This window comes from Peromyscus leucopus, chromosome 22, assembly GCF_004664715.2.
Source record: "Peromyscus leucopus breed LL Stock chromosome 22, UCI_PerLeu_2.1, whole genome shotgun sequence".
NCBI classification, from domain to species: Eukaryota; Metazoa; Chordata; class Mammalia; order Rodentia; family Cricetidae; genus Peromyscus; species Peromyscus leucopus.
The window spans coordinates 16,738,701-16,882,879 of NC_051081.1; the positions used below are offsets into that span (position 1 = coordinate 16,738,701).

General features: G+C 43.0%; 1 protein-coding gene and 1 non-coding gene across 4 annotated transcripts; one reads left to right on the forward strand and one right to left on the reverse strand.

Annotated features, from left to right (window-relative positions):
* Window positions 1-7,623: 7,623 nt before the first annotated feature.
* Window positions 7,624-60,034, reverse strand: Foxn2 (forkhead box N2). Of its 3 annotated transcripts, none has more exons than XM_028893026.2 (6): window positions 59,868-60,034; window positions 36,133-36,683; window positions 25,398-25,492; window positions 22,158-22,222; window positions 14,312-14,380; window positions 7,624-11,768 (listed from the first exon to the last, which is right to left on the reverse strand). In XM_028893026.2, the coding sequence occupies exons 2-6, from the start codon at window positions 36,667-36,669 to the stop codon at window positions 11,245-11,247; spliced, it is 1,290 nt and encodes a 429-aa protein (XP_028748859.1). In that variant the 5' UTR covers window positions 36,670-36,683; window positions 59,868-60,034; the 3' UTR covers window positions 7,624-11,244. The 3 variants fall into 3 exon arrangements, with proteins under 3 accessions (XP_028748859.1, XP_028748866.1, XP_028748875.1); XM_028893033.2 differs by lacking the exon at window positions 59,868-60,034 and adding an exon at window positions 59,589-59,671; XM_028893042.2 differs by lacking the exon at window positions 59,868-60,034 and adding an exon at window positions 58,692-58,898.
* Window positions 40,243-40,344, forward strand: LOC114709735. The gene has a single exon (XR_003736972.1). It is a non-coding gene; the product is annotated as a small nucleolar RNA U13 (small nucleolar RNA).
* Window positions 60,035-144,179: the final 84,145 nt, after the last annotated feature.

The following is a 144,179-nucleotide window of genomic DNA, read 5'->3' on the forward strand; positions in this document are numbered from 1 at the left end:
TCTTTCACACAGGACTAACAAATTGAACGGGCATTCTCCTCCATTTCTTGGAGAGCCAGGACTGCAGGTGTCGCTGATGGATTTTTTTGCCCGTATAAATATTCCTTGACACCGTGTGGGTTCTCTTCACATCATTTAATCAATGCTAGTAGCCCAGCCAAAACCTTCCCTGTCAAGGACTTGGCCAGCACTCGGGGGAAGCTGCAGATCATAGGCAGCACATGGCGGCCAGCAGCTCCTAATCGCACCCGGGGCGGCAGTGCTGAATCCCGTGCAAGGCAACTCTCCTCCCGAAGCATCCTTCTCAAGGATGGCTTCAGAATACGAGGCAGGGCACGCACGGAAGGCATCAAAGGAGGGGAAAAGCTCAAAGCCTGTCTACTTTTAAAATCAAGCACTTGGAGAAATCTCACACGGTTTAGATAACAAACACAGCTCTTTGATTCCTTTGGCAATTGACACCGCGCATGTGGGCCCTGCTTTGAGAACCGAGCCTCACGGTGCTTTATTCGGCGACTTACACCGCGTGTACACTCTTGACTATTTCAGCCATTGAAGACACCCTCTGTGCGATTGCTGGGTTGCTTGCAGCCTCGTTGTGCTTGGCTGCTGAATTAAATCCTGGGTTAAATGCTCTCTTTTCTTGGTAAATATTTAGTATACAGCATCGTCACTGCTGGTATAATTGGATAATTGCTTCCAATTAATGCTCTATTTCAAAAGCTACAACTCCAGAGGAAGCTTAGTTGAGCTGCAACAAAGGCAGACCCCCGTGGGAAACTGAAGAGAGCGAATTCTTTTCTGTGATCCTGCTGGAAAGCAGGGGGGGGGGAGAGGGGGGAGAGGGGAGGGGGAGAGAGAGAGAGTATGAATATATTCTATATGGTCCTGATTCTAACATCCACTGATAACGATAAGCATGTGGCAGCTGAAACCTGGGAGGACATGCTGCCTCTCACCAAAGCTGGTCGCACATCGTTATTTCTTCCTTGAATAACTAGCTTGTTCTTAAAGTGAATTAAAGCTGGTCATGCATTTCTTGGGGGCATTCATCTAAAAAGAGGAGTATTTACATAGAACCAAGCCACAGGGATAGACCTATACTTTGTATCATCAAGCACTTTCAGAAAAAAAAAAATCATATAATTTCCTTTGAAGAATTCAGATTGGGAGCTGGAGAGACGCCTCAGTGGTTAAGAGCACTTCCTGCTCTATCAGAGGACCCTGGTTCAGTTCCTAGCACTCACCTAGTTCCCAGCTCACAAAACACCTGTTACCCATCCCAAGGGATGCAGCGCCCTCTTCTGACCTGCAGTGAGCGCTCACCCACACTTTTGCAACTATAAGCACATACATACGTAAATAAATAATAAAATCTTTTTTTTTTTTTTAAAGGGCGGGGTGTTGGAGAGAGGGCACAGACATTAAGAACACTTGCTGTCTTTCAGAGGACCTGGGTTCAGTTCCCAGCACACGAAAGGCGGCTCACAACTACCCTTAACTCCAATCTCAGGAGGTCTGGCACTCTCTTCTGATCTCCATGGGCACCAGGCCCACATGTGGTGTACATTCTCACATACAGACAAAACATTCATGCACATAGTATAAACATAACAAAAGAGAGAAGGGCCGGAGTATGTGTAAGGCTCTTTCACAGGATGCAAGTCCTGTTCCTCATAATCACCTGAAACTTCAGTCACAGGGGGCCTGACGCCCTCTTCTGGCCTCCTGGGGTACTGCATGCATGCAGGCAAAACACCCATACACGTAAAATAAAAGATAATAAATCGCAGAAAATTGAAAATAAGTAGACAAAGCAGAATCCCATGAGCTTTCTTCCTTCTGTGTATGTGTGTCCCTTCACCCTCCCCCCTCCCACCCCTCAAGCCCTGGCCCTAGACAATTGTCCATCTGGTTTCTGTTACGTTACAGAGGACTAGATTTGTCTCTTTAAAACTCTTGCGTGGTGGTTTCAGTGAGAATGACCCCATACACTTGAATCCTTGGTTCCCAGTTGGTGGAGCTGTTGGTGAAGGCAGGAGATATAGCCTGTTGAAGGAGGTGTGTCACTGGGGTGGGGGAGGTTTAAAACCCTAGCCATTCCCAGTGTGCTCTTGCTCTGCCTCCTACTTTTAGATCAAGATGTGGGCTCTCAGCTGACCAGCCACCAAGCCTTTGCGCCACCATCCTGGACTCTAGCCCTCTGAAACTCTAAGTCCCAAATAAACGCTTTCTTCTATAAGTTGCCTAAGTCATGGTGTCTTACCATAGCAACAGAAAAGTAACCAAGACGCCATGCAAATGGGAACACATGTGGGTTTTGTTGTTGTTGTTTTAAAGAATGGTTTCATGCACACTCTTACAATTACCAGGAGTTTAGCTTTTCTTTTTCCTCTCTCTACCCTGCACTGCTCCCCTTTCCTTTCCATCCTTTTTGCTCTTCATTCCTAGTGGGACTTGAACCAGGGGCCCATGCTGGGCAATCACTCCATCACTGAGCTCTACCCCCGTCTTTTATTTATTTATTTATTTATTTATTTATTTATTTATTTAATTTTGAGATGGTCTCACTAAGTTTCTCAGGCTGCTTTGAACTGTAGCCTAGGTGGGACTTGAACTTGTCATCCTCCTGCACTGGCCTCCCAAGCTGATCTTAGAGGCCGTTTTCACATTATATTGAAACTTAGATGGTCTTTTAATAAAAAACCCAGAGCCAGATATTGGGGTATATTCTGAAAGATCAGAGAGACAGAACAAGCCACAGCCAACCTCACCTCGCCAGCTCCTCAGCTGATCTTGTTTCCTCAGACTGAAAGCTTCTGAGTCCTCACCTGAATGGATCTCAGCTGAACTGCTGCTAAAAGGTTCTAGTTCCTGGTCCTCATGTCCTATATAACTTTTTGCTTCCTGTCATCACTTCCTGGGATAAGAGGCATGTGTCCTTCCCAAGCAAAGACATGAGATCTCAAGTGCTGAAATTAAAGGTATGTGCCACCACACCTAGCTCTGTTTCCAGTGTGGCCTTGAACTCACAGAGATCTAAATGGATCTCTGTCTCCCAGGAGTGAATCAAATTAAGAGTGTATGCCACCACTGCCTGGCCTCTATGTCTAATCAAGTTGCTGGCTCTGTCCTCTGATCTCCAGATTTTTATTTGTTAGAGCACAAATAAAATATCACCACATCTCCCCATTTTTGTCTAAAATAAAAAAGTTATAACTAATATAAAAACTATATACAATAAGTATATATATTATATATATATACACTCAAGAATTACATTAACAATGTTCAGTCCATTAACATTTGACAAATTCAGACAAAAAAATTCATTATTTATCCTATTTTGGTGAATCCAATACAAAATTTGTATACAATATACAAAAATCCAATCCAATGAAAATATTTAAAACTAGTAGTTGCTTTCTAAAAGTAGATTCAATAATCTACCTTTTTATCTTATCATATCCATATTCTCTTTTTTCTTTTCAGAGTAGATTTAGTAATCTATCTTTTATTCTGTTATTTCTATAGCTCTTTTTATTTTCAGAGTAGATTCAATAATCTACCTCTTATCTATATTCTTTTTTCTTTTTCTTTTTCTTCTTTGTTTTTCAATCTTGTTTAGCTTTTTTATTTCAATCCTTGTTTAGCTTTTTTTCCCCTGACCATTATCAATTAACAACTTGTAACCAACTATCCTAAACAATGACAATTATCCATAACCCACTGAATGACCAAAAACCACCTATCCCACCTCTTGGGAATGTGGGGATCATTTTCTTAAAATTACTTTCTGCTGTCTGGGGGCAAAGGCATCTTTATGGAATCCTGAACAGAAAATTTTTAGGTTGTCAAGTCCTGGGAGAGTTATCTGTATCATTTATTGTCCAGTCTCTGCATAATGTGAAAGTGCAGGACTTATCTCAAGCCCTTGATTGAGTAGTCTGTGAGGCTGGATCATCTCCAAATTGTCCTGAGCAGTTTGTAGTCCAAAGCCGATCTTTGGGTGGTGTTTCTTGTCAGCTTATTGGTATTATCATCATCCTGATGGAATCATCCTTGTGGACATCTAAGCTAGCCATCTTGAAATTGCCTTGAGCAGTTTGTAGTCCAAAGCCGATCTTTGGGTGCTGTTAATCAGCTTAATAGCTTTATTATCATAGTCCATATGGAATCATCATTGTAGGATCCCATCCTCTTTTTGGAGATTTCAAAGTCACTGTTAGGAGGGTCACGGTTCCCTGCAGATTTTTTTTTTTTTTTTTTTTTTTTGTGCCTACTCTGTGGTTTGGAGTGATATCAGTTGTATCTGTGGTATCTCACAGATGTATCTCAGTTGTATCTCATAGCCGGTCCCAAGTTTGCAATACAACAGGCAACAGGTTTCGTTCTTCTTCACCAAGATATTCTTTGATTTCAAATCTCTGTGAGCAACCGCTGGCTTTCCATGGGTACCAACGATCTCCACGTGAAGATGGGCAAGACCACTTGCCACGGACAGAGCGAGTGTGATCAACCCTTCCACTGTACAGTGTATCTATTCAAGTAATCAAAAAGGGATCCACGCTCATGGTAATTGGACACCAGGCACAGCTGAGTCCATGGGCCATTGTCTCTGTTGTCCTGCTGCTACAAATCCTAGGATGTTTTCATGGTGCAACATCACAGTCTGATAAATCTCTGCCTCTTGGAACCACAAACGTTCTTCCCTAGAAGAGAAGATCTTCACAGCAACTCCTCATGGCCAGTTGCCTCACCAAACTTCTCCAAACCAACCTTACCTTTGCCAATGCTCTCTTGCCACACGATGGTCCCGGCAATTGTTCTCTGACCCAGCAGCGGTAACCCCTTCCTCCCCTGCAGCAGCATCACCGCAGTCACCAACTCGATGAGAAGCAGCTGGTAATTCAGAGCAGCCGCTGCCAACGCCACGGTCCCGCCACCACCGTGTGTGGCCTGGCCTGGCCCCGGCCGCAGCTTCTCCTCAGCAAGCCTCCAAGGCTGGCCTTGAATTCGGGATCCTCCTGTCTCTGCCTCCTTCAGCAAATCCTACAGGCGTGCACCACCACAACTGGCCTCGTGCAGCTCGGGCGGGCCTGAGCTGGGGCCTGCAAGGCCAGAGGCAAGTGGCTTTTTCATGAATTTGTGCCACAAATGTTGAGCGCCAAATGTAACACGAATTGCTAACCGGTCTTATTAATAAAAAAAAAAAAACAAAAAAAACCCGGAGACAGATATGGGGGTGAAAACTGAGAGATTGGAGGAATGGGACAAGCCACAGCCAACCTCACCTTACCAACTCCTCAGCCTCCAGAGAGAGCTACTTCCTGTATACTCACGCCTCTATACCTGTGCCCTGCCATCTTGCTTCCTCTCTGCCCAGCTACATCACTTCTTTCCACCCAGCTCTATCATGTCCTGTCTGTCTGTACAGACCTCCAGGCCTCTATGGTTAACTAGTGGTGGGATTAATGGCATGTGCCACCATGCCTGGGCCTGTTCCCAGGGTGTCCTTGAACTCACAGATCCAGATGAATCTCTGCCTCTTGAATGCTACGATTAAAAGTGTGTTACCACTGGCTGGCCTCTATTATTTAATATATTGGCTGGCTTTTCCCTCTGATCCTCAGATAAGCTTTATTGGGGTGCAGAAATAAAATACACATCGCATCAACAGTGAGTGCTGTGAATGCGGTTGTGGCTGTTGAGGTGGGTCTAGATGGCCTGTCTGAGGCAGAGTTCTATACTGTGAATGTCCCTGCTCCCCCCGGTCCCCATCACTTGCCCAGTAAAGGCTTGGGGAAAATGTGATTTGAGTATAGCCCACTTAGGAAACTTGAAGCTCTGCTTCTGTTCCCCTGGGGTGGAGTAGTCACATAGCTCATTTGGAAGTCTTGGAATAGACTTGCCCCTTTTCCTCACTGATGAGTTCACCCGCTGTTTCTTTTCTTTTCTTTTTTTTTTTGAGACAGGGTTTCTCTGTGTAGCTTTGCGCCTTTCCTGGAACTCACTTGGTAGCCCAGGCTGGCCTCGAACTCACAGAGATCCGCCTGCCTCTGCCTCCCGAGTGCTGGGATTAAAGGCGTGCGCCACCACCGCCCGGCTCACCCGCTGTTTCTATCCGATGCACTCACTGGATACTTACACTCCTCTCCTCTAACCGTTGACCTTACCATCATCTCCACAGTTTGGCTTTCCCCAGAATGTTAGACTGTTGGAATCACAGCATTCACCTTTCCAGATTGGTTTTGTTTTGTTTTTCAAGACAGGGTTTCTTTGTGTAGCCCTGGCTGTCCTAGAACTCGCTCTGTAGACTAGGCTGGCCTCGGACTCACGGAGATCCACCTGCCTCTGCCTCCTGAGTGTTGGGATTAAAGGCGTGCGCCACCGCTGTGTGGCCCACATTGGTTTCTTTTACTTAGTAAGATGCATTTATTTTTCCTCCATGTCTTTTCAAGGTTTACTATTGCATTAAAAAAAAAAACCCTTAAATTATGGCAAAAATGTATGTAAAATTTATGTAAAATGTACAAATTACAAATGTAATTTGGCCATTTTAAATAGTATTATTCAGCAGTGTTAGGAACATTCAGTGTTGTGTAACCAATCTCCAAAACTATTCTCACTTTGCAAAACTCAAGCTCTATGTATATTAAACAATTCCACCCCTACCCTCTCCAAGCTCCCACTTTGTCTGTCAGTTTTATTATTATAGGTACATCAAGGTGGAATTATTCAGTATTTTATGTTGTAGCTCATGTATTCAATGTAGCATGATTTCCTGAAGTTTTCCCCCAGCTGTAACGAGTCACATTTCCAGGACTCATCAGCAAGGAGTAGCAGTGATGGGAACAATGTGGTCAGGTTAGGAAAACCAGGGCAAGGGCTTCGTGACAGCCCAACATGTCTTCAAGGTGCTAACAGCAGCTGGTTTTGTAGGAAAGGGAGACAAAGGAGCTGGCTTCCCAGTGGACCAGTGGTCCGACTCATCTCCTTGGGTCTGGTTCTGCAAAGGGATCTGGCAAAGCTGGTATCACGGTCACCACTGAATGGAGCCATTTCCATGAGACAGTCTTGCTCTGAGGGCAGCAGGCGGGGTGATTGCTCCCATGGGGGGTGGGTGATATGTCCTGTTAGACTTGGAGTCCCTGGCCATGAAGACATCTGTCAGGCTGAACTAAGAGTAACTAGGGAGGGGGCAGTAAATAAAGAACCAGAGGAGGGAAAAATGGAATTGGTCAGGCTAGTGATGGACATCCTTCATCTCCATTATGGCAATACAAATATCTTAAGAAATTCCTTTCAATTCTTTTTGATTATTTACTTAGAAGTACAAAACTGATTTTATTAAATTTTAAATTTCCTGAGAAATGGCCATATTGCTTTTCAAAGTGGTTATATCCATTTTGAATTAATTACACAAGATCTCCAGTTTCCCTACATCCTCATACAAGCATCAGTAATTACACACTTATACACAGAGAGAGAGAGAGAGAGAGAGACAGAGACAGAGACAGAGACACAGAGAGAGGGGATTCTTTTAAAAATATTTTAAAAACGCTTGAATGGAAAGTTTCGCTTACACCACCCTTCAAATAAAAGAACAGCGAAAGCACAAAAAATGTTACAAAACGACATTTACTCTGCAACTTTATCATAATGAATTGCATCTCTTTGGTAAAAATAAATTTTATAAACATTTTAATAGTCAGAGATTAGATACAAAAACTAAACATTTGTAAGTCGTCTTACTATGAGTGAAGACTGGCAAGTGTGAAGCAGCTCACTTATGGCTGGTCATCTATTGGCAGTTAAACCCAGAAGTTTCTACGCTACATCAGAAAAGATGAAACAATTTAATAACAAATTTCTTTAATCAAAAAGTATTCTTATACTTTTGTTTAAAAATAAATAAGTTACAATGAATTGGCAATTATACATTTTATACACTATACGATGGCAACATAATACTTTAAAATGTAGCACTTTGTTTAATAAAAAGGTACAATTTTGAAAACAAGTTTGACAATGGCACTGGCAGTTAGATGCAAAGAATGTTCTTGAAAAATGGCAGGTATAACATTAAAATACTCTATTTTGCCTTTCAATAAATATTTGACTACATCATTAACACGATGGAGTAAACTTTAAGGAAAAAAAAAAACCAAACCCTATGACACATATGTAAACTGGAAAGCCTCAGAAGCCACTTTAGAAAATGCTAGTTTCCCCAGGGTGTTAACTAGACTTCTATTTTGGATAACAGTCTTGCGGCTTTGTGGAACACCCCCACCTGCAGCCCGAGCTGATACGAAAGGCCTCCCAGTTACAAAGACGCAGACATTCCCCTAACATTCGCTCTAGCTTTGAACTGCGCTAACGTGCATTTAACTGACCATCTAGTATGAACCCTTTACAAATGCCTCAGAAAACAGCGGAAAAGAAAAAAAAAACCCCACACATATGCTGAACTTCACAATACACAAAGGAATCTACGTTAGGAGAGGTCATGCTGGTCTGAGAACAGGCAAGGGTCCCAGGCAGGAAGGGGATGACACACCCCTTGCTTTTCTACCCATCTAGGCAATGTTTTCATTCTCAATGAGAAAGCGAAAGATCAACTAATTTAGTAAGATATTGCACAAACAAATTTCAAAGATTACTCAAGAAACACTGATTCTCTTGGCGATGTAGAAAATAAAGATAATAAATAGTGCCAAGACACAGCTTTTCCTAGGGATCCTTTAAAACTGGAACTGGTGGCAACAAAATTCGTATTTTGATTGAAGACAAGTATACCTTAGCTAAAACAAGTTTAATATGTTGAAACACGTTGTCCCTGGATTCTAGGTCGTGTTTAATACACAAAGTGTGTTTATTATTGGGAATTTCCAGTCCGTGAGGTTCAGAACAACTTCCTTAACTGGAAGCTTCCAGCTCTGTCTCTCTCTCAGCACTCCAAGCAGGAGTATGATCCCCGAGAACATCACAAGGGGCCAGAATGAAGAAGGCTCTCCCCTTGAGATGGATGCCTGGACACAACAGCACGTGGAAAATGAGACACTGAATTCCATACCAGAACTAAGTGCAAACTGTTAGGGACCCCTGCTGTTGGTGCACGGGCAGGTGTTACCCTTGCTAATCGCTATAGCTTTAAGTAAGAGTCCACTGAAGAGGGAAAGGAAATCAAGGAACTCTGAATGCCTGACAGGCATTCTGAAGAGGTCTCTTAGAGCTCCGAGTAACTCCTTCCTCCTACTTCAGATCATTTCCTCTTACACAACAGCTAATGGACAGCAACTTAGAGAAACACTTGTGGTAGCCAATTTCAGAACAGAATGCAATGAACTGGACCCTGGACGCTGCAAGGCCAATCCAGAGGGCCGTGGTGATTAGCTTCAAAATATTGTGCTATTCAACTAACCTTTCTAACCTCTCTATGAGCTACACCATGGTAAAACCACTTTTATTTGGTGTTTTATTCACCGGAGTAAAAGACTAACTTCACTTAGCTCTTTTCTGGAGAGAGAACATTTATGAGTTAGAAAAACTTCAAATTCTTCAACCTGCATTATGAATGAAAGAGAAAAAGTCTGTATTTTAGTAGCACCCATTTCCATTAATGCGGCTATCCAGATTTAATCACAGCTAGCATGGACACAGGAGTGTACCAATGCTGTTATAGCTTAAAGTGTGGTCAATTAAGAAACATGCCGTAGTTTTTCTTCTCGTTTGACAGTGTTGCCAAAATAAAATTTATAAGTAAAAATTAAAACATTTGTCTCTTTAAAAAAATCCAAGAAAATGCTTTATAGTCCTAGAAACATTTGAAAGCAGGAAACTAACCTGAGCCTGGGTATGTGTGCATACAGCAAGTGTGTATACGCATATAAATGAGAAAACTGCAAACAAGGTCACTGTCTGGGATACAGGATGTATCATGAAATAAGACTCAACTTTCCCAAAGTTTCTCCCACCACTGTAAAAAAATATATTTGTGAGTTACAGTATTAGTATCCCTGTTCTGAATACTATAGTCAAACTGTAAGTGATATGAAAACTGTCTCATAGAAGCAGTTTTGTTCAAATACTTAAAATACCTTAGCCAATGCACTTTTGGAATAGTAATATAAAATCTTTTAGCATAGATTAATGGCACATATAGGTATTACATTGCCTCTCAAAAAGTTTTGTGTAAGACCTAATTTTTATACATATTTTGAAATCCCTGAAGATATTTATCTCTACAGTTTCCTATCAAGTGTTTTAAATCTAATTCATTATACATATAATTTTAATTTACACAAAGCTTGGAAAGTTTTGCCCTCAATGACCTAGCTTCACAGTATTTCATTACACTGTTTAGAAAGCAAATCCAAGATTCTCTCTCTGTCAAAGTGTGTAAAGATGGATGTTATCCCACGACACACTCGGGCTGAATCCTCTTGCTGGACAATTTTTACTTAACAAAGACAGCTAGCAGCTAAAACTTAAACACACTTGCAAAGTACTCCAGAAAGGGTAAAGGCCCCAGGGATGCTATGCATTAACTGTGAGGTAAAAACATTTCAAAGATACTATTGCAATAGGAATTGGAGTCTTGAGATAAGCCACACCCCCAATGACCTTTCCTAAATCTTAGAACTGGATTCTCTACAAACCAGAGAAACTTCTAGGCATCTAGGGTCTTTCCCATTTATATTTGGCCATGCTCATGCTGCAAAAAGAATAACTTAAAACAAGCATAAGACAAAAGATACACATTTCATCTCTGGATTGTGTCAGGAGAGAAGCACATGAGAAAGACGCCAGCATCTGCTTAGCTACATAAGTAACTACATTTAATTACAGAATGGGAAGAAAAATGAAATACTGAGTTACCAATTCTTATATTTTTGACCAATTAACAAAAGAGATTGATTTTTTTTTTCCCTACAAGTTTAAGACAGAGGCTGAGAATTTTCTTATACAAAAATTTTCCAAATCTGGGAGACGCTTATTCACAGAAATTATGTTTTGGGGCCTTTATATCAGATTTACAATTAGGCATGATCCTAAGAGCAACTGTTTAATTTAACAAAACAAAAAAGAAAGCAACCAAGAAATATCTAGAAAGAAACAAGTGGCACTCCTCGCCAACCCTCAAGCTAAAGAGGTCCGCTATGGCTCTGATATCCCTTGTGAAGAGTTTAGTAGACGAGTATTGCCACACTTTAAATAACTTCACACTAGTAAGTATTTCTACTTCTTCCGGTGTTTTTGACTTTGTGCCTTTGCAGTACTTATGAGGGAACCAAGGCAGGTACGGATTCCAGCCAGGTGGAGCAGCGACCCTGCTGCTTCTTTGAGCTCCTCATCAATTTCCTGACAGGACTGTTTTCGTATCTTTTTGCCTGGCTGTCCTTTCGGAGCACTGTCCTCATGAGCCTGTGGGGCATAGCCACTGTCTCCAAGAGGATCGTCCTCATCGTCGGCATCGGTGTCTTCCTCACTGTGGAAGCCCTCGCTGCCGTCACTGCCCACATGGCTACTCTTTGGGATGAACTCAAACACCTCCTCCACAGAGGACAGGGAAGACACGCTAGCCCTGGACGCGCAGCGCTGAGCTGCCATGCTGCTGGCACTGTAATTGTGGTCGGCTTTCGGGTCGATGCTGGCGGCTGGGGAGTGGCTCTCCTGCAGCCCCCCCGCGCTGGGGGCACTGAAGGCGCTGCTGTAGGCCCTCTTCTTCTGCAGCGAGGTTTGCAGAGGCAGAGGCTTCTCACCTGTGGAAACGGAACTTGTATCAGCAAGTCAGAGTATCTGACTGCAAACACAGACCCCCCCAAACTCCCACTTTTGAGGAATAAGAGCTCGTAGTTAGTAGTTTTGTAGGATTCCCCCCATGTATTATTCTATCTACAGGCATTAATCTGAAACATCTAAAAACCACTTGAAAGGAGCCTGACTTTTATGGGACATAAAAGTTACTTTGTGCTCTTTGCAAAGAGTGTCTCCATAGGACTTCACCACTGCCTGACAATGTCCTTTGGGTATTGACCTTGTCCCCAGTTTGTACTTGCACAAGTAAGGCTTCAGCAATGAAGTTGGTGGATACCCTCCCCACAGGCTCACACTCTCACACACACTTCCTGGGGGGGTGGTGGTAAGAAATGTAAGGGCTGAATAAAAGGGTAAGTGTATTTTAAATTCAAGTACGCTCAAATTACCCCTGGGGGCTGTAACAATTAACCAACAGCGTATGAAAAAACCCCCTTTCATACTACACTAGCCCGTTTACATTTTGTTCCCTAAACTAAAGGCAGTATCTGAAACTCACTTTATATCTTCCCATACTTCTCCTTTTGAGAATCACTTTCATGTATTTTGCTGACTGTTCTGCTTTACTTTACTTTAAAATGTTTTTTTTTTTTTGGTTTCTCGAGACAGGGTTTCTCTGTGTAGCTTTGCGCCTTTCCTGGAACTCACTTGGTAGCCCAGGCTGGCCTCAAACTCACAGAGATCCGCCTGCCTCTGCCTCCCGAGTGCTGGGATTAAAGGCATGCGCCACCACCACCCGGCACTTTAAAATGTTTTTATTTAAATATTTTTACTTCTCTCACATTCCTTCCTTTCTCTTAACTCCTTTCCACCCACCTACCCACACGGCCTTATATTCTTCCTCTCAAAGAATAAAAACAAAACACAAAAACCTGAAAATCAAAACAGACTAACTAAACCAAACAAATCCAACAAGAAAAAAATTAAAAAAATAAACAATAAAAGCAGAACACTGCTCCGGGCCATGGGGCCCACGACTGGAATGAATAGACTTTCCTTTCCCAGCCGGTATTAACTGCACATAGCTTCTCAGTTATGGGTTTTTGTCTGTTTGAACATGTCCAGTCTTAAGCACACTGCCAGTCTCTGTAAGGTCATGTCCACATCTGTACTGCTGTCCAGAAAACACGTCTTTCCACTACCTCTGGCTCAATCCCTCTGCTTCCTCTTCCACACAGACCGGACCCGAGTGGCAGGCAGACTAGTGTGGCGCATGATATTAATCTTTTATCTATTATACAAAGTTAAAAATTCTTCCAGTATTCTGCACTACTTATTTTTTTGTGTTGCTTGAAGTCAAACCTGCCCAGGGCCTTGCTGTTAGACAAGCCTTCTCACACATGCTGCAGTCCCCAGCCTCCTAGCTTCTTAGTTATTTCATTGTTTGGAGACAAGGTCGTATGTATCCCAGGCTGGTGTCAAATTTGCTATCTAGTCAAGGGTGACCCTGAACTTCTGGTCTTCTTGCTCTACTACCCAGTGCTGGGATTATACTCACCAATCAAAGAACTTTAATGAAATCTGTCCATCTTTTCCTCATGCAAGTTTCCTTTGCAATTTATATCTTGGCTCTTTTCCTATTCCAAACTCTAAACATCCTTCAAAAATTATTTTGTGTCACTATATAAACTAGTGGAGACACATGAACTGTGGACCAACAGCTGAGGAGCCCCCATGGGACTGGACTGGGCCCTCTGGATAAGCGAGACAGTTGTTTAGCTTGAACTGTATAGGGGGCCCCCAGGTAGTGGGATCAGAACCTGTCCCTAGTGAATGAGCTGCATTCTTGAAACCTAGTACCTATGGTGAGACACTTTGCTCAGCCTTGGTGCAGGGAGGAGGGACTCAAACCTGCCTCAACTGAATATACCAGGTTCTGCTGACTCCCCATGGGAGACCTTGCCTTGTAGGAGGTGGGAATGGGGAATGGGTTGGGAGAAGACTCGGGGGATGGGAGGAGGGAGGCCAGGGGAATCTTTGGTTGGTATGTAAAATGAATAGAAAATCTCGTAATAAAAAAATTATTTTGTGTCTGTGCACCTGGGCCTGTGTATGGAGTCAGAGGACAAGCCCTGAGAATCAGTTCTTCCCTTCTACCACACAGGTCCCAGGAACCGAACTAAGATCAGACTTGGTGGCAATCATGTTTACCCACAGGGCCATCCCCCAGCCCAAATGGTAAATGTCTTTCCCATGGAGTCTGTAGCTTTCATCTTTATTTTTAGCCTCTCAAGCTTACTTCTGAAAAGCATTTCCCCCTCCATTTCTTGATCAACACAAAAATCTCCCACAGCCTTAACTTCATTGTTTTCAAATGATTATATAAATGTTAATACAATACAACAGAAACTGAGTCATTCAGATTAAAACACAATTTAGTGGGAAAGAAGTAATTCTGCTATGACATCTAGTCATCTTGTATTTTAAAAGCAGTAGTTTGAAAAGGCACTTACAAGACTGATTTTAAAAGAAAAGGATGGTTGCTTACATTCTAGAATCTCTTGTTCTATTGAAGTATTCAGAAGTATCATCGCAGTGGCAGCATCAATATCAGATTCTGGAAAGAGAGAAGAGTGGTAGCATTAATATCCAAGATGTCAGCATTAGGACTAAGGTGGCCTGAAGTCATGACATAAGCCTTCAATCCCAGCATTTAGGAAGCAGAGGCAGATCCCTGTGAGTCCAAAACCAACCTGGGGCTGGAGATATGGCTCAGCAGTTAAAGGCTAGGCTCACAACCAAAAAACAAAACAGTTCTTGCCGATAATTTTTGAACAAGTATTTCATTTTCTGTGTATTAGTGTTTTGCCTTTACGATGTCCAACACTTATGTGTCTGATGTCTGCAAAGGCTGTTCACAAGTGTCTCAAAAAATATCCCCCTCCCCCCAAATTATCGCATGGTCTGGAACTTGCTAAGTAGGCTAGCCGATTGGTAAGGCAGCCCAGTAATCCCACCTGCCCCTCCCTAGAACCTGAATTACAAGCACCTGGCTTTTCCCCATGGGTTCTGGGGCTCAGGCTCCAGTCCCTGTAAGAAAGTACCTTGCAGACTGAGCTCTCTCTCTCTTCCAGCCCCAGCATTACACATTCTGTCTGTCTGTCTGGAGACAGGACCTCACTATATATATCACATAGGCTAGCCTAAGAATCCTGATCCTCTGCCTCCGGAGTTTAGAATTAAGATGTATGCATGCATGCCTCTACACAGGGTTTACAGAATGACCTCAAGCTGGGTATTCTAACAGGGGCCCAAGAACCATGAACTCCAGACTAGACAGGGATACAATGAGAAACCTTGTCTCAAAAATGCATAAACAGGACCTGGAGACAGCTCAGAAGGTAAAGGTGCTTGCTGCCAAGTCTGACTAGTGAGCCACATCACAGGACCCCACGTGGTAAGAAGAGAAGCACCTTGTGCAAGCTGTTCTCCGACCGTGCCCATGAATATACACCACACACTAACACATGTGGTGACTACAAGACTCTACTTCAGATAAAGCCACCAGGCTGTCACGTGTACATTTTTCTTCCTCTTGTTGATAGTAGTCCAAATAACTATTTGAAGAAACAAATAAAATGGTGCAAGCAATGATTATAAACTTAAGCTTAAAAAATAAAAGAAGATCTAGATATGAAGTTTCCATTCACTGTCTCTTAAAACTGGAAACGTTTATACTACAAAGTTTTCCGCTTTACCTTACTTTCTATTACTACAGACAATGAACCTTGAAGATACTGACTTGTGTACACCCCAACATGACTGCAAATGCTCTTAGGTTAGGCAGTGTTACTGGGGTTTTGTTGTTACTTGTTTGGGGAGACAAGTCTATACATCCCAGGCTGGCCATCAAATGCGTTCCTCCAGCCTCAACTTCCTCAGCACTGAGGATTAAAGACATGAACCATGAGACCAGGCCTATATCACCACCTTGGGTTTTTTTTTTGTTTGTTTGTTTTTTTCCCCGAGACAGGGTTTCTCTGTGTAGCTTTGCACCTTTCCTGGAACTCACTTGGTAGCCCAGGCTGGCCTCCAACTCACAGAGATCCCCCTGCCTCTGCCTCACAAGTGCTGGGATTAAAGGCGTGCACCACCACCGCCCGGCTCACCTTGGGTTTTAATAACAAGTTCGTGTATATCTCACATGTCAGATACTACAGTATTTGCCTGTAATTCCAGCATTCCAAAGACAGAAAAAATGAGTTCTAGGTCAGCCTGGCTTATCTCACACAAAGATCTTATTAAAAAAAAAATAAACAGAAGGGCTCCCTAAAAATCAGGTGGGATGGCGGCTGGAGAGATGGCTCAGAGGTTAAAAGCACTAGCTGCTCTTCCAGAGGTTCTGAGTTCAATTCCCAGCAACCACATGGTGGTTCATAACCAACCATCTATGATATCTGGTTCCCTCTTCTGTCATGCAGGCAGAATACTGTATACATAATAAATAAATAAAATCAGGCGGGATTTGTATTTCAGCAATGGGCCTCTGGAATGCAAGTGTTCAAGGACCAGCACTCCTCCTTAATATTTAGTAAGCATCCAGGATTACAGTGGAAATTGTAGAAAATAATCAGAATACAATGTAGTCTCCATTCTCTTATTCTAGTAAGTTGAATGCCCTACTGTGAGCCTAACATTATTCCAGACTGAAAAAAATAGCAGAAAAAAAGAAACTCATCTCTCAGAATATAAAGAAACAATTAGAACATTAAGGCAGTGATAAGTATGAAGGGGAAAAAGCAGAGAAGGTAACGGTCGGATGAAGGGCTCGGGGAGGTCGGGGAATGTCCAAAGGAAAAGCACAGAATGAACTGATAAGTCATGGTCACAACAGAGAGGCTGGACACACAGAGGTCTCCAGCCTCTTGAGACTTGAGACAATTAGAAAGAGTCCATCACGCTTTTGAAAAAACAAAAAACCAAAAACCCGCAGCTACTACATGTTGTCATACTGTGAAAGTGGAAAAGGCAAGCAGTTCTTTCTCCAAGTGAATGTTCCCAACTGTGGAAACAGCTAAGAGAGCGGTCGGTGGGCTGGATTCCGAACCCCACTCATGCCCAGCCAAGTGTCCTGACACAACTCACAACTTCCAGGACTACTATTCCATACATACTTCTTCTGTCCCTAAGAGAGGATTTAATCTTGTTCCCAATTTTATTTAAAAGGGGGGGGGGTAGTGAGAGAATCTAACAAGGAAAATTAGAGATTTTTATCATCTATGACTAAAACACCCAAAACGCTTCTCATTTAAAGTTAGTGTATTTGTATTCCCCTTTAAAAAGATTTTTTTATCTATGTATGCACACGTGTGCAAGGTGCCTGCCGAGAGGCTAGCAGAGGTGCTGGTCCTTAGAGCTGGAGTTTCTGGCACCTGTGAGCTTGGGTGATGGAAAGTAAGCTTGGATCCTCAGAAGAGCAGCAAGCACTCTGTAAGAAAATCACACTACTGATTTCATAACTGGGTCAAATAGCGATCCATCCAAACAGTTCATTTCCTTCCTCTATTCCTCTCCCTTCTTTATGTTTCTGAAACAGCGTTACTCTACAGCCCTAGCGAACTTCAACTGTTCAGCAATCCTCCTGCTCCGGCCTTTCAACAATTAGAAGATTCCAAGCATAAGCCACTTTGCCTGGCCACACGGCTAACTTCAACCTCTTGATTTATGTGTCCTTACTCTTCATCTTGGAATATTATTAGAAAATTTTAAAAAAAAACCTAGAATACCAATTTTAATTCAAGAGTCAAAACAAACATGTTCCTAGTGACTGATTCTCAGTTGATATGCTTAAATAATATGAGAACAACCAGTCATATTTAAATGGCTCTGAGCTTAGTAATAATTATAAAAGAATTTACTTCCTCTATCAAAATGAACACATACATTTACAAGTTATCCAAAAGGAGAAGCTGCCTCTTAGAATTCTTTAAGCAAGGCAGCAATTCATTAGAATTATCAATATTTTAATCCATCTAGTCTACTGGTTTACTTTCATTTAAAAATATGCTAACCTGCAACTATAAACTTGTAATTAGATGTGTAGTTAACTTTTAACATGACCATCAACTGTTAAATTACGTTATCTATGTGCAGTGCCCTGAGTGTTTTAGGAAAACAGATGGTGAAGCGTGGTAACCGGATGAGTTCACTTCTGTTTGCTGCACTGTCCTGGTGTGCTCAGCAGCACTTTTCACTGTGCTGGCCCAGCTTTGCTGATGATAGCAGCTTCTCAAGTTCCCATAACTAACCTCTGCTCTTATGTGTCGAGTGGCAGCTGAAGAGCACGATCAGGAAAGTGATTCTATGGTGGGCGAGATGAATGTATTTTAATACTAGAGCCCTACAGGATGCATAAGTGATGTGTGTGAAACAAAACTAGTATTTTAGCCTCATTATTTGAAGATCTCTGGCAGCTTCTTCAGAGCCTCCCATCTTGTAGGAAGGAGCACAGGCCACAAGCTTCTAACTCCTGGATCCCAACCCCTCTATGCCACTTACCAGTTGTGTGACCTTGAGAAAGCTACTTAGATCTCTTTAAAGTTTACTCTCCTTGTTTGTTTACTTTTTAAGGTATAGAAACATCTCAAAGGACCGAATGAGATCATGCTGCAGGCACTGTGGTGAGCAATGGAAGCAGCTGTTCCCACCCTCTGCCTCGGCTTCCCTTTGCCTTGTCCACAGGACACAAACAAGCACAGCTGCACGGTCCTCTCCTACACCTAGGCTGCAGTCACACTCCTAGTATGCTTGCCAGGCCTAGCAATGAGCAAACAACTTTCTGAATGCTAGCACCCTGTCCTGTAACTAACTCTGCATGTCCTGCATCGAGCCCTCATTCAGAGGTCAAGCAGCCTCGCTATCTGTGAGGCTCAGCAGCTCGAGCATCAGTTCCTTTCTGAAGATGGAATACTGCATAAACTTGTGACCATTCTGCACAGGCTCACTCTTTTCTTTTTTCCTGTTTATTTGAGACAAGGTCTCTCTATATTAGACCTGGCTGTATTTGAACTCACTGAGATCTGCCTGCCTCTGCCAGGCACACACCTTCACGCCTGGTCTTCATTTCTTTCTTTAAAAACAAAACAAAACAAAAAAAAAAACAACTTTCTGCCCAGATTAATTTCATACTTACTACCTCCTTCCTCTGCATAATCCTGAAAGTCAACCTTCTTCAGTTAAACTATTTCTCTCTTTTCTCTTTCTCTTTTTTTAGGGGGAGGGGTGTTACTGGGAATCAAACCCAGGGGTCTTTGCATGTGAAACAAATATTCTACCACTAAACATCCCGGTGAAACGTTTCTGGGAGCAGGTTGGCCTGAATCTTACCTTTGCAAATCTCAAGGCACCTTGGACAGTACCCAGCATGATGTAGGAACTCAACAATAACTAACTCGTGATGAATGTTTGATTTACTTGGTTATTTTTCAAACCTCTCCAGAAACAATTTAAGGGAAAAGGGGGAGCAAACTTTTCAGTTTATAAATATGCCCTAACCAACCAAATTTAAATATATACTTCGTTAAACTTTTAAAGGTTCTTCAGTTTTGCCTCTTAAAATTCAGGAGAATTCTGTGTTCAAGTCCAGAACTGGTCTAGAGCTGTTTGAATCTAGAATATCAACCCTCCTCGCCTAATTCACTGTGGGCTAGGAGAACAGGCCTCATATCCTAAGCAAGGGATAAAGGAAGGTGCTGTGAGCAGCAGAGAAGAGACATGATGTGCAAGCCATCACAGGTCAGGACAGATAAACAGGCTGGAACCAAGGAATGTCTCCACAGGAAGAAATCCAACAAGATGGAATGAAATAAGAGCAAGAAGAGATTCTAAGAAATCTCAGAATTCACAAAGAGCATGTCTCAGAATCTAGATGAAGTGAGCTTGAGGGTAAGATTCGGAAGTTCCTTGGGATATAAAAACACAGAAGAGCTTCAGCAACCCCTAAGTCAAGAGAGATCCCATCTCCCTCACAAGTAACAGGAGACAGACGCTGGCTTCAGTGGAGGCAGAGTCACCAGAAACTGACCCCACCCACTCAATTTCTTTGCAAAGGTTTCTCCCTCTTATTTTCATAGGAAGCACAATGCCTCCAAAGCTCAGCTTTGTAAGCTTCCAAGAGCCAAAATAACTTACAACCCAAAGGCTTTCCTGTGAGGTTTTCATTTGTGAAGGACATGGAAATGTTAAGAATTGAAACAACAACACTACAAACCTCATTAATTACCTATTAATTATGAGCAGGGAGAAAATCCACGACCTAAGAGTTGAGGGCTGGGGGTGTTACTCAGAGGTATGGAGTTTGCCAACATGCTTTAACACTCAGCACTTTTAGGAGAGAAACAACAAACTTTTGGATTTGTTCTTGTAACTATGATGCAAGCACAGTTAAGGACTTTCTGAATAGGACTCCAGTCACAAAGGAAATAAGACCAACAATCGACAAATGGGAACTCTCAAAATTAAACAACTCTGTCCACACAGCAGATAAAGCAACTGATTCTCAGTGAAGAAGACAGCCTCCAGGATGGAGGAGGATCTTTCCCAGTAACACATGACAAATAAAGTAACAAACAACCACATCAAAAACTGAGCCAAGGAAGGCTGGGAATCTAGTTCAGTTGGTACAATATTTACCTAGCATGAATGAAGCCCTGGATTTGATCCTCAGCACATCGGAACTTAGCATGGTGCATGTAGAAGTAGAAGGATCAGTATTTCAAGCTCATCCTTAACTACACAGCAAGTTAAAAGGCCAGCTGGGCTCCACGAAACCCTATCAGTACTTTTTTTAAGACTGAGATTCCATTTGGCCAATGGCAAAGTGGCTGCAGAAACCAGTGACAGCAGATGGTGGTGGGCATGGAGAAAGTGCAACCGTTCTTCACCGGTGGTCAAGAGTACAAGGGAAACTGGTGTGGAAATGCCCCAAGACTAGATAGAATCCTATGACCAGCTCTTACACTCCTGGGTACATACCCAGAGGACTCCACGTTTTACTACCGAGATGCTTGTACATCTCTGTTCACTGCTGCTTTATTCACAATAGCAAAGCAACAGCATCAGCTGGACGCCCACCAGCACATGAGTGGATAATGAAAATGTGGTACACATACACAACTCAGAAGTGCGGAAAATGGACGGAAGTGGAAAACACTGTTTTATTAAGTGAGGTCACCCAGGCTGAGAAAGATGAAAGAGAGCAGGTTTGCTAATTTTCGTGTATGTGTGTCGTCTACGTGAGGATGAGACGGTGTAGATGCCTAGACAATGGTAAGGACCCAGGGGAAGGTGAAACGGGGCTTACAAGAGAATGATAAAGACGGTAATGAACACACGTGATATAGACATAGAAGGTGGATGAGCAGGGCACCTGGGAGGCAGAAGCTGGTGGGTCTCTGTGAGTTTGAGGCCAGCCTGGTCTAGAATTCCAGGCCAGCCAGGGCTACAGAGTCTTTCTCAAATCATAAACAAAACCAAACAAACAAAGAAAGGGGGGCTACTGGAGATGGAAGAGTTTGGGTGGGGATGGGGGCAAAGGCGGGCAGAAGGGGTGAGGGGAGATCAACCAAAACCCACCGAAGAATTAAATACTATAAAAATTAGGGGAGGGGGACAAACATAAAAACCCTTTAAAAAAGGTCAACCTCTTAGTCTAAATTAGAGGCCTCCAGGCATAACCTATAAAAAACATTCTGAACTACACGCCAATAGCAAAGGGTCACAAGGCAAGTATTTTATGATTTGCAAACCAGGATGCAAAACCAAAGGCATAACATGTAGGTCTCTGCTGCAGCTAAACCCATTGCGACGTGCCAGACACCGCATCTCAAAATATTAGTGTTAGTTGTATTTTTTCTTCAGCCATTTCATAAATGTAAAGTTACCACGGGCCACATAATAATCGGCAAAAGTAACTCCATGATGATATTACTTAGAAATTAAATTTGGTTGGATGGTGATGGCGCATGCCTTTAATCTCAGCACTTGGGAGGCAGAGGCAGGAGGATCTCTGTGAATTTGAGGCCAGCCTGGGCTACAGAGTGAGTTCCCAGGAAAGGCTCCAAAGCTACACAGAGAGACCCTGTCTCAAAAAATGAAAAAAGAAAAAGAAATTAAACGTGACTTTCAAGGAAAAATATACGTAAAGAGGAATTAACATAAGAGCAATGTAGAGGAACATAAAATACCTGTACATTATGAGTCACTGAAGAAAAACACGCACATATATACACTATACTAAATATTGGTAAGTGATGACTTTTCTCTACAGAAATTTATCACTTAAGTCTTCTACAATCCGAAGGGTCAGGATTCAGGAGGACAGTCTTCATACGTACCTTTAAGAGTTTGCACTTGACTTTGCTTGAGGACAGAGCTCAAGTAGTGAGGCGATAAAGAACCACTAAAAGACAGGGAGAAAAGACAGATGTGCTTATAAGTCTTACAGAGCCCAGCCACAAATACATCTAGGATGTACCATAAAACCACAACAAACAAGTTTTACTTTTGTTTTCTTTGCTAATAGCACTCAGTTTAGAAAGAGCTACTAAAGAAAAAAGTGAGCAAGGGCTAAAATTAAAAATAACTATTTAGTTATTGTTAAAAAATAATTTATCTCTTAATTTCTTCATTTGTAAAGCAGAAATAATTACATTTCTCATACAGTATTTTTGCACCAGTTACATAATAATGTATTTTAAATGCCTTGAACAATAAATACATAAGAATTTAGTTTTATATATTTAAATTTGATATAATATTAACAGTTATTAGTTTAACACTAAGAATTTATCAAAACAAAGGGGCTGGAGAGATGGCTCAGAGGTTAAGAGCACTGGCTGTTCTTCTAGAGGTCCTGAGTTCAATTCCCACAACCACACGGTGGCTCACAGCTGTCTGTAGTGAGAGCTGGTACTCTCTTCTGGAGTGTAGGCAGACATGCAGACAGAACACTGTATATATAATAAATAAAATATTATTTAAAAAAAGATTCTTCCTTAAAAAGAATTTATCAAAGTAAGTATTTAAAAAAAGTTCTATATAATAATGCCACAGAATTAAGTTTCCAGGGTTTTTTTTTTTTTTTTTTTTTTTTTTTTTTTTTTGGGAAGGGGTTCTACTTGTGATAGTAGAGAAAAATCTTTTAAAATGAAATTAAAAGTATATTTCCTATTCAGTTTTTACATATACCTCATTCTTTCTCCCCAGAATTACATAAAAAACTTGTCAGAAGAAATCAACAAAATGGAACAAAATGTTTTTATTTTATTAAGGTTTTAAAGTCAACAATTGATAATTCCCATGCTGTTATTTACTCTTTAAAAAAAAAGCCTACAAAATCACTTTTAATACCTAAGTTATGATAAGCCTAAAGAAACAAACATAGATACAAGGCATAAAGATACAGTGGAATGTGATCTGTGGAGCGTCCAAAGGACAGTGCCATTTTCCCACTTTATCCTTAATTAAGACACAGCTAAGTAAGTCACATAAGTAAACGTTAAAGATATTTCCTTTAGCTCTAAATTATTATTTAAATGGAATATCTCATAAGCACCAATATTAACTAAGAAGAAATCAACTTCTTTTTCCTTTTTTTTTAAGATAGGGTCTCACCACATACAGATTAGACTGGCCTTGAACCCACAGAGACCTGCCTCCCTCTGCTTTCCGAGTTCTGGGATTAAAGGTGTTTATGCCTAGCTCCAATGAATCATTTCTTTTAAAACTTTGTTTCATAAGGATACATTACCTACTGGTTCCTCTTATAATGACTGATACATTGTCCAGTCATTTCAACTTTCCACCTTCAACTATAACCTTTCATTAATAACAATTTACAAATTCAAATGAACTACAATGGGAAATTCTGAATTTGTTGCAGTGAGATTTTAATTTCATTTTCTCCCTACGCATGTATTTGAAAGTTTATTAACAAGTGATTCCTGAATTTGGAAAGGCTAAACAGGATTGCAATGAGTTCAAGGCTGGCCTGGGCCACAGCGAGCTTTAGGCTAGCCTGGGCTGTGCAGTGGTATGTTTTGTCCCCAGCTGAGAAATGTCTGGAACTGTTTAGGGAGGACTAGTTCTGTCCTTGTTAAAGCAGGAGTGTGGCTTTCTGGAAGGAGGACTGTCACTAGGAGTGAGTGGGCTTTGAAGTTTCAAAAGCCCACCCCAGGCCCAGTCTCTCTCTCTGCCTGCTGCCTGTGGGTGGATGAGGATATAAAGACCTCAGCTACTGCTCCAGTGCCATGATGACAATGGACTAAAAGCAAGTCCCCAATTAAATGTTTTCTTTGTAAGAGCTGCCTTGGTCACGGTGTCCCTCCATAGCAATAGAACAATCTTAAATGGTGTATCAAAAATGTTATGATTACAAACTGTAAATCATCTTATTTAAAAAATTTAAATATGCATTTAATTTGCTATGTAAGTCATGCAAACAATTAAAATGAGTTAGTCTTTTTGCAACTGAAGTCATATAACTTATTAGCTTACTTATAATATATTGCACTGACTTTACTTCTGAGAATTTATATTCAACTATCCAGCATTTTATTTTGTTGCAGGAGAACTGTTCCTAAAGCCATTCCACTGTGCCAACAAAGCCACCTTGAATCAGAAAATGGGAGTCAGCAACTGACTGACCAGTATTAGCCATTAAGTTCTTGGAGGACCAAGGAGGTTTTGCTAGAGATAACAGGAAGAAAAGATTTCCGGGGTGGGGGTGGGTGCCTGGAGCTGGTGGTTGGGGAAAACCGTGGAGAGAAGGTCATCCAATCAACTCTCCACTGTCCTTGGACTTATCAGGTTTTTATCTCAACTTCTGATTCCCAAGTTTTTATTATAATGGAACAATTTAGATATTTGTTACATCTGTTGCCCCACATTGGGCGCAATGTGTACTGAGTCTTTCTCGGCCCACTCGTCAGCTCCCAATTCATGACACAGAGACTTATTAATTATAAAAGCTCGGCCTTAGCTTAGGCTTGTTTCTAACTAGATCTTTTTTTTTTTGAGACAGGGTTTCTCTGTGTAGCTTTGCGCCTTTCCTGGAACTCACTTGGTAGCCCAGGCTGGCCTCGAACTCACAGAGATCCACCTGCCTCTGCCTCCCAAGTGCTGGGATTAAAGGTGTGCGCCACCACTGCCCGGCTTCTAACTAGATCTTATAACTTAAATTAACCCATTTCTATTTATCTATGTGCTGCCATGTGGCTTTGTGGCTTTTACCTCTCCTTCTGCATGTTTTGCTTCCTCTGCAGCACCAGGCTGGAGACTCCCTTTCTTCTTCTCAGAGCACTCTCTTCTGGAAGTCCTATCTCTTGCCTAGTTACTTGCCTTAGTTCTTTATTAAATCAATCACAGTGACCTATCTTTATACAGTGTAATTAAGTATCTCACAACATTTTATTTTCTAGAAAGAAGGAAAGTAGCCAAGAGGAAAATCCCTTAGGTTAATGTTAGCTGTAAATACTTCTCTATACAATTAAATAAACACACAAATAAAACAAGGCCCTCCAATTTTGTTTTTTCCATCTCACAAAATAAATCTAAATCACACAGAGGGCCCTTACCTTTGTGGAGAGGAAAAAGGTTGCTTCTTCAAAGCCTGCATAAGGTTGGGCTTATATTCTGGATCAACACACCATAAGGAACCTTTTCCATTAACCTAGAAAAAAGTGTGCAAGAATAGCCTGGAATTTTTATGTATCACAATTTATCAGATTGCTCTGAGTAAGCATATGGGGAAAGCCTTCCCACCTTTGAGTACATGCTAAGGCTGAAGTGAAGGCTTGTGTCTGCTGCTAGACGCTGATCTGCAGTAAAACCCACACCTGCTTCCCCAACGCCCCACCCCCCAAAGTGGAAGTGAGCCTGCTATACATGACTGATTGCAGTCACAACAAAATACATAGAACTTGTTCTAACCACACGATGAGAGAGGTTCAAACTTATTTACACCCAGGCTTATATAATGCTTAAACTTATTTATTTATGAGAGATAGACAAGCCATGAGTGTGGGATGGAGGAAAACTTGGAGGAATCAGCCCTCTCCTTCTAAGCCATCTCATTGATCCTATGCTTTTTATATTACCAAAAAAAATCAAACTTTACAACTACATTAATAATTCTTTGAAAAACAATTAAATTTACTTATTTCCTTTCCCAATACTTCCATGTATAAAATCTTGCATGATGTAAAGCTTAATGCAATTATCTCCACATTGCTTCCATTTCCTAAATTCTTTGTCAAGGCAGTATTAGTCTACCATTGAGATCTTTTATCTTTGAATCCTGTTTCATTTTTATAAAATGGCATGATGAAAAAATATTGTTCCACAAATTTAAAAACTAAGATCTGAGGCTGGGTTCAGCAGCTAATAGTATACCGTACTGCACTTGCAGAAGACTCAAGTTTGATTCCCAGCACCCATACCAGAGGGCTCACACCACATATAACTGTGGTTCTGGGGGATCTGCTGCCCTCTTTGACCTCTGTTGATACTCACACACAAGCATACATACTCACACAGACTTAGACACATAATATGTAATTTAAAAAAAAACTTAAAACCCAAGTTCTTCATTACTACTTACTGCCTAATCATATGAAACTGGACAAACCATTCAATGTGGAGTTGGACATTTCACAATTTACCATAAAATAAAAGATCCAAGTGAGTTGCAATGAGATTCAAATAAAGTAATTCATATCCAAGTGACACAGTTCAAAATAAATGAACATTAACTGGCTATTTTGAAATTGACATGGGGTGTTTATGGAATGCTAGTTGAAGGGGGTTAATAATACCAACAATAGAGCTGGGCAGTGGTGGCGCATGCTGTTGCTGGAGGTCTTTTCTCCAGGCTCCACCAAGCCCCGCAGTCCCACAATCCACATATAAAATAATCACTCAGACACTTATATTATTTATAAACTGTATGGCCAAGGCAGGCTTCTTGTTAACTGTTCTTTTATCTTAAATTAACCCATTTCTATAAATCTATACCTTGCCACGTGGCTGGTGGCTTACCGGAGTCTACATGTTGCTTGTCCTGGTGGTGGCTGCAGTGTCTCTCCCCCAGCCTTCCGCTTCCCAGAAATCTCCTCTCTCCTTGTCCCACCTACTTCCTGCCTGGTCACTGGCCATCAGTGTTTTATTTATATAGAACAATATCCACAGCACTTCCCCTTTTCTTTTTTTTTTAAAAAGGAAGGTTTTAATTTTAACATAGTAAAATTACGTATAACAAAACAATCATCAAGCAAGAATTATAGTTACAATATTAAAGATGTCCTATCTATCTTATATTTGTGAGTTTAAGGTTTTATATCTAACTTATCTTTTATCATAACTGAGGAAATTATAACTATCTAGTCTTTAACCACATCAAAGACCTGAGAAGGAACATAATGGTACCTGAGAAATGGTAGATGGATGCAACCAACTTTCGGGAATCTTGCAAGAGTAGACCAAGACAGCTGGCAGCCTGGACAGTCACCTAATGTTTCTCAGCATTGTTGGTGCATTTAAATTGGCTACAGGCCTAGAGTATCTGACAGACCATTTTCAGAAGCAGGAATTCTGAAAGACCATCTTACTCTGTCTTGGCAGAGTACAGTGGTCGCTTTCCTTGTGTCCCACTTGTCCAGAAAGGACAGCATGCATTCGTACTGTCAGCCGTCAAGGCAAGGGCAGTTCTTTGCCCAGTAGGCCATTTTGTGCCAAAAAGACAAACTTCCAAATGGAAATGTCTTAGAAGCTTAACATTCTCTCGGGATCAAATTGGTGCAGCCAGGAGCAATTGTGTCTCACGTCAACAGAATTCTAAGTTATTTAAATGCCATATTCTCTAGGTCTATGAAGTGTTTGAAGATTACCTATCTATCTGAAATATATCTATGTATACCTCAAAGACTTAACTAACATGGCTACAGATATGATTATCATAGATGACTAATTACTAATCTATTTTTAATTACCCATTACAATTTTAAATGAGTTACATAAACATAATACCTCAAACAAGAATAGAAATATATATACAGTATAACAAAATTAACGTCAAGTTTGTATCAATAAACTAAAATTTATACCAATGTAAAACATTTTAAACATAAACTAAAATCTATACCAATGTAAAACATTTTAAACAAGTTGTTCTTTAAAAGTAGGTTCATTAGGGCTGGAGAGATGGCTCAGTGGTTAAGAGCACTGGCTGTTCTTGCAGAGGTCATGAGTTCAATTCCCAGCACCCACATGGTGGCTCCCAATCATCTGTAATGAAATCTGGCGCCCTCTTTGGGCATGCAGGTAGAACATTGTATACATAATAAAAAAAAAAAAAAAAAGTAGGTTCATTAATCTACTCTTTTATCTTATCACCTCTATATCCTCCTATATATCTATATCAACATGCATTTAATCGCAGCACTCAGGAGGCAGAGAGGCAGATCTCCGTGAGTTCAAGCCTGTCTGGTCTACAGTGAGATCCAGGACAGTCAAGGTTACACTGAGAGACCTTGTTTCCAAAACCCAAAACAACAACAACAAACCAGTAAGAACAAGAGTAAATGTTTCGGTGATAAGCAGTAAGGGATAAACTAACTTGGGGGGAAAGCTTCCTATCTGTGGAAAAGCCATCCACTGAGAACAAACCAGTTTTAAACACCCTGGCAAATGAGACAGGCGTGCAGATAAAGGAAAACTGAACAAGTCTTTTAACAGCCACACAGGGAGGAATGGGCTGAGACATCTCTGCATTCAGTGGCAAGGCACCACAGAAAGCATTAGGGCTAGGCAGAGGCAAGAGGACTGTCTCAAGTTCGAGGCTAGCCTGGTCTACATAGTGAGTTTTGTCCTAGCCAGCACTATATAATTTACTTACACACACACAAACAAAAATAACAAAAAAATTCAAGCAACTGACAAGTTTTTCCAAGAAATGTTAAAATTTGCAAATGTATTTTTAGATTAAGTGATAAAAACTAATTTAGATCTTTGTTCAGTCATTTAGACAAAATGATATGTTTTGACAATTGGGAAATAAAACTGTCAACACACATCTTTTGTTCCAATTAGGTTTCATATACACAAGTAATTTTTCCTACTTTGACCAAGACAAGTCTATCAATAACTACCCATGTTCTATTTTGGTATTCCAGAGATATCTCCTACAAACTGGTTTAAGTCTTGTTTAAAATTCTATAGTAGGAGTCTGAAAGTTTTGGTTTTTTTTTTTTTTTTTGATCACAGTAGAAAAAGCTATTTCTTTGAAACAGCACACTGTAAAAACTGAGAACTTGCAGTTTCAGTACAGTTTCAAATAACAGTCTGGCTTATGTTGCCATGGCAGCATTTCCTTCCACTGGTCTGTTCCTGAGCCACCAGTAACAAGAGATAAACTATGTATTTGCTCATCTATATTCCAGAGTCTGCAAAAAGAATTTTTAACTAACTCTCACTTAAACTCTGGTTAGTGATAACCAAAAATGATAAAAGTGTTAGAAATACTATTCTAAAATGAAACTTGCTGATAAGAAATAGACTGGAAACAGAAAATAAGCATTCTCTCATTTATTATCATGAATTTTAAAACTTAAGATTGGTAGAAAAACCACTGAAGGTTTTGTAGAAAGGAATATATTAAGGGCTAAACTGCAAAGATTCATCTTAATAAAAGTTTAAATAACAAATTCAGAGAAGACACAATATTACTATGTCTGAAATGTTATGTTCTTGCCTTATACATTTTAAAAGTTCTGTCTTGTCTAATACCTTCATATATATGTAGAATCACCAAATGACAAAACATTAAAACTGTAACTAGACTAGCAAAAATTTAAGTCTGTATTTATAGACTAAAAATCACAGTCATAATGTTCACTTACATTCCACAAAAATTCAGAAAAACAGTATTGGATGTTGGCTGGGAACGTAACTCAGTGGTGGACGCCTGCCATGCATATGCAATGGCCATTAAGTCTGATCCCCAGACCTGGAAAAAAGGCCTTAAGCCTTTAGACCCTTTTTCTGAAGTGGTGTGGATAATTCAAAGGGGACAAAAGGTAGACAGACCTTGCCTTTCTCCTGTGGGGAGAAACCTCATCTCTAAATTCCATCCATTCAGGCACCAAATCCAACAGGTGCAAAGGAAAATACATTCTGAGACACCCACTCAAAAGGTTCATACATTTAAACAAAACAAAACAAAAACACCTAGCTGTGGGGTGAAAACTGCAATCCTAACACTTGAGGTGGTGGTGGGACACCGGGAGTTCAAGGTCATCTTTAGCTGCCTATCAAGTTCCACTGGAAGCCAGCCTGAGCTACATTAAGACCTGCCCCCAAGCAAATAAATCAATAAATCCATAAGCACTTTCCTCTGCCCCTGAAAGGAATAACTCTCCTAAGTCTCAAACTATCAAGCACAGTGTTCTAGTTTTCATCAACATCAAGTGGTTTCCTCTGGGGTTGAAACATTCCATCCTGCAGGGGAGCTCATGACAGAAAGAAAGTAAACAACTCAAAACAGCTTCAGGAAGTCCTTGAAAGACACAGATTTACTAGGCTCCTCTTTCCCAGAGTAAACATAATTCTGAGAGTCACTTTCCCCACACATGACAAGCTACAAAGACCTTGCAGAAACCAACCAAGTCCATGAAAGCAGCAGAGACCACTGAGCTGCCTGAGGAGGTGGGGACCACTGAACTGCCTGAGGAGGATCTGCCTGAGGAGGTGGGGACCACTGAGCTGCCTGAGGAGGAGCTGCCTGAGGAGGTGGGGACCACTGAGCTGCCTGAGGAGGTGGGAACCACTGAGCTGTCCTCAGTAGGTGGGGACCACTGAGCCACCTGGAAAGGACACCTGGATCTGCTGAGCTGCCTGCAGGCTGTGCAGTGTGCTCCAGGCTTCCACCTTTGTGAGCGGTCACCTGTGCAGGGATGGGCTTGGGTGTGCAGCTGTCTCTGACTCATTTCTGCTCCTGTAGTAACCCCTCACACATTCTTATTAAGTAACTCAAATAAAAATCACTGCTTCACCAAGTGGGACGTTGGTGGTGTACTCACAGCTTCTTCTCTTACCCTTACTTGTAATAGCTTGCTAAGTTTTGCTCCTGTGGTACAATTTCTATCTCATTCTTCATGGACAGGTATTTCTCTTTCTCAAATTCTACCTGAAACTGAAACAATATCCTTTCCCATTTTCTAGCTCTCGCCTCCTTATTCCTTTCTCTGAACAGTGCAATTGCTCAGATAGGCAGGTGTGAAATACTAGCATTTAAGCAAACAGGCAGGCAGATCAAGATCAAGAGACCAGGCCTGGAACTGGAGAGCTGGCTCAGGTTAAGAGCACTGGCTGCTCTTGCAGAGGACGGACCTAGGTTCACTTTCCAGCATCTGCATGGTGGCTTAGAGCCACTTTAACTCCAGTTCCAGGCATTTAATGCCTTCTGGCCCCTGCAGACTCCCACATGTACACAGAGCACACACATACACTCACTGACATACACACAAAATAAAATAGGCTGGGCGGTGGTGGCACACTCCGGAGGGAAAGGCATCTCTGTGAGTTCTAGGCCATCATGGTCTACATAGTGAATCTGAGGTCAGCCATGATTTAAATTCTGAAACACTATTTCAAAAAAAGAAGGAAATCTTTAGTGACTTCCAGGCTATTGTGGTGATTTGAATGAGAATAGCCCCCACAAGCTGGTATCTTTAAATACATGGTCCCCAGCTGTGAAACTGTTTGGGAAGAATTAGGAGATGTATGTGGCCTTGTTGGAGGAAGTGTGTCTCTGGGGTGGGTTCTGAGGTTTCAGAAGTCCAAGCCGTTCTCAGCTCCTTCTCTCTCTCTCTGCCTCATGCTTGTGTCTTACCATGCAGGCTCCCAGCTACTACCTCAGCACCACACCGGCCTGTCCGCTGTCATCCCCTACCATGATGGTTATGGATTCAACCTCTGAAACTGGAATCCCCTCAATAAACACAGTGAGTTTGAGCCCAGGCGTGCTACATGAAACCCTATCTCCAGGAAGGAAGGGAGAGAAAGAAGGGAGAGAAGGAAGAAGGAAGGGAGGGGAGGGTGAGTGAGCTCACTGTATAAAAATCAAACAAGGAAAAAATATAAATAGGGGGCTGGAGAGATGGCTTGGTGGTTAAGAGCCCTGGCTGCTCTTCCAGAGGTCCTGAGTTCAATTCCCAGCAACCACATGCTGGCTCACAACCATCCATAATGAGATCTGGTGCCCTCTTCTGGCCTGCAGGCATACATGCAGACAGAACACTGTATATATAATAAATAAATAAATCATATATATATATATATATATATATATATATATATATATATATATATATGACTAAAAGAACTTTCACTGTAGTAGTGTTTTTGGAAAAACCTAAACTCAGATGCCTAAGTACCATTAAATAAGGTAAAATAAATTATGCATTAAAATGGGAACTACTGAACTTTTTAAAAGGCTGCAGAATACTCCCTCCACCCCTCCACACACACCTTAATCTCTTCTCCCCTAACTTCAGGGAACAAGAGCCTGAGGATCTTTGCCTACCTTTTGAACCACTCACCTTTGGCTGAAAGGTTGGTTGAATCACGGCCCCTGTTACCAATCACTATGAGGCAAGGGATAAGTAGGAGATAACTATATAAGAGAGTTTATACCTACTCTGGTGGGAATAAAAACTTGTACATAGCTATAATATGCAAAGGCACTCTAGCCAGCCCGTGCATGGCAAACAGGGCTTTGGCAGGCCTTGCCCTTCTCCCATTCCCTCTGCTGTGCTAAAACCATTAGATTACATCCCTAAACTGGCCACCGCTTCCTCCTCCTGAGACTGACCACCAAGTCCATCTATCTAAGTACTGAAGCCCAACAATCAAAAGCCCCTTTTGGCTGCCCCAATTAACCGTCCAATCAAAATTAAACAGCTCATCCTAACACGGGGGTTCGCCTTGTACCTTTATAAACTGCCATTTGCCTATGTGCCATGTCTGTCTCCTCTCTATCCAGAGGCTGTCCTTTGTCCCTCAGGACAAATGCCCCGCCCCTCTCCCTTGTTCCCTTCCTCTTCTCCCTCATCCTCCATCTCCTGTCTTTGTCTCTTATCCCCGCCCTCTGTCCCTCTGGGGTGAATAAATCCCCTTTGTGCTGAGAACTTGGACTTGGGCCGATTACCGGTCCGGTCCCTTCAATATCTAACTATAGAAACAATAAAGGAAAGGTGACAGGAACCCGGAATAGATATACCAAGCAGCAAGTGCCTATGGGGGAGCTTCCGAACTGAGCTCTGAGGAAGTGGTTTCTCCACGGAGACTAGGAAAATGCACTCTAGATGGGATAGGATAAAGACCATACACTGGAATAGCTAGTGTGGTGTGTGTGTGTGTGGGGGGGGGAGCAGTAGTTCATGGAGTAATTTTTTAAACAGCATCAAAAACAGAGATCAGATTGAGAGAACCCTAAAACCTATTCTAAGGAATGTTTTTATTCAAAGATTGACTATTTATTTATTTATTTGTGTATGTGTGATGGCTATGCCACCTGTGTGTGCTTGCCCAGGCTAGAAGAGCGCATCAGATCTCCTGGAGCTGGAGTTACTGGTGGTTGTGAGCTGCCTGCCCTGCCAGGTGCTGGGAACCAAACTCTGCTCCTCTAGAAGAGCACACATGTTCTCAATGGCTCAGCAATCTCTCCAGCCCTGGAGTTCTTTAATGTCCGTAACTCACTATTTTACAATTTAGAATTCACAACCACCTGAAGTGACATGAGGCTACTGTGAGCTAACTTCATGAGTTTACATATCTGGCTCTTGGAACATCTGATTCAAATTACCCACGCCAACTCCTCTCTCTCTCTGTGTGTGTGTGTGTGTGTGTGTGTGTGTGTGTGTGTGTGTGTGTGTATGTGTGTGTATATATACATACACATATATAAATAAGAGATGACCCAAAACACTAAACTAATAAGACAACAATGAAAAAAAAGTTAAAAAAAAAAAAAGGTTTAAAAAGTCAATGGTTGCCAGACAGTGGTGGCACATGCCTTTAATCCCAGCACTGGGAGGCAGAGGCAGTGGGTCTCTGAATTCAAGGCCAGCCTGGTCTACAGAGCGAGTTCTAGGATAGCCAGGGCTACGCAGAGAAAGCCTGTCTTGAAATACTGCCTGCCCCCTGCCCCCAAAAGGTAATTGTAAAGAAAAAGAATCCAGGGCTGGAGAGATGGCTCAGAGGTTAAGAGCACTTGCTTGTTCTTCCAAAGGTCCTGAGTTCAATTCCCAGCAACCACATGGTGGCTCACAACCATCTGTAATGAGATCTGATGCCCTCTTCCAGCTTGCAGGGATATGTGCAGACAGAACACTGTATACATAATAAATAAAGAAAGAAAAAGAATCCAGGCAAGTATGAACATGGTATTATGCAAATCAAGGAAAAATAAATTTCTAAAGCTATTATTACCATTTACATACACAGACACACACACACACACACACACACACACACACACACACACACACATATGTGCATTTCAATTGATGAGAAATGAAGATCTAAACTAGGATCCTTGAGAATTTATAGGTCATTTATTTCCTAGATTCTAACTTGATTTTTGCAGGCAATGGTCAAATGACTTTACCTAGCTGGGTCTCATTTTCCTGGTTATGAAGTAAGAGACTTCAGCAGGCTAATGTATAAACCCCTTTCAAATTTTACATCCAAGTAACTAGGCATCATAAAGAAAAACATCAAACTTAGAATCTTGGATCCTAGAAGAGGGAGGCATAAAGTTCAACTTACATAAATGTCAACGTAACTCTAGATTAAACAATTAGCTGTAAATTAAGTCTGGCTTTAGGAGACAAACTTGAGTCATGAGCAACCAGATGCTAAGTGAAGCACTGGGAATGGATGAGATTACCCAAGAAAACACTAAACTAAAAAGACGACAGTGAAAACAGTTTTTAAAACAGGTTTAAAAAGCTAATGGTAAAGAAAACGAATCCAGGCAAGTCTGATAATGGTATTACGTATTCTGTAAATCAAGGAAAATGAATTTCTCACGCTAGTCTTACCTTACAACACAATGTCTAACCAGGTCAGCCGAGTCATGAGGCAGGTGTTAGACTATTCAAACCTGCATCTTTATTGAAACTATGTCCATGTGCAGTACTAAGTGTGATCCTCCTTTGACAGGGAATGGAGACATGTTTAGGAAAACAACGTACATATGACAAATGAAATGAAGGAAAACCTCAGAACTGAAGCCTAAGTAACTGATTATGACATTCACTGGCCTTCACATCCATTGCACCTTTCCACTCTGCCTGCCTGCCTGCATTTCTCACTCAGACAGAATATACTATTGCCTTTATATAACTTCTATAGCTACAGAAAACTTATTATTATTATTATTATTATTATTATTATTATTATTTGTTTCTTTTGAGATAGGGTTTCTCTGTGTAGCCTTGGAGTCTGTCCTGGAACTCGCTTTGTAGACCAGGCTGGCCTGGAACTCAGAGATCTACCTGCCTCTGCCTCCCCCAAGTGCTGGGAGGAAACTTATTTTTTAAAGCACCATTTAAAAAGCAAATTTAAAAACATAGAACAGAAAAAAAGCAAACTAAAAATAACTCCTGTCATATTCTTTAATGTAAATGAGCTACAGTTTCATTATGAGGTAGATTTTTATACTGAATAAATAGGATATATACTGATCTAGTTGTATAAACTAGGGGGAATCCACCCCATGGGACTAGCATGCATGGCCCCTCCAGAGAACCCAGGTTCAGTTCCTAGCCCCCCATTAGGCAGTTCACAGACGCCTTTAATTCTAGCTCTGAAGAACCCAACATCCTATTGTGACTTCTGAAGACACTGTACTGGTGCCCAAACCAGAAACACACACAATCAATAAAATCTTTTACAATGAGACACACACACGCCCTCAAAAGGAGAAACAAACGACTTGGTGGCCTAGATATACAGCCAGTGGAGTGCTTGCCGAACACAGCAGTTTCAACTCCTGGTTGGGCGGGTGGTGGCCAATGGCGTGAGGAAGGAGCACTGGGAAGAATCATCCAGGTGCCAAGGCAGACTGAATGTAATGCTAGTAAAAATGTCTCAACACTAAAACACTTTACAGCATCAGAAATGAAAGCAAATGATAAATGTAATTAGTCTCAAACTAATCTGACTTGGCCTCGCTTCCGTGGTTCCCCCGTATCGTAAGGGCCTGTATTACTTCCCCCACCACACAGAGCAATGCTGATAAATACTGACCTTGCCATGGCTCCTCTCCACTTTCTGAAAACACTTATTCAGGGACAGGTTATGCCGAACAGAATTCTTCCAGCCTGTGGGTGCAGTGGCAAAGTACGGGAAGCGGTCCAGAATCCAGCTATAAATTTCTTTGACAGGCAAACATTTATTTGGAGAGTGTTCAATAGCCATATAAATGAGAAGACTAAAGGAGTATGGGGGCTTTGAAGTTGCTGACTTTTTTTCTGGGTTCTGGTAGCAGGACGGTCCAAAGGCCGGCAGATCATCCCCCTCTATGTCATACAATGGGCTAACCATTGGGAGACCTTCACTTCCAAGCCTGAAGTTGGTTAGAAGATTACTACTTTCATGAAGCCAGTTCAAGTTTGTCAGTTCGTCATCCGCCGAGTCACTGCCCACTAGGGTGGCCTTTGGCCTCGCAGCATCCCCGACTTCAGGCAAGCTTCCCATTTTGTAAATCTGACTTAGTCCTGCAACCTTCTCGGCTCCTGGGGTCTCAGCTCTCTTATCTGGAGTCATTCCAATTACTGGACCCATTTACTCGTATAGTTCTGCAAAAAGAAAAGAAGTTACCAATTAATATAAATCAAACTCTGGAAAAAGCAAATGAACATTTACATATACACATCCAAATCAAGAAAAATTTGCAATTGACTATATGCCATACAAATAATAAATAACATATTTAGGATTTTCTTTTTTCTTTTTTGAGACAGGGTCTCTCTTTGTAGCCCTGGCTGTCCTCAAATTCATAGATTCCCCCTGCCTCTGCCTCCTGTGTACGGGGATTAAGGTGTGTACCACCATGCCCAGCTCCTCATATAATATTGTATATTTAAATACAATACAGTTTTGACAGTTATAATGCATACAAAGAAGTAGTTGCTTAATATTATTTGAAACAATAAACATTAAATAAAACATAACTTGACAGCATCACATGTATTAGTGATAATAAAAAATAAAACAATATAGCATCAATAGAAAAGTTCCCAGTCCATAACAACCAGTAGTAGCTCTTACTAAACATAATGGGGCTGGTGAGATGGCCTGCCAGATAGAGTACTTACTCCAGGCCTGACAACCTAAGTCCAACTCTGAGAACCCATCAGGTAGAAGAAGAAAACCAATGCCTAGAAGTTGCCTTTGGACCTCCACAAGCACACAGGGGCAAGTATTATACAACTGTTCTCATATATAACTAAACTATGAACAGACTATGTCATGACTTTATAATTTATCCTAAGTATCTGTATTTTACTGTAATAATCATACATAGTGCTCAATCTTTAAAATACTAAAATTTGAAACAATGTTTAAACAATTCCAAGTAAAGCTCCAAATCTTAAATATTTGCCTTAAAAAATAAATCATTTCTAGGACTAGAGAGATGGCTCAGTATAAGAGCACTTGTTGCTCTCTCAAAGGGTCTGGGTTCAATTCCCAGCACTCACATAGCAGCTCACAATCATCCATAACTCCAGTTATAGAGGATCCAATGCCCTCTTCTAACTTCCATGGATACTAGGAATATAGTACACATACACGCAAGCAAAACATTCATACACATAATATTTTTAAAAGCAAACTAGTTTTGTTTTTATATATTATACTAAGAAGAAAACATTTCCTTTCAAATTATTTTTAATTGACACAGAATACAAACTTGCACATGTATACATTGTGAATGATGAAAACAGGCTAATTAGCTGAGCGTGGTGCATTCCTGTAATCTCACCTTCAGGAGGAAGGGGCAGGACGATAGATAACTCCAGGTTCAAGGCCAGCTTGGTCTACATAGCAAGTTATAGGTTAGCCACTGTGGTAGCTGGAATGAAATCAGCTCCCATAAGGTCATATGGAGTGACCCTATTAGGAGACGTGGCTTTCTTGGAGTAGGTGTGGCCTTGTTGAAGGAAGTATGTCACTGTAGAGGTGGGCTTTGAGGTCTCATATATACTTAAGCCACGCCCAGTATTTCAAACCACTTCCTGTTGCCTGAACAAAATGTAGAACTCTCAGTTACCTCTCCAGCACCATGTCTGCCTGCACACCACCATGTCCCACCATGATGATGAATGAACTGCACCTCTGAACTGTAAACCAGCCACCACAATGAAATGTTTTCTTTTATATGAATTGCCGTGGTCACTGTGTCTCTTCACAGTAATAGAAACCCAAACTAAGACAGCCAGGACTATGTAATAAAACCCTGATACAACGCGCGCGCACACACACACACACACACACACACACACACACACACACGCCAACATAAAGAAAACAAATCACCTCACGTATTTATTTCTCTATGGTAAGAACCTAGTTAACACTTACTACTGTTTTAGCTGTTTATATGTTTATTGACGACAGTCACAGTGCTGTATGAAGAACAAGAGCTTACTCCTGTGTAACTACAACTCTGCATCCTCTGCTAATATTCCTGTCCCTTCTCCTGCTACAGTACCTGGGAACCACCACTTCTTTTCTTCTGCAAGTTCAACAAAGTAACAGTTCTTATTTCCTAAATTTACTAAAAATCTGGTATTTTAACTGCATTCTGAATCCTCTCCCCCTCAGCATGCCCCATCACTGACATTCTCATAGGAAGTCTGAACTGCCACTATCTTAATCATGAAGCTGCTTCTCAACTATCCTCTTGCACTTCTAGTTTCTCAAATAATTGTTTTGTTTTTATATATATATACTTAAAAAATTACTCCTCCCTGAGCATAAATGACCAGAGGGAAGTAAAAGAACTAATGTGCTATTTAACTCATTTTTGTGTACATAAAGATGTCTTGTTTCTAAAGCCAGCAAAAGCCTACACCTATTCGTGTGGTTTAGGGTTAGCTAACTGAAATGGGGAGAAGTCCCTGCAGGGCTCCTCTCTGCTTAAAGCAGTCACAGGCTACTTCAAGAATACGGAACTTGTCTATTGGGATCCTGGGAGTCACTACTAAATTCCTCAGTGATAACCTCAGCCAGTGTGTCCAGGGCCAGACATTATACTAAACACTCTGCATGCTATGTGTCAGCTACCCATCAATTAAAGTTGAGACAATTGCAAACCTTATTTTATAGATGAGGAAAAGGACTCAGGCTAAGCATTCTGGCTAATATGCAAAAACAGACGGAACACCCATGCAAACTCAGAACCCAAACTCCAACCACTATATACCATGGTAACAGTATATAAACATCACCTATGGGTACCAATCCCCTCACCCTGGTATCTAGTTTGTCTTTCCTGCTGACTCAGAGTCAAGAAACTTCAATACAGCTGATACAAGCCAAACTTGTATAGAGATAATAGGAAGCTTTCCTAAAAACATCTCAAACAAGAGTGCTAAAATACTAAGTGAACTCTGCTTACTCAAGGTCAGAACCTATGTGGCATCGACCTTTTTAGTGCTGGAATTACAGGCTTACTCCTGTTGTAACACCTGGTTTCTGAGGTGCTGGGGAAGGAGCCCAGAGCTTTGGGCAAGCGAAGCAAGCACTCCATCAAATAAGTCACATCCCCAAGTGTTTATAGCCTCAACTTTCATATCAACAATCCTCTCTTATTCTTAAAACCATAACAAATTAATTTACAAAGAATATTCTGATTAATCTTAAACCTTGTTGTAAATTACAGCATTGGAGCCACAGGATCACATGAACAGGCACTGTAAAGACACCTAAAAGTGACTCTCTTAAGACGCCTCTCATGTTCTGGGGCTGTTTACTGCCTCCTCCTCACCCCACATCTGTCTTAATAGTTAATGAACTATTGGTAACTTGTTACCAAACTCAGGGGGTACAAGCTGTGACTTCCTACATCTGAGAACACACTCGCTTTGTTTCACTCCGGCTCTCCCCGCAAGCTTTCCTGCAGCGCAGTCATCATGAGCCTTTACCTGGGTGGAGGTCGTCAGCAGATTAGGAACTCCCTGGGCTGCTGTTAGCGGTGATGGGCTGTGCCTCTTTGCTACAGGTAACACACATGCATTAGTGTGACAGGCACTCAAAAATCACAATCTCTTGACTAAATATTCTCAGAAACCAATTTAGAGGGGGCAAATATGGTTTTCTTTTAAAGTACATTTATAGAAATTCCTTTATTAGGTCCTTTTTTGGTTCTTCAACATGATGTCTGGTATTCACATTCTACTGTGGCATGTGTGTCCCTCCAACCTGTCACAATGTTGGCATGTTACCACGTGGACATGATCTTGGAGTGGAGTATAAACAGTAGCCAGTGTGCTCTAGCATTCCAGGAAGTGCAGCAAGCAGAGCTGAGAACGCAAGGGTGACCCTGCAGAGTAGCGTTTTCTTAGCAAGACTGGCAGTCATATTTTCAAGGGGAACTCCTTTAAACTATCATTTTAGAGCAGTCACAACCACTCCCTATCCAAGCACTAAGTCTGCCACAGCAGATAAAATAAGTGTCAACAGCAAAAATGTGAGACAATATTAGACTTCATTAGCAATCAAGGAAATAAAGAAAAAAAATTCCGATGTTAAATATTATGTGGCACAGTCCATGGTATGTAGCAAACAAAGATATTAGTGATTAAAAAATTTTTATTTCTGTACAAAAATACATAAAATCATATTATATACAATTATAACCCCCCTACAACCTTCCCTCTTCCTCCTCCACCCCCACAAATATCCAAAGAATCATTAAAGATTGGAAAACTACTAACTTACATATCCTACAATAGAGGAATTGCCAAGTTACCTATTCAGTCTACTATTCAGAAGCCACTAAAATTGACTGTATAAAACAATAACTGAAATAAAAGAACTTGTAAAAACTGGAGGGAAGTATTTTTTTATTTTTTTTAATTTTATTTATTTTATTTTACAATACCATTCAGTTCTACATATCAGCCACGGGTTCCCCTATTCTCCCCCTCCCACTCCCTCTCCTTACCCCCAGCCCACCCCCCATTCCCACCTCCTCCAGGGCAAATCCTCCCCCGAGGACTGCGATCAACCTGGTAGAATCAGTCCAGGCAGGTCCAGTGGAGGGAAGTATATTTTAAAAGCTGTTTATACTACAAACTTGGTAATGGCCTTTGTTAGTCTTTCTGGATTTTCTTCTATGTGTTTATTTTTATAGTTTAAACTTAAGCTCAAAGTTCTTGAGGAAAATGCTATGCTAGATTATTTTTAGTTTTAGTAGTTATACATCTTTTTCGTGCGCGCGCGCACACACACACACACACACACACACACACACACACACACACACACACACACGGGGTCAATTTATGGACTTAACAGAAAACTCAAGGCCAAAACAAAAGCCACCTCTTACACGATTAGACTATCCTATCCTATCCTATCACAAAGCTTTTTCTGTAACATGAATTAGTTCATCAATTAATAGATGATTTTTCTGTTTTGGAATTATAAAAAAGATTCTACTAAGTACGCCTCTCCCTCATCACCCAATGGCAGCCATGACCGCAGGACTTCTCAGAAGGGTGCGCAATAGCTGTTTCCCCTCTTCCTCATAACGCAACACTCACTTCCTCATTCTGTCTGGTTCACCCACTGCACTCACGATGTGACTCTGCCAATCATATCACCTAACAGAATCCTTCTTCTCATCTCTGGGATTTAAGCAATTTCAAACAATTTCAATCTCAGGACTTTCAGCATTTTGTTATTAATGTCTTAACAGCTCTGCCCGGTGCCAACATTCTCAGACAGAAAAGAACTTTTTAACAAGAGGCTGCAGAGACAGCTCAGTGTTAAGAGCACCTGCTGCTTGTGCCGATCAGGTTCAGTTCCTAAAACCCACATGGTGGCTCACAACCACCTGTAGCTCCAGCTGCAGGTACATACACACACATACACACACACACACACACACACACACACACACACACACACACACACACACACACCATGATGGCAAATATTTATACATACAAGTCTTTAAAAAAAGACAACCTAGGAAATTTAGAAAAAAAGGTTGAGTTTTTACCACCATTTCAGTAACATAAGATAAAGCAACAAATACAATATAAAATGAAAACAGTTATATAAAAATGTAGTTATATTCATTCATATTCAACTCAGAATTTACTGTCCTCTTTCAGAATTTGTATCAATTAAAAAAAATCCATCTATTATCAAGATAATTATGGCTGGGTATGGTGGCATACACTTTGTCTTTAATCTCAGCAGTTGGGAGGCAGAGGCAGGAGGATCTCTGTGAGTTCAAGCTAGCTGCTCCCTCTTTGCGGATCATGACACAGCTCTCAACTACTTCTCCAGTACCCTGCCTGCATGTAGCCAGGCCCCCTGCCATGATGATAAAGAACCTCTGAAACTGTAAGCCAGCCCCCAATCAAATGATTTCTCTTATAAGAGTTGCCTTGGTCATGGTGTCTCTTCACAGCAATACAACACTGACTAAGAAAGGGACCAAAAGATATCCCAACTTTTCCTACAGATTTACATCATATTCTTTAAGGTTCTCCATTACAAATAGTGCCCATTCCAAAACACCCAATTCTGGGATTAGACAGATTTAAAATCCCAAATGCAGTGCTGGAGCGTAGTTGTTAAGAGAATTTACAGCTCTTGCAGAAGACTGGGTTTGGATCACTACACTCACATGGCATCTCACAACCACCTGTAACTCCAGTTCCATGGGATCCAGTGTCCTCTTTTGATCTTCTCAGGCTCCTGAATGCATGTGGTATAATATACACACTCAGGTATACACATCACATAGAATAAATAAAATAGATTTTTAAATCCCAAATGTACCGCACAAAAATGTACATCTGATCATAATGCTACACAATGTCATGTACCCAGGACAACTGAGGGATTAAACTGCCTCTTGGTCAGATTTAGGTGACACAGCATGTGATCCGTTGTCTCTGAACAACAACAAAAATGTGTGCAGCTGCATTTCTGGTGAAGAGGAGACAGAATTCTCATGGAGAAACTGCTTCTGAAATGAGGGTAAAAGAAATAAAACTGAGTGGGGAAAAAAAATACCTTTCAACAATGCTAAAAGCAGAAACCACTAAAACTGAAAAAGAAAAGGTTGTAGGGCTACTTCTCTCTAAGTCCACTTTCTCTCTCCCCAACTCACCCAGGTACATTTTGTAACCTGAGTTTATATTCCACATCTATGTAAATAATTTGCACACAGTATGGTATTCTATACATTGTTTCAGCATATCTCCAAAACTATGTGATAGTTAGTTTCTTGGGGAAGTTAAAAAGATGCATTATTTGATAAGGTAAAACATGAAACACCTCTAACAAATAAACAGCAAGCCAACCTATTATTTTCTGTATAAAAACATAAACAATGAAAGATTTTTTTAAAGAAAGGGAGGGAGGGCGCCTGCCTGGACTTTGGAGTCCCTCCTTCATGTCAGTGAGCACCTACCTACTTGAACTTTTGTTACGTTAGTTGAAGTATCCTTGCTAAAACTGGGGACAGCAGCTTCGAAACTTGAGGACCCAGGAATGTGCGATGACCGAGTATGAATAGGGTGATGCTTTTCCTTTTCTGTAGAACCTTGAAGTCTACCCAGCTGGTCATTCTTTTAAATGACATCTATCAAATTGCTAAATTATGTTGGTACACCATAGTGCTACACACATTTCTCTCATTTATGTTTTGGACATCTCTTTAACTAACTGGTAAGTTCTGTTGAAGAACTCAGCTTTCACACTAAAGCTCCTAGTTTAAAATTCAGGACTACTAGGGAAAAAAAATACATGTATTTTTCTATGGGCTGACTCGTTCTTTAAATCCAAGGGCAAATTTTATCAGTGAAGTTTTATGTATTTAATGACTTCAAAGTTAGTTTCAAGTCCATAAACAGAATAAGAAACTGTTAGGCATCAGTATGGTAATAAATATTCTTAAAATATAGGGGCTAGAGAGATGGCTTTGTGGTTAAGAGCACTTGCTGTTCTTCCAGAGGACTCACATGATTGCAGCTCATAACCACCTATAACTCCAGTTACAGGCATCTGATGCCCTCTTCTGACTACAGTAGGTACCAGGCACACATGTGATACACAGACATACATATAGGCAAAACACCCATAAACATAAGGCAAAATTTTTAATTAAAATGTTCTAAAAATACAAACATTAGAAGCCATAAATATTACTAAGATCTATTTTAAATGAGAGGGGGAAACCTGTAACATTTTGTTACAAGAAATCCCTAAATGACCCATAAATAATGACTTCAAAATACAATACCACAGAGGCCCAATTTGGTGGTATATGTCTTTAATCCCTTTAAATCCAGTACTCAGTAGGGAGAGGTGGGTAGATCTCTGTGAGTTCTAGGCCAGTCAGGCTACATAATGAGACCCTGCCATAAAAAACCAACGGTATCACAGGGCCAGAGAGATAGCTCAGCAGTTACACTGCTCCTCCAGATGACTGAGTCTGGCTCCCAGAACCCACACTGGGCAGCTTACAACTCCTTAACTCCAGCTTCAGGGGGATCCTATACCCTTTTCTGGTTTGTGCACAACCTCCTTCCCCCACATATACATGTACTTTAAAAAAGAACAAACAAAAATTTAGAATAAATACCACAAATATCTCAATTGCAATGTGCCTCCACCCAACCAACCAAGAACGTGAATGTTTCTTTTTTTTTTTTAAGTTGAAAACACAATTTGAAAATACTCAGTGTTTTATTACCTAGCCCTAGACCACCAAAACTGTAGTATATTTAGATGGACACTCCAATATACAGGAACTGTGATAGTATGTCCCTAGATTACGTTTCCTTGCATTTCTGTGCTTCAAACTGTTCACAGCATACCTAACTCTAGCTAGCTGTTAGTTATCCTTAACATTTCCGCTCAGAAACTTTAAGAATGTTCCAACACCCAGATTTGGGAGAGACTCTTCTAACTCTCCCACGATTAAATAAAATTCCCACACCTAAAATGGTTTAATGTACATCTTTCCAACAGTTCTGCTATTATGTTACTTTGGTAGCTGAGAAATGGTATGATTCAATTTTTCTAGAATAATCTATGTAATAACAGAAACTGAAATTCAGGTGGTGCAGACTATCTTTTAACACAGCACTTAGGAGACCAAAGCAGAAGAGTTTAGGGTATGTCTACACAGCAAAGCAAGATGTTATCTTTAAACATACACACTCAAATTCAAATATTAACTGGCTTTCCTGTAGAGAAATGTACATGTGTGCATGTATTACAAGAGACTAAAAGAAGACTTGTTGATGCTCATTAATAGTAGGTATCGTTTTAAAATCTTTACTAAAACTAACTCACGAGCTCTGTAACAACCCTACCAGATAGTGACTACTATTGGGTTCTATTTTATATGTGGAAACAGACACAGGGCAGTTAAGTGGATGCAACTCCCTGAAGTGTGCTGCAGAGTCCACGTTCACTTCTGCCTGGGCGCCATCCTGCCTTCACTGCTCTGTCAGTGCAAAAGCCTGGCAAAGTACATGCTGCCATCAATATACCCAACCCAGATCTATAGCCTTAGGATACTGTCCTCTCTCTTCCTGAAGTCAATTCAAACTAGACTAATCCTGATCAAGTGTTGACCGATCACTTCTCTGTAAGCCTGCTACTACGTTCCCTACCATCTTTCAAAGTTCCAGTCTATATAGTTGGGCCTTGTGGCACATACTTGTAATCCAGCACTCAAGAGGCAGGACGATTAGTGGGTCAAGGTCAGTCTGAGCAATATGAGACACAGTGCTGGGGAGATGGCTCAACTGGTCAAGAGTGATTACTGTGCAAGCATGATGACCTGAGATCAAATCCCTAGCTCTCCTGTAAAAAAAAAAAAAGACTGGTATGGCCACACATGCCTGTAACCTCACACCTGTGTGGACAGGAGACTCAATAGGGTTTTCTGGCTACCAGCCTAGTCCCAGGATGATTCAAAATAATAAGGCAGAAAGTTAAAGAAGGAGAAACCCAACACCCACCTTTGGCCTCTGAAATGCAGAGTCCAGCACACACATGTGCACATACTTCACAGAAGCCTAACAATGACAACTCTGCCTTATACATCGTATCTAAACTTCTATTAAAGACTTTCAATCTCTCCTACTATATTCCTCTACTGGTTATTAGTGTAAGTAGTTCAAAAGAAACAACAGACACTGGATTATCTTACAAACACTACAGTTCAATACCCATGAAGTACTTAATTGAGATAAAGTCAGACCAATTACTAACCAGAGAAAGAAAACTGAGAACAACGGACTCAACATCCCTAAGCAGAATTCCTCAAGTATAACCTGCCTGTAACTTGCTGTCAAACTAGATGACAAGCACAAAGGGAAAAGCATACCCAAATTATGTCACCTTACATTTGATTTCAACTAAACAAAGGAGATATATTAATCTAACTGTGAAACAATAGTCAAGGCTGGAACACAGTCTCTCCATTCACTGAGCAATTTGCCGTCCAAGTACAGAACATCATGTCTGGCACTGTTTCCCATTCTGCTTTGTGGTGGCACTTGCCAAACTTTTCTTCTCCTTTAAGAGGTATTCTGGTCAAGGTTTCTTGTAGAGGCAAGTGCTCCATCACACAACTGCGCTGCAATACTAAGTCACACTTGGAAAATTGTGTCAGGAAGGAGGGAAGGAGGACAGGCAGGCAGACAGGCAGACCACTGGAACATACTATTTTCAAATAAAACTGGGCTCTCACAAGATGGCTCAGGGGGTTCAGGCACTTTTCCACCAAGCCAGATCATGTGAGTTAATAGATCCCTTTACCTCTGGAGGAAAGCCAATCCATACTCCCCATATCCCCTCTGTAACCAGGAATCTAAGTCGACAATGTCTAGAAGAATCTACGCCCCCCTTTTCAGTTGTGGCACTGGGGATGAGTACAGAAGACTGATTTATGCTACAATTGTTTACATACAGCTGATTCCTAATATATAGCAAGCATCTGACATGTTAGGTCATCTGTATACAATTTAGCCTCTTTGTTCTTCTGAACATAAAAAGAACTCTCCACTGGGCTAAAAAGACAACTCAATGGTTAAGAGCACATGGTGCTCTGAGGAGTGGTTCCCAGCACCCATGCCAAGTAAGTCCCAAGTCCTGGAGACTGCAGCTCCAGGAGATCTGCCCCCTCTTCTAGCCTCTGTTGGTACCCACAGACATGTGCATACATATAAAAGAACGTTTGTTGCTGTTTTTTCAAGACAGGGTTTCTCTGCGTAGATCTGACTATCCTGGAACTCATTTTGTATACCAGGCTGTTAACCTCTCACCACCCGCCTCTGCCTGAGTTCTAGGATTAAAGATGGGTGTCAGCACTGCCCAGCAAGAGCTTTTTTTTTTTTTTTTTTAATTAGAATTCTCAAGCCCAGCAGTGGTGGTTCACACCTTTAATCCCAGCACTCAGGAGGCAGAGTTTCTAAGTTCAAAGCTAGACTGGTCTACAGAGAGAGTTCCAAGACAGCCCCCGCCACACAAAAAAACTCTGTCTTGAAAAAAACAAATTAACAAAAAATTCTCCATTAGCTTTCTGAACATTTAAGTCAGATTTTCAAACTATCTTTTATTTATCCTTAGAGATTTATCTCATTTTAAATTATGTGTCTGTGTATGAGTTATGTGCATGTGTACTGCTGTCCATGGAGGCCAGAAGCATCAGACCCCTGCATGCTGGAGTTACAGGTAGTTGTGGGCCACCTGAAAACCAAACTTTAGTCCTTTGCAAGAGCAAAGGTGCTCTTAATCACCAAGGCATCTCTCAGCTCCTAGTTATTTTAAGATAGGGTCTCAATATGCTGCTCTGGCTAGCTTCCAACTGTTGGAATTAAGTGATCTTCCTGCCTCAGCATCTCAAATATCTAGGAGTATGAGCAAGCATGTTTCAATCAAATCATCTCTAAATAAATAAAATCCACCAAGTTCCCCAAACACTAGCCCATCAATATTGAGCTACTTAAATCTAATTATTTCTCTATAAGTTTAGAAGGTGTCTAGCTCTGTACCATGAGTTAGCTACTACTACTAAGAACTCGGGTGCCAGCTGGTGGTGGTGCGCCCCTTTAATCCCAACACTTGGGAGGCAGAGGCAGAGGCAGGTGGATCTCTTGTTGAGTTTGATGCCAGCCTGGTCTACAGAGTGAGTTCCAGGACAGATTCCAAAGCTGCACAGAGAAACCCTGTCTCAAAAAACAAACAAACAAAACTAGAGCAATCAAGGAACTATCTGAATCAAAAATAATCCTAGGATTGCCTCGCCAAAGAACCTTTACTAGATTCTCAAATGCCATCTTAACAAGAAGAAAAAGGAAAAAATAATAATTTGGGGCTTTTTGCTATATAAATTATGGTTAGAAAAATTAAATGGTAGTAATTTTAGGGAAGAAGGATTCACCAAGATTTTAAGACAAAATGATGTGATCATTCCAGAAGTTAAAATCTGCTCTAGTGCAGCAAATTTCTGATTCTTCACAATCATCACCTAAAGGCACTAAGGTCGGAGGGCAGCTCAGGGTCAGAATACTTGCCCACCATGTGCAAGGCCCTCGTTTCAGCCCCAGCACCATCAACAGAAAGCAACTGGAGAGCAGATCCCAAACTCATTAACCCGCAAAGCACAACAGACCAAGAAACAAAGGGCTGAAATCCTGGCCACAGCCTTGTTTCCCATCCACGTCTAAATGAGAGAGAAACAACGGAGTGACTGGTGGAGCCGGAACACAGTCAACCAACAGGCATTCCCTGGGACCCCCAGGGACCACTGGTCAGCGGAGGCTAACAGGCTCCAATGGCAGGGAGTGCCACGCGCCCACGTAAGGTCTATAGAGCTGGGTTGTTGCAGTCTGTCTGAACTCTTAGAGCTGACCCTGGAGCTCTCTCCCAGGACAGAGCCCACACTTAGTATACAGTACTGGGAATGGAAATAAAAGGAGAAGAGGGCCGAGCAAAGAAATAGTCCAGATGGGAATAAACTACACATGGTGGCACATACCTATAACCCCAGCACTAAGCCTGAGGCAGGAAAATTGTGAGTTCAAGGTCAGCCTGGGCTACAACGTCAGACACTGTATTTAACAACAACAACAACAAAAAAGCTGGATTGTCAGCACGTGGGAGGCAGACAGATCTCTGTGAGTCTGAGTCCAGCCTGGTCTATACAGGGAGTTTCAGGGAAGCCAGGGCTACAGTGAGACCCTGCCTCCAAATAAAAATTTTAAAGTGCCTGGAAATCTTAGAAGCCTATCCACATAAAACTTTAATGATAGAAAAATGCAGCAGAAGAGAAATCCATGAATTTTGACCTATCAGAGTCACTGCCTGAAAATTTAGAGCTCATATTTTTAAAAATGGCTAAAATACAAATATAACCCTATTTATAAAGTTACAATTAAAAATAAGTAAAATTATACCCTTTTAGATAATAAAGCATACTTGAGAAAACTGATCAGCAAGCTGGCTTACTTCAGCACCCCATTTAGTCTAACACTAGGAAGGCAAGTAGAAGGTCGGCTCAAGTTCTGGGCCAGGACGGGCAAGAGTGAAATCCTGTCTCAAAAAACAAAGGCCTGGAGAGGGGGCTCGGTGTTTAAGGGCAGTGGCCGCTCTTGCAGAAGACTGAGTTCAATTCCTAGTACCCTCTGTAACTCTAGTCCCAGGGGATCCAATGCCCTCTCCTGGCTCCCTCAGGCAATACACAGAAATAAATGAAAGATTTCAAAGCAAGTTTAAAAATAAAAAGCCATAAAAGAAAAATAGCAGAAGCAGAAAGGAATCAGAGACATCAGTATAGCTTGAACATGAAGTGACAGAGTTCAAGAATACTAAATAAAAGGGGAGAGGAAAATCCCAATCACACAGCTCATGTTTGCAAATTACAGGAAAAGAAGTGAACGTATTATATATATCCAACCTCAGGAGACACATAAGATGAAAAAGTTGATAATCAAGGTGTGGGTGGGGTGGGAAATGGGGAAGATAAAAGAGGAATTATCAGAAGACACCCCCAAATAAACAGGCCTAACTGCTGGCTAGGGATACATACCTGCATAGCTAAATCCAAACCTAATTTTTTTTTTTAAAGCCAGACATGTAATCCAGCAACTAGGGAGGCCAAAGCAGGAGGGTCCAATTCTAAACCAGACTATGTAACATGGCTAGGTGCTATCTCAAGCAAAACTCCAAAGCCAGTGTGTGCTAGAGAAGGGACCTAGGGCCTCCTCGCACACTAGTGAACTATACCCCAGCCACTTGATAAAGGAAGGACACTGTGATTACAAGTCTGGAAGGGCTTCTTGCTGGCACCTTCTAGTCCCTACTTGGAAGGAGGTTGTATGGGTGCTGGATTTACAGTAACTCATTAAGTTATGTATTTGCTTTAAATGGTTTTCTGCAACTACATTTCACTTTACAACACATATAACAAAACATTTTTGGGATAATCTCTAACAGTTTAATAAAACGAGAAGGCAAACCAAGAGACTGGCTGTTACATAATATTTAACTATAATATTTGGCAGTGTAATAAGTCTATAGTACCTATCTGTTGTTCCTCAAATATAACACATTTTAAAAGCATCTGACCTTTATTCATAGACCAAAGTGCAAAATTTAAAAATACATAAAACCTATCTTTTTAGTTAAGAGACAATCTAGAACTGCCAAGAACATTTATTTTTCAGACATAAACAGGAGAGTCTCAAAAACCAATATAATTCAACAAGTATTTACCCAGTGAATATCACAACGAAGTATTTCAATTTAGTGGAAGGGACACACAGATGACTGTAACAGAACGACATGTTTAGTAAGTGCTTTGAGAAAGGCACAGAGCACGATGGCCTCAGAAAGAAAGGCCAACTCACCTGCTCTACTGCACTGGCATTCTAACAGGCTCTTCTCAGATTCCTCCAACCCATCCTCCCCAGTACCGGGAGAAACCATCTTCGAAAGACCCAAAGCCCACTTTGAAAACACAAAGTACAGTGCGAAGAAGGTATGACTCCCATGGCCAAGTAAGCAATAAATGAGTAAAGATGGACTGGTGTGTACATAGTGATGGGGCCTGCCTGTCTAAACCAGGGCAGCAGCTTTCTGTCAGTTATTACACTGAAACCAACACTACTTATCACACAAATGCTGGATACAATTCTCTACACTGACTCTAGCATGTATTTAAGAAATACTAAAAATGTGGAGATAGGAGACACCATGAATACCAGTAATACCAACACCTGAAAAACAAGCTTAAGGTCAGCCCTTCCCTGCACAACTAGTTCAAGGCCAGCCTGGGCTACATGGCACCCTGCCTCAAAAAAATACAGAATTGGGGAGGGAGAAGTGTGGATAAGCAGAGAGACATTAGGCTATAAATCACTGTTGGCAGGATACAATGCATTCATTTTTATGCTCCAGCAAAAACCGTAATATTAGTGAGCAAACATTAAAAAAAAATTATAGCAGAATGTCATGCTAGGCAACTGAACTGTGAGATTTGGAATCAAGCAAACCCACCAGCCACCAACTCACCTACACAGCCTGACAGATCGCTGAACCTCCCTGAATCCCAGGGAGCAGCACCCATTATTTAACTCACAGGAACAAGAAAAGTAGCGGGATTCCTGCCAGTGTAGGCATGTAAATAACAGTTTCTCTATCAAGCATTCTTTACTGCTCCTGCTTGGAACAAATCAATATGTAAGCATTTCATTCTGACAAATAACCCATTTTCTTAAAAGACTTCAGATTGTAATTCAAAGAAAACATGGATTTTTACTATGATAGATTTGTATTCAAATACCCACCATTACATTTACATAATTTCTCCTTATTTGTTTCTTATATATGCAAAAATACAATACTCTCTGAAGGGTTGTTGCTGAGAATTATATACTCATGGGCCTAGTAGCATAATACTATGCCAGGACACAGTAGACAATTAAAAAGCAGTAGAAATTATTGCTATGATTATTAATAAATGTTCAATCAGCATAAAAGAAAGGTGCATTTAGACTGGAAAGAGATGGCTCAGCAGTTACAAGCTCATACTACTCTTCTAGATGACAGGAGTTCAATTCCCATGTCCGGTGGCCCACAGCCACCTGTAAATCCAGATCCCACACTCTGATTTTAATGTATGTGCATGTCAGGGGTGGGGTATCACTGAAGTGAACTTTTAAGGATGAAACAAAGCCACAGTGCAGTGAAATCTTAATTTAAAAGAAACTTCTTCCCATTTTTATTTGTATTTCTTCTTTTACGATAAACCACATGGAGCTGGGCGGTGGTGGCTCACACCTTTAATCCCAGCACTCAGGAGGCAGAGGCAGGTGGATCTCTGTGAGTTCGAGGCTAGCCTGGTCTACAGAGTGAGTCCTAGGACAGGCTCCAAAGTTACACAGAGAAACCCTGTCTCAAAAACAAACAAAAAGATAAACCACAAGGGTATGTTTTTATCACTTCCCTAAATTCCTTACCTCTAATGTTATGTATAAAATTCAAAATAACTATATTAGCCACCCATGGTAACACACGCCTTTAATCCTAGTACTTAAGAGACAGAGGCAGACAGATCTCTGTGAGTTCCAGGCCAGCCAAAGCTACACAGTGAGACCCTGTCTCAAAAACAAAACAACAAAAATCTGGACAGCCAGGGCTACACAGAGAAACCTTATCTCAGGGATGGGGGTGGGATGGGTGGGTGATCTCTATTAGTGGCATAGCACTGCAAAATCTAATATTAAGTCTACTCAGTGAATCCATAACTCGAAGTATATTTATACAATTTAGAAAGAATTTCAAAGCTGGGTGTGATGCTACCTACATATCTGTGATCCTAACATTCAGAAAACTGAAGCAGGAGAATCAAGTTTGAGAGACCAGGGCTAAACAGTAAATTTGAGGCCAGTTTGGATATGGCAGCTAGATCGTGTCTTAAAAGAAGAGGGCCAGCAAGATGGCTCACCAAATGAAAGCATCTGCCACCTCCTGGTAACCTGCATTTGATTCTGGAAAACCAACTCTCACACGTCCTCCTCCGACCTCTACCTGCGCGGCATGTACCTGTTCTTTTCCCAATGTGGTTTCACACATCAACTTAGGAGCACTTCTCCAACAAACCAAACAGGCTTCTGGGGGCCAAAAGAACCAAATGCATAGATAGTATCAGGTAGTAACTTTCAGGAAGCCAAGAAGTGCTGGAGAGATGGTTCAGTGCTTAAAAGTGTCTGCTACTCTTGCAGAGGAGCAAGGTTCAATTCTCAGCAACCACACTGGGCAGCTCACAACTACTTGTAACTCCAGGTCCAGGTGATCTGACAACCTCTTCTGGTCTCCTCAGGCACTTGTACACAAGTGATGTGTGTATATAATATACCTTTAGGGGTGTGTGTGTGTGTGTGTGCATGCACATACACATGCACATGCACACACACACAAATTTTGAAAAGGCAAGAAAATTCTTAACTTCTTTAACACGTGAAGACTCTAATTTGGCATGGTAGCACACACCTGTAATCCCAGCACTCAGCATATAGAGGAAGGAGGACCAGGAGCTCCAGGCCAGCCTGATCTACATAGCAAATTCCAAGGCTAGCCAGAGCTATGCAGTGAGACCTTGTCTCAAAACAACCACAAAAGATGCAAGAGGTCACTCCAATTTCAAAGGCAGCCAGGAATGCATAGTGAGAGCCTTTTCAAAACACACACACACACACACACACACACACACACACACACACACACACAGCTTTGAAGACAGGTGACAACAGTTAAACCCTGCTGGTAACTTATCAGGAGTGTTAACTACTTGGGAAGAATGAAAACCTGTGTTGATAACAAAAGGACAGCTATTTTTAATGGCACACATACTAAACTACATGACAGTAGCTTACAATCAGCCACTTTTAAGAGCTTTATTTAGACTTTTAGGGCTTTGGTAACTTTTTATTTATAAATACTAATGAAATCAGAACACATAGTAAGGCAGTTAATCCTACTTTATGATTAAATCAGGCATACACCTGGGGTATAACAATGTCTTTCTTGAACCTAATTCAGTAGATGCTCAAAAACATTAGTGCAGGTTTAATTTTTTTTTAAATGTAAAAGAAAATTAGGTTGAAGGAAAAAAAATGATCAGAATTTGATCAAGGCCTGTGAGCATGGGCTATACTGAATACTTTGCTTCCAAAGCAGATCTGGTATGGAGAGGTGGATAAGATATATATATTATAAAATCTGGCAAGCAAAGATCATAATCAATGATGAAGGTTATCCGTTCTATGGTATGTCAGGATGTACCCTTAATATACTCTAAAGGCACTTTACCTTTGATCTTCCTCCCTAAACCCACAAGCCAGGGCTCATGATGAGAAGACATCAGGTAAGTCTCAACTGAGGAACAGTCTATAAAATTTCTGATTGGGTCTTGAAGTTCTCATGTCATCCAAATCCAGAAAACGGTAGGTATGGGATAAAAAGGGACATTAGAGAAAAATTAGAGAAATCTGAATGGCATGTTTAATAGTAATATAGGAATCCTGTTTCCTTAATTGTGACAGTGTACCAGAGCACAAAGGCGCTATCAGGGATACTGGATAAGGTTTTTGCATGTTTTTTGCACATGCAAAACTATTCTAAAACAAAGTCTGTTTAAATAAAAACTAAATGAGGATAAATGTTCTTTTGGTCTTTGTTTGGTGGCAAGACAGTGACAGTATTCTACTGTAGTGGAACTAAAAGTATCCGTAAAGTAATACCATAGGCATGATACAAGTCTTGATACAGTATTCATTACAGACCTCCATGTCACCAAAGCAAAGCCCATTACATTCTAGTTTCCCAAGCAACATTCTTAGCCCTCAACTCTCAACTGCTACCTCTCATGACAATTCACACCACTAGCTGCCACCCCTGCATTACCCTGAACCTCTATGGGCCATTCATTCCTCCAGGTCATGTTCCCCACTCCTCTACATCCAGCAGGCTAATCCACCAGCTTCCTGTCATTAAACATCCTTCCTAACTTCACTCAGTTACGACTTCTTCCTTCAATAACGCTCTTTCCAGTTCCTCCCATCTCGTCTGAGCGCTGCACACACTGCAGTCAAATAAGCCTTCCTCAAAAAAGGAGTTCATCATCCTCCAACTCATTTTGGAGGAAATGAGATCATATTTAAATTCAGAAGTGGTTCCTTTTCCACCTTTACTTATAAAGACAGATCTATTCATCTTCACCCCTCACACACTTCTTTATTCAGACTAGGCCAGGTATACATATTTAAAACAAGGCCCTAATAAGTGGTCAAAGCGTATAATCTAATTAGGGTTATAGAATCTAAAAGATAATAAACCATGAAGGAAGGAATTCCTTTTGTTCGGTACTATTCACTGCTCCTGTAGTACAGGCTGGCACAGGGTTAAGTACTCAATATTTATTAATTTTAGAAAAGAGGCAGTAGAGAACGCTATAGCCTAAAGAATTATATGCTCTTACAGAAGAAAAACAAATTACAGTTGTAAGTAAAGGTAGGTCTAAAAGTCTATCAGGCCAAGTGCTGTGGGATGTCTTTCTGAACGCTGTGAATATGTATTGCTACCATTGGCTAATAAATAAAGCTGCATTGGCCTATGGCAGGGCAGGATGGAGCCAGGAGGGAAAATCCAAAAGAGACAGTGAGAGGAGAAAAGAGAGTTGAGAGAGACTCCAAACCACCGCTGTCCAAGGAGCAACATGGAATGAGATGCAGGTAAAGTCACAGAACAAGTGGTGATACATAGATAATAGTTATGGGTTGAGTTAAGTTGTAAGAGCTAGTTAGCAAGAAGCCTGAGCCAATAGGCCATAGAATTGGTAATTAATATAAGCCTCTGCATAATTAATTATTTTATAAGTGGCTGCAGGATGGTGGGGCTGGGTGAACCAGAGAAACACAGTACTCAGGGTCAAGTGGGACCAGAGAAACTCACAGCTACAGCCAAGGCTCACAGAGCAATCAGCATTTCAGCCAGGCCTAATGCTGGAATGTCCAAGTGTGGTTCCAACCAATAAATAAGTATTGTCAACAGAGATGCAAAGTAAATTGTATACCATGCTGGGGTGTACATCATTAACAGTTTCTACAGGACAGTGGAAAAAGACTGGAGCCAAAGTATGAAAGTTAAGAAAAAACTCACATTCATGGTTGACTTTTAAAAGGAGTGTGGCCATTTGGGTGACATCATCTACTCTGGAGGTAGCACATAAGTTCCCTTTAGAAAGGGATAGCCTTTCTCCTCCAAGAAGCCTCTCTCTCCTACCCAAGCCTTCTACAGTTCCCCTCTCCATTTACCGCTCACACCGCCTACTTTACACACAGTTTAATTCCTCTCAGTTGAAAAGCTTCCTCGCCTGTGTTTAATTTCTTCAACCCAAGAAAAAGATCAGATCTAGGTATCTTTTTCTTCTCTAAATGAGTAAAGTCCTGAGGTCTCATGGAAGACTGTATCTACATAAAACCCAGTTATTAAATTACACACACAATCTAAAAGCAGCAGCAGCAACAACAACAAAATGGACATTTTAAAAAAAATACCATTCTTGCCATGCAATGTGGCACATGCCTTTAACCCCAGTACTCCGAAGGCAGAGGCAGACAGAACTCTACTAGTTAGACACACAGAAACCCTAACTCAAAAAACCAAAACAAACAAAAAACCCAGAAACCATGGGTTAAAAAAAAAAAAAAGAGAGAGAGTATATGAATTTGGGTAGGTATAGATGTGGGGTTGGATCTGGGGAGTTTCATTGTATGAAATTCTTGAAGAATAAAAATTTTATTTGAAAAATGACCATTCTTTTGAATTGCTGAAACAAACAGCAAAAAAACACATACAAGCCAAGCGTGATGGTGTGCACCTGTAATACCAGCTCTTGGGACACAAGCAGTTGAATCGGGAGTTTAAACACATACAAGCCAAGTGTGGTGGTGTGCACCTGTAATACCAGCTATTGGGACAAAAGCAGGTGAATCGGAAGTTTAAAGTTGTCCTTATCTATACACCAAGCTTGGGGCTAGCCTGGGCTTATTATAAGATCCTGTCCCAAACAATCAAAACAAAACCACATGCAGCCATCCATGGTGGTGCACACTGTTAATCCCAGCATTCAAGATGCAGACGCAGATGGATCTCTGGAGTGGCAGGCCAGCCTGATCTACATAGCAAGTTCCAGGCCAGCCAGAGCTACATACTGAGACCTTGTCTCAAAACCACAAAAGATGCAGAGGCAGGAGGGTCACTCCAATTTCAAAGGCAGCCAGGACCATATAGTTGAGAGTCTTTTCAAAACAGAGAGAGAGAGAGAGAGAGAGAGAGAGAGAGAGAGAGAGAGAGAGAGAGAGAGAGAGAAAGAAAGAAAGAAAGAAAGAAAGAAAGAAAGAAAGAAAGAAAGAAAGAAAGAAAGAAAGAAAGAAAGAAAGAAAGAAAGAAAGAAAGACTTCCAGTTTGAGTAATACTTTTAAGTTTCATTTTGCTATTAGACCTCATCACAAACAGCGTAAGTTCCATCTTCCAGCATGTTTTCGGTCTTCCGGCTTCACATAGCTACCTCTTCAGTTCATTTATTTTCTTTCTCGACTAAGCACTGTTCTCAGTGCTCAGCACACACTCATTTCTCAACTCCATTTTTTCTACATTAGCCAGCCCTCCAGTATCTCTTCAATACCTTCACAACCATTACAGAATAATCAAAAATCCAGTATATGGAGTTGGAATGATTTCTCTCCCCAATTCTTTACAAATCTAAGGTGTTTCCTTCCCATGGCTCAGCGATCAAGTAAAACTAAGTATTACAGAAACAAATCAAATTGCCAAAGCCAAAAACGAAAAATAAAAAAAAAATGACGCATTGGTATCTAGGAATGTACAGACATTCTAAAAATTTACTCTCCAAAGTTTATTTTTTAACTTTATTTCCCTTTCACCTCTATATATTCTAAAAAGTAATTTCCCACTTAAGATGAATTCTTTTCATATTAACTAATATCCCAAATCTGACTGTATACAAATCATACTAGTAGTTATCCCTAAAGAGGTATTTTCATGGCTAATCTATGTAAAAAGGAAAAAAAAATGAGTTTCTTCATAAACTCCAAACACCAGAATGTGATCATTTTACATTCATTAGACTCTCTCGTTAATGGTTTTGAAATTCAAACGACTTGAGAGTTAGGCAAGTCTATAAAGTGATACCTAACACTGCTGAAATTTTAAGATGAATCATCAAAGCTGCAAAGGACGGCAGAAATGTTAATATGCACACCTTACCAAAAGTGCAAAGCAAAGCCACCAGGCGATTAAGGTGAAACACTTAGACACGATCGGTTCGGCTCTTTCCACTACCCCGGTATCAGAGCGCACCAAGAGAAGTCTGGGGCAGAACCCAAGACTAAGCCATTACAAAGCCCCTGCTACCGGAGAAGCCTCAAGCCCTCTGGCCGCCAGAGCACTCTATTGCACTCAGCCGGCCACGTGGCTGTCACAATCAGAAGACAGGAGAAAGAGCACCAACTAACCTGGAAATAATTAACCGCGCACATCGGAGTTGCGAGTAGGAAAAAAAAGTCTATCATTTCTCTGCACTTGGGACTCCCTGCACCCCACCCTGCACCACCTATACGGTGGAAAAGGCAGGCTTTAAAGCAGAAACGAAGTGCAAGAAGACCTCGAGAGCGAGGCTTCCCAGTGAAATAGCACCCCAAGTCGCGTTAGGTGCGGTGGGGACAGTGGCTTTTTTTTTTTTTTTTTTTTTTTTTTTTTTTTGCAAGAGGGTAGCCGGGGGGCGGAGTTTGGAGTGGAGACGGAGCACCTCGCACATGGACTACCTCCCCCTACTCCCGCCGGGTGCGGGGTGCCAGGCCGCCGGCCGCTGCACTCGGGGCCAGCTCCCAAGCTCAAGGCCGTCGACCACCGCGGACCTCTCCCGGCGGAGCCGAGGACCCCAGGGGCACGAGGAACCTCGTCCGCCCCGGAGGAGATGGCGAACAGGAAGTGTCCATATTGCAACGCTTGAAACAGTCCAAGTCCCAACCCACCCGGCCAGCGAACCCTCGGGGGGCGCCAGCCCGAGGAGCGCGGGCCGGGGTCGGCCACCCCACATCCGGGCCCCGCGCCCGAAGTTCACGCGGGTGGCGCGCGCGCGCGCGGCTCCTCCTGGGCACTACTTGGCCCGGCCCAGCCCTTCCCGCCCGGGGCCGGACGGGGACTCCACGCCGCGCGCCGTCCCGCTCGGATCGGAGAGCCCGAGCGGCGGCGACGTGGCGCGGGGCTCCCCGGTCTGCTCCGAGCAACTCCCCGGCCGCGGGTCTCAGCCCAGCCGAGCCGAGCGCGCGCCGCCCGTCCGTCCGTCCGTCCTCCGGGCTCGCCCACTGGGGCTTGGGCCGCGCGACGCCCCCTCTCCGGACGGTCATTACCTCGGGAGAAACTCCTAACTCCTCACGGGGCCGTGCTCGCCTCAGTTCCACACCCCCGGGAGGTGTGGGGTGGTGGTGGTGGTGGTGGTGGTAGGGGGGGAACCCACGCTCCGCCCGAGCCCGCGCGCCGGGAACACCCCCGCGCCGGGCGCCAATTCTTCTTCACGGGACAAAAATGTCCCGGCGCGTCACGGGACAGCCGCCTCCGCGCCCCACGCCCTTGCGCCGCCGGCCGCACGCGCTGCCTTCCGCCCGCGCCGCTCGGGCCCCGGGACTCACCGTCAGCTCAGCCGCCGCGAACCGGAGGCGAGGGCCGGGCCGGGCCGGGCCAGACACAATATGGCAGAGCACCGCAGCTGCTCCCGCGGCTCCCAGCAGCCGCCTCCGGGACACCCAGCCGCGAGCAGGCAGCGGCAGCTGCGGTGGCGGCCGCCGCAGCACCACATCCCCCTCCCTCCCTCCCGCTCGCTCGCTCGCTTCCTCCCCTCCTCCCCGCCCCGCTGCCATGGCAACGCGGCGCCAAGGCGCTTAGCCCCGCCCCTCCTTCCGCCCCGCCTCCCGCGGCCCGCCCAGGCCTCCCTCCCTCCCGCCCGCTACCAGGGCGGCGGCCGCCCCCTCCGGGCTGCCCTGAAGGCGGCTGGGGGAAGGTGGCGTCCGGAAGGGCGGGGCGGGCTCGGGAGCCCGGGGGGGGGACGCCCGGGGCCCCGAGCCCAGCCCAGCGGGCGGGAAAAGGCAAAGCCCTCGCCTGTCCCCCCGGAAGGACCTATGGGAGGGCGGCGGAGGCGCGGCGCGGCTGCTGAGTGGACGAGCTGGCGCGGGGCGAGCGAGGGTGTCCGCCCGCCACGCGTGTGCCCGGGCTGCTGCGACGGCCAAGCCCAGCCCTGGGTTCCTTCCAGTCCCCCGAGGCTCTCCACCGTCGGCCAGGCTTTGAAAGTGGGGGAGAGACCGTCCAGCTTTAGTGGAGATCGCGCTACCCTCCTCCGGCCGAAACGCCAGCCGCCGTGGAAACTCTGTAGTGCGGGCTTTGGTTTTAGGGGGAAAACGTGGACTTTGGAATCAGACACAGATTTTTACTAAAGTAACATTTATTATGGGACTGTCTCGCAAATTAAAAAAAAAAAGTAACAAAAAGCAAAACAAAAAAAAATGTACAGAGGAGTCCTCGCTGATTGCTTTGGATGGTCATGAGGACTTTACACGTATTGTACGCGTATTGCCTTTCCGGGTACAGTGCTGCTAGATAAAACGGGAGTGCCCAGTTAAATCTGAATTTCAGACAAAGGTTGAATAATTTTTAATATTAAGGACCTTGCCTTTGGGGTATACTTACTGCGTGTTTCGTGGTTTTTGGTGAATCTGCCAATTCTGTACTTTTAAGGACTTCCACTTACAGAAAAGGACGCTGAAGCCTAGAAAAGTAGCCTATCAAACCGCCCATGATGGCGCAGTTTTATATCCCTGTACTGGGTAGGGTGAGGCAGGAGGATTGCCATGATTTCGAGGTCAGCTTGGGCTTCGTATGTAGCTTCTACCTCAAAGAGAAAGCCAAGCATAGTGCCTGACTTCTGTAATCCCAGAATTAGGAGAGTCCAGTGTTTAAGGTCATCTAATACAGAACTAAGTTTTTTGCAAAAAGAAAAAATTCCATCGAATGTATGCCTTCATAAGAAGAAGCAAAACTCTGACCAGTTTACTGTTGTTATTATGAACCTGGAAATTAAATCTTTCCATTTCTATATCCACTTCTTCAAAAACTACGCTACTGATACCCATTTACACAGATATTAAGTGGATGAAGAGAAAAGGTATCAGAAATGGAGACATTGCCTGCCTGAGTATGCTCAGTAGAATTTCATTTGGTTCCTGATGTTGACTAGATATTCAGTATGTCTCAGGCTTTGCATATAAAGTGACCTGGACATGAAGCATGCTACCTAGCTGTGGGGATGTCAGAGCTATAGAAGAATTATAAGCATCCTGATATAGAAGAAGGAAAATGAGAGTATTTGGTCCCCTCATTCCACAGATGAAAACACCAGAAGATTAGAGTCATCTACCAGTTCCTCCCTCTCCCCCCCCCTTACAATGTTGGGGAGAGCCCCAGCTTTTTTCAGAGTAAGAAGCCACAGGGCGAATGTAAGCTGTGCTTCAGCTGGAGCAACAGTTTACTGCAAGTCTCCTTTCCCAGCCATTACTGTTGCCCCCTCCTGTGGACAAACTGAAGGAAGTTCCTGGAAGTCGATGTAGATAGAAGAGAGAAAGCACAGGGAGGAAGGAAGGGAAGGTTAAAGAAGGCTGGCTTTTAAAAAGCCACAACTCCAGCCGGGCAGCTGTGACATGTCTTTAATCCCAGCACTTGGGAGGCAGAGAGAGGCAGGCAGATCTCTGTGAGTTCTAGGCCAGCCTGGGCTACAAAGTGAGTTCTAGGACAGCCAGGGCCACACAGAGTAAACCCTGTCTCAAAAAACAAAAACAAAACCCAAAGCCCCAACTTTAGTGCCTCAGTTGTGTTTATCTGCTCCTGACGATACAGACTAATATGGTATTTGATATAGAGAATGAATTTTAGTTTCTTTTCTCATTTTTATTTTTTCTATTATCAGCTTGATACAGTACAAATTCTTATCCTAATAGAGAAATGCTTCATTGAGGCTTGCCCAGAGATTGAGTAAAACCAAAACTTAAAAGCCACAGTCATCCTAGGACCCGCCCTGCTATGTAGCCTCCCTGGTTCTGTGGGTGAATTTGAGTTTTCTTTTTCAATCATTGTTGCGTCTATTTTAAACTCAAGTAGTTAAGCACTCTTCCTGAATCATAAAATTTGAAAGCTGGAAGATACTTTAGAGTTAAACCACCTCAGGAGCCAACCTACCATAAAATAAACCCCCTCCCCAAAAGTATACACCTTATCTGAAGTCAAGTAATCGTCTGCATCTTCACCCATTAAAACCCTCTCCGCTGGTCCTCTGCAATGACTGGTCCCACCCTGGGAAGGCTGGCAAATCTATACAACCCCAGTCTGGAAAGCTCAAGACTGTTACAATCTGTTACATTCAGTTCAAAGTCCGGGGAGTCTTGTATACAGAGAGGCTTATTTAGGACTTTGAACATCCACCAAGGAAAAGATTTGATTAAAGATAATGATGATCCAGAGGGAGTAGCTTTTCCCTTGAGTTTACCAGAACAAGCAGTCTGGAAGAACAGAACTTTAGCTCTTTACAAAAAGGAGCCCTGGGAGTCAAGATTTCTTGCGGAGTTTTATTCTTTTTCCAGAATGCTGCTTCTTTTTTTTTTTTTCTGTGTATTTTTTAAAAACATAATTTCTGTTGTAGAATATTATTTTAAGGTGTGTTACATTTGATTATGCTGTGGAACATTTGTTTAATGATACAAAGATGTGTTGCATTCTTCTATGTTGCATTTGTTTAACTCTGTGAAGCAGTGTTACTTTGCCTGTCTTAAACACCTGATGGTCTAATAAAGAGATGAACAGCCAATAGCGAGGCGGGAGAAAGGATAGGCAGGGCTGGCAGGCAGAGAGAAGATATAGAAGGAGAAGTCTGGGAGGAGAGAAGAAGTGGCCAGAGAAGGAGGGGCCAGCCGCCCAGCTACACAGCCAGCCATGGAGTAAGAGTGAAAGTAAGATCTATAAAAGTAAGAAAACAAAAGGCACAGAGGCAAAAGGTAGATGGGATAATTTAAGTTAAGAAAACCTGGCAAGAAACAAGCCAAGCTAAGGCTGGGCATTTATAATTAAGCATAAGCTTCTGTGTGTAACTTATTTGGGAGCTGGCTGGCAGGGCCCCCAAAGAGCCAAAAGAGCAAAGAGTAAAAACAACTGAGTACAAATTTCTTTATTGATTCTTTGGGAATTTCACATCATGTACCCTAATTCTACTCACCTCCTGGTCCCCCCCATATCATCCCTACCCGCCTGCAACACCCCCACAAAAGAAAAATTTTAAAAATCAAAACAAAGCAAGCAAACAAAAACAAGAATAAACCAAAACCAAACCAAAAAACCTCTTCGCTTCTCCTCCTTTCCTGCATCTCTAACATTTCTTCATTCATCCTGGTGGCATTGGGAGTGGTATGTCACATAGTATACCCTTTTGTCCAATCAGTTTTTCTAGCAAATGTTCATTGCAATGAGTCACTGGTATAGTTTAAGGCCTCTGGTTTCTGTTACACCATAATCACTGGATCCTCACTGGAATTCCTCTGGGATATCCCACAGCTGCCTGAGTAATGGAGACCCTGTGGGTATCATTCCACAGGACCAGTCCCTTCATGAGCTCCAGCAGGTCCTAGATGGTGTAGATGCTAGGGTGGGCCCACCCAAGGCTGGGCTGTGGACCTGGGTGGTAGCTGAGCTGGTAAGTCTGGGCACTGGCACTACCCACCTGAGGTGAGAGTGTGTAGTGAAATATTTAACTATGTGAAGATGTGTTACATTTGTTTTTGCAGTGGAATATTACTTTAACTGTGTAAAGGTATGTTACATTTGTTTCTGCCGCCTTTGTGTAATTAGGAAAAGATGTGTTACTGTTTCACCTTGCCTGCCTAAGGCACCTGATTGGTCTAATAAAAAGCTGAACGGCCAATAGCTAGGCAGAAGAGGGATAAGCAGGGCTGGCAGGAGGAGAGAAAAATAGGAGGAGAAATCTAGGCTTGAGAAAAACCAGAAGAAGAGGGGAGAGAAGGAGAGAGAAAGAGGGAGAGACGGGGGTGGGGTGGGGGGGTGGGGGGTGGGGGTGGGGGTGGGGGGCAGCCAGGCAGCTGCCAGCCAGAAGACACAGAGTAAGACATACAGGAAGAAAGGTAAAAAGCCCCCTGCTAGCCAGCTTTTCTTAAATTATCCCGTCTATCTTTTCCTCTGGTCTTTTACCTTTATTTCTGTGTATCTTTTCTTTCCTTCTTATTCCATGTCTAGCTGTGTAGCTTGTTAGCTGGCCACTAGCATCCTCCCCTCCTTGTTCTTACCCCTCCTCGATCCCAGATTCCTCCTCCTATTTATTCTCTGCCTGGCAGCCCCACCTACCCTTTCTCCTGCCTCACCATTGGCCGTTCATCTCTTTATCAGACCATCAGGTGTTTTAGACAAGCACAGTAACACAGCTTCACAGAGTTAAACAAATACAACATAAAAAAATGCTGCCAGTGCACCATGAGCTAAGCCACGTGGTGGGTTCCTGAAGTCTCTCATGCTGGCCACAGCACAGAAAAGTGTCTCCTGGCAGCAGCCAGCCACCAACCACCATGCGCTAAACTGAGCAATTCCAGTAGCTAACATAGCAGTTTAAGATTTGCCTCACGCAATCAAAAAACAATACAAATGCTTGGTAAAAACAGATCTCAGGAGAGAGAATAGAAAGTATATACAGTCATAGATTTAAAAAATATCATTTTAAAATAATAGTCCTTAAAAAGGGAGTAATTTTTAAAAAGCCACATAAAGATGTAAAATACACAGAGAGTCTGAATACCATGTGTTATTGTGTTGTCTTTGAATTTTTTGGCCTCTGAGGAAGGAACAATAGCTGCTAAGAGACATTTAATTGTAAATACTAAACCAACCTATATATTTTTAAAATGTCTTAACTTCAAAATGGAAGTCAAAAGATATGTTACATTGGGAAAGAGGTTCTGCTTTTATTTCCACAGGAAGAAAAAAAGACTATGGATTCATTCAAAGTTAAATATGATCAGGTTTGATCAAAGAAGACCTGAAAATCCTGGCTACAAACATAAAGAAACCTAAAGAACTATAAGACTTGTGATGTATATTTTACTTGTTCAAACATGAAACAAAAAATCATCTTTGGCTGAATTGTGTACAATGCACAGTCTATATTTGTATTACTACAGATCTATGTTACCTTTCAAAGTTTATGTATTTTTGGAGTTAAGAATTTAGCTCAGGGGTAGAGCACTTGCCTAGCAAGCCCAAGGCCCTGGGTTCAGTCCTCAGCTCTGAAAAAAAAAATTATGTATTTTCAGAACAAGGAGACCAGATACCAATAAAAACAGATGGCCCAGGTGATCCAGCATCTAGAACAGCTTCAAGGCTGCTTGCTGGCTGAAATGATCCAGCCTCACAGAATACTCCAGTCAAGACTTAACAATTATCTGATTTTCTCAAGGTTTCCCCAAAGATGTCAGCACCTCCAGACAACAGAAAGCAGTGTAGAGAAAACAATGACCACATTCCCAAATTATTGGCTATAGATGTTTGTTATCATTTAAGGGGGGTTGGTTACAAGTTGTTATTGGTCATAGTAAAAAAAAAAAAAAAAAAAAAAAACCAAAGGCTAAACAAAGGAGTTAAATTCAAAGATCTCTTTCTGAAAGAAAAATGGAGGATATAATGTCGAAGAAATAATAGGAGAAAAGGGTAGATTATTGAATCTACTTTAATCCCAAAAACAACTGTTAATCTCAAAATATTTTACATTGGTATGGATTTTGGTTTATTAATACAAATTTAAAGTTATTTTTGCTATACTATATGTATGTATGTTTCTACTCATGTTTGGGATATTGTGCTTATGTAACTCATTTAAAATGTAATGTATAATAAAAAATACAGGTCATCTATAATATTCAAACTTGTAGTCATATTAGGTATGTTTTCAAGGTTAAACAGATATATTTAGATAGATAGATGGTCTTAAAATACTTCAAAGACCTACAAATATGGCATTTAAAATGTTTTAATAACATAAGGCTTTTCTTGACAGTGAGATACCTGCTCCTGACAGCACCAATTTACTTCAAAAGATGATGGGCATCTAAGGACCTCTGTATGGAGTTTGCTTTCTTTATGCAAAAGCTAGCCATTTGGGCAAAGAAGTTGCCATTGCTTCAGTTGCTGACAGTATACTGTCCAGTCTGGACCAGAAGGGTGCAAAATAGGTAACTGGCAAACTTTGCCAAGACAAGGTAGGACAGTCCTTCAAAATTCCCTGCTTCTCAGAAATGTCTGTTAGATAGTCTAGGCCTGTAGGCCAAAGATGGATGTCCCAACATTATAGAAAAACCTAGGGTGACTGTCCAGGCAGCCAGATGTCCCTGTTGTTAGATAACATTTCACCCTTCTGGGGTCTTTGATGGAGCTGAAGACTAGAAAGTCATAGTCAATGTTTTCCTTAGTTATGATTAAAGGTAAATTAGGTATAAAATGTTAGAGTCACAAAGATAAAATAGATAATAGAATTTTTCGTCTAATTTTGCCAAATACAAATGGACTAGAAATTGTAATTATAATTCTTACTTGATAACTATTTTTGTTGTATATAATTTTACTATGTTAAAGTTAAAACAAAAAGAGGGGCTGGAGAGATGGCTCAGACGTTAAGAACACTGCTTGTTCTTCCAGAGGTCCTGAGTTCAATTCCCAGCACCCATATGGTGGCTCACAACCATCTGTAATGAGATCTGGCTCCCTCTTCTGGCCTGCAGGAACACATGCAAACAGAACACTGTATACATAATAAATAAATAAAAAAAAAAAAAAAAAGAGCTGGGCGGTGGTGGCGCATGCCTTTAATCCCAGCACTCGGGAGGCAGAAGCAGATGGATCTCTGTGAGTTCGAGGCCAGCCTTGGTCTACAGAGCGAGATCCAGGACAGGCACCAAAGCTACAGAGAAACCCCTCACCCCCCCCCCCAAAAAAAAAGGAAGAAAGAAAGAAAAAGAAACAAAAAAAGAAAGCAACAACCTTTGGAAACAAATGGGCGGGGTGGGATCTCTGAAACAGAAGCGAGAAAGGAATCCCACCTAGCAAACCCCAATGGTATTTACAGCAGAGAACTGCCAGTTATTTGCAAAGTTGGGCAGAAAAGGTTGCTCAAGTTATCGGGTGGCAAGAAACAGAAATGCAAGCCAATTGGCTCCATAAGAGGTATCTGATACAAAAATAGGCAGGGATTATGTGAGAGGCAGCTAGAGTTGCAGGAACTGGCCTCTCTCTCCTCTCTCTCCTCATCAGGTTGTCTTGACATTTCTCCGTGAGCTTGCTTCACTCTTGCAGAGACGGGTTTCTTTGCTCACGTATCTGCTCCATGCCGCCCAATAAAGCTGCCCCAAATAACTGCGTCAGCATTCCATGGCGACCCAGTTCGCCTAGCCAGTCTGCCGAGCAACCTCCAGTCACGACCCGACTGGGTCTCACGGTCCACCAGGAGTTGTAATCAGTCTTCTGTAGCATCTAAGTACTCACAGATGCCCTAATAGCTACACCTGGCCTGTTTCCTGTAAAGTAAATTACAAATGTTTTTACATTTTTTAAAAAAAAATTTTGCTTTGGGGTGGGGGTGGGGAGGCATGGGCCACAGCACAAGTGTAGAAGTGAGCGAACAAGCTGTAAGTGCAAAGGTCAGCCCTCATCTTCTATGTCGTGAGCCCCCGGGATCAAACTCTGGCCATCGGGCTTGGCAGCAAGTGCCTTTATGCATGGAGCCATCTCCCTGGCCTACAGAGGACACTTCAGTGCAAGGGTTCTCAACCTTTGGGGTGCGACCCCTTTGGGAGTTGAATGACCCCTTCACGGGGGTCACCTATCAGTTATCCTGCGTATCAAATATTTCTGTTATGATTCATAACGGTAACAAAATTACAGTCATCAAGTAGCGATGAAATCATTCCATGAGGGTCACCAGAACATGAGGAGCTGTGTTAAAAGGTCGCAGGGTTAGGAAGACTGAGAAGCACTGCTTGAATGGGATCATCACTGTGCCATGTATTTACATGTCATCTTAAGGCTGCTTCCACAGCCGGGTGATTGCAGCAAGGATACTACAGACCAAAATGACCTTTGAGTACAAGTTGGCCGAACCCTGCCGGACTTAAGGCAGTTGAATGTAGAGATATGAATGACCATGTTTAAAGACTCAGGGGGAAGTCAGCCGGGCAATCTCAGCTCTGAGAAAGGAGCTGTTTGAAAGTTCTAACATGGGAAAGAAAATAATCTCAGCTGAGATTTCACACAAGGGGTGGAGGGGTGTAATCTGAAGATGTTCATTAAGATGCTAAATTTAGGGGAGCCTGTTGCCCTGACCACTTTCAAATAATTCACTCACGGCAAATTTTGCAAACCCTCTGTAGTTGAATTGGCCAAGGCACAGGTTTGCCATACATGAAGCATTCTTAAATACCCCAAAGTTTAAATACTTCTTAGAGAGACAGATAGACAAAGAGAATGAGATAAACAGATGTGAAGAAAGCCTGAGACTTCAGAGTGGGGGGATACAATGAAGTCTAGAATTCATCATTTTGGTTGACACAAAACCATTGTGGGGAAAATATTTCATTAATATGCCTGTTCGGGGGCCTGGAGGGATGGCTCAGTGGTTAAGAGCATCTGCTGCTCTTGCAGAGAACTCAAATTCCATACCCAGAATCCATGCCAGGTAGCTTACAACTGGCTGCGACTCCAGCTCCTGGGTATCCAATGCCTCTAGTCTCCATGAGCACACATATATGTACGTACATACACACAAAAATGCATATACACACACACACACAAAGAAAAAAACCCTCTATGGTTGGATGTGGTGGCTCACGTTCATCATCCTACTCATAATGGGGGAGGCTGAGGGGGAGGGATCACTATGGTCAATATGAGCTACAGAATGAAACTTTGGGTCCACATCTAACCCAGGTAACACAAGTCTGTTGGGTGAATAGAAAAGCTAATAGAGTTCAGAGAACCTTGGAGAACCTTCTGTTTTTTGCTTCTCAAAGTTGACTGAGAACATTCAGCTGCTTTGGCACCAAGGAGTTTACTGGAAATGTATAACCTTAGGTCCTGCTCCAGACCACTGAATAAGATCTCCATTAAAAACAAAAATCAATAAAACCTCATGGATAATTCTGTCACAGAAAAAAAAATCAATATTTTAAAAATATAGCCGGGTGGTGATGGCTCCTTTAATCCCAGCACTTCGGACGGAGGCAGAGGCAGAAGGATCTCTGAGTTTGAGGCCAGCCTGGTCTACAGAATGAGTTCCAGGACAGCCAGGACTACACAGAGAAACCCTGTCTCAAAAAACCAACACACACACACACACACACACACACACACACACACACACACACACACACCTTTCTTTCTTCTGGGGAAGCGGTTATGCATGCCACAAGGCACATGTGGAAATCAACTTGTAGGAATCAATTCTTTCCTTCCACTATGTGGATTCCAGGGAGGATTGAACTCTGGTTGTCAATCTCGGTGCCAAGCTCCTTTACCAGCAGAGGTTTTGCCAGCCCCAAACAATACTTTTTACTGCAGCGTAGTGAGGCCGACTTTATTTGGGACTTCAGTCACAGTAGGTGATAAGGACCAGGCAATGGCACTTTGCAGTAGGGGACAAAGGATGGGCTCAGTTCCAAACAGAGAGCCTGGGCAAGTGGGAATAGATAGGAGGGCAGAGGGCAGAGGATGGAAAATTCCTAAGAGAAAACTTCAGGGGTAAGGGAGGGCTCAGGCTCTACTGACCCAACAGCATTCTTGCTGAAGACGGACAGACAGGGTATCAGACAGACAGCAGCCTAGGGGACGATGGCAGATGAGAAAGCCAATGAGGTGCTAAAGATAATCAGATGTCAAGGACAAAGGGTTCTGGCTAAGCTGACTTTGTGGGTTATTTGCTAAAAGTTGGGTTTACAGTAACGAGACTGGGAGAAAGTTTATAAGCATGCTCAGAGCCAGCCAAGCAGAGCGCCTTTGTGAACGCCTGAAGATCCTAGAACATAACGCAGTCCTGAGGTGCACAGTGATTTCCCTCTGCGTGGAAGTTGTTCTTTTGTTTCATTTTCTTTGGATGAGTCTTTTGGTTCTTGCACGGAACCCAGCTCTGGAAAGATAAAGCAGGCTTGCGGTGATGGGATGGAAACCGGAAAAATGTTTAGAGAGAGGAAGCCCGGGCATTTATCTCTATGTGTGTTCTTCCGCGAACACAGTTTGGAAACGGTAACGCAGGGAGCATACCTAGTATCGATCTTCAGAACCTGCGCTTGGGTTAGTGCACTTCTTAGGGTGCCAGACACCTTGGTTTCCATCCCCGGCACTGAGAGGGAAAAAAGTAGAAAAGACTTTGGGTCCAGGCATCCAGGCAGTCACACCCCTGGGCCCTTCCGGTTTGGTTTTATGAGTGCTTCCATTACAGTGAACTCCCGTTGGTGATGGGCTATGCCCTGCCTTGAGGTAGCTGGGCAGTCTTAACTCCTGAAAACCACTGTGTAAGTTCCTCCTCCTCCATCTTCTTCTTACTTCCGTTAATTCTTTATTGTTGCTGTGTGTTTATGTATGTGTGTCAGAGTGTCCCTGAGGAAGTCAGAGGACAACTTGGTGGAGTTGGCTCACTTCCTCCACCTTTATGGGAGTTCTGAAGATAGAACTCGGGTTCTTAGGCTCCACCAATGGGTGACAAGCACCTTTACCCACTGAGCATTTCACTCTCCCCTCCCCCCAACTTTTTTTTTTTTGAGATGAGGTCTTATTGTGTAACCCAAGCTGACTTGTAGCCCAAGCTAACCTAAAACTCCCAGTAATCTTCCTGCCTCAGCATCCCAAATTCTGGGTTTATAGGTGTACACCATCATACCTAGCTAAATGTCTTTGTTTCTTCCTTCCTTCTTCTTTTCTTCTTCTTCTTTTCTTCTTCTTCTTCTTCTTCTTCTTCTTCTTCTTCTTCTTCTTCTTCTTCTTCTTCTTCTTCTTCTTCTTCTTCTTCTTTTTCTTCTTCTCCTCCTCCTCCTCCTCCTCCTCCTCCTCCTTCTTCTTCTTCTCCTTCTTCTTTTTAAGGTAATCTCAGCATTTAGGACAGGAAATCAGGAGGCTCAGGAGTTCAAGGTCATCTGCTACTACCCTAGTCTACTATCCTGTTTCAAAAATCCAAACAGAGACATCCAGGTGTCTCAGCAAGCAAACATCTTTGCTGCCAATCCTGACAACCGAGTTCAAGGCCCCAAACCCACGTGCTGGCAGAACTGATTCTTGCAAAGTGTCCTCTGACTTCTAGATTTGCAGCCTGGTCCGGGAACAAAAAGAAAGGAAAACAAAACTATGTACTTGATTGATGGTGAAAAAGTCAAGCCCGGGGCTAGGGCTGCGGTTGGTCAGATACCTTCTACTGCCTTGCATGTACACAGCAAGAAAGGGGTCCAGCCCCAGCACTGTGTAAACCTGGCCTGGTGATGTAGGCCTGTTATCCCAGCACTTGGGAGTGGAACCGAGAGAATCAAGTCACCCTTGGCTACTCAGTAAGTTGAAGGTCAGACTGGGCTACCTGAGACCCTGTCTTTAAAAAAAAAAGGGGGGGGGGGATAAAAACAAAACAAAACAAATACACACACACACACACACACACACACACACACACACACACGTATTCAGGGCAGGCAGTGAGGTTTGGAGGGATTTTCTGTTCCATTACATAATCTCTTGTAAAGTCTTACTTCTCTGTGGTGTGGAGACAGGAGCTGGCTCCCCCTAGGCAGTAAGGGCGGGGCCCAAGGTGGATCATGAGCTAGTCCATAGCACATGTGACCTCTCCCTTGAATGGTGAGTAACTCTCTAGCAGTGCTGACAGAACACGCCTGAGGTTTACGGACTCCTTACTGGCTGGGCCTTCAATTCTCCCCGAAACACGAACAATCCTAACATAGACGACCTCGGCCCCCGCTTTGTTCCCACATCAAACCCCTAAAAGACAACTGAGCCGGGTGGCTGATGCTGGTCTCTCCCAGAGCCTGGCTTCTTTCTTGCCTTTCTTTAAGGGTCTCCTCAGTTCTGCTCACTCTTTGCCTTGCCTGGTTCTTCCTGGGCATGAGACAAGGCACCTGGAAGCCACTGGTTCAGGGTACTTTGGTGACTGTGCCTGTCTGGCACCCTGGCTCCCAGGGTTAAGCCCACCAAGAGCCAAGAAAAGCTCCATGATACTCAGAGAGCCCACATCAGTGTTCACGATGCTTCTGGAGTGAGGGTTTTTCCAGTAACCATGGGCAACCGCTTCCCTGATCCCCTTGATTATGCGAAAGCCCAGCACCTTCAAGTTCCCATTGGTTCTGCGTTTTCTTATCTACAAGCACATCTAGAATCCGACCTCTTCTTTCCACCCTGTAGTACTACCCTTATTTAAATAACCTCTTTAACTCCCTCCTAGACTTGGTCTCGGCAGTATTTTCCCTCTATTTGCGTGTTGTTTTGAGGTTGGACTCACTATGTAGCCCTGGCCTCCCTGGAACTCGCTGTGTAGCCCCGAAGTCATAGACCTGCCTGCCTCCGCTTCTCAAGTGCTGGCATTAATGGTGTGTACCAGCAGTATTTTCTCAATGCGGCAGCGGAGGGCAATAAAATCTGTCACTTCATGCCAGTCCTCACCTTAAATTCCCCAATAGCTTCCCGTTTTGCTCAGAAAAATACCAGAATACTTATAACAACCCGCAACGCCTCACATGGTCTCAGTCCTTCCACCTAAGCCCATACTCCTTCTTCTTAACACCAATTATAGTCAGCTCCCAGACCTTTGCTCTCCTCCGCTTGGAATGTCTTTGCCCAGGGAACCCATTTAGCTGATGGTCTTACCTTCATTAAAGCCTTTGCTCAAATGTTGCTTTCTCAGTGAGTCTATTCTGAGACCACACATTCCTCTGCCACATCCCAGGATCCCTGGTCTCCCTGTGTGTTTGCTTCCCCCTGGCATCACTAGATGGCTTACTTCTTACACTTGGGTAAGTCGGTCTCCTCCACCGAAAAGTGATCCTCAAGGGCCAGCAGTCTTTGTGTCTAAGCATCTGGAATGCTGTTGGTACGTAATACATGTTCAACAAATATTGACTGGATTAACTAATCTGTTGTATGGTTAGAATTTTATATATATTTGTTGCAGTGTCTCATCTGGATAAAGACTAAACCAAACTGACTAATTAAATAATGCAAATTACTGCATGAGTTCTCTATTCTACCTTTTAAAAATAGTATTTATTTATTTATTTTGGACAAGGTCTTGCTATTTAAATTTGAGGGCCTCTTGCTTCTGTCTCTCCAGATTACAGAGATTACAGACACTTGCTATCATGCCCAGCTCTCTGCTTCTAGTTACTTTCAATTTCCCTTTTATGCTATTGAAAAACCAAACCAAACCCTCCCACTGAATACAACTCTAGTTTAAGCTGATGCTAAGAGTCTATGTTTCTCAAACGTCATAATACTGAGACCATTTCTATTCCTTTTCTGGTCTTCAACCATATCTGATATGTACACAGAATTGAGTCTGTGTATGTGTGTGTGTGGGGGGGGGGGACAGAACCCTGGGCCTCAAGCATGTCAAACAAATGTTCTGTCATTGAATTATAACTCCAGCCCAATCAAACCAATCCCTCCTCTCTGTCTCCCAACTTCCTTCCTCCTTTCTTTCTCCCTTTCCTCTTTTCTTTCCTTCTTTCCTTCTTTCCTTCCTTCTTTCTTTCTTTCTTTCTTTCTTTCTTTCTTTCTTTCTTTCTTTCTTTCTTTTCTTCCTTCCTTTCTTTTCTGTCTCCATCTCTCCGTCTCCCCCCCCTCTCTCTCTCCAAGGTTTTGCAATGTATCTCATGCTGGCCTTGAGCAGCAATCACCATTCCTCAGGCTTCCAGAATGCAGTAACTACAGGTGTGTGCCACTGCTTCTCACCATACACAACTTTTGTGTACAAATATCCCCCAGCTTTAGGACTGCATGGGCAGCTATGCTGATGGAGAGGCACCGGCCCCAGGCCGGGAGCCGAAGTTGGGACTGTTGTTTGCAGCAGAGACAGCAGAGAATAATTGGAGTGACGTGTGGAGAGTAGAATTCTAGAGTCTCCCTCTGTGGGAAATCGTTGAGCCCGTCTACCCGCCCCACCCCGCTGCTGGAGCCAGGGAAAGAGAAGCTGAATGAGCATCAAGGGGGTTGTGTGAGGGTGGGGTGTGGTTTATAGCCCTTCCTTGGCTCCCTTACAGACTCTCCAGCAAAATGGGCATTGCTTATAAATATTTGAAAGGCACATTTTCTTTTGAAGGGATTTGACTATGTTTGGATTTGTAATTCAGGGTTGATGTAGGGCAGATTTCAAGGCAGATCTTATGCAAGAAAGTTTGGGGTGTCGGAATAGCTAAAAGGACTTATTCAGTAAGAGGGTCTCCTTAAGAGGGGGACCAGGGAGCAGTGGTGGCGCATGCCTTTAATCCCAGCACTCGGGAGGCAGAGGCAGGTGGATCTCTGTGAGTTCAAGGCCACCCTGGTCTACAAATCAAGTTCCAGGAAAGGTGCAAAGCTACACAGAGAAACCCTGTCTCCAAAAAGCAAAAAAAAAAAAAAAAAAAAAAAGAAAGAAAGAAAGAAAGAAAGAAAGAAAGAAAGAAAGAAAGAAAGAAAAGAGGGGGACCATAAAGTGATAGAAATGCACATTTTTTTTTTCTTCTTGGTTTTTGGACACAGGATTTCTCTGTGTAACCCTAACTGTCCTGGAACTCACTCTGTAGACCAGGCTGGCCTCAAACTCACAGAGATCTGCTTGCCTGCCTCTGCCTTCTGAATGCTGGGATTACAGGTGTGTACTACCACTGCCCGGCAAAAGCACATTCTTTCTAGGTTGGTGATTGGATTCCTGAGACATCTCTTTTGAAGGTGTAAATGTCAAGCCAAGAAGGAAGAAATTGGGAGGGGCCTCTCCTCTCTCATAGATACTCCTGTTGAGGTTAGTTGGTTTCTTTAATAAATGAGTAAAACCTTGAGAATGAAATACAAAAACAAAGCATTGCTAGCCAGGGTAGAGGAGGAGCTTCAGAAATGTTTGCCGGCCAAGTGTACTGCTGACAGGGCTGGACAGGCTGGACAGTGTGCACCCTGACAATGGCAGAAGACACAGGTGAAGATTTCAGTCTTTCTCATAAGAGGTTGGGTCCTTAATCTGTATAGGTTTATGTCAATTTGACACAAACTAAAGTCAATTAAACTGAGCCTCATTGGGAAAATGCTTCCATAAGATCAGGCTGTAAGCAAGCCTGTAGGGCATTTTATTAATTAGTGATTGATGGGGGAGGGGAGGACCCCAGCCCATGATAGGTGGTGCCCAGGACAGGTGGTGCCTATCCCTGGGCTTGTGGTCCTGGGTTCTCTAAGAAAGCAGGCTGAACAAGCCATGATGAGCAAGCCAGTAAGCAGCACCCCTCCATGTCCTCTGCACCAGCTCCTGCCTCCAGGATCCTGCCCTGTTTGAGTTCCTGCCCTGACTTCCTTCAGTGATGGACAGTGATGTGGAAATGTAAGCCAAACAAACCCTGTCCTCCCCCAGTTGCTTTGGTCATGGTGTTTCCTCACAGCGATGGTCACCCTAACTAAGACAGGCCCTTTCTATTCTGTTTCACTACATTTTTGTCCAAGATCACTAATAGACTTTTATGCTTACAAATGGCCTCACCTCCCTTTGGCTTTTTAATTTCAATAAAAAAATTTGCTTTCATGTAGACAAGTTCTAAAAATGAAACACAGACCTGGAGGTCTGTTCTAGTCTGCTTCTCCGTTACTACAACAAAGACCAGGCAAGTGACAGTCATCACTGAGGAAAGCTGGGTCACGGACATCAGACAGAAGCTTGAAGCAGAAGCTACCAGAAGAATGCTGAGTACTGGCTTGTTTCCTGAGCTTGCTTAGGCACCTTTCTTAAAGCCCATGCTCTCCTGCCCAGGGATGGCACCATCCACAGCGGGCTGGCCCTCTTACATCAATTTGAAATTTAGAAAATGTCCCACAGGCCAGCCAATCATAGGCCAGCTTCTGTTGCTATGACGAAATACCCAAGGCCAGGCAATTTATACAGAACAAAAGGTTCCAGAGGCTAAGGACGTCTGAGAGTGTGGCACTGGTGTCTGGTAAGAGTCTGCTGTGGAAGGACAAGACAGAAAGCATCAGGCCAGCCTGGAACTTGAGCAGCTGGGATCTCTGTGTGTTCTTTCATTCTAGTGCATGAACTTGGGATGACGCCTTCAAACCGTAGCAGGGCCAAGACTTCTGTTGTCCCCAAGCTGAGTTTACTCATGGCAGTTTTATAACGGCCAGTATGGTCATTAAAGATGGACTCATGAGACTGGGGGTGTGGCTCAGTGGGTAGGGTGCCCACCAAGCATGCAGAAGGCCCTGGGTTCCATTTACAGCACCACATAAATGGTGCGGTGACATGTCTGTAGTCTCAGGACTCGGGAAGTGGAGGCAGGGCAATCAGGTCAGCCTCAGCTACATAGGAAGGTCAAGGCCAGCCTGGGCTACATGAGCCTCTGTCTCAAAATAAAAAAAAATTAAAGAGAGGGAGACACACACACACACACACACACACACACACACACACACACACACACACAGAAACAGAGAGGAAAAAGGTAAGAGAGAAACACACGAATGGGCTTCTGTCAGAGAAAACGGAGGAGGAGGAGACCCAGGGCAGAGCTTGAGAAAGTCGAGCCTGTCAATCAGCATCTCCCACTACCAAGGCCAGCTCACAGAATGAGCCACAAGTCTTCAAGGCAGCTGAGGACTGCGTTTTTTCATTTTAGGACATTCCCTTCGTGTGTGCGTGTGCGTGCGCGCGCGGCCCCTACTCCTGCAGAGGCAGGAAGCACCCTTAGCCACCATGTCTGAACCATCCCTCTATGCTCCCAGCTCCCTCTTCCAGGTTTCCTCAAGGCCTAGTGCCCTGAGTACCATCCCTGACTCACTCACCCTGTCTCAGCCCAGAACTGTGGTTTGCCCAAGTTTGGGCAGAGAGACAGAGAGAGACAGAGAGACAGAGAGACAGAGAGAGGGAGAGAAAGAGAGAGAGAGACAGAGAGAGAGACAGAGAGAGACAGAGAGAGACAGACAGAGAGACAGAGAGAGAGAAAAGGAAATGTCCCACAGGCTAATCAGATGGAGAAAATTCCTGAGATTTCCTCTTTCCAGGTAAGTTTAGATTTGTGTCAAGTTGACAAAAATTAACCAGCACAGCTTCCAATTTTCAATAAAGATGTTGCTTTCATTTAAGCAAATTCTTAATGAGAAAAGCAATTTGGAGACCTGTTTTTCAAATGTGATTAGATATATAAACCCCAAGGCAAATGATTATATTTTGAATGAAGAGGTAAAATCAGAAACAGGATGTTGGGCATTGTGATACACACCTATAATCCCGGCGCTTGGGTGCCAAAGGCAGGAGGATCAGGAGCTTGAAGTCAGCTTCAGCTACACAATGAGTTCAGAACCAGCCTGGGCTGCTTGAGTCTTGGTCTTAACAAACCAAAGGAGAAAGGAGGGAGGGGCACAACGAAACTCATTGTATTCCCCAACTCAGTCTATAAATGCATGGAATTGTCATAGAATCAGTCAACCAGTGAAGGAGCTCCAGCAGGCATCCCCTGGGAACCCACCAGCCACTCAAGCCAGGGAAGCAGGTAGGCTAGCTGCAGATCTGCACCTCTCCCTCCTCGCCTCCAAATCCAACCCCCCCCTCCCCGTCTCATCCCTCGCTCTGGAGCAGACTACCTGGTGTGGCCTCTCCTCACTGCCTGCCCCCATTCCCAGGGAACTAAGCAAATCCTGGTTGAGCACCCTGCTTTTCTCCTTTTGGGGACCTCCTCAACCCCTCCCTCCTAGCTCATCCTGATTCCCAAGTGTTAGCTGCCAATACCTAGAAACACATTTTACCCAGAACTCCTAGTGGCCATACCTATCAAGATCCCAGAATTCCCTATAACACACAACCACCACACCTTCCTAAGAATGAAAGAGGCCAACAGAAACCAAGGAACAAAACATCCACCCAACAAAGACAAGACCAGATATCAGCACCTAGAATTACAATCACCCCAAACCCAGATGCCTAGATGCCAGTGGAAAAACACGCTAACAGCCAGGACTACGTCTCCACTGCTGGCCCAGCAGCCCTACCACAGCAGGCCCTGAGAACAGCACCATAGCTGAAGCACAAGTCAAAGACTTTAAAACAGCCTTTATGAATGTGATAGACGTCCTTAAAGAGGAAGTGGATAAGGCCCTTAAAGAAATCTGTGAAAACACAAACAGTGGAAGGAAATGAATAAAACAGTTCAAGACCTGAAAGTGAAAATAGAATCAATAAAGAAAACCCAAACTGAGGGAGATATGGAGAAATGTGAAAATGAAACATTTAAGAACTCTAACAGAAACCTCAGAGACCAGCCTCACCAACAGAATATAAGAGATGGGAAAGAAAATCTCAGGCATTGAAGACAGGATAGAAGAAATGGATACCTGGGTCAAAGAAAATGGTAAATCTAAAAAAAAAAAAAAAAATTCTGGCACAAAACATCCAGGAAATCTAGGACACTATGAAAAGACCAAATCTAAGAAATAATAGGAATAGAGGAAGGAGAAGAAACTCAGGTCAAAGGCACAGAAAATATTTTCAACAGAAATTATAGAAGAAAAATTTCCTAATCTAAAGAAAGAGATGCCTATCAAGGTACAAGAAGCTTACAGGACACCAAATAGACTGAGCTAGAGAAAAAAAGTCCCCTTGTGTAGCCAGAAGTTTCTCTGTCCCCACATGTCCCCAAGGTCCAAATGAATTTCTCCCATCTGTAGTCCCGAAGCCACTTATAAAATAATCATTCAGAGGCTTAATATAAATTATATACTGTATGGCCTGTGGCTCAGGCTTCTTGCTAGCTAGCTTGTATAACTTAATTAAACCCATTTCTATTAATCTATGTATCGCCATGTGTTCTGTGGTTTTACCTGTGTCCTATTACATGTTGCTCCTTAGATGGTGGGTGTCCCCCCACCCTACCTTTCTTCCATCACTATCTCTTTTGGATTTTCCCACCAGCCTCCATCCTGCCCTGCCATAGGCCAATGCAACTTTATTTATTATCCAATGGGAGCCACACATATTCTCAGCATACAGAAAGATATCCCACAGTACCCATGGCATATAACAATCAAAACACTAAATATACAGATCAAAGAAAGAATATTAAAAACTGCAAAGGAAAAAAGACCAAGTAACATACAAAATCAGATCTATTAAACTCCTGACTTCTCAATGGAGACTATAAAAGCCAGAAGGGCCTGGACAGATGTTCTCCAGATTCTAAGAGACCATAGATACCAGCCCAGACTATCATACCCAACAAAACTTTCAATTACAATAATGGAGAAAATAAGACATTCCATAACAAAACCATATTTAAGCAATATTTATCTACAAATCCATCCCTAAAGAAGTCACTAGGAAGAAAATTCAAACCTAAAGAGGTTAACCACACCCAAGAAAACATAGAGAATAAATAATCTTGGACCAGCAAGTCAGCACACACACACACCACCACCAGCACCATAAACAACAAAATAACAGGAATCAACAAACATTGCTCATTGATACCACTCAACACCAATCATCCCAATTCCCCAATAAGAAGACACAGACTAACAGGACCATCCTTCTGCTACATACAAGAAATACACCTTAACATCAAGGATTAACATCACCTCAGGGTAAAGGATTAGAAAAAGGTATTCCAAGCAAATGGACCTAAAAAGCAAGTTGGTATAGCCATTTTAATATCTAACAAAATAGACTTCAAACCAAGACTAATCAAAAGAAAAGGGAAAGACTCAACATACTCATCAAAGAAAAAAATCCACCAAGAGATCATAACAAATCTTAACATATATGCACCAAACACAAAGGCACACAAGTTCATAAAAGAAACACTACAACAGCTGAAATCATGTATTCACTCTCACAAACTGAGTGTGGGAGACTTCAATACCCCACTCTGGCCAATAGGTCATCCAGACAAAAAAAATAAACAGAGAAATGCTGGAGCTAACCGATGTTATGATCCCAAGGGACCTAACAGATGTTTACAGAGTATTACACCCAAGCACAAAAGAATATACCTTCTTCTCAGCACCTCATGGAACTTTCTCCAGATCTGACCACATACCCAGACACAAAGCAAGTCTCACCAGACACAAGAAAATTAAATAACTCCATGCATCCTATCAGATCACTACAGATTGAGATGGATATCAACAACAGAAACGACAGAAAGCTTGCAAACTTATGGGAACTGAACAAAAAAAATGGGTCAAGACAGACATCAAGAAAGAAAATAAGCCGAGTGGTGGTGGTGCACGCCTTTAGTCCCAGTACTCAGGAGACAGAGGCAGGCGGATCTCTGTGAGTTCAAGGCCAGCCTGGTCTACAAATGGAGTTCCAGGACAGTCAGGGCTATATAGAGAAACCCTGTCTGGAAAACACCAAAAAAAAAAAAAAAAAAAAAAAAAAAAAGACAGACTTTTTAGAATTGAATGAAAATGGATATACAACATCCCAAACTTATGGGCACAATGAGGGTGGTATGAGGGTGGTTCTAAGAGGCAAGCTGATAGCACTAAGTGCCTACATACAGAAATTGGAGAGTTCTCATACTAGGAACTTAACAGCATACCTGAAAGCTCTAGAGGAAAGGAAGGAAGAAGGAAGGAAGGAAGAAAATCACATCCAAAAGGAGTAGATGGCAAGAAATACTCAAACTCAGAAATCAATAAAACAGAAACAAGTAAACAAATAAAAAAAATACAAAGAATCAATGAAACACAGTTTTTTGGAAAAAAAACCCATAAGATTGACAAACACTTATCCAAATTAACTAAAAGACAGAGAGAAAATTCTAATGGACAACATTAGAGTTGAAAACGGGACATAACAACAGATACAAAGGAAAGCCAGAGAATCCTAAGGACATACTTTAAAAACCTGTACTCCACAAAATTGAAAATGAAAAACCTAAAAGAAATGGATAATTTTCTCGATACATACCAGTTACAAAAGTTAAATCAAGATCAGATAAACAATTTAAAGAGACCTATAGCCCCTTGTGAAATAGAAGCAGTTATTAAAAGTCTACTAAAAAAAAAAAAAGTCCAGGGCCACATGTTTTAAAGAAGAGTTAATGCCAGTACTCCTCAAATCATTTCACAAAAGAGAAAGAAACAATACATTGCCCAATTTGTTTTCAAAGAAAGAGAATTTCAGACCAACTTCCCTTATAAACATACAAAAACACATAAAAAAAATCATCTACCATGATCAAATAGGCTTCATCCCAGAGATTCTGGGAAGGTTCAACATACGAAACAAACTGAAAGACAAAAACCACGTGATCATTTCATTAGATACAGAAAAGGCCTTTGACAAAACCCAACGCTCCTTCATGATAAAAGCCCTGGAGAGATTAGGGATTTGAGGACAAAGCTCAACATAATAAAGTAATTTACAGCAAGCCCAACAGCCAACATCAACTCAAATGGAGAGAAATTCAAAGCAATTCCATTAAAACCAGGAACAAGACAAGGTTGTTCATTGTCTCCATACCCATTCAATACAGTACTTGAAGTCTTAGCTAGAGGAAATAGACAACCGAGGGAGATCAGAGAATACGTTGGAAAGGAGGAAGTCAAAGTATCTTTATTTGCAGGTGACCTTGGAACACATAGCCCTAATTGAAAGTCTTCATCAAATCCCTCCCCAGAGGGATCAGGGAACTCTGCAGAAGACTGTGAAATCCAGGGGACAAGGACCCCAGAATAAGGCCCTCTAAATCGACAGGTTCAATGTGCGTATGAACTCACAGAGACTGAGACAGCATGCACAGGACCTGCACAGGCCTGCCCCACAGACCTGGACACCCACCCTCTCCACCCCTAACCCAGAAGCAATGTCCAATCGAATACCACTTGCAAATGAAAATTTAGTTTGGTCCAAGGGAGTCTCACTGGGAAAACAAACTACTCTTAAGGGTAGGTTGTATACCCAGAAGCTTCCTTATCTCATGATGTCCTGTACATTTTTAATTTTTATTATTAATTTTATTTATACATTTTCTCTCTTTTTACCCTATGTGTATATATTATGGCTTCCAGCTCAGTGTTTTTATGGGATTCCTGAGTGTGCAAATGAGTGGGTCTCTGTATCTATATCTACTTCATGTGCCTTTTCTCAGGCTCTTTTCTTCTGGTTTATTTGTTTTGTCCTGCTCTGACATGTTAGGTTTTGTTTTGTCTTATTAGATTTGATTTTATTATTATCCCTTAGAAGCCTGTTTCCTTTCTCTCTCTCTCTCTCTCTCTCTCTCTCTCTCTCTCTCTCTCTCTCTCTCTCTCTCTTTCTTTCTTTCTTTCTGTTTTTCAAGACAGGGTTTCTCTGTGTAGTTTTGGTGCCTGTCCTGGAACTCACTTGGTAGCCCAGGCTGGCCTCAAACTCACAGAGATCCGCCTGGCTCTGCCTCCCGAGGGCTGGGATTAAAGGCGTGCGCCACCACCGCCCAGCCACCTGTTTGCTTTCTAATGAGACACAGAAAGGGAATGGTTCCAGACAGGAGGAGAAGTGGGGAGGAACTGGGAGGAGTAGAGAGGGAGGGAAAACCATAATCAGAATATATTGGGTGAGAAAAGAATCTATTTTCAATAAAAGGAAGAAATAAATTAACTTTTAAAAAGGAAGGAGGAGCCGGGCGGTGGTGGCGCACGCCTTTAATCCCAGCCCTCGGGAGGCAGAGCCAGGCGGATCTCTGTGAGTTCGAGGCCAGCCTGGGCTACCAAGTGAGTTCCAGGAAAAGGCGCAAAGCTACACAGAGAAACCCTGTCTCGAAAAACTAAAAAAAAAAAAAAGGAAGGAGGAAAGAGCACAGAAAACACCAAAGAATTTGGAGTTGTTTAATTTTGTGGCTATGGCCATCAAACCTAGTGCCTTATGTGTACTAGACAAGTGCTCTACCGCTGACCTACATCTTCAGACCTTGATTTTTGTCATTGTTGCTGCTGTTATTTGTTTGGTGTTCTGCTTTGCTTTGTGATCAGCCTGTCTGCCTCCCAAGTGCTGGGATTCAAGGTGTCTGCCACTGCAGCCAGTCCTGTTTGTTTTTTCCTTCATTGTGAGACAGGTTTTCATGCAGCCCTGGGTATAGCTGAGACACTGGTCTTGAACTCCTGATGCTCTTGCCTCTGTCTCCCAAATGTTAGAACTACAGGCATGGGTCATCACCCTTGGGCCCAAGTTCTCTTTCATTTCCTCTTACTCTTTTTAAAGGTTTTCTCATTTGGTTTTCTGCATAGGAATGTTCTTGCCTGCACGCATGTTTGTACATCCTGTGCGTGCCTGGTTCTTAAGGCCGACAGAAATGGGTGACAGACACCCGGAACTGAAGTTACAGCTGGTCATGAGCTGTCGTATAGGTGTGGGAATAGGAGGAGGAGGTCCTCTGAAAGAGCCCTTTCACTGCTGAGACATCTCCCCGGCCTCATCTTTTTCTCTCCTCCTCTGTCTTCTTCTTCTTCTTTTTTTTTGGACAAGATTTTACACTTGTAGCCAAGGCTGACCTGGAACTCACAGCAATCCTCCTGCCTGAGTCTCTTGAATTCTGGAGTTGCAAGCGTAGGCCACAATTGCTCAGCTTCAAAGGAATCAGAGTTCTGGCTTCAAAACACAGCACAAGTATCACTGGAAGATAAACAACGGTGGTAAAAACGAGGAGCTCAAACACAGCCTTGGGGTGGTCGGAGACGGCCTTGAAAAGGTGAAACTTGGTACTCGATAGTTAAATGGCGCTGGTTACCAAAAGTCACAGGGCATGGCAGAACCCAATGTTAGTTTTTAGAGCTTTATTAGGAGGGAAAGGGGGCAAAGAGAGAGCCAGGCCTGGGGCGGGGGGTGGGGTGGTGGTGGTGGTGGTGGTGGTGGGAAGCAGAGCAAGAACAGAGAGAGAGCAGAGAGAAAACAGAGAGAGAGAGTGGGGGTCCCATCTGGCTTTTTAAAGGCGGGTACGTAGTCACTTGTGTCCATTGATGACCCCAAGAGTGAGAGCAGAGTCCTAACAGTAGGACACTGGGGTATTTCTAAATGGAGTGAAAAGAGATGGCAGGATGGATGACTCCCCACCATTGAAGGCCTAAACGCTTCCAAAACTTAGATGCATTCTATAATTGAATTTTATAGGGTTATTTAAAATAGTTTTAACATTTTACACAACATTTCCTACCTGTCTCTTGATCAAAGCTTCATGATCTATTTGGAAGAATTACTTTCATTATTTTGCTCCTTGGCACCATGATATGACATGAGTCCTGCCAAACCATTGGGTTTTTATCTAAAAATAACTTCAACCTGGAGATAGGCATGTGCCCACGCACACACACAGGTGTTCATGATTTCATCCTGGCAAGCTCTGGGAGCGACTGCCATTCCTCAGGCAGGCCCAGCTTGGTGGCTGTGACCAGGTCAATCCCACGGGCCACGTGAGGAGAAGAGCTCTGTTTTATTTATTTTATTTTTATTTGCTGTGTGGGTTACAGGGGTCACCGCTCTTCTTCCACCACGTAGACTCCTGAAATCGAGCACAGGTTATCAGATTGGGCGGCAAAGCTCCTTTCCCCAGGAGCCATCTTGCCAGCCCAAGGACTCTGGTTATTGAGTTTAGTGTTTGCAGCCTCAAGTGTCTTAACTTTGTCTTTGCATCTGCGTTTTGTAAATAAAGCTTGATGGGAAGTGTAGATGCGATGGAGGCTTGGGACCTCGTGAGCCTCTTGTCACAGCTCTGCTTTGCAGGGTGGGCGCTCAGCTGCTGCCTCTCCCATGCTCTAACACACCGGTTGTTGTCTGCTCTCCTTTGCCCAGCCCTGGGGCCACTTCTGACAAGGGTGGTACTGAGGTCATGGGTGAACAGAATATGTTCTGTCTAAACCTCTAATGGAGACCAGCGTAGACATATTGTACAAAGGGTCTAGGTGGGACAGGGGTGACATTCAATATGTTGGGTTAGGGAATGATGGCAGGCATCCATCTCCGCTCTGACAGACACTATGCATTTATTTAGTGGGTATTTTGCAGAGGCTAGCTTCTCATTCATCTACGATTCCAGGTACCAAGGGCTTTCAAGTACTTAAGGACTTCAATCTTTACGGTAGGTGTGGGATTGCTAAATGCCTTTGGTGCCTTGGGGTGGCTAGCCATGGGAAAAGTGGTTGATTAACTTCCTGTTTTTTGTTTTTTGTTTTTTTTTAATAGGGCCAGGTATCCTTGTCTTACAGCTGGTGAGAATATGAGCCTGATAAACTGGTGGAGAGTTCGGTGAGCCCAGCAGTTAAGGTCTAGGGCTCCTCTAAAGTTCTATTTTGTGCAGCAGCTAAATATGGCCATTGGGAGAAAACATGACACTAAGTATGATTGGTCAAGAGAAAGATCGCTGTAGAAAAGACAATACTTTCTTTTTTTTTTTTTTTTTTTGGTTTTTCGAGACAGGGTTTCTCTGTGTAGCTTTGCGCCTTTCCTGGAACTCACTTGGTAGCCCAGGCTGGCCTCGAACTCACAGAGATCCGCCTGGCTCTGCCTCCCGAGTGCTGGGATTAAAGGCGTGCGCCACCACCGCCCGGCTGACAATACTTTCATATGTCAGTAGCTTTAAATACACTCTTCATATTCTCCAAATTTGGTTGGTTAGTTGGTTGGTTGGTTGGTTAGTTGGTTGGTTGGTTGGTTAGTTGGTTGGTTGGTTGGTTGGTTGGTTAGTTGGTTGGTTGGTTGGTTGGTTGGTTGGTTTGGTTAGTTGTTATTTGTTTGTTGGCCATTTGGTTGGTTACTTTTGTTGATTGTTTAGTTGATTGTTTGATTGTTGGTTGGTTGGTTTTGTTGGTGGTTTGTTTGCTTGGTTGTTTGTTGGCTGTTTGGTTGGTTGTTATTTGTTTTGTTTGGTTAAATGGTTAGTTGGTTGGTTGTTGGCTGATTGGTTGGTTATTGGCTGTTTGGTTGGTTGGTTGGCAGTTGGTTGGTTGGTTGTAAGAGGATTGGGTGGCCAAACCAGGGCCATCACAGGCTCCCCTGGCAGCCCTGACATGGACAAGACCTTAGTTTTGGTTCACTAGAATGGACTGGAGCTGAGCAAGCAATTCTCAGGAAAACCTCAACTTAGGGACAACCAATTAATAGCATAGCAGGCACCCCCAAGTCCCTTCTGCTGGCTCAGCAGATGCCCCCAGACTTCTGCTAGCTAAAGATAGCTTTTCCTACCCTCTTGTCAACAAGCCCCTAGACACTAGATCCCCCCTACCACCAATGGACCCCTAACTACTACAGCCTCCTACCAATCAGCTCCCTGACTAATCTTTCCTCCACCAATCAGCACCAGACTAATCCCTCCTCCCTGGAATTCCCCTAACTCTGCTTAAAAGGAGCTTGTGACTCGCCTTCGGGGTCGCTTTTTGCCACCCCAACATCCAGGAAATAAATGCTCTTGCTAAATTGCATACATGACTGTTGGTCTTTCTTGGGGGCTTCTCTCAGATTCTAACATTTGGATGGTTGGTTGGTTGGTTGGTTGGTTATTGGCTGGTTGGTTGGTTGTTGGCTGGTTGTTTGTTGGCTGGCTGGTTGGTTGGTTGGTTTCGTTGGTTGGTTAGTTGGTTGGTTGGTTTGTTTGTTTGGTGAGTAGTTGAATGGTTGGTTGATTTTTCACTCTGGACATCTGGATTACTTTCTCATTCATTATTGTGACAAAATTCCTGACAGAGGTTGGCATATAGGGTTGCGTAGCTCAGGTTCCAAGTCTCTAGCCACAGTGCCTGCTGTACTCTGTGCTTCCAGCCCAAGCCTGTGGTCCCTTTCCCTCTCACTATGCCCTGATTCATCCTGAACGCCAATGTACCCTCTGCCTCAGTGCCAGAGAGACTCCTCACTGAGCCCATGCAGCAGTTGGCACAGACTACCTGCAAGACAGCTCACTACAAAGCAAAGACCTCCTCTTAGCTTCTGGCGCCTAGAGACCACTGCGCGCTCTGCAGCCTGCGCAGCAACGCCTCTCCTTCCACAAGCTGCCTTCCGGCCGGCGGACTGATGCCCGGTACGTTAGGCAGCACAGGATCTACGTAGTGGAATGGAACGACTCCATTTTTGCTTGAATGCTGCCCTGACGTCATTTACCTGCACCTCAGTGCCGAAGCCTTGGTGCTCACAGTACTGTGTGCTCCTCCACCAGTAGGGATGCCCATCTAATTGGGAGAAAGAAACGGTTTGGAGTCAGACAAACGAACAGACAAATCTGACCAAGACAAATTAGTAAAGGGAAGGGTAATTTTGGCTCATGGTTGCAAGGCACAGTCCATTGCTGTGGTGACGGTGGCTGTAGCAGGGTGAGGGATGCTAATCACACTGCGTCTGCAATGGGAAACAAACAGATGAATGTACCAGGCTTTCTTTTGGGCCACCAACCAGCTTCCAAATTATGACATGGAGACTTATTAGAAGTTTTTTAATGCTCGGCCTTAGCTTAGCTCTCATTTTAATCTGTTTCTCTTTATCTATGTTTTGCCTTGGGGATTTTTGCCTTCCATTCTTTCTATCTTACTTGCTGCTGTCTCCATGTCTGGTGGCTGGGGGGCTGCCGGGCTTCTGGCCCTGGGTGTGTCCCCTAGTTCTCTCCTCCTTCCTCTTCTCTCATTTTTCTCTCTCAAGCCAAGATTTCTACTTATTCTGTCTGCCTGCCAGCCCCGCCTACTCTTTCTCTTTGGCTGTTCAGCTTTTTATTAGACCAATCAGGTGCCTTAAGCAGGCAAGGTGAAACAAATGTAATACATCTTTGCACTGTTACCAAAGACAGCAGAAACAAATGTAACACACCTTCATGTAGTTAAAGTAACAGTCCACAGCATAAACAAATGTAGCACATCTTTGCCCAGTTAAAATAATATTCCACCACAGATGAATGTTGGTGTACGTTGGCTAGGTTTTTTTTTTGTTGTTGTTGTTTGGTTTTCCAGACAGGGTTTCTCTGTGTAGCTTTGGACCCTGTCCTGGAACTCACTTTGTAGACCAGGCTGGCCTCAAACTCACAGAGATTCATCTGGCTCTGCCTCCCGAGTGCTGGGATTAAAGGCGTGCACCACCACCGCCCGGCTTGTTGGCTAGTTTTTTAATGTCAACTTGACACAAGCTAAAGTCACCCTAGGGGAGGGAACTTCAGTTAAGAAAATGTTTCCATAAGATTGGGCCATAGGCCATTTACTTAGTTAGTTACTGATTTGGCAGGGCCCAGCCCACCATGGTTCCAAAAGAAAGCAGGCAAACAGGCTGAGCAAGCCATAGGGAGCAAGCCAGTAAGCAGCACCCCTCCATGTCCTCCGCACCAGCTCCTGCCTCCTGGCTCCTGCCCTGTTTGACTTTTTGCCCTGACTTCCTTCAATGATGGAGGTGTAAGACAAATAAACCCTTCCCCTCTCAGATTGCTTTTGGTCATGGTGTTTTATCATAGCAATGGTAGGTAACCCTAATTAAAACATGGTACTTAACAGACTTCCTTGTTTTTATCTTTTTATTCAGTCCTGGACTTCAGCCCGCAGGGTGGTCCCTTCCTTCTCAGTTAGACTTCTCTGGAAACATTATAGACACCCAATGGTGTGTCTCCTGGGTGATTCTACATCCCATCAAACAAAAGGCTTTCCTCTTTATTTATTCAAGACCATAGAAAGCATCACATTGGGAAGGATGAGGGATAACTTTACATGAAAATCTGTAACAATTTTGCAAGGGTTTTTTGCTGACTTTACTGACCCCAACTGACAAACAACTGATTACAGAAAGACAAACATTGTCAAGCAACATCCTTATGTTGCTTTCAATTTTTATGGATTTTTGTTTTGCTTTCACCCTGTTTGTAGCTTTATTATCATAACATACATGTGGTGATATTTTATTTGTGCTTTAATAAATAAAGCTTGCCTGGAGATCAGAGGAAAAAGCCAGCCACAACACAGAAGTCATGCAATGTTAGCACACGCCTATAATCCTATCACGTGGGAGGCAGGATCTCTGTGTGTTCAAGGCCACACTGGAAACAGAGCCAGGTGTGGTGGCATACGCCTTAAATTCCAAAAGTAGTTAACCATGGAGGTCTGGAGGTCTGTACAGACAGACAGGAAGTGACAGAGCTGTGTAGGAAGAGGAAGTGATGTAGCTGAATGGAGAGAGCAAATCAGATGGCAGAACAGCAAGGCAATAAATGTGTGGGTAGATAGGAAGTAACTTGCATTTGGAAGCTGCAGAGTTGGTGAGGTAAGGTTGGCTGGTGGCTTTCCCTAATTCCCTGATCTTTCTAAGGCTTTCACCCCTATATTTGGCTCTGTGTTTTTTACTTAATAAGACCATTTAGAAATTAATCTACACATATGCACATACATTACTCATGGGTCAGCCATAAGGAAGCGTACACAATTTAAGATTAAAATTATGTATTAGTTTAGGTTGTAAAAGCTGATTACCTGGGAAAACCAAGGCAAGTGAGGTTATAGCTGCTACATTGTCCTCTTAAAGGCAGGTTATAAACAAACTGGCTGGGTACACAGCAGGATCCGGGTCTTAAGCTTAGATGATCTCAAGATGTATTATTAACTCTGGCTGTGAGGTCCAGCAAAAGTTCCAGTCTCTTAGGATGTAAGAGAGATTCTCATAACAGTGTATTACCATGCCACACTTGGTTCTTTATTATTATTATTATTAATATTTTAATGTAGGTTCTGGAGATCAAACACAGGTCCTCAAGCTTGAAGGCGGGCACTTTCGCAATCGAGCTGACTCTCTAGTCATTCTTAAATATCATTTGGAAACAGTCTCACTCAGTTGTCCAAGCAGCCTCAAATTTGTGAGAGGCCCGTGTCAGTCTCCCCAGCACCTAGAACTACAGATAATGTGCACCATGTCAGCTCCCCACTGCTCCTCCCCCCTTTTATTTGATCTTTATTCAGGATTTCAATATGTAGCCCTGACTGGCCTAGTACTCTCTTTGTAGAGGAGGCTGGCCTTGAACTCAGGGATTGGCCAGCCTGTATGACCGGGGTGCTGGGATTTATGGCATGGATTAACCACCACACCTGGCTCTTGACTGCTTTTGAAGCAAGGGGCCCTCATTTTCATTTTGCAGTGGGCCCTGCAAACTATGTAGCTGGCTCTGTGTGTAGGCATTCTATTTTTTCTCTAGGTTATAAACTGCATCGTCATAAACAGTGAGAAGCCTTCTGGTAGTGAAATAAGCCAATTTTTACAACATGTAGTATTTATTATTAATCTTCAATTACATTGGATGGGTTTAGAAAAAGAGAAGCATTTTTCCCATACCCAGAAGACTCACTGTGTCATTAAATTCACTTTATTGTATATAGTTTTAAATTATTAAGCAGGGAAGAAAATTTAGTAGTTATCAGTAAAATTCCATTTCACATTGCAACAACCTCTTCTCTAAGCATTCTTGATATCACAGAATGATAATAAAAATGCTGCTTATGTATAGATGCTATATTACATAAGATAATTTATTTCCAGCACAGAGGCAGTCAAATCTTCTAAGACTAAAATAAGCATTAAAATAATTGAATCTTTGAAGTACATATTTCTTGTTGATATGATTAATGTCTTCTGTGTTAAGAAAGTGATATAGCTTGGTAGAAAGATCCCAAGATGACAAGTTTTCTCTTTGTAAAATAAAGACCTTCAACTAACTAAAAAAATTTCTAAGGTTTCTTTGAATCCTGGAGTCCGGTAATATTTGACTAGAATGCTTTCAATTCTCATGGGGGCACACACATGCATGTATATATATACACACACATATTCTCTCTCTCATATTACTACTAAGCTATTTTACATAGCTGTGTATCTTGGAACACGTTGAATGAAAGAAAAAGAAACATAATAAATTAGCTCAAGTTTTGAGAAACTGTGTTATGTAGAACAAGTGTATAAAACACACATGAACTAATACTAAAAATAACTATAAGGTAACCACGACCAGGCTAAGACTAGAACACCACCAGCACTCCTATGCCTCAGAAGCCCCTGCTTTGTCTGTTTCTGAAAATGTCCTCTCCCAGGTCCCCAGGAGTGACTTTCTGTGTTCCCATCACCTCCCTCGCCAAGTATTAAACCTATGGCCCTGCTGCTTAAAACTGTGGGCATTCAGGGTAGTGTGGCCATAGACACTAAGGAAGTTTGAAAAGAAACATAGGGAATCACATTATTTTATAGTCACCTAAAATTACCTATTAGTTAAATAAAGTTATGCTGCTTGGAGTGCTCATACTACCCCTGAGAGCCGTAGACTACCTAACAAAAACTCCAGTACTAGGTATGAGCACCTCCTTTCGAATTGTTGGTCAGGGAAGTTCCAGAGACTCCCAAAATAGTATAAGCTATTGCTGTTGCCTTTGTCACCTCCCAGAAGTGGAAAGTAAAGTCCCCATTGCTGAAGACATCGTGCCATTCGGACACAGGACTCGGAGGAATTGAACTGGACTTGACCCACAGCCTCTGCCCGAAGGACTGACTTTCATAGTACTAGAAAGAGCAATTCCAGCTGACCAGGGAGAAAAACAATCAGTAGTTCTACCCAGCTGTGATACCTATGAACCCCAACAATGACCAGCAGGCAAGGTATCCCTAAAGGTACAACAGTGGCACCTTTTTTGGTGGTGACTGACAGCTTTCTAACTGACTTAAAGCTTGCCCAATAGGAGGGAGATCACGCCTGCTAGTGGACGCCCAGCCCACCGCCTGCAGCTGGTGAGGTCATGGATCTTGTAGGAGAACCTATTACTGCATTTTCCTAAACCAGTACAGTTCCTAACTGCATTCTAAATGCTCATCCTTAGACCCACAGGTAAGTGTCTCTCTCACCCTTCATCAGAGAAGTTTATTTTTGCAGCAGAGACCACTACAGAAAGTCACAACTGGTCAAAATGCAGAGAATGGACAGACCGTGGCGTTCCCAGCCTCACTGGTTACCCACACAATCCCAAAGCTCAGGGAACACCAAGGAAAAGCAGGGAGAAAGACAGACTTAAGACTCAGAGGACCAGGGAGTTTGCCACAATTGTGTATTCTAGCTGTGGTAGGGATGCTATGACCATGAATCTATAAAGTTTTGAAATATGGCTGCTTATACAAGACCCGGACAATGACAATACCCGTTGACATGCCGACATGGATGGATGTCTTAGGGTTTTTGTTGTTGTGATAAAACACCAGAACCAAAGCAACTCACCCAGGTAAAGGTTTATTCTGCCTGCATATCCACATCATAGTCCATCATCGAAAGAAGTCAGGGCAGGAACTCAAAGCAGGGATCCAGAAGCAGAAACTGATGCTGAGGCCATGGAGGAGTGCTGCTTACTGGCTTGCTCCTCATGGTTTGCTCAGCCTGCTTATTTCCACAGCACCCAGAACCACCAGCCCAGGGGTGGCATTGCCCACACCGATCTGCATCCTTCCAGATCAATCATCAATCAAGAAAACACATCACAGGTTTGCTTATAGGCCAGTCCAGTGGGGGCATTTTCTGAACTTAGGTTCCCTCTTCCAAATGACTCTAGTTTGTGTAAAGCTGATTGAAAAACAAACTAGTCAGCACAGTGAGAGAAATCTCAACCACCCCTAGATGAAGAACTACAGGCAGTGAATGATTGCTGAGGAAGGGAGAATTGGTCTTCCCTGGGAGAGTTCCCTAATTGATTATTCAATAACCGTGGTCAGCCCTAAACATACACACATAGACACACACACACACACAGAGACACACAGACAGACACACACAGGCACACACACAGTCACACAGACAGACAGACAGACAGACAGACACACACACACACACACACACACACACACACACACACACACGCAGGCACACAGACACACAGACAGACACACCATTATATGGACTCAGCAAGTTGTATTTATATATTTATTCATGCGTGTGTGTGTGCGCACGCGTGCGTGTGTGTATGTGTGCGTGTGTAACAATAATAATTATTTTTAAAAAAAGGAGACCATGAATTGAGAGAAAATGAGGGGATACCACAGGAGGAGTTGGAGGGAGGAGAGGGAAAGGTGAAATGACATAATTATATTTTAATTAATAATAAAATAAAATTTAAAAAATGTGAAAGGTACTGAATCTATTTCTTTTCCTTTCTTTGAGGTCTTGCTATGTAGTCTCTGCTGTTCTCATCAAACTCACGATTCTCTCAGAGTGATGAAATTATAGGCATTCACTACTATGTCCAGTGATGCTTAACCTCTCTCTCTCTCTTTCTCTCTCTTTCCCTCTGTTTGTGTGTGTTTGCGTGCGCGCGTGCGCGGATGTGTGTGCGTCATATGTAGTTCTGTTTGCATGTATGTATGTGCATGTGATATATATGTGTGTGTGTGTGTGTGTGTGTGTGTGTGTGTACCTGTATGTACCTGTGTGTGAAGGTGAGAGCATGTATGTGTGTATAGGTCAAGAGGAAGATGGCCGATGACCTACTCTATCTTATCCCCTTGAGACAGGGTCACTTAACCTAATCTGGAGTTCAGTTTTTGTTTTTGGCTAGGCTGGGTTACAGGTGCACACACTTCTCTTTTATGAGGGTGCTTGTCCTAGTTAGGTTTATTATTACTGTTATGACTAAAAGCAACTTCAAAATAAAAGGGTTTATTTGGCTTACACTTCCACATTTGTAGTCCATCACTGAAGGAAGTCAGGACAGGAGCTCAAATAGGACAGGAACCTGGAGGCAGAGACCATGGAAGGGTGCTGCTTACTGGCTTGCTCCCCATGGCTGCTTTTGTATAGAATCAGGACCACCAGCCCAGGATGGCACCGCCCACAATGGGCTGGACCCTCCCCCACCAATCACTTATTAAGAAAATGCCCTTCAGGCTTGCCTATGGCCCACACTTATGGAGACATTTTCTCAAATGAGGTTCCCTCCTCGCAGATGACTTTAGCTGTGTCAAGTTGGCATAAAACCAGCCAGCATAGTGCGGGGACTATCTCTCCCTTAAAGCAGGGGGGTGTGCCAGACAGTACCAACAGGTAGTGTGGCACAGGGAACTCATTCAAAAGGCCACGATGGATGTTGGCATTTTGGTGCACACCTATAAACCCAATATTTGTGAGGTTGAAGCATAAGGATCAAAAGTTTGAGGCCAGACTGGGCTACATAATAAGACACATCAAAATAAAACATCAAAGATCACCATGTGAGTGATACCCCTAGAACTGCATACGGTGGTCGCCCTCGGATCGAGTACCAATCTCACAGACTTTGTGATGATTAAAGTGTGAAATACATACGAGGGTTTGGAATAGTGCCTGTCATGCAAGAAGGATTTACTTGGTGTTATTATAAAGTCGATGTTTTGTTTCATGCCAGAAAATCCTCCATGAGTGTTGCTGAGGGTTGGATGTGTTCTCTCTAAAATTAGGGACTTGCCAATGTGATGCTCTTAAAAGACTGGGTCTCTGAAAGGTGATCAAACTGTGAGGACTCCTCCTACATTAGTGGGATTGAGAGTATTCTGGCATGAGTCTGTTATCTTGCCTTTCCACATTCTACCATGTGAAGGCTTTTAAGAAGGCTCTGACTGGATCACATGACCACAGATGGAACCTGGACTCTCAGCCTCTCCAACTGGAAGAAACAGAGTTCTTACCTAGCATATATAGGTCCTGAGTTCAATCCTAGTACAGATAGATAAGTAAGTAGGTAAATAGATAGATAGATAGATAGATAGATAGATAGATAGATAGATAGATGATATGTAGTAGGTATATAGATTTATAGTTACGTAGATGATAGAAAGATAGATGATAGACAGGTAAATAGATGATAGGTCAATCAATAGAAAAAGATGATAGAATACATAGATAGATAGATGATAGACAGACAGACAGACAGACAGACAGACAGACAGACAATTAACCTGGTCTGATGTTCTACTACAACAACACATGAAGATCACTATATTTTTGAGCTAAAGTACCAAGCATGGTGGTACACTTTTGTAGTTTGAACACTTGGAAAACTGAGGCAGAAGGATTGAGAGTTTGAGGCAAGTCTAACCTACAATAGCTAGGTGGAGTGGCATACACCTGCCTATGACCTTCCCCTGGGGTGTGGCAAGAGGAGACCCCTTAAGACCCGAGATGCATATGTGTTTGCTCTCTTAGCTCCTCATGGTCCTGGAGGCTGGATTTGTAGACCAAGTCAGAGTTCCCCAGAGAACTATGCTGGACAGTACCTCATCTCTCCCGGGTCCTGTAATCGAACCCTTATTGGTTGTAAGTTACCCCTAAAATAAGGCTCTTTAAATTATTTATTTTATGTGCATAGATGTCTTGTCTGTGTGAGGGTGTAGGATGCTCTAGAACTGGAGTTATAGATAGTTGTGAGCTGCCATGTGGGTGCTGGGAATTGAACCCAGGTCCTCTGGAAGAGCAGCTGGTACTCTTAACCACTGAGCCATCTCTCCAGCCCTAATAAGCCTCTTTTAATTACCAGATAAACTACGTGGAATTACCTAATTAATTATAGCAATAGGATGGAGCTGAGGTTGTGCAGCTTTAGCAGCAAGCACCTCTCCCCCACCCTGCCCTCTGCTCCTGCTCCCCTCCCCCCAACCATCCTGCTGGACCTCTACTTTACAGTGTCTCTTACTGGCCCATCAATTAGGCTAGAATGACTGGACATTGATCCTCTGGGATCCTCCTGTCTCTCCCTCTCCATCACTGGGACTATAGGTTCATACTGCCACACTCTGCTTTTATGTGGGTACCATGGATCCCATCTCACTCACACACACACACACACACACACACACACACACACACACACACACACACACACACCTTTTCACAGAGGGTGTCCCTGTGTGGTACAGGCTGGTTGCTGGTCTCAAACTTATGATCCCTTTGTCCTTCCAAGTATTGGCATGACATACATTCACCAATATACCTGACTTCTGCTACAATCTATTCACAGGGAGCAAGGCTGGTCCAGCCCATGTGCAATAGGAGGAATTTCCACAAGAGTGCAAATACTAGGAAGTAGGGAACACCGAGGGCTGCCCACAATGTTACATCCACCCAAGGAAATGTTATTAAACCACAACAAATGGACTATAAAGATATGCTACAGATGAATGAACTTCAAAATATCAGGTTAAGCGAAGAAGCAAGACATAAAGGACGATATATTATGTGACTCCGTTTATTTGGTATCTTGAAGAAAGGCAAACTATGAAGATAGAAAGTGGGAAGCTACCACTTAGGGCTGGGGGTGGGAGTAGAGAAAAAGGGAATGTTGACAGATTACAAGCTTTATTTTAATTTTTAAGTGTGTGTGTGGTCACATGAGTGAAGGTGTTTGCAAAGCCCAGAAGAGGAAGTCACTCATCGAAGTTCAGAAAATTGAACTTGGTTCCTCTGGAAAAGTAGCAAGTGTTCTTAAACACTGGACTGTCTCTCCAGTCCCCATGTGGACATGGTCTAAGGCTGGACTGTAATGCTGTTTGTATAGCTCTATAAATTTACCAAAGACTATTCAATCATATATTTACCCCAAATGCCCAGGACCTAGAACAATTGGCCAATATTGATTTCAGTGTCAGTGGCATGAAAGACAGAAGAATTATACCAGATTAAAAAAAATAAATGAAGAAGTAGACCAGAAGCTGCTACTCAGGATCCTGGATTGGATTATGATAGGGCCCAGGGAAGGATGTCATTAGAAAACTATTGGGAAGGTTGGAAATGTAGTAGTTACATGAAGACTGTAGACAATGGTTTAATATCAATGTTAATAGTTTTAGAATATTATTTTAAGGTGTGTTACTTTTGTTTATGTTGCATTTGTTTAATTCTGTAAACCTGAGTTATTTTGCCTATCTAAAACACCCAACTGGTCTAATAAAGAACTGAATTTTGCCAAAACAAGGCAAGACAGTTCTTGAAAATTCCTGCTTCTCAGAAGAAACTTCCAGATATTCTGCAGGACACACAGGAAAGTGACTGCTGAACTTTGCCAAAACAAGGCAGGACAGTCCTTCAAGTTTCCTGCTTCACTTTACCAGATACTCCGGGCCTGTAGGCTAAAGATGGATGCCCCAGTGTTGCAGAGGAACTTTGGGTGACTTTCCAGGCAGCCAGATGTCTCTGTTGTTAGGTAATATTACACCCTTTGAGTCATTGATGGAGTTGAAGACTAAATATTTATAGTTGTGGTTTTCCTTAGTTATAACAGAAAGTAAGTTAGGTGTAAAATTTTGGATTAACTAAGATAGGAGAGATAATGCATTATTATCTCTGAATATGCTAACTACAAATGGACAGAATATTGCGAATGTAATCCTTACTTGATAATTGTTCTTGTATCTAGTCTTCCTACGTTTAAGTTAAAACCCTTCCATTTTTATTTAGACAAAAAGGGGGGAATGTTGTAGAATATTATTTTAAGGTGGGTTACTTTTGTTTATGTTGCATTTGTTTAACTCTGTGAACCTGTGTTACTTTGCCTGTCTAATACACCTGATGGTCTGATAAAGAACTGAACAGCCAATAGCAAGTCAAGAGAGAGAGCTAGGTGAGGCTGACAGGCAGAGAGAATTTATAGAAGAAATCTGGGAGGAGGGAGAAGAAAAGAGATGGAGGAGTGGAGAAGTAGCCAGAGAAAGAGGAGAACATCAGGGTCAGCCACCCAGATACACATCAAGCCATGGAGTAAGAGTAAGATTTACAGAAGTAAGAGAATGGGAAAAGCCCAGAGGCAAAAGGTAGACAGGATAAATTATGTTAAGAAAAGCTGGCAAGAAACTAAGCAAGCTAAGGCCTGGCATTCATAATTAAGAATAAGCCTCTGTGTGTGATTTATTTGAGAGCTGGGTGGCAGGCCCCCCAAAAGAGCAAAACCCCCCAACAGTATTCATATTTCCAATTCAGTATCCCACAGATACAGCTTTGTTCTTAGTAAGTATACAGTGTTTAAGAGTAAAGGGCATTGCAACTACTCAGCTGTTCAGGGAAGAAAACCATCATACATGTGGATATGGATATATATATATATGTATATATATATATATATATATATATATATATATAGAGAGAGAGAGAGAGAGAGAGAGAGAGAGAGGGGTGGTGGTGATAACATAGTAATCTGTTAATGGAGGAATTTAGGTGAAAGATGTAGGTGGATTATTTCTATTGTTCTTCCAGTGTTTTTTTAAGTTTAAAATTAATTCAAAGTAAGTGTAAAAAGAAACTATATCTTTGAAGAAAAGTCTCCCTCTGTTCTTTAGCTTCCTGCTAGGAGCAAACACAAGTGTGAACTTATTAAGAAACTAATTGAAGATTGAAGGAAACAAGACTTTATTATTATTATTTTTAATCCTCTCGCTGCCTATCAGCTGGTCGCCCCTTCTGTTCTGTTGTGGTTTTGTTGTTGTGGTTGTTTTTCTTTCTGTGTGTGTGTGTGTGTGTGTGTGTTGTGTTGTGTTGTGTTGTTTAGTTATGTAGCCCAGGCTGGCCAGGACTCTCCATCTTCTGCTCCTGTTTTCTGAGGCCTGGGATGAGGCCTGGGCTCTCTTCTGTTTAATTTAGTTTTCACGACAACCCCTTAGGACACTAGTTCTCAGCATCTGCTGCCTGTTACAGTCACCAGCAGAGCTTTAAAAATCCCTATGCCCTGGCAACGGCCCATACTGATAAATTAAATTTAGAATCTGCCCCGGGTCCCAGACAGCCATCGGTTGTTTATGAAGTGCCCCAATGATTGTGTTGTGCAGCTAAGATCAACCGTGCTGTCTTGGACTATCCGTTCTACCATCTCCAGTCACACTCACCAAAGGATGGGGCCCAAGGAGAAGCTGTGGCTAGACTAGCTGGTTACAAAGCTTGTGGAAGTGGCAGCCAGGGTGGAGGGGGACATGAACACCAAAGAGGGGAGGGATGTCGATGTGACCCCAACTTGCAGACTCCTCCAGGCACCACGTGACCCATACTGATTTTTTTTTTGTTGTTGTTGTTGTAGGGTTTGTTTTGTTTGTTTGTTTTCTTTTGTTTTTTTGAGACAGAGTCTTACTATGTAGCTCTGGCTGTTCTGGAACTCACTCTGTAGAAGAGGCTGGCCTTGAACTCAGAAAGATTCTGCCTCTGTCTCCTGAGTGCTGAGATTAAAGACAATGCACCACCACACTTGGGACCTTGCTTTCTTAAATCAGACTTGCAAGCAAGGGGCTGAGCTGAGTGCTGCAAAATAATCAGATTTCTTCCTAGTTGAAATACAAATGTTTAAGTGTGTATATATGGTGTGTATGTGTGTGTGTATGCGGGCGCACGCGCGTGTGTGCGCGTGCGTGCGTGCGTGCGTGCGTGCGTGCGCCACAGTAGAGCTCAGAGGACATCCTGTGGAAGTGGAAGCTGGTTCTCTCCCTGCAGCATATGGGTCCCTGGGGTCGAACTCAGTTCATCAGAGTTGGTGGCCAGGGCCTTCCTTAGCTGTTGAACCTTCTAAGCTGCCTCTGTCCCTCAGTTTTAAGGCGCGAATAACAGGAATGCAGAAAGGTAGAAGCCAGTAAATTCGAAACAAGCTATAAAGCTCTGAGCTGCTTTTTCTTTAGGTGAAAGGTCATGGGAATCAGTTCAACTGTAAGCCTCTGGTTATCTCTCAACACCATTCACTTCCCGGTGCAAAGGGTTCAGCCTTTAACCTTTTCTGAACTGGGTTTCCTCCCTGGCTCCTGTTTAAACCTTCTAACAAAAACGAGTCTATTTTTTTTCTTCCCTAAACCGCAATTTAAGAACTTCTTAAGATTTCACTCCAAATTTAGCATGGGTAAGTAAGCCTCCTTTATATCATGTCGCTGCACAATTTGTACATCAGTAGGAAGAACCATGTCTCACTTTAGTTTGGCCTTTATTAATTTTTCATATTGCTGAACAGATCATGTTCACATAATAAACCTTAATTGCTTCTGCTCCTAGGTTCCTCAAACATTTAGAAAGAAATCCTTTTCAAGTGCTATTTAAGCTGAGGGAGGGAAAATCTGACCCACAGTTTATCACTTGGCTCATTAGCATACTAATACGGCTACAATTTACATTTGACTAGGGGTTGTCTTTCACCCAGTAATCTTGTTGGCAGAGCACCACAGATTTGGGCTGATTTTTTACAAACACTTTGTCTGTATACACAAGGGAAATAAGGTAGTGTTAGTACAAGAAGCTTGCAAGTGAATTAATTGCTCTGCAATAATTCCGGGTTGGGTTAGCCTCTCTGGCGGTGGTATTTGCATGGCCTCGCACACACTAATGATCAAGTCACACTGGCATTTAAACAGAATCAACCCCCGACATTTCTCACACTTCCTAATGGATGATTCTTTTCTCAAGGCACCTGAGTCCTGCAGGGAGTTAAGATAGCTCCGAGTGGATCGTTGAAAAATTCGGCTGAAGTCTTCTAAGAACTTTTTCAGTTAAGGAATTCAGAAGGAATTGGCTGTTTTCTAAGCAATTCTGCCACTCAAGGTAAATTCTACATCAATTTACCTTGATGTAGAGACTCGGAGTAAAATTAACACTGGATCTCATGGCTGCAACCTTACTGCTACCAAGATTTTTTTTTTTTTTTTTTTTTTTTTGAAAAGAAAAAAATAAAGTTAGGCATGGTGGTGCATTAGGGAGACAAGAGAATCAGGGGTTCAAGGTGAACCTCAGCTACATAATAAGGCCAGCCTGGTCTACACAAGACTACCTCAAAACAAAAAGAAAAAGAAAAACAAAGACCAAACAAACAAAAACCAAAACCCTAACTGAATATTTGATGTAAGCTCGGGATGGGATGTAGCTCTCTGTTGGTAGTTAACTTGCCTAGCATGAATGAGGGCCGGGGTTCTATTCCAAGCACACCCGGAACTGGGTGTGTTGATGATGCATACTTGTAATCCTAGCTCTCAGGAGGCAGAGGCAGGGGCAGAGCAGAAGTTCAAGGTCACCTTTGGCTAGTGAGTTAGTGGCCAGCCTGAACTACAAAGACTGTCTCAAAAAGAAAAGAAAGGCAACCTGACCTCTACGCGACTGTGGTTTTTACTGGATCTTAGATCAAGGCGGAGTATGGCTATGGTTTTTCTGAAGAATAGTTTTGTCTGTTATAGGAGCTTCAAGAAGACCACCCAAAACACTAGCTGCTGACATTAGGAATTCATTGACAGGAAGCGGGTCATGGAAATATATGCAAATAAGAACATCCAGGTTTAGGGCTTCTGAGCTTTGACATGTATGTGACACCCACACCACACATATGACAAGTGTGAGTGCAGAGGTGGATATGTCCTCCTCCTCTGTGGCACCGAGCGTGGAGCCCAGGTCAACTAGATACTCCACCCCTCAGCTACATCCCCAGACCTATGTATTTCTATATAAAGAGTCTACGGTACTGACATTAATGTAAGAGTGTAAATTAATACATCACATTGAAAGGCCATTTGGTAATATTCAAGTAATTTGTTTATTTTTTTTCTAGTCAATTTTATTCTCAAGTGTGTACTTCAGAGAAATTTACCTTTATATGTGCGAAGGGATAGGAACAGATAGTTATTTACTTACTTATTTATTTTATTTTTTAAAATTTATTTAACTTTATTTTATGTGCATTAGTATGAAGGTATCAGAAGCTCTGGAACTTGAGTTACAGACATTTGTGAGCCATCATGTGGGTGCTAGGAATTGAACCGGGTCCTCTAGCAGAACAGCCAGTGCTCTTAATGGCTGAGGCATCTCTCTAGCCCCCAACAGTTATTTATTTATTTGTTGGCTTTTTGAAGTAAGGCCTCATTCTGCAGCTGAGCTGGTCTGGAACTCACTATGTAGTCCAGGATGGCATCCAACTTGCTGGGATTCTCCTGTCTCAGCTGGTTGGGTGTAGTAGGGTTTACAGGCATAGGGTACCATGCTTGGTAATTGCCATGTGTCTAACAATGACATATTGGAAACAACCTACCTGGATTCATGGGAGAATTAATAACCGAACTGTTACGACATCTTCTGTCAGAATATCTATAACACAACAGTGACAGTCAATGAAACAGAGCTACAGACCTCAGCGTAAATAACTCCAGACAATGACAAGTCACGGAAGCAAACTGCAAGCCAGTCTCTTGAGGAATCCACGTTCTCAGATGTGTGTTCTGATTTTCCTAAGGATCTTTCTTTCACTTAGCCTACATATTTAACCTCCATGCGTAAACTATACTTTTTTTTTCCCCCCCAAAAAGATCTTTTTTAATAAACTCCATCCCCACAAAAAAAGACAAATTGCAACCAGGAATGACAGTGATTCATACCCACGATCACCCACATCACTTGAGAGGCTGACTATGAAGAGTGAAGGGAGTTCCTGCCCAGCCTGGGCTACAGAGTGAGACCCTAGCTCAAAATTAGAAAATTAAAAACATTGCAGAAGACTATAGTTATTTTACATTTTAACGTCTAACAAAACAGGCCGAGAGTAAAGCTCAGTGACAGAGCTTGTATTTTGGATGCATGAGGCCCTGGATTCAATTGCCAGAATTGCGAAATGTGCTTGTGCACACACATGCACACATGTTCTCTCTCTCTCTCTCTCTCTCTCTCTCTCTCTCTCTCTCTCTCTCTCTCTCTCTCTCTCTCTCTCTCTCTCTTTCTCACACACATACATATACATACACACATAAATGTAATAAAAAACAAGAAATAAAGAAGGAAGAATGATAAAAGGGACATCATCAGTTTGTGTAATATTGTAAACTGGGTAATGAGCCTGGGGATTTTTTAAAAAATTAATCTCTAATATTTTATGTGACTAAAATATTTCAACTTAAAAGCTTAGGAGTAAAACTGAAAATCAACAGGATACACAGTGAAATATCTAACAGCATTTGTTAGGATTAATTGTGCATGCAAATTTCCTGATATTTTCCAAAATAAATGAATTGCTTTAATTTTAAAATTCATCAATTAAAAAATAGTTTAAACACTGCAGAGACTTGCGAAAGAGTAAGAGCTTGAACTGTAATCAGCATGTATTAAAGTACCCATAAATATTTAGAGGACGGGTGAATGGATGGACGGCTCGGTGAGACCTGAGCCACACAGCCAGCAGGGGAGCGAAGAAGGCTGGGATGCTGGGAGCAAGCTTGTGTCTGAGACAGATGGTCCTGTCCAGCATGATACACGGTGCACAGCGACCACAGTCCTGTTTCTAAGGAGAACTAATTCAGGTATAATCAGATTCATTCTGGCAGGTGGGCTTGGGCCGGCAGGGATGCTGACAATCGCTGTCTGCATCCCATCTGACCTATTTTTAGTATTCTTGTCTGTCTCTTTCCTACCTGCTTACATTTCTTCTTCTTTTCTTTTGAGACAGGCTCTTGTTATGTAGCACAAGCTTTCCTTGAACTCACAGCAATTCTCCAGCCTCAGACTCCTGAGATGATGGGCAAGGGCTGCTGCAGCCCTCTTTAACTTGTGTGTTATTTCTAAGATTCCCCTCATCATGACCACCCGAGCCTGCTTGTCACCTGTCTGTGGGACATGTGGAAATCTGCATGCCCATCAACCTACAGAGGACATCCACATTCCAAGTAGCTAATCTAAGTAATTTGGGTTGTCTAGACACGGAATGGATAAAAGCTGTTGAGTTCAGTGAGTGTCCAATCCTAAAGCAGCCCAAACTGCCATCATTGGAAAAAGCCAAAGTGGAGAAACAAATGATATGAATTTGGCCGGTTATTCATTTTATTTAAGGGAGGCCATGCCTGTTATTTTACAGATGTTCCCACACTTCCACACTGAGTTATATATCACTGGGTGTGATTTTTGCCTTGTTAAATTGACTAACAAGGTAATTATTTGGGCTGAGGTGGTTTGAAGAGGATACGAGAATCTGCACAGAAAATAGCAGTAATTTTCCGAGCACCGGCGAGTCAATTGTATCCGTGGCTCACTAACGGGAGGATGCTGGCTTTTAGCGGACAGCCCGCTATGTGACGGTCCTGGCTGAATAGCTGCAGAGCCTGTTTTGAAGAGAGTGCAGAAATCCTGCAGGTTTAATTGCCAATAAATCAGCATGACCTCCAATCCCTGGCAGGCCTTTTCTACAATCATCTTTTCAACCAGAAAATGAAGAGCCGGATTTTACAAAGTGTGCGTACTGCCTATGGTAAAAAAAAGAAGAAAAAAAAAAAAAACCAGAACTGCTCTGAGTGATTTCTCCATTACAGTCTCCACAAGATAATGAAGGACTCTATTAATGACATGTTCTGTTTGCTTTTCGGTTATTTTCAACTTACCTTATAGTTATTTCTTTTTGTTATTATAGAGACCACCCCTCGCCCCCATCTTTAAAAAAAAATCTTATCATTCATTAGTTCAATATTTTGCCAGAGAGATTATTCCCTGGTTAATTTGCACAAATTTGCATTAAAATATTCTGGCTCCCTCAAAATACTAGTCACAAACTGGTTGAATTGGATGTTGTTCTGAGCTGATTTTCAAATTTGTTCTTAAAGGTACTTATTTTAAAATTAATATCTCCAATTGTGACGACAATGCATAAAGAAATTTGACCATGTGTTCACCCCCAAATAAAACATAAGCCCAGGATTATACTTCTGAGTTCTTCGTGTATCTATTTTAATTTAAATGAGCAATATTCTGGGGTAGATATTCGTACATTTGAATATTTAATTGTATCATCACTATAAGAAAACATTAAAATTTAAAACTCTTAAACAATGGGCTGTGGTTGTGCTTAATTTCTACAAGCTCCCGCTGAACCGTCTGAATTCAGGCAGGGGCTGTCCCTGGCTAGCGACCAGGCTCTCTCTGGCTTGCCATACATACACTGTGTCAGGGACTCATCTTCTCTGGGACTCTGTGAGAGAGGGCTGTACTGCTGTGGGTTTGATTTTTTTATTTTTTTCGTTTTCAGTATCATGGGTACAACTCAAGGCTTCGAGCATGCGAGCCAAGCTCCCGTCCATTGTATTTGGAGCACACATCTGGAGTTTATGACCAGGGTCGGGAAGATCCTAGGATCACCGGCCACAGTGACGTTCTTTTTCAGTCTCTTCAAAACCCCACACAACAACAGGCTGAGTTCCTGGACAGCAAAACCAAGAACCATTTACAATAAAATCAGGTGATGGGGTAGCCCCAGCAAGCAACTGAGAACGAATCACACCAGCATCCATAGTAGCGAGTACTCTGTGAGGGGGCGGAGGCAAGCAAAGCCCCGCCCCCAATGTACACGAGAGCAGGGCCGGAAAAAGGGAGTGAAGGGCAGAAACAGAGGGGTTTTGTCCCCACTCCAGCGGCAGGCAAGGCGTGCCGTGAGGACGGAAGGAGCTAGGCTAGGTTAACTCCAAGAAACTCACACACTGACCAGCCAGGGCTCCCTTCCAGAGTTACAGGTGTATGTTTGTGAGCCTGTGATGTATATGATGTCCAAAAAACTAAGTGGTAATTCTTCAGCAGTGTAGTTGAATACCTGTCCTTCAGAACCAGGACTTTCTGGCCAATCTATGAGGGATCAGACAAAAACAAAACAAAACAAAAGACCACCACCAACACAAAACTGCTGTTATTTCCTTGTTTGTTTTTGGTGCTGGGGACTGAACCCAGAGCCTTACCTGTGTGAGGCCAGTATTCTACTCTGGGCTATTTCCTTATTCTTTTAAAATGAGCTTAGTGTACTCGTGTGTGTGAATGTGTGTGTGTGTGTGTGTGTGTGTGTGTGTGTGTGTGTGTGTGTGCATGTGGGCATGTCCATCCATCCATCCATCCATCCATCCATCCATCCATCCATCCATCCATCCATCCATCCACTGCCCCACCTGTCTGTCTGTCTATCTATCTATCTATCTATCTATCTATCTATCTATCTATCTATCTATCCATCCATCCATCCACTGACCCACCTGTCTGTCTATCTATCTATCATCTATCTATCTATAAGGACTCCAGTGAAAAGGGAAGATGGCATTTTAGCACCATCACTTTTCAACCCTCCGTGAAATGACAGATGCGTCATTGAGCCTCAGCAGCTGTTCATGTCACAAAAAGACAATCAAATGTGTATGGCACGCAGGTGGTGAGCATGAAGAAAAATACCCTCACTCTGACTTCTTCAAGAGATCCAAGTTGAGTCAGACCATGCCTCGGAATTTAGATGCCAATGCAAGGGAAGTAAGGGGGCAGAGCAGTGTGTGGAGCCACACCCACAGGTGTGTGTGAGAGCCTTCAGGTCAGAGCCTCTGGGTGAACCTAGAGCTTAAAATAGATCTAAAAGAAAAGGATACTAGCAAACAGTTAAACTCTTGTCAAAGGATACACTGTTGGATGTTTTATCTCAAGTAAGGGCTTTTATGGATGGATGTAAAAAGCCCTAAAGGTGTTGTTTATTTTTGCTTTTGAATCAGGGTTACATGTACTCAGGCTGACCTTGAACTTTTGATCCTCTTGTTTTCATTATCTGAGTGCTGCCATTACAGGCATGTGCCCTCACCTCTGGTGTATGTAGCGCTGGGGGCTAAACCTAAGGCCTCAGGCGGACAAGCAAACATTCTTCCGCCCCCAGACCCTGTTGTCTGGAATAGGAACTGGTGAGAACACTATACACTGTGAATTGCTAATGTTTTTAATTCGTGTTTGTCCATGTCTTGCTCTTATTATACTTAGATGACAGCAGAGAAAGCAGCAGTCTCTTCAGGACTCAGAAAGTGGCTGATCTGGGGAGAAAGGGAGTTGTCATTGGGCCAAACATAGGGAGAAGCTTCCGGGTGGGTGTTAGGTGGCCGTGTTCCATTTCTTGGCTTGGGTGATGGTTACAGAGGTGTTATAATGACTCATTAAGTTGTCCTTTTGTGTGTATTTTTACATCTGCTTTATTACTGTTATCATTATTATATTGGTTTTTGTTTTGTTTAGTTAAAGATGTGTCTTAGGGTTTCTATTGCTGTGAAGAGACACTGTGACCATGGCAAGTCTTATGAAGGAAACATTTACTTGGGGTGGCTTACTGTTTCAGAGGTTCAGTCCATTATCATCATGATGGGGAGCATGGCGGTGTGCAGGCAGACATGGCGCTGGAGGAGTACCTGAGAGTCCTCCATCTTGAAGGCAACAGGAAGTCGACTGAGACACTGGGAGGTATCCTGAGCATAGGAAACCTCCAAGTCCACCCCCACAGTGACACTCTTCGACCAAGAAGGCCATCCCTACTCCAATAAAGCCATACCTCCTAATAGTACCACTCCCTGAGATTATGGGGGCCAATTTGATTCAAACTACCACAAGATGTATTTTTTATTATTTTTAGTTATATATATACACACACACGTGTGTCTATATGTGCATGTAAGTCCCAGGGCCCAAGGAGTCAGAGGCATTGCACCCCCCCTGGAGCCGGAGTTACAGGTAGCTGTGAGCTGCCTCCTGTGGGTGCTGGGAACCAAGCCTGGGTCCTCTGCAAGGGCAGTAAGTGCTCTTAACTGCCAAGCCATCTCTAGAACATGTAGTGACCCTCCTGGTTCTACCTCTCAAGTTCTGAGATTACTGGCATGCGCTACCATGCCCAGTAAATTTTACTTGCTCATTGGTTTGTTTGTTTGCTGAGACAGTCTCATGTAGCCCAGACTGACCTTGAGTTTGTAACATAGAACAGGCTAGTCTTTAATGCCTGCTCCTTCTGCTCCCACTTCCCAAGTAGTTGAGTTTATAAGTGTGTGCCATCATGCCTGGCTGTACCTGTTTTAATTTATTTTTAATTTTTTCATTTCCCTTTTGAGGTTATGATTATATTATTTCCCCTTTCCTCCCACCAAACCCTTCCATACACCCTTCCTTGCTATTTTTCAAATTCATGGTCTCTTTTTCATTAACTGCTGTTATAGGCATATATGTGTATACACTATATTCCTAAATATAACCTTCTCAGTCTGTATAGTATGTGTATGTGTCCAGGGCTGACCATTGGGTATTAGATAACCAATTGGCATGCTCTTCTTTAGGGAAGACTATTTCTCCCACTTCCAGCGTTCCTTAGTTGCCTGTAGTTCTTTGTGTGTGATTCAGGCCTCACGAGCTTTTCTCTGTCCACTTTGCATGGCTGTTGTCCTTGTTCAGCTCATGTTTAGGCAGTCATGTTGGTGAGACTGTGTAGCTAGAGTTTTTCTGGTCCTGCCTGGCCCATGGTCAGGATAGATCTCTCTCACCTGCCAGTCCTGCAGCCACTCAGACCCAACCGAGTAAACACACAGAGACTTATATTACTTACAAACTGTATGGCTGCAGCAGGCTTCTTGTTATCTACTTCTTCTATCTTAAATTAACCCATTTCTATTAGTCTATAAGTTGCCACGTGGCTCGTGGCTTACCAGTACCTTACATCTCGCTTGTCATGGCAGCGGCTGCGTCTCTCTCTGCCTCAGCCTCCCAGAATTCTTTTCCTCCTTGTCCCGCCTACCCTATCCTTCCTGCCTGGCTACTGGCCAATCAGAGTTTTACTTATTCACAACAAGACTGTATGGGTGTAGCTTCTGACATTCCTAGGAAACACAATCTCACAGCAAACTCCCTGCTTCTCAGGCTCTTACGATCTTTCCTCTCCCTCTTCCACAGTGTTCCCTGAGCCTTAGGTGCAGAGTTGTTTTGTAGATGTATCCATGGGGGTGTGAGATTCACAACTCTGCATTTCCTGTTTTATTTTTAAAGATATTTATTATTTTCTTTCTTAATTTTTTTTTTGAGACAGAGTTGCTCTGTGTTACAGCTCTGGCTGTCCTGGAACTTGCTTTGTAAACCAGGCTGGCCTCAACCTCATCAAAATCTGCCTGCCTCTGCCTCTGCCTCTGCGTCCTGAGTGCTGGGATTGAAGGCATGTACCATCACACCAGCTCTTTCTTAATCTTTCAAGTTTTACTATTATTATTTTTGAGACAGGATCTTACTATGTAATCTTGGTGGGTCTAGAACTCACTCTGTAGCCCAGGCTGGCCTCAAACTAGCAGAGATCCACCTGCCTCTGCCTCCTGAGCACTGGGATTAAAGGCGTGTGCCATTTGCCTAGCTATTATTTACTTTCTAAGAGTCATACAAAGTATGAGCAGGTTTAGGTGGGCCTTGTATGTTACTTCCACTTAGAACATTTTTTAACCTCTTCTGAATTTGACTCCATTCTCCACTAAATTCAGCCAAGTCTGTTCTTGGGATCACAGATAAACATTAAATGACTACACTCAGTATGAGGACCTCAGAAACACCCAAGAGCTCATCAAAGTAGAAAAGAAACACGCATGTACTTCTGCAGAAGAAAGGAATAGTGTGCAGAGCTCTGGGGAGAGTCTAGATATAGGCATAACAGCAATATTAGTGATGCCACAGAATCTGAGCAGCTGAGGACCTCCTCACTTCTGTTGCGGTCTTTAGCCACATTCCATAGATTAGACAGACAAAATAGCTTTGACCCACCCAGTCCACCGGCTTTAAGCTGCTCAGGGCTATGTGGAGGTCAGTTGGCAGTATCAGCCAGTCATGAGCCTTCATCAGGGCTCTCTCTGAGCCAACTTTCTTGAAGTATCCAATAAAGCAAAGAGCTAGAAGCCACTGCATGTCACAACAATGTGGTACCTATGATGAGTGAGACCGGAGCTGTGAATCTGTACCCGTCAGTTTGCAAGTCCTATTGAGCACAGGCTTTCTAGGATTCCCAACTTCAAACATAATGTCCTATTTTAAGACTGACGTTTCAAATACGTGATCATCATGGCTAGAGTGTAAAATCATTCTTGAGGCTGGAGAGGTGGCTCAGAGGTGATGAGTTTATATTGCTATCGCGGAAGACCTGAGTGGGTACACTGAGCAAACTCACAATGGCCTGTAACTACAGCTTCAGGGTCTCTGACACCCTCTGCTGGCCTCTCTGGGTACTGCACACATGTGCACATATAAACACACATCATATACATAAATACAGCTAAAATAAATCTTATTTATTTTGTCTTTCTTCTACACCTAAGGAAAATAGGGTGCTGCTTTTCCAGGTAGCTCTGGCAGGTGGAAGTGATATATCCATAAATATTTACATTAAAAGGAAGTAATTGCTGAGATCTTGAGGATGTGCTTTTTGACCTCTAAAATTCCACTTGGAAGGAAATAAGCAGGTGGTAATTATTTAAATTCCATCAGTTCTTTTCTCTTTTTTGGACAGATTCTCATCCTAGTCTGGCCTTGAACTCTTGATGGTTGTGGTCCAGCCTCCAGGGCTGAGTTGGAATTACAGGCATGTTAGAAATACAGAGCTCAGCATCATTTCCCTGTACTCCCTAAAAGCATTGATGTCGTCCCCCAGTTACTTCCTGACTATAAGCATCATCTCCTTATCTCGTTTCCCTCAGGCAGCAATCGCATCTATTCTTCCCTATAGTCCTTAATGCATGTAGAACCCTCAGTGTTTGTTGATTTAATCGATTATCTTTCAGTTATATATTCAAGCAACAAATATTTATCATGGAGCCACTTATACCATGGGGCTATAGCCACAGGCCCGTGCGGCTTCACAGCTCTTCTACTCCAGAGATTGGGGTGAGGAGAAAACCTGGGTGCCTTTATTTATTTTCTAAATTATGACCCCTAAAATGACTTTCTTTCTCTTTTTCTTCCTCCCTCCCTCCCTCCTTCCCTCCCTCCTTTTCCTGAGACAGGTTTCTCTGTGTAGCCCTGATTGTCTTGGCACTCCCTCTATAGACCAGGCTGGCCTTGAACTCAGAGAGCCCCCCCCCTCCCCGGCCCCACCTCCCAGTGTTGTGATTAAAGGTATGTGACACAACCTCCAGGCTCTAACTTTCTAAAAGTAGCCAGACGGAAACTACCTTGTGCAAAAACGTTTTCTAGCCTGTTCTGCTGAGTGAATGCAAAGAAAAGAAAAAGAAAAAGAAAAGGGGCAAGTCAGGCTCACACGTGTAAATTCTTTCTTCTGATTCTCCCCTTCAGGGAAGTGCAGACTCCAGAACACCAACCGTCCTAAGTCCCGAGGTGGGGACAAACGAACTTTCAGCTTGCCTTTGGTTCCCCAGAGTCTTCCCATTGACTTCCTTCAAATGCATGACTTTTCATTTTCCTTTTTTTAAAAGGTAGGATTTCATGTAGCCCAGGCTGACCTTGGGCTCACTATACAGTCTAGGACAGTCTTGAAGTTGTTATCCTCCTGCCTCTACCACCCAAGGGCTGGAATTACAGATGTGTGTACCACAGCTGGCAAAGATATTCTATTTTATGTAGTACAGACCTATTGTTGTATATATGGGCATGTATATATATATACACATATATATGTATATATATATATATATGCATGCATATGTATACCGTGTGATGTGTGTGTATTCAGGTCCCTTTGTCTTCCTGCATTCCCCGTGGCTCTGGGTTTATTTAAGGTGACTCGGTGTCCTTTGTCTTCTGGGAAGATTTCCCAAAGGAGGGCAGGAGCCAAGGCTGTAAACCTTTGCCTTTGTAGTTCTGATGTCAGCACTTTCTCACCATCTGCTCCTCGGTGGAGGCAGTAACAGCGTGGGGAAGCCTGGGGCTGCGGCTCCTCAGCTACAGCGATCCCTTTCACGAGGCGCAGAGGCAGCAAGTTTATAGGACCGTGGAATCGGTAACACTGACTCTCTAACTGTGTGTTTCAGCAAAATGACCTTGAACAGAGATGGGGTCCTAAAACAGTGATTAGGAGCTAGACACACTCGGTGGCACGTGCCTGCAACCCCAGCTACTGTGGTGCTGGAACAGAGAGAGCCCAGGAGTTTAAGAGCCATATGGACAACACAGTGAGACCCGATCACAAAGACAAACAAGGAAGTAAAAAGGCTGGGAAGGTAGCTCAGTGGGCAGCGCCCAAGAACCCACGTCAGAAAGCCGAGAGTGCTGATGTGCACTTGGAATGCCAGTGCTGGGGCGGTGGGGACCCACAGCCTCGCTTAGTCAGCAAATCCCAGGCCACACGAGGGAACCCTGGCACCGAAGGAACAACTCCCAAGGTTGAGCTCTGGCCTCCACACACACGAGCAGTCACATGTACATGGACACCTACATGTATAAACACACATATAGGCACAAAATAAATAACAATGATAATAAAAAGTAGATATGTTCACCCAAGACAAGCTTGCTCAGACTTGGTGAGAATCCCAAAACCCATGCTGGGCACGCCTTTAATCCCAGCACTCAGGAGATAGAGGCAGGTGGAACTCTGTGAGTTCAAGGCCAGCCTGGTCTACAGAGTGGATTCCAGGCTACCCAGAAGTACATACTGAGACCTTGTCTCAATTAATTAACTTAATTAATTATTAATTAAAAACTCTCATCTTAAAATTTATTTTCAGCAGATAGTGAGAATCTTTGTGTCAAAACAAGTAATTATAATACAAGTCGCCACAGGAGTCCTCCGTTCATTACAGATAGGTGCATATATATGCAAGCACCTTGCAAATGAGGAAAATGAGGAAGTCGGAGGTTTGCCCCCAGTGGATACGAATTAACCCTCCACGCCACTGTGGCTACTCGGAAGAACCGTGCTTGCTGAAGGAGTGGGGTTTATCTTCTTTTTATTTACCATTCCCAAACCCCTAATGCTTAGATATTGGATTATCTCTAAAGATAAGGAAACATTTTATGAGTATAAATAACAGGATTAGAGCAAATCCCACAGCATTTTGAACCAGGATTAGTGTGGTCAAAATATAGTTCCTTAATCCAGGACTCATGTAAGTAATTGCCCCCCACCTCCACCCCAACTCCCCGTGAATTAGCTGAGTAATCCGATTATAGACAGATGGGGAGATGAAAGTTTCCAGAAAACGAACCAGGAGTATTTTTTTGTGTGTGTGTTAGAAACTCACAAGCACTTTTAGTCTTTCCAAGATAAAGTCTGTGCTGATCCACTTTTGATTCCCCAAGAGTGGCTGTCGTGGGGTTACTGCTCTGGGGTGGACAACCTGAGCGTCTCGGAAGGATGAAGAATTAATGGGTTTCCTGTGAGGTGACTGTTTTATTTGTGCCAACAGAAAGGGCGTGCGGGGGACAGATGGCTGTCGTTCGGCACAGAATGGCTCCAGATGACAGTGCTGTTCCCACGTTGAGCTCGGAGGAAGCTCAAACCAACTTGACTGTGGGCAGTTGCCCAGTGACTGCGGAAACCGTCCCACACAGCCTGCACTGAGCTTTGGTGACTCTAGGGCAGAGAAACTAGTTTCCTGAGTGGGAGACTGGAAATGATCCACAATCCTAAAGGTAAAGAGGAGAAAATATCCCAGCCACAAAGGTGAGGCTGGAGTGTATTTTCTATCTGAAAAATACCAGAGAAAATATTGAAATCGCTTTAGTTTCTATCTTATTTGTACGATACAACGATAAACAATTGTGTGTGTATGCATGTGTGTGTGTGTGTGTGTGTGTGTGTGTGCTCATGTGAAGGCCAGAGTTCAACATTGCTGCCTGCCTCTCTCACTCTCCACCTTATTTCCTCTTTCTTTCTTTCTTTCTTTCTTTCTTTCTTTCTTTCTTTCTTTCTTTCTTTCTTTCCTTCCTTCTTCCTTCCTTCCTTCCTTCCTTCCTTCCTTCCTTCCTTCCTTCCTTCCTTCCTTCCTTCCTTTCTTTCTTTCTTTCTTTCTTTCTTTCCTTCCTTCTTCCTTCCTTCCTTCCTTTCTTTCTTTCTTTTTTTTTTTTTTTTTTTTTTCTGAGACAGGGTTTCTCTGTGTAGCTTGGTTCCTTTCCTGGATCTTGCTCTGTAGACCAGGCTGGCCTTGAACTCACAAAGATCCACCTCCCTCTGCCTCCCAAGTGCTGGGATTAAAGGCATGCGCCATCACCGCCTGGCTCGCCAGCCCCAGTGTTAAGCAGACCGTTTAGTGCCCATATTAGATAGTTGAATATTTCTGATCCTTAAACATGCAGGAGCTTGCAGCCCTCAGGAGACAATTCTATGTTGTTCCTGACCTGTGAACTCAAACTATAGTTTCTTCATGGAACAGAGTTGAAATGGTCAGCTTGCTTCTCTTCTGTTTCCACAGTCTACAAACTAGAGAACTTTTCCCATTTGTCTAACAAGTGGACGGAATTCAGATTCTTTTCCCCCTCACTATGAAGTCAAGGATGATCTTGAACTCTCGATGCTGTGGTCTTTACCTCTTCTGTGCTGGGATTATAGACATGCAACGTCATTCTTGGCTTATACAGTTGTTGGACATTGAACCCAAGGTTTCATGTATGCTAGACAAGCATTCTACCAACTGAGCTACAAACCCACAGCCTTGAAGAAGAAACAAGAACTCAATGAAGTCTCCAAGGAGAATGCATAATGCACATTGACTGCTAAATTTTTGGGAAACTGGTCCTTTAAAATGTGTGCATCATAACTGTATAAGTTAAAATAAACCATGAACATATTTAAATAATAGTTCTTTCAAAATCGGCCCCTATTTTATTTAGCTATACTGTCATTCACAGAGACATTCACTCAGCAAGTATTGATCAGTGACTTAGAGGGGGCCAGGTTCTGACCTAGGCCTCGGAATGTAAGAATGATCACAATATAAAGACTGTGACCCTTTACTCTGGTGTTCTTAAAATTATGCCTCAGTGCCAGTACTACACGCACCAAACAAGTTCCAGGATTATCAAAATCGACTCCCTTTGCCGAGTCTGTCTCTAAGCACCCCTGGCCCTTCACTGTTCTTTGATTTCTCGTCTGTCTGTCTACTCACTTCAGTTTGGCACAACGACAAACTTCAGAACAGATCCTTCACTTTGTGTTCCCAAATCTCTTCTTTTTTCTGGCATGGTTCCCTGGAGAAGGAATAACCCAGTATCAGACTTCGTGGGGTGCAAGCCCATGAGCAGATGCTAAGCAGCAGCCCTGTACCTTCTTCTAAGTTAGGCAGCCCACCGGGGCACAGGAGTGCTTTCATGCACAGATTTCACTTGGACCAGTGGGAGCCACAAATAAGCAAGTTCACCTCAGGACAAAATTAAGACGCTGATAAAAATGACCGCCACTTCAATTTCCTCTGCTGCCTTTTCTTCACTTAACCAAAATGTTCTACCTTTTAGGATATTGCTGTAGTCATTAGGGGACCAAGGAAAGGGAACCTTCCTCCTCCAACCTGTTCCTTCTGCTCCTATGAAAGGGAACCCTGCCTTAGTGGCCAGAGGATTAGAGGCTCCCTATAAGACACCTGGAGGAGAAAGGATGCCTGGAGTTTTCCTCTTTGCCTCTTCCATTCAGCCTCCATGGACAAGTATTGAATATTTGAGCAACATCATAAGTTCCAAAGTCTATAAAAAACGAGGGTGATAACCTCTTGTTATGGCCGTGCTGATGTCAGTACACTTAACTTCAGCAAAAATGATCAATTCACCCAATTCGAGATTATTACATCATCTGTCATTCTAGCGTTAATCATTAATCACATCTGTGCTGCTCAAGCAAAATCTGGACACAGAGGAGATGAAGATTCTAACCATCTTCTAAGATTCTAAGCCATCAGAAGAGGGAAAGAGACAACATAGTAACTCAGGAAAGTTCCAAAGTTTCCAAGAGGCTTGCACGACTTTTTAAAAAGATTTTGTGTAGAGAGAAGGAAGTCCTGAGTGAATGAAGTCTTGAGTGAATGTGTGCTGTTGATGTGGGTCCCACCATGTCATGGACCATAGCTTCTGACCCAGGAGAAAATGGCTCAGTTCCTTCCCCTGCTCCCCTCCCCCAGGGTGAGGCCCATAGTGATGTTGGCAGTATGTTTAGAAAGTGTTCGGCATAGCTTTCTCATGGACAATGTCTAGGACCTGAAGACTGCTCCCTTTGGAGACTGCTCCTACCACGGTTAGCTAAATTGTATCCTGCAGTATACCATGAACCCACCTCCTTGTTTTTTTTTTTTTTCTATGTGATAGCCCTCCTTGTCCAGCTGTGTACAACTGCTCTGTCTCCCTGTTCAGTTGTATATAACAAACATCCCGAGCTGCTTCCAGATTGCTGCGGTTTCTCCATCAGAGAGCCCAGTGCCCCGGATCCCAGCCTTTTCTCTGTATGTGTGTTTGTCTTTTCCTCATTCCCTTGGTCCCCGAGTTAGGTCAAGTCTCTCAAGCCACGCAAGAATTCTGCGAGATTTTATTTTTCGCTGTGTATGTGTGCATCTATGTGTAGATTTGTGTAAGTGAGTGTAATGCTTTTGGATGCTAGAAGAAGACATTGGATCCCTTGGAGCTGGAATTATGGGTAGTTTTGAAATGGTCACAATGGGTGCTGGGAGCCAAACTGAGATCTTCAACAAGAGCAGTACTTGTTCTTTTTATGTTATATGTTAGAAAGAGTCTCATTATGTATCCCTGGTTGACCTAGAGGTCACTATGTAGACCAGGCTGTCTTCTAATTTATAGAGTTCTGCCTGTCTCTGCCTCCTGAGTTTTGGTATTAAAGGGTGGAATATCATGCCTGGTCCAGAGTCCATCATCTTAACATCTCTCTAGACCCTAGCATCTAACTTAAACCTTCTCCGGTACCCAGAGATGTCGGCAGCTCCTGTTCTGCTCTAAGGGACTGCTCTTACCAGAGTTCCATTTCTCCAGCTCCTCCACTCGGTTACCTGGTTCCCACGGGCCCCTCTCTTCTTTCAGAATGCTGCTTTTTAAGGATGTGTAAGAAGCTGGGCGTGGTGGTAACACCTTTAATCCCAGCACTTAGGAGACAGAGGCAGGTGGATCTCTAAGTCTGAGGCCAGTGTGGTCTATATAGAGTTCCGGGACATTCAGAGCTACATAGAGAGACCTTGTCTCAAAAAATAAAATAAAATAAAATAAAATAAATAAATAAATAAGAAAAATTTTTAAAAAAATTTATAAAAGCAAGACCACACTAGGTAGAGATATGTAACCGCTCTGCACTTCCAGTCAGGCAGAATCATTTACCATCAGAGTCGCTGTGAGACACTCTTCCTCCACGCGTCCCTTATATCCCCAACAGAGTTTCTCAGCAGAACTAAAAGTGTGGCAACTGACAGAGGACAAGGGGATGGACATAGGCAATGACGTGGGCACCACAGTCAAAGCATTCTCACCTCGCTGCTTTGCCAGGGGCCCTTCACAGCTGGTCTGGTACCCTGGCCATCATTCCCAGATGAAATACTTAGTAAGCTGCTCCAGGTACACATCCCCTGTAAACCTGAACCTAGACACAGCAGATGTTAAACATGCGAATCACAGGAATCTGAGCTAGCATAGCCAGGAGGCCAGCACTTTGAGGGACAGGCCAGTGACTCGTCATAAGTTGATATCCCACACAGGGGACATCTTGGAAGCCTTAATTTGCTAAATGGGACTTAACAATACTAGTGCTCATTGAACTCAGATTTGTGAATGACTTATTTCACTTGTGGTGTTTCTTTTCATTCTACAGATTGTCTTTTTACTCTGTTTAAAGTGCTTTTCATTCATAAAATTCAAAAATGTTCACTTAAGTTCAAAATCTTCTCCTCTTCCTCTTTCTCCTCCTTCTCTTCTCCTCCTCCTCCTTCTTCTGCATCTTATGTAGCTGTGGCTGGCTTCCAATCAGCTATGTAGTCAAGGATGCTGTTTAACTTCTGATTCTCCTGTCTATCTCTCACCAAGTGCCCTGGTTACAAGTATGAGCCACCATGCCTGGATGGTTACAGGGCTGTGCCATCATGTCTGGATGGTTACAGGGCTGTGCCATCATGTCTGGATGGTTACAGGGCTGTGCCATCATGTCTGGATGGTTACAGGGATGTGCCACCATGTCTGGATGGTTACAGGGATGTGCCACCATGTCTGGATGGTTACAGATGTGAGCCACAATGTCTGGATGGTTACAGATGTGAGCCACAATGTCTGGATGGTTATAGATGTGAGCCGCGATGTCTGGATGTTATAGGTGTGAGCCACCATGCCTGGATGGTTACAGGGCTGTGCCACCATGTCTGGATGGTTACAGATGTGAACCACGATGTCTGGATGGTTACAGATGTGAGCCACGATGTCTGGATGGTTACAGATGTGAGCCATGATGTCTGGATGGTTATAGGTGTGAGCCACCATGCCTGGATGGTTACAGGGCTGTGCCACCATGTCTGGATGGTTACAGATGTGAGCCACCATGCCTGGATGGTTACAGATGTGAGTCACCATGTCTGGATGGTTACAGATGTGAGCCACCATGCCTGGATGGTTACAGATGTGAGTCACCATGTCCAGATGGTTACAGGGCTGTGCCACCATGTCTGGAAGGTTACAGGTATGAGCCACCATGCCTGGGTTATACAGTGCTGGAGCTTGAATGCAGGGATTCATATATATTAAGGAAGCAACTCTACCAAGTGAGTCACATCCCCACCCTGTAGCTAGTCTTCCCCTCTGGGCCCCAAACATACTAGGGTTGCACCTAGGGCCTCACACATGCTTGTCAAATGCTTTGCCACTGAGATGCCACCCCAGCTCTCCATTACTAGTTGTTTTTATGGTAGGAGTTGGAGAAGGTATCTGATGACCGTGAACTGTTTGGAGATGTTAAGAATCCCCCTGAAGAAGTCTAAGAAACTCCTGACAGGCTTCCACATGATGAGAGAGGGGCATGACAGTCTGTAGTCTCCAGAAGTCTTGAATGGAAGGTTGAAATGCTCAGATAATCTAAATTTGCTGAAGTCTAGAATCCATGACTCTCTGTCCAGAACTATTTACACAATGCAACAGCCCAAGGCGGCAGATGAGAAACTCGGACCTGGTGTTTTGTCCAACATTTCTCAAGACAGAGTCTTGCTCAGTAGTCCTGACTGGCCCGGAACCTACTATGTAGACTGAGCTAGCCCGGGAGACTGAGTAGTTCTCCTTCCCCTGCATCCAGAGTGCTGGGATTACAGGTGCGTGGCATTATGACCAGCTGCCGTCCAATACATCTTTACTTCTTGTTTCCGTCTTCTCATTTAGTTCCTTGAGTATCCCACTTCTCTAACTACTTTCCTGCCAAGGCCGTTATCCTATCTTACAATTGGAGATTTGTTTGGCAATTTGATTGTCTGATTTCATCACACGGAAAACTTAAAGAAAAGGCATGTTGGTTGTGGCAGGTTCACTAGCTTTGTTTTTAAAACAGGATATTTATCCCAGGCTGGCGTGAAACACTCTACTCTCTTGCTTTGGCCTCTCTGGTTGAGATGACAAGTGGCACCACCACACTGGTGAGCAATTTCTTTCGTTCGGAAGTACATCTTCAGCGCCTTCTGAGATGTAACTGTGGTGGTGTGAACGAGAATGGTGCCCACAGGCTCACTTGTTTGAATGCTTGGTCCCCAGTTAGCGGGACTGTTTGGGAAGGATTGGGAGGTGTGGCCTTGTTGGTGGAAGTGTGTCACCAGGAATGGTCCATGCCAGTCTCTCTCTCTCTCTCTCTCTCTCTCTCTCTCTCTCTCTCTCTCTCTCTCTCTCTCTCTCTCCTACCTGGAGATCAGGATGTAAAGCTCTCAGCTACTCCTCCAGCACCATGCCTGTCTGCTTCCTGCCCCGATCATCATGAAGTAACCCTCTGGAACTGCAAGCAAGCCCCTGTTTAAACACTTTCTTCGTAAGAGTTAGTTGCCTTGGTCCTGGTGTGTCTTCACAGCAATGGAACGGTAGCTAAGGGAGCAGGCAGTAGTCTAGAATATCTATTTGAAACACTTTCCATTTTTGTTTGTTGGTTTTTTGACACAGAGTCTCACATTGACTAGGCTGGGCTCAAACTTGGTATATACCAAGGATGACATTGAACTCCTGATTCTCCTGCCTTTACCTCTGGAGTGCTGAGATTACAGTTATGAGTCTCCACACCCATCTTCACCAAGTTCATTTTTTTTTTAGTGAATTCATGTGTACATTTTCAAAGTCCAGCTTCTATTACCACCCCAAAGTACTTTCTTATAGAAAGTTCAGCCACCTTTCTCTTATAGTATCTGAATTGGTACACTCACAGAACTGGCCTATAACTGCTTGCTTTGTGAGAAATGGATCTTTTGCCAGACTATAGGTTCCTAGAGGGCAGGGACTGAATCTTCCTCATCTTTTAATTCCTTGAACCTGCAGCATGCAGCAAGCGTCCATTGCTGTTTGGGAAGAAGCCAAGGGTGGGTGATGGCTCAGCAGATGAGGTACTTGATGGCTGAACCTGAGTTGGATCCTAGGTATCATACGGTGGAAGAAAAGACTGACTGTGGCAAGTTCTCAGCTGACCCCCGTGACAGTAGAGAACGCAGTCTATCTCTAGGTGGAGACATGCCATGGTGTCCTTTCTTCAGAGTTAACCTGGTTGGGCAGGGCAATCGCCTAGCCCCAGGAATCACCCATCAGGAAGGCTGGTTCACCCTGAGTTATGCTAAAGAGACAGGAGGAGTAACTATACTTTCTACAAGACAGTGTACTTTTCCTTCCCAAAATCCATGGGTCCTCGTGCAGTTGCTTACAGGGCCACAGCCACGCAGCAGGACGTCTGCCTGCTTTCCTGAATGACTCAGGAAAACACGACTTTCCTTCTCTACCTTCTATCTCCTTCGTATCTCCCTAACACTTTATGTTTCACTCTTTCTCTTGAGTTTCCCCCTTCCCCATGGCTGTGTGTCCAATGTATGGCTGACTTCCCTGCTGGCTTAATACAAACAGCATAGCCTTTTCTCTTTCCTTTCTTCAGCCTCCTCCAGGCAGTGGCTGAGATTTACAGTTTGCCTGCCCTGGGGTTTTCTTTTAATTCATAAAATTGTTCTCAGGTTTCCTTTTATCCTGGATAGTTTCATGTCACCTTGACACAAGCTGGAGTTATATGAAAAGAGGGAGCCTCAATTGAGGAAATACCTCCATAACATCTGCCTGTCAGGCATTTTCTTAATTAGTTATTGATGGGGGAAGACCCAGCTCATTGTGGGTGGTGCCATCCCTAGGCTGGTGGTCCTGGGTTCTATAAGAAAGCAGGTTGAGCAAGCCACGAGGAGCAAGTCAGTAAGCAGCACTCCTCTATGGCCTCTGCATCAGCTCCTGCCTCCAGGTTCCTGTCGCTTTTGAGTTTCTGTCCTGACTTCCTTCAGTGAGGAACAGCAATATGAAAGTGTAAGACAAATAAACCCTTCGTCCCCAACTGGCTTTTTGGTTGTGGTGTTTTATTGTAGGAATAGAAACTCTAAGCAAGACATCTTTTGAGTCTGTTTTTAAATTCTTTTATTAATAAGGCTAGGACCCTTAAGAAGGAACCCCAATATCCTCAGTAATATCTGATGACTCTGGAAAGACTTCCCAAAATTTCTAGTAACACCTCCCACATAAATGTATAAATAAATATATTGTTGTGAGTGTATTATACCCGAAACATAAGTGAACACATGGATGTCTTTCCACAATGTCAGAATTTATTGAATAATAAGAAATTCACAAGGTTCCGTATTATAATGGCAGCACTTTCTCAGATAATCTTACTCTGGACACCTGACCAAGGCAAAGGCGGGTTCTTTTATTCTAATCTTAATAACTAATATTAACTCGTATCACACAGTAAACAGGGCTAAATGTCCATATGCATATATGCAGCTGTAAAAAAGATTGGAGCAGAGTTCAAAAGGTTTCAAAGGGGCTGAGTAAGAATCAGTACTGAAAAGAAAATGAATCAGACCAGGGGAGCTGTTGCTGGAGCTGCTGTAGTTAGGGATTGAGAAGAAAGCTGTAGAGTCCAACTGTGAGAAGACAGTTGTAGAGTCCAACTGTGGTGAGAAAGCTGTAGAGTCCAACTGTGAGAAGACAGCTATAGAGTCCAACTGTGAGAAGAAAGCTGTAGAGTCCAACTGTGAGAAGACAGCTGTAGAGTCCAACTGTGAGAAGACAGCTATAGAGTCCAACTGTGAGAAGACAGCTGTAGAGTCCAACTGTGAGAAGACAGCTGTAGAGTCCAACTGTGAGAAGACAGCTGTAGAGTCCAACTGTGAGGAGACAGCTGTGGATTCCAACTGTGAGAAGACAGCTGTAGAGTCCAACTGTGGTGAGAAAGCTGTAGAGTCCAACTGTGAGAAGAAAGCTGTAGAGTCCAACTGTGAGAAGAAAGCTGTAGATTCCAACTGTGAGAAGACAGCTGTAGAGTCCAACTGTGAGAAGAAAGCTGTAGATTCCAACTGTGGTGAGAAAGCTGTAGAGTCCAACTGTGAGAAGACAGCTGTAGAGTCCAACTGTGAGAAGACAGCTGTAGAGTCCAACTGTGAGAAGACAGCTGTAGATTCCAACTGTGAGAAGACAGCTGTAGAGTCCAACTGTGGGAAGACAGCTGTAGAGTCCAACTGTGGGAAGACAGCTGTAGAGTCCAACTGTGAGAAGAAAGCTGTAGAGTCCAACTGTGAGAAGAAAGCTGTAGAGTCCAGCTGTGAGAAGACAGCTGTAGAGTCCAACTGTGAGAAGAAAGCCGTAGAGTCCAACTGTGAGAAGACAGCCGTAGAGTCCAACTGTGAGAAGACAGCCGTAGAGTCCAACTGTGAGAAGACAGCTGTAGAGTCCAACTGTGAGAAGACAGCTGTAGAGTCCAACTGTGAGAAGACAGCTGTAGAGTCCAACTGTGAGAAGACAGCTGTAGAGTCCAACTGTGGGAAGACAGCTGTAGAGTCCAACTGTGAGAAGAAAGCTGTAGTGTCCAGCTGTGGGGTGAAAAAACAAACCAGGATCTGAGACCGTGAAATGATAGGTCTAGTTCCAGACAGGCGAATAGGAGGCTGAGCTCCAGGGATGGTCAATACCATCACAGTGTGACTTGGTTCTTCCTCCTACCGTGCAGATCGCAGGGACTGAACTCAGGTTGTCAGGCTTGGTGGCAGCACATTTCTCCCTGAGACATCTCACTAGCTTTGAACTTTATGTTTTCCAACCATCCCATCCAAGAAGCACATTTGGTACTTTAGGGGCGGTGCTGAGCTGTCTACAGTACGTGTGTGCACACACCAGTGAACCCCAGATAGCATTCCTGTCATCTATTTTCTCTAGTGTTAGCACCTTTTTCTGCCACTGTTATGATCCAAACGGGGCTTCCTGGGCTGGACCACAGTGCTGTGAACCCATGGTTTGATGAAGGCAGTAAAAAACCTTGCCTCAGTTTTTTCTTTGGTACCAGTGACAGGAATACTTTCCTCTCTGATGGTGCTAATGTGAATGAGTCAGCCCGATTCCTTTTGCACCACTTGGAAAATAGATCCTTCTTTGTAAGGAGTCCTGATTGGGTCAAGTTCCTAGTTCTCGTGGACCCAGCCCTGTCCTTTCTGTGGTGTGGGTTGGTGAGTCAGGCACTGGCCAGAGGTAGAACAAGTGATAAAATGAAGCAAGGCAGAGCTCAGCTTCTCTACCATGCTTTGCTTTGCCTTTACCCTTTCCATGCATAGCACCCAAAACTCTCTCTAAAAATACCTTGAACAAATAATACAGAACACTTACTTGAAAGCTTCCTGGTATAAAATGGCAATAAGGATTTCTGCCTCCAATTCCCCCCCAAATATGCCCTAAACTAAAGAAACACAGCAAAAATCAGAAACATGGAGTTTGTCTTAAATAAATCTGGGAGACCATTGTGACTCAGACCCAAGATAGGGGAAGGACACACTAAAGGACCTGCCCAGTGCCACATTAATCTGAGTCATTGACTTGACCCCACTGAACCACAGAAGGTCTAGGAATTAGCAGCACCAGGTACTTGAAAGGCAGAGACCAGGAAAGGGAGCAAAACTAGTGATAATGTAAGAGTTTGCAGGAAGCAGCTGGACCTTTAGGTCTCATCCATTCTACAAAGCAGGAAGATGAGCATCTCTGAGAGACAGAGATGGAAAGACCACAGGCAGTCAGTGGGCAGGGAGGCGAGCCGGAGAAGCGTCTGAGAACATCGGTGCCCTTGGCTGATGACTTCAATGGCATTCCTCTCCTTCATCTCCTCTCAGGAGGTCCACTAGAGAAGCTGAGGAGAGACCTCATAAACAAAAGGAAGCTGGCTACAGACTAACAGCACAGCCAATGCTGCCAGGAAGACAAGGCCGTCCACACGGAAATAGCTTTCAAATAATTTAAAAAATGATCACACTTATTTATTTGTGTATACATGATGAACAGAAGTCAGAAGACACATAGCAAGAGTCAGTTCTCTCCTTCAGCCATGAGGGATCCAGGCATTGAGCTCAGGTTCTCAGGTTGGAGGCAAGCGCTTTTACTCACTGAGTCCCTTGTCTGGTTCTTAAATAGTTTTTTAAAGTGTCTTATTTACAGTTATAAATATATGGCCAGAAGCCACTTGCAAGGGGATGAAATCCTCTGACGAGGTAGTTAGAAACTATCACCCCAACTCAGAAAATGGAAAATTTTACAAAAGGAAAAAAAAAAAAAGAATTCCAAGACCCCGAGGAGAAGGACCACACTGGGCTTGGAAGAAGCTGAGGGAGTTTATGTTTAACACAAAGCACTTAGACTGTCGGTGTATGTGAAAACAATGCTTTAGGTGTGCACTTATGACTTATTAATAGTCATGTCAATCAACACTGAAGTGTTTGGTTTAATAAAAATAACAAGATAGCTGTGCTGGAAGGAGCTGGAGAAGAATAAGGAAGTCAATAAACTCACATACACTAAGAGATAATAAACATAGTATTTGCCTTTGTGAACAGAGAGAATCACAAACCCAGGAGGCTTGGAAGCAAATACAAATAGCTTAGAGGTCTGAGACTAACTGCTGTGGATAATAGGCTGTGGGTGGGGCGGAGTAGCAGGAAAGTACTGTTGTTTTTTGTTATAGGAGCCTTTGGCATTCCTTGACCTTTTAAACCATCTACATATATTGCTTTGATAAGTAAAATCAGTTAAAAACCACAGTCATATTGAAAGGGCGCTAAATGATGAGCCTGGCCACTTGCCCGTGTGCCTCCTTACAGCTCTGCCCTTGTGCTGGAGGTGTGTGTGTGTGTGTGTGTGTGTGTGTGTGTGTGTGTGTGTGTGTGATCAGAGCAGGGGTCAGAGGACAACAGGTTGTGAAGCATTTTATGTACCCAGCCAAAGAGCTTGGGCTTCATAATGAAAGGAACGAGAGCCTTCGGGGCTGCTCAGAAGTGGAATAATAGAGTCAGACACACTCCCTGAGCATGCCTTTCCGCATCCGTACACTGACCTGGCTGGGCACTCACGGAAACACTCGCCACATGGCTTCCCCACCCTCAACATTTTATTATGGAAACTTTTATGTGTTTCATGGGTCATTAAAGATAAAACCATTTATTCATTTTACTAGTGTTTAGGCATATTATATTATGTAATTATTATATATTATTTAATGTATATATTAAAATTATTTTCTTTTATTTTAACTTTATGCATATGGGTGTATGCCTGCGTGTATAACTGTGCACCCCATGCATGCAGCGCCTGAGGAGGCCAGAAGAGGGAGTCAGATCCCCTGGAACCAAATCTGTGAACTGCCATGTGGATTCTGGGGCTCAAATCCAGGTCCTCTGCAAGAGCAACCAGTGCTCTTAAAAACCAAACCATCTCTCCTGTCCCTGAATTTATATTTTTTTGACCAAACAATTATACAGCTAACATATAAACACTGAGACTCTTTAACATATCACGGTCTGTGTGGGTGTGTGGCATGGCGTGGGGTTTGTGCGTGTGCAAGTAATGTGCATTCTGAGGTCAAAGTTAGGTCTCCCCCTCTTGCTGGGGCTGACAGAGGTTTCCTAGTAGAGATCTGAGCTTGATTTATCCAGCAGGGCTGCATTAGAGGACGGTTTGACCACATGCATAGTTACCAGGCGTTTGGAAGGATCTGCATTTGGCTGTGTTAAGGGGAGGTCTTTTGTCTTGCCCCTTGGCATTTCTATCAAAAGTCCTTTAGAAGTGATAGAAGGGACCAGTGGATATGATCCAGGTCCTCTCGAAGCTATCTTGTGTTTCTGCCTGTCTTCTCTACACTATCTTTTTTCTAAATATTCCTTATCCCTCTCTCTTCAAGAGTACCCTTGGGGGCTGGAGAGATGGCTCAGAGGTTAAGAGCACCAACTGCTCTTCCAGAGGTCCTGAGTTCAATTCCCAGCACCCACATGGTGGCTCACAACCACCTGTAATGAGATCGGGGGCCCTCTTCCGTATACATAATAAATAAATAAATCTTAAAAAAAAAAAAAAAACCACCATTAAAAAAAAAAAAAAGAGTACCCTTGGGAAAAAGTGGGAGCAGGCCTCCCACAGATGGTGCCAGAATTAGGGACATAACATAATTAGGACATAACTAGAATTAGGGACTTGTTGAAAGGGGAGTAGGGGGCATCGTGGGAGCAGGGGGCATCGTGGGAGCAGGGGGCATGCGCAGTAATGAATTAAAAGTAAAGGCAACGGTATTCTATTTTCGGGAGTGAAATTGTATATAGATAAAGCAAAGCAACTGAAAGAAAAGCCAAAGTGAGAAGTTAGGCTACAGCGAGTACCTCCCTCCCTCCCTCCCTCCCTCCCTACCTCCCTCCCTCCCTCCTCTCCCTCCCTCCTTCTCTCCCTCCATTCCTCCCGCCCTCCCCCCCTCTCTCCCCATCTATCTATTAAAATTAAGTAAAAATATAGGGTTAGGTATAGGAATATTGGGTAAGAGGAAACTTAGAATAAGAATAGAATTTCCCTAGTGCTGAAATGGGGCAAGAAAATAGTAAGGAGATCTTTGAAGATTCACTTGTAGAAAGCTTAAAAACCAGAAGGGTTAAGGTAGAACCACAAGTACGGAGATTTTTTGAGTTCATAGAGAAACTATGCCCTTGGTTCTCTGACTATGGGAATCTGAATGCAGACTTCTGGAGAAGAATTGGAGCAGAAATGAAAAAATACTATGAGGAAAACAGGCCAGAAAAGATGCCTGTGGAAGCTTTTGGCCTGTGGGCATTAATTCGAGACAGTTTAGATCCAAGCCCTGAGACACAGGGGGAAATTTCCCTGAGTCAGATATGGACAAAACAAAACCCTTAGCTCTGGTGGAAGTGCCTGAAAGCGCTTTTACAACACTGTATAATCAGAGTCAGTTCCTGCTTGGCCATGAAGCCGATTTAAGGGAGCAGAAGTCTTAGGATGAGACAAGAGAGGAACTGAAGAGCTTAAAAAGTTTAGTGGTTTCTCTTACTCAAAAACTGGAAACTCTTCAGGTCTCTCCCACTCAGAAGGGTACTCATCTTTTTTCCTTAGGGGCAGGATTAAACTCACCTGGAGGGTGGGGGAGGCATCTATTAGAATGGAAAGGCCACCTGCAACTGCCCTAGAACAAAAATCCCCTGGAGCGTTGCAAACCCTCGCTGTTAGCACTGTGTCCCCTCTTCAAGCCAACATTCGGGAGGTGGCTAGCAGCGGAGAAGAAGAGCGAGGTCTAAGTCCCCAGCAGTAGCTGCAGTGGCAGCTGAGGCTGCATTTTGCCACACAAATGAGGCAGATACGGGGACACAAGCCCCTAACCCCAGAACCAAAAGAAGTTAGCAGAGGGCTGAGCCATGGCCAAGGCTTCAGGGACTCTTCATCTGGGTGGAGGAGACAAGCAGGAACAAAGAGGATCTATCCAGAAGGAAATCTCTCTGAAAAGCCTCTTGTTTCAAGTACTCTTATTTTTTTCACTGACCCTGGGGTGGGGGTGAGCCCCAAGGGGTTCTTGCTGCTGACACCAACCACGGGTGCACATATGCACGTGGGCAGGTGCAGCCCACTCCAGGGTGCCAGGTAGAGAATTTGATTAGAGAAGTACACCTGTCAAATGGTAACACAGATATCCTAGGACAAGCTCAGGGAAGACAGAAACCTCCGGTGGCAAAAGAGCAAAAGCTTGATCTTGATTTCAATATGAATATAGACCGTGAAAAAAGAGCCCCTTTAGACCAGGGTGAGTCCAGACAAGGCTTTCAAATGTTCTCTGTAATAGATCAGCAAGACACCCAGGGAAATATCATGAGGATGCATGTTCCAATTCCTTTTTAAACAGCTTAAGGAATTAAAAATGGATTACTGCCAGTATATCTCCAAACCCCCAAATGCTGCTTTTTCCCAAGCGCTATTAGAAAGCTTAGCTTACCTTCTGGGAGTGGGAAACAGGTGAACAAAATTTGCCTGTCAGGAGGCAATTAAAATGCTAATATCACTTGTCAGGCCACTTTGAGGCACTTTAGAAAGCAAGAGAGAGTGATCCAAACACCAGGAAGTTGCTTTGGGTGTGGAAAAAGCTTAAGGACAAATAGGGAACTTGGGTTGTGCTTGACATGCAAGAAGGAACCATTGGGCTAATAGAAATCTATCAAAGACAAGGCATCATTGAAAGAGCTCATGACAGTCTTAAAATGCACCTTCAAAAAATTAAGAAGGGGGAAATTGTACCCTCAGCCATCAAATGAAGCCTAATGGCTACCTGAGCACTTGGTACAATGCGTGGAACAGAGGAATGTCAGCTCTGATACCATGGCTGCTGACATTCCTCCAGAAAAGCTGGAATTGTTGTGCCCAGATTGTGACCCCCAGAGAGACCACCAAAGACGAGCATGCCGGAATGCAAAAGCAAGGTTTAATTCTGGATATCCAAAAGCAATACAAGCCTAGGCAGGGACTTCGTCCAATACATCCAACGCAGTGGAGGCTGGAGGAAGCGCCCACCTGTCTGCAAGCTCAGTTTTTAAAGGGAAAAGTCACAAGGTTACATCATTTAGGGGTGCTAGTACAGGTACAATTCTGATTGGCTTGTGTCTAGGAATTCCAGAAATCACAATTCAGTTTTCCTTCTAAGGAAGTAGTTGCCCACCACCATTTTTCATTGGCTGCCCCCAGATGGGGGCATCTGGTGATTACACAGTCACTATGGAAACTAGGGTTGGGACATTCTATGGTCAAGCAGTTGCCTAGGGGACCAGGGAGAGGACATTCCATTGTCTGGCAGCCATTACCTCCTGACTACCTTGTGACTCTGTACTTTTACACTTCCTGGTTTCTGGAATCTGAACTGACTGGTCTCAGTAACTTCTGGCCTGTTCTCAAAAGGAGAAATCTTAGGCCTTAATTTTAGGGTGAAAGCATTTTGGTCTTATTTCTAAGATGGCTCATTTTGGTCTCACAGAATGAAATGGAACCCAGAGCCATACTGCTTCTGTTTGTTAGCAGCAAATCAATGCATGGCTCCCTTAAGAGATGGTTCCTAATAGCTTTGCAGAAAGTTTTTTCTAGGAGCTTTACAGCAGCTCAGTATGGTAATTCCATTCTCGCCCTTAGGCAAGACTTCTTGTGAAAGCTAACTGAAAGTGCTGCTGTAACTGAATGAAGTTTCAGCAACATTTGTTTGAGTTGTGGCACTCAGGGGAGCTGCAATAAGTGACAGCCCCACTGGGTGCACTTCTCCTGGTTCCAGAAGGGCCGAGAGGGCCTGGTGGGAGAGGTGATTTTAAGGGAGTGGTGTTGCCGCAAGAGTTACAGCCCCCTAGCAGCAAATGTTACAGCCCCCTAGCAATAGCACTCACTGCATTCTGGGGTCTAAGGAGCTGGATATAAAGACTTTAGAGCCACTGATGAATTAGGCTCTGCCTTCAAACTGTCAGGAAAACTTTCAGGATGATATCAAAGCTGACTGTGAACTTCAAATTACAGGAATGAAGCAGTTTTGAGTTTACCTACAATTTTAACTGTGGTAATTCATGATTTGCATACTCTGTCTTGATGGAAGAAAATGTAAGCAGTTCTATTAAGAGATCTTTTCTAGATGTTTGCTGAGGGTTGTAAAGTAATCCTATAGCGTTTGCTTTTGAATGTAAGTTTGTAAAAAGTATAAACATGTATAGTAGTGTTCATACTAGAATTGTATTAATTTATTAATGAACCATGGTTTGGTGAAGCTAAGGGAATCTTTAAATTTAATGCAGTTAATTTGATGCATTTGCATGGAGAGTTTTGATTTAGAAAAGCGCTTGGCACAGCTAAGGCTGTTATAGACTTCTTAGATCCATTAAAAAAGAACATTACAGCTGTGTGATAGTGGTGCATGCCTTAAATCCCAGCACTCAAGAGCCCGGGCTACAGAGTGAGTTCCAGGAAAGGCACACACACACACACACACAAAACAAAACAAAAAAACAAAAAACAAACATTACATTACATCTCTATTATCTTCTTTATCAGGGGTATGGCAGCCCAGGGATCACTGTGGATGTTCCAACTACTTGCAAGCTCTTAGTAGGGATCTGAGTCAGAGCTGAGGTAGGCTCTGTACACCCTCTTGTCAGAGGCTGATAGTCAAAGAGGGGCAACTTTCTTCTTGCTAGTTTCCAACCTAAGCCAGAGTATGCTTGATGGAAAGTGTATCTCCATAACGAGTAAGGAAGGTTAGTAAAGAGGAAAGATCTAAGATAGGCACAGTCTATCTGAAGGGTCTGGGGGATCCTTTATTATATATAAAGAGGGGGAATTTGTTGGGGCCCATAGAGGTTTCCTGGTGGAGATCTGAGCTTACGTTACCCAGCAGAGCTGCATTAGGGGATGACTTGACCATATGCATGGTTACCAGGTGTTTGGAAGTATCTGTACTTGGCTGTGCTGGGGCAGGTCTTTTGCCCTGCCCCTTGGCATTCCTATAAAAAGCCCTTTTGAAGAGACAGAAGGAGCTGGTGGATACTGATCCAAGTTCTCCCAAAGCTATCTTGTGTTTCGGTCTGTCTTCTCCACACTATCTTTCTATCTAAATACTTCTTATTCCTCTCTCCTCAAGAGTACCCTGGGAAAAAAATGGGAGCTGACCTCCCACATCCTCTATTGCTTTCCACCGTGTTTTTCAGGCAGGGATTTCCACTGAACTCAAAGCTTGCTGGTTTGACTAGACTGGTTGGCCAGTGAGTCCACAGTCCCCTACCCCTCTGCTCCGGTAGCACTGGAGTTGTGGATGTGCACCACCACACTCAGTTTTCACATGGATGCTGGGATCCAATCTCACGTCCTCACGCATGCACAGCTAACATTTGTCCACCATGTTCTTAGCCCAGTGGGCATTTTACTACAGCCAGGTATGGTAACACATGTGTGTAGCTCAACACTTAGCACTCAGGGAATGAATATGGAGGACCACAGGTTTGAGGACAGCCTGGTCTGTGCAGTGAGACTCTGCCTCGAAAACAAAACAAAACAACATTTCACCGTATGGTGATATTTTATTTGTACTGAAATGTGATTTTATTTGTATGTTAATAAATAAAGTTGCCTGGGAGTCAGAGCTAAGAGCAAGCCATAGCAGAAGCCAGGTGGTGGTGCACACCTTTAATCCTGATCACATGACAGGTGGATCTCTGTGTGTTCAAGGATACAGCCAGCATGAAGACACACACCTTTAATCTCAATATCAACCATAGAAGACCTGGAGGTCTGTATAGACAGGCAGTGACAAGGAGGTCATGTGGTTGGGTTTACAACCAATGAGAAGGCAGAACAGAAAGTCAATAAAAAGACAGACACACAGGAAGTAGGTCTCTTGCTAAGGGGAAGGACGACAGCGGCAGCAAAGGGTAAGAAAGGTTTTTTTTTTTTTTTGGATTTTCGAGACAGAGTTTCTCTGTGTAGCTTTGCGCCTTTCCTGGAACTCACTTGGTAGTCCAGGCTGGCCTCGAACTCACAGAGATCCGCCTGGCTCTGCCTCCCAAGTGCTGGGATTAAAGGCATGTGCCACCAACGCCCAGCTAGAAAGGTTTTTTAGTATCAGCTTAGCTACTGCTCTGACCTCTTGGGCTTTTAACTCTGCATTTGGTTCTGTGTTTCTTATTTAATAAGATGGTTACATCTACATCACCATAGTTGCCCTCTCATGAAATGAGCCTTCTGTTTATGCCCATCTTTCAGTAATCCATGATATTTTTACTCATTTGTAGGCATCCATATACTTCATCTTTAAATGCTCCCATGTACATATCATTTATGAGAATTTAAAACATGTTCTACATTTTATTTGACACAGAACTCCATAGGTTTTTATTTAACAAAAACATTTTTTTGTTTTTGGAATATCATTCGTGGATTTTAATAAATACATACTACTGTGCAGACTATATTTCTATCAACATATAGAACATTATTAATAGTCCCATTATTCTGCCCCTTCTGAGTCTGTTTTGCAGATGTTAAGTCCCAACGTGAGGGTGCCTGAGTGCCAACATTACAGTCACCATGTAAGTGTGAGAAGGAGCAAGAAAGATTGTGCAAATCCTGTGGGAACATGGAAAACCTCCTGGTTGGATTCCAGAAAAGCCAGAGAGGTTGGCAGTGTGATAGGTTGGCTGGTTCCCAGTTACTGCTTTAAAACCTGATGGTTGGTGGAGCATGGCAGTCATGGTTTTAATCCAGCGCTCAAGCAGCAGAGTCAGGTGGTTCTCAAATTCCAAGTCAACATAGTGAGACATGTCTTAAAAAGAAACCTAACTTAACCTAATCAAACCTAATCTAACCAAAACCTAATATAACCTAACCTAACCAAGCCCAAACCTAACCAAACCAAACCCTAATCTAACCTAACCTAACTTAACCAAACCCTAACCTAACCTAACCAAACCAAACCAAACCTAACATAACATAACCAAAAACTAACCTAACCAAACCTAATCTAACCTAACATAACATAACCAAACCCTAACCTAACCAAACCAAACCAAACCTAATATAACATAACCCAAACCTAACCTAACCAAACCTAATCTAACCTAACATAACATAACCAAACCCTAACCTAACCAAACCAAACCAAACCAAACATAACCAAACCTAATCTAATCTAACCTAACTAAACCAAACCTAACCTAACCTAACCAAAACCCAACCTAATCAAACCTAACCTAACCAAACCAAACCTAACCAAAACCTAACCTAACCTAAACAAACCCTAATCTAACCTAACCCAGCCAAATCTAACCTAATCTAACCTAACCAAAACTTAACCTAACCTAACCAAACCTAACCTAACCAAATCAAATAATCACAAGCAAATAAAACAACACAAATATCACAAGCAAATAAAAAAACAGTCCCCATAATCTGATTAAACAGCCAACAAACGAAAGCCCTGCTGGAACAGCCTTTTCTACAGACCTTTAGAATCCCTGCCACCTCTGAGGATACAACTGTTTCTAGCATCCTGGGTTTTTGTGTGTTTGTTTTATGTAAGGTCTACAGGAGTGCATCACCAAACCCCATTTACGTGGTGGTGCTGGGGATCAAACCTAGGGCTTAAGCACGCTGGGAAAGTCCTCCAGCAATTGAGCTACATCCCCAGTTTTTCCTGCCTAAAGATAGGGTCTCGCTCTGCGGCCCGGCCATCCTCAGACTCTCACGGTTCTTCCGACCTCAGCCTCTGAAGGGCTGGGATTGCAGGTATGAGGCATCATGCCTCACTCAGAGAATCATTCTTTGCTTTAACACTGCTAAATTTAATTTGTCTGAAGTTCTTCTTTTCACAGCAGGCCAAGCTGACCCGCTTTGATTGTGCCTTGGGGCTTAGATTCCATTTGTCAGATTGTGTAAAGCGTGAGTCAGTAAATCTGAGAGGGATATATATATATACACATATATTAAATCTGAGAAGGATTTAATACCCCGTCTCGATACAAATGATGAGATGAGCGATCGCCCTGTTGTGATCTGTGATGGGCATGTGGGAGGCAGCTGGCTACCATTGGGGCTGTACACACAAAGCTTTCTTGATGCAAAAGTAAGTGTTCTAAGGACTTCTTGTTCACATTCTTCTTAACCAGAGAACGAACACTCAGTGAAAAACTGTATTTAGTGGGCTAGAGAGGTGGCTCAATGGTTAAGAGCACTGGCTGCTCTTCCAGAGGACCTAGATTTGATTCTCAAATCAGCTCATTGCCATATGTAACTCCAGTCCCAGGGATTACAGGCTCTTCTGGCCTCCTCGGGCACCAGGCACATACACAATACACCGGCATATCTGCAGACAGAATACCATAGGTCTAAATTTTTTTTTTTAAATTAAAACCAAACATTTTACCATGTACTATGTTTTGAGTATTTTTAGAGCATCTCCAAGAGTCACATCTTCTTGTGACCGAAGACTCGGGCCCCCAGTGTGATAAAAATGGATGCAGGCAGTTTTCAAGATCATGTGTGTGGTACTTAGGGGAATGTGGGCTTGCCTTCCAAAGGGATTGCGGGATCTCAGTCTTTGCTTTCTGCTCCAGATGTGATCCTACTATACACACTCCTCCATTCACTATTTGCACCGTGAGGTCTTCAGTGGGGCTCAGCAGGCCCTGTGGCCATGAGCCCCTAGAATGGTGTCTGTATGAGCTTTCTTTCCTTGGCAAGTAGTCTATAACTGCAATGATGGCATTATGGTGATAGGAAGCTGGTGAAGAGCTGGGTGCAATGGTGCACACCTTGGATGCCAGCACTTAGAGGCAAAGGCAGGAGAATTTCTATGAGTTCCAGGCCAGCCTGGTCTAGAAATCGAGATTTAGGACAGCTGGGGCTGTTACACAGAGAAACCAAGAAACCCTGTCTCCAAAAAACAAGAGAGAGAGGGAGAGAGAGAGAGAGAGAGAGAGAGAGAGAGAGAGAGAGAGAGAGAGAGAGAGAGAGAGAGATCTGGCGAAGGCACTGTCTTAACCATTTTTAGCTGTAAAGTCTGTAAAGTGTAGGGTCAAATTCGTGCACACTGTTGAGCAACCATCACCACCATCCCTCTCCAGAACTCTTTTCATCTTGCAAAACTGAACACCATTTACCTATTAAGCATTAACTTCTCTATCCCTCCTTTCCCTCAGCCACCGGCAACCCTTGTTCTTTCCATCTCTATGATTTTAAGTACTCTACATAGCTTAAGGGAAGCACACTCAAGGACCTGTTCGAGTTCAGTTTTCCGTTGCTGTGATAAAACACTGTTACCAAAGGCGGCTCGGGGACGAAAGGGTTATGCAGCGTCCAGTCCAGTAGAAAAGAAAGTCAGGGCAGGAACTCAAGACAGGAGCCTGGAGGCAGGAATCAAAGCAGAAGCCATGGAGGGGCGCTGCTTACTGGCTGGCTCCCACGGCTTGCTCAGCCCGCTTCCTTACAGAACCCAGGACCACTAGCCTGGGTGGCACCACCCACGGTGGGCTGGGCCCTCTATATCACTCACTAATTAAGAAAAAATGTCTCTGAGAGAGAGAGAGAGAGAGAGAGAGAGAGAGAGAGAGAGAGAGAGAGAGATTGGAACACACAGCTCTAAATGGGATGTCTCCATCAAATCCCTCCCCTCAGAGCTCAGGGAACCCCTCGGAAGAGGAGTGGGGGGAACGTAAGAGCCAGAGAGGACAGAGGACACCACCAGGAGAACAAGGCCCTCTGAGTAAACTGAGCAAGGCTCATGTGAACTCACAGAGTCTGAAGCAGCGAGCACAGGGCCTGCATGGGTCTGCACCAGGTCCTCTGCATACGTATTACAGCTTTTAGCTTAGCATTTTTAGGGGACTCCTGAGTGAGGGGGTCTCTGTTCTTGTGCCTTCTCTTGGGGTTCTTTTCCTTCTGTTGGGCTTCCTGGTCCAGCCTCGATGTGATGGGTTTTGTTTTGTTTTATTGTATTTTATTTTGTCGTGTTTGGTTGCTATCTCCTAGAAGCCTGTTCTTTTCTAACAGGATACAGAAAAGGAGTGGATCTGGAGGGGAGGTGGCGTGATGAAGGACTGGGAGGAGCAGAGGGAGGGGAACCTGTAATCAAGATATATGGTATGAGAAAAGAATTTATTTTTAAAAAAAGGAAAAAACTTTCAAAAAAGTGTAAAAGAAAAAGGTCTGACAGACAATCCCACAGGTCAATCTGATGGAGGCAAATCCTCAACTGTTCCTTCTTCCCAGGTGACTCCAGTTTGTGTCAAGTTGACAAAAACTAACCAAAACAGTGTTTATGATTTTTGTGACTGGCTTCTTTCACTCAGCGGAAGGTCCTCGAGACTCACTCATGCGCTAACACATATCCGCATTTTTATCCCTCCACGTCTCCACGTGACACGTTCTGCTGGCTCACTCATCTCCTAGTGGACACTTCGATTGCTCCCATTTTTAGCTGCTGTGGAAAACAATGCACAGCAGCACTCAGAGGACAAAATCCTTCCCCCACTCTTCCATTCTGCATTTTGGTTTGCTATCCTAACAGAACTGACTTGGAAAATCTGTTTGGGGCCCCACCTCGATAGGTGTTTGGCCTGAAAGGCAACCAACAGAGCAGGGCTGAGCTGTGGCTGCATGCTTCCAGATTCTCCACCCGCTGGGTCCCAGGCTACTTCCAGTGGCTTCCACTGCACAGATCCTCTGGATTGCTGGTGTCCTGCTGCTTGGCAGCAAGTCACACCTAGGAGCTTGTCTCTGCTCATGTGGCCCTGGTGTCTCTGAACCCCTTGTGGGCCCAGCTCCTTAGTGAAATGGGGAACTACCAAGGAGGTACCTATAGGAAAGAACTACCAAAAATCCACCTGGATTACAAAAGAAAATACCAAGGAGGCCAACTCGGAAGACCCCTGTGCCGTCTGTTGACAGCGATGAGTGAAGGGATATGCAGCAGGCTCTCCATCCTGACCACTGCCACTCACTCACCCCAGGGCACAAGCCCAGCTGTTCAGCTGGTTTTAGGGAGTTTGCTCTGATATTGGACTATTTCCCCCATATTGCAGGCAATCCTAAAAATATCTCAGATGACTTCCTTATCATCCAGGCTAATGGAAAGGGAGGAAAGAATCGTCATGTTAACTTGGCGATGAGTTGTTCTAGTCAGGGAGGCTGTCGACTTCACTGTGCCTATTTTCTCGACTTTGCGATGAAACTCTCCATCTAATGGTTTTTACAGGCTTCCCTATGCACTCCTTTTCAATTTGAGAAGTGCATGTGTGTGTGTGTCTTTTCCATCTCCGTTCACCCTATGAGGTTTTGTATAGACCAGTGTTTAAATAAATTAGTGTTTCCTAATATAACTGAGAACAGGTCGCTCGGGGTCGTGCTGGCTGATTTTCGAGGAAACAGCAATCCATCAAGTGGATAATTCGCATGTGGTCAAGTATTGGAAGGTTCCAATCAGTCTTAATAGGCCTGAGAGTTGAAGCAATTCTGTCTTCCTCTGCCCTTAATGGCAACCTCATTAATAGAGAGTAAATCTCTGGGAGCCCAGATGTTTGCTGCTGAGAAATGAGCATGTCTGCATTTCCTGCTCAGGCAACTGCCCCTTACCCATCCATGCTGCTCTTTGGAAACTACACGTGAAAAAGTCACATGATTCAACACAAGAAGCTGCCCCCGCTCGCCCCTCACACAAACATGTCGAGGCTGTAACGTCCCATGATTCACTCCGGCAATCCCCACTTTGGATGATGTGCAAAGGCAAAATTCCTCATCTCCCACCGTATAGCCATGACTGAAAGGCACAGAGCCTGCGACTTCACGGGGCAGGATCTGTCTCCCCACTTGTTGAGCATCATTTCAGGGGCTGAGTCTAGGCAAGGGGACCCAGTTGTCTTTGACATACACACTCTTCAATTTAGGTCACCTGGCAGTGTTGAGAGACTAGAGTGAGTCAGTCTCCTCCCACTTTATTTTTATTTTCAGTTTGCTGTTTGCTTGTTTTTTGAGACAGGTTCTCACACGTAGCCCCGATTAGTCTGGAACTTGCCATGTAGATCAGGCTGTTCTTGACTTCCTCCTGCTGCATGTGCCCCCATGTCCAGCTTCAGTTTTACTAACAGAAACTATTTTTGTTGCTTTATTTTGTAACCAGAAGTTTCTTGGTCCCGCCTGGCCTCCGCAGTCCCATAGCCATTTATAAAATAATCAATCAGAGGCTTAAATTAATTACAAACTGTATGGCCTATGGCTTTAGCTTCTTGGCTAGCTAGCTCCTTCATCTTAAATTAACCCATTCCTATTAATCTATACGTTGCCACGTGGCTGTGGTGTTACTAGTCTGCTGGCATCTTGTTGCTCCTTTGGCAGTGGCTGGCATCTCTCTCAACGCCCCTCTTCTCTCTGTATCTATGCTTGGATTTCCCACCTAGCTGTAAGCTTTCTTGCCATAGGCCAAAAGAGCTTTATTTATTCTCCAATGGGAGCCACACATATTCACAGCATACAGAAAGATATCCTATAGCACTTCCCTTCTTCTGTCTAATCAAAAAGGAAAGTTTTTAACTTTAATATAGTAAAGTTATATATAAAAGAAACAGTTATCAAGCAAGAATTACAGTTACAGTAGTCTATTTGTATTTGGAAAAATTAAAGAAAATATTCTATCATTTATCCTATTTTTGTGAGTCTAAAGTTTTATATCTAATTTACCATTTATCGTGACTAAGGAAAACTATAATTATAATTATCTAGTCTTCAATTCCATCAAAGACGCAGAAGGATATATTATTACCTGAGTAAACAGGAAGTGCATGGTAAGCAACTTCCATAATTCTAGAAATGACAGAGACATCTGGCTGCCTGGACAGTCATCCAGAGTTCCTCTGTAATGTTGGGGCATCTATCTATGTCCTGTAGAATGTCTGGCAGTTTCTTCTGCACAGCAGAAACCTGAAGGACCATCTTGCCTATCAAAATTCAGTGGTCACCTTCCTATGGGTCCTGAATGTCAGTTTATACAGCATCCTGTCAAGCAGTCAAGGCACGGGCACTTTTTTGCCCAGTGTCTAACTTTTGCCACTAAGAAAGCAAACTCCATAATGAGTTTCTTCAATGCCCATCCATCAGAATCTTCCCAGAGTCCTAGGGAAGACATTAGGTCCAGCGTGGGGTTATCTGAGGGAAAGGAATCTATGTACACCATGCTCTTTCATCCGTTTACTTTGTTTCTCTAGGACAAAAGTCTATCTATACAGCTTCAGTTCCGTCCTGACACTCAGTTCCTCTCTGTTGCTACTCTTTTGTCCGTCACAGTCCCTGGTAATAACTAAGCTCTTATACTTTCAATCTCATCTTCGTTCCCTGTTCCTTCGTCCTCCATCTTTCTCCCTCTTCTCCTCTCCTGACCTGATTCAAATCCACCTACAGTCACGAAACTTTTCCTTGCAGAGTCTCCTTTTCAAAGCAACACATCCTTACATCCAAATTTTGAAGTCAAGGTATCTTTAAAATATACATATTGGTTTAACTCAACATCTTTTACGATCAAATGTTTTTCTGCAGTTAAAAATCCCAAAGACAACACAATCCAGATTCTCTGTGTAATATTCATCTTTATGTGGCTTATTTTTATATTAATTTTATTGTCTCTTTAATGACTTTATTTTTTAAAAACTATATATTTGTTTATATAACTGTATATATCACCTTTTTTGTCTCTTTCAAGCCTATGTATATTTTACACACATTGTAAACTATTACATCTGAATCTGTCTTTTTTTTTCTTTTCTTATTTTTTATTTTTTATTTTTTGGTTTTTCGAGACAGGGTAGTTTTGGTGCCTATCCTGGAGCTCACTCTGTAGACCAGGCTGGCCTCGAACTCACAGAGATCCGCCTGGCTCTGCCTCCTGAGTGCTGAGATTAAAGGCATGCACCATTGCCGCCTGCTGAATCTGTCTTATTGTGAATCTATTACTTTAAACTGCAGCATTTGTAAGACTGAAATGTCGCTATAGCTGCTGGCTCTGCCCACCTCAGCTTCCCAACATGGCTATCGTGGGTCTATGCTTTTATCCAAGTAGCATGTAGCCCAGAAACCTCTTTTTTTGTTTTGTACTAGCAAAGGCTAAATCCACCATGCAGCTTAATGTGCCACTTGCAGAGGCCTCATTCCCGCCATACTGCAGGTCGAGCGTGCATGCCAGGAACCCACAAGTAGCTCAAACCGGCAAGCTGCCGCTCATTTGAGGAGACAATTAGGAAGCTGTTTTTAGCTCTGTTTTAGAATCTTTTCTCAGGTTTTAGGTGGGAACTCTTGCCAATTCGTTGGGCGCCATTTGTAGCTAGAGTTTTCCTGTCTTGTCCACAGTTAGGACAAATCTTTGTCACCCACCAGTCCCACAGCCGCTCAGACCCAACCAAGTAAACACAGGGACTTATATTGCTTACAAACTGTATGGCAGTGGCAGGCTTCTTGCTAACTGTTCTTATAGGTTAAATTAATTATTTCCATAAATCTACACCTTGCCATGTGGCTTGTGGCTTACCGGCATCTTCACATGCTGCTTGTCATGGGGGGCGGCTGGCAGTGTCGCCTTCTGCCTTCCTGTTCTTCCTTTTCTCCTCTCTGTTAGTCCCGCCTATTCTTCCTGCCTAGCCACTGGCCAATCAGTATTTTATTTATTGACCAATCAGAGCAACACATTTGCCATACAGAACATCCCACAGCACCTGGTTATCCCAAAAAACTTTTTGTTCTGGGTCAAATGCTCTGGAATGCCATTTGGCCAGTCTGGGAAGGAAAGTCTGAGCTTCATTTGCACAAGAAACAACTCTATGCATCTACAGCCCACCTGTCTCCTAGGCTCTTTAGGAGTGTTACCTAGTAGATCAGCAGTAGGTCTGAAAAGCTTAACTGTTTGCCATATGGCCTAATAGTATGTGAGCACACAAGAATTTCACGGCAGAAGACAGCTGAGTATTAAAAGCTGAATATCATCAAATATTCCTTGATATTTGACATTCCTCTAGAAGAATTTCCTTGACCCTTCTAGGTAAAACTTTATTATATACAGCTGAATCTCTATAATATATTCTTGCAGCTTGCAACACCTATCATCCTCTTTGAAGTAACTGGTGCTGCCAGGAGCAGATGCATCTTACTGTCCAGAAAAATCTATGTTTTTAAAACATCTTAAATGCCATATTCTGTAGTTCTTTGAAGTGTTTAAAGATTATCTATCTAATTGAAACACATCTTTGTATACCTAAAAAACCTAACTAACAAGACTATAAGTTTGATTATCATAGATGACTATTAATCTGTATTTCATAATGATACATTACAATTTTAAATGAGTTGCATAAACATAATACCTTAAACAAGAGTAGAAATATACATACAGTATAACAAAATTAACCTTAAATTTGTATTAATAAACCAAAATCCATACCAATGTAAAGAATTTTAGGTTAACAGTTGTTTTTGGGATTAAAGTAGATTTAATAATCTACCTTTTTTCTCATTTCTGTATCCTGTCTTTCTTTCTTCTTTTGGAAAGAGATTGATTATGACCAATAACAATTTGTAACCAACCTCCTAAACAAAGACAAACATCCATAATCCTTTTGGGGGAGCAGGAAATGTAGGCATAGTCCTCTAGGCTACTTCCTGCTAATTGGGGGTGCTGTTAATCTTATGCGGATCTTGAGAAAATTCAAAATAATGATCAAGTCCTGGGAAGACCAGATATAACCTTTGTTGATAGATACCATCTGTCAAGGTCTCCCTTGATCAAATCTGATTCATCTTAACTTGGAACAAATTCATAGCCTCTTGCTTCCTATGGAAACAAAAGCAGAGCCTCCTTTCCAAAGCAACATATCCTTAGACCCAAATTTTGTAGTTAATATACCTTTAAAAAAATATATATATATACATATTGGTTTAATATCTCAGCAGCCTTTACAATCAAACGTCTCCCTCCAATTAAAAATCCCAAAGGCAATGTAATCCAGACTCTCTGTGTAATTTCCATCTTTACATAGCTTATTGTATTTTTTATATATTGTTTTATTTTTTAAAGACTTTTATTTTTTATGACTGTCTATATCCTTTATCTTCTCTCTCTCAAGCCTACATATCTTTTTACATGCAATGTAAACTGTTTAGAGTATTATTCCATCTGAATCTGTCTTATTGTGTATCTATAATCCTTTTCTGGCCAGGAGAGATTTTAAACTGTTAAGCTGTGTGGCTAGGACCAAACCCACAGCTTTGGCTGCTGCCTCCACCCCATTCAGCTTCGCAACATGATGGAGGTACATTTACCTCCAACTCTGGGAGCCATGCTCACAGCCAGCTGGGAGGCAGTGGGTCTGTGCCTCCATCAAGCAGCGTGTAGCCCAGAAACTTTTTTTTTTTGTACTAGCAAAGGTTATATCTGCTACACAGCATGCTTTATGGCTTGAAGATGCTTCTGTGTATTGTGGTGGGAATCTACCATGCTGTAGCTCAAGCCTGCATGCTGAGGCGTCTCTGTATCATGGCTCGCATGAGAGACACAATGAAGAAGCTGCTCTTGGCTCTATTTTAGAACCCCTTTTTAAAGCTTTCTCAGGTTTTAGGTGGAAATTATTGGCCCACGTTGGAACACCAGATGTAACCAGAAGTTTCTCTGTCCTGCCTGGCCCCATGGTCCTGTAGCCATTTATAAAATAATCATTCAGAGGCTTATATTAATTACAAGCTGTATGGCCCATGGCTTCAGCTTCTTGCTAGCTAGCCTTTACATCTTAAATTAACCCATCCCCATTAATCTATATGTTGTCATGTGGCCGTGGTATTACTGGTCTGCTGGCATCTTGTTGCTCCTTTGACAGCGGCTGACATCTCTCCCAATTCCATCCTTCCTCTATGTGTCTCTGTTTGGATTTCCCACCTAGCCGTAAGCTTTCTTGCCACAGGCCAAAACAGCTTTATTTATTCTCCAGTGGGAGCTACACATATTCACAGCATGCAGAAAGACATTCCTTCTTATCTTGTGTGTGTGTGTGCACGCATGCACACATGAGCGTGCACACACACATGCGTATGATGTATGTGTATATGGCACACACGTGTGCCCTGAGAATAAGTTTTAACACATACTCATTCACTCATTCTGTGTTCTGAATGGGCTTTCAAAGGAAAGTGAAAGGCTTTCAAGATGACTCAGTGGGAAGAGGCTTGTTGCCAAGCCTGACAGCTTGAGTCAGATCTCTAAGACCCACATGGTGGAAAGAGATCGACTCCCTCAAAGCTGTTCTCAATTCCACAGGCAGGCTGTGGCAAGTGCGCAACACATACACACATACACACAACACACTCACACAACACACACACACACAATGCATACTCAACACATACACACAACACGTACATACAACACACACACAACACATAACACACACAACACATACACAACATACACACACAACACAAACACAAGATACACACACAACACAACACACACAACACATACACAACACACACACAACACACACAACACACTCACATAACATACACAACACACACAATACACACACAACACACACACAACACATACACAACACACACATACAACACACACAACACACTCACACAACATACACAACACACACAATACACACACAACACACATACAACCCATACACACAACACACATCACATACACACAACACACACACATACACACACAACACACACACACTAAACAAATAAATGTAAAAAAATAAACAAAGATAAAAGTGCAGCTCCTAGCTTAAGGTGTATTTAAAAAACATCTCTTTGTTTGAAAGTCTCGTTATTGTAAAGCACATTGGCCTTGAACTTGCAATGATCCTTCTGTTTTAGCCTCCCCAAGTACTGGAATTGCAAGCATAAACCACACTGGCTCTGAAATCACCACATAGCCCAAGTTAACCCCGAGTCCACTATCCTGCTTCCACCCGCCAATGTTTATTGATG

What these genes read in the sequence shown, in the direction of transcription:
- Foxn2 (XM_028893026.2), bottom strand. Translation starts at nt 36,669, where the DNA reads ATGGGTCCAGTAATTGGAATGACTCCAGATAAGAGAGCTGAGACCCCA. An exon ending in TGGAGAGGAGCCATGGCAAG is followed by an intron (nt 25,493 to 36,132) that starts GTCAGTATTTAT and finishes ACTTTTTTCTAG; the next exon opens with GTTAATGGAAAAGGTTCCTT. An exon ending in AGAACAAGAGATTCTAGAAT is followed by an intron (nt 11,769 to 14,311) that starts GTAAGCAACCAT and finishes CCGTTTCCACAG; the next exon opens with GTGAGAAGCCTCTGCCTCTG.